Consider the following 138,701-nt stretch of genomic DNA (forward strand, 5'->3'; position numbering starts at 1 on the left):
CAGCTCTGTGTGCAAGGGCCACCAGTTCCAGTAAGGTATATCTACTGAGCTCTCATTAGCAAGCATCATCATACGTAATTCTGGCACGTGTAATGCCATTAGCAGGGATTTGGCATGTGATAGTTGAGTAATGGGATTAGGCAGCAAAGCTCCTGGACCAGGACCTTAGGTCTTCCCCACACAAAGAAAGACGGATGCAAACCCAACCAGTCTTTTCCAGTGGAGAGGGATGCGAATCACTTTCCAGGCTGGTTGGATTTGGAAAACCTCTGATGTGATAAAAGTGTGTTGAAACTTCATCGACCCTGTTCAAACAGGCTGCCTACAAGTTTGAAACAGTCAAACATCTATTCTAGGTTATGAAAAAAAGAAAAAACCCTCTGCTTGAAAAAGAATAAAGTAGAGAGTCTGATCTGAAAAACAAGTGATTCATATGTTAAATGAGAAGAGGATAATTAAAGTGATCAGAAAACCAGGGGGACACGAGACACACACTCAAGTCTAAAGTACTCACTATCAATTCAAAATTTCTGAGTTGTTCCATATTAAATGTTAAGATTTGGCTACTTCTGGCCAGAAAACAGACACCACAGTTGTTAAAACTGTGTTCTTCTGCTTTAACGCTGAGTTTAAAAACATAGTTTTAGGAGCAGGAATGACTTATTTATTCAGCATTGATCAATATTTGCCATCATTCTGCAGGTGATCTGCAGTGAAATGACAGAATATAGAGAGCTGGTGACTCAGCTCGCAGCCTGGTAGAGAAATCCAACGAGACCTTTGACCTCCTAATCGCCCAGCAGCGCTTATGGTTGGAGATCTGCTCCAGGCTATTAGAGAGATTAGTGTCACACAGGTTTGGAGGGTGGAGGGGTGTGCTCCCTGGTATTCTCAGCATTTATTACTGAGGCCCCTGCACATGTTGTAATCTGATCCATGAGAGGCTGTATGGCCCACATACATCCACCAGAGTGACAGCGCCAGTTTGGAAGACACCGATGGATTCATCTTATATTTATTTAGGGTTGAGTCTCCTACATAAAACATGAATTGTGCAGAGAAATGACCACAATGCCTTTTAACTCGACGTGAATTTGACGGCGGCATAAAGAAGCGTTTCGAGGTCATTTTTCTGGTCGTGAGCCTGAACAGGGGACCGTCCGTCTTTACCTCTGGCGGCACACGCTGGTGAATAAAACAAGCAACCCATCCGAATTAAAAACAATCGCCTGCTCGTAAAATGACCCTGTCAATTCAGCGGGATTTAACCAGAGTAATGCCGAAAATGGGCTCTGCATTACAAACACTGCAGCTAGAGGAAATTCAATTCAATTACAATTTGGAAAGAAAAGGCAAACGTCCGCACGTCTATGTTGAGCAGGATAAGACATTCAATGTCTTGCATAACAGCATTATAATAATTCATTAAAAAAATCACATGACTACGCAAACTTAATTTCAATAGTAATGTTTACCAAAAACCCACACTGGCCTATATTGACCCTTTTTTTTTTTTTTTAAAAAAAAAAAGTAATTTAAATTGTAAACTTTTAATTGTAATTGTAAACCGACAGGTTTCACTCAACTGTCTCAGAAAGTCAGCAGCTCTTTGTTTCGTTGGCAGAAAGAGTCGATAAAAGCGACAAAGATTAATGAACCGCATTCATTAGTGGCCTTGCGTAAACAAACTCGCCGGAGCGAATTATTTTGAAACTTCTAACCGGAAGTGGCGCATCTAGGCCCGTCCGTCTTGACGCGGGACGGTGACGCCATCTTGAAATTGTCCCGACCAGAGGAGGCGAGGAGACGGACTTGAACGGAGCAGTTCCCGTTAAACTCGGAATCTGCGTCAACTACGCGGATTAGCTGCGTTTTGCGGTTTTATTCCTCCCGCGTTGGCGTGTTCCCGTGCACTCATTCGAATCCTTTCGACGGACGAAGGCTGCTTGGCCCACTTTGGAGCGGACTAGCACGGCTTCGCTTCGGCTGTTCCCACCGGTCGTGTACGAGCCTCTCGGCCGAAACTGACGCTTCCACGCGGGGCGCAACAACCACCGTCAGCGGCCCGGGCCTTTGCTGCGTCGCCGCGGGGATCGGGAAGCGCTGGAGCCGCCGACGTTTTGAAGCGATGCGACGGAGAGGTTCGGTCGCGGTTTGATCGGGCTCCCCGGCGGATGGATGTCCTCCCCGCCGACTGTGGCTCGGCTCTTTGCTAACAGGTCAGACGGCATCAGCCTGTGTTCGGGAACAATGTTGCAGAGCTGGCGCCGACATGACAGCCCGGGCTTGAAACCCTTCCACCGTGTGTTGGTAAACCTGGAATAAGCCCCCGCTGGTCGTCAACAGCCCCCCTCCTCCCGCCTGTATTTTTGGACTCGCACGGCTGGCGTCACATGGGATATTTTGGATTTAGGGATTATAATTTATTATTATATCTTATCACGAAAATGCCGTTTCTGCAGACAGCGTGCACCGAGGAGCTGCGAGACTTTTAATCGGTCGTTTGTTTTTATTTTTGTTTTTATTTTTATTTTTGCAGTTTTCTTCAAAGTATTTTTGAATTGTTTTCTGACCGAGGTCATCTCATTCGGATGGAAAATGGGAGCTGCTACCAAACTGGCCTTCGCCGTTTTCCTCATATCCTGCTGTTCAGGTGGGTGTGGAGGTGGGAATTACTCTCAGCTATGGAAGTATTTGGTGCAAAAGTTGCCCCTCTTTCATTCCCCAGTTGTCAGCAGGGGCCTGCACCCACCCTGGTGCACCAGTGGCCCCTGAGGGCCCCTCCGGTACCCAGACCAATGCAGATTGGGACCTACAGCCCAATTTTATTCATGTGTAGTGTCCTCATAGTTCATGTAGAACGTATTTTAGTGCACACAACAGCATCTGGTGTGTGATGTCAGGAACCACGCAAAGAGAAATGTCTGATCTGAATAAAATGACAAAAAGTGTTTAAAGAGTTGCCAAAGGGATTCAGCAAAAAGGGCTGATAGACCTGCTGTGGGGAGTGTTTATGTGCTTGTATTTCAATGCTGAACGATGACCGGCGTGACTGGAAGACCGTCTCAGGCGTGATGGGAAGACGGTCTCAGGCGTGATGGGAAGACCGTCACAGGCGTGATGGGAAGACCGTCTCAGGCGTGATGGGAAGACGGTCTCAGGCGTGATGGGAAGACTGTCTCAGGCGTGATGGGAAGACCGTCTCAGGCGTGATGGGAAGACTGTCTCAGGCGTGATGGGAAGACCGTCACAGGTGTGATGGGAAGACCGTCACAGGTGTGATGGGAAGACCGTCTCAGCGTGATGGGAAGACGTCTCAGGCGTGATGGGAAGACCGTCTCAGGGTGATGGGAAGACCGTCTCAGGTGTGATGGAAGACCGTCACAGGTGTGATGGGAAGACCGTCTCAGGCGTGATGGGAAGACCGTCTCAGGTGTGATGGGAAGACCGTCTCAGGTGTGATGGGAAGACCGTCTCAGGCGTGATGGGAAGACGTCTCTGGCGTGATGGGAAGACCGTCTCAGGCGTGATGGGAAGACCGTCTCAGGCGTGATGGGAAGACCGTCACAGGCGTGATGGGAAGACCGTCTCAGGCGTGATGGGAAGACGGTCTCAGGCGTGATGGGAAGACCGTCACAGGCGTGATGGGAAGACCGTCTCAGGCGTGATGGGAAGACCGTCACAGGCGTGATGGGAAGACGGTCTCAGGCGTGATGGGAAGACCGTCACAGGCGTGGTGGGAAGACCGTCTCAGGCGTGATGGGAAGACGGTCTCAGGCGTGATGGGAAGACCGTCTCAGATGTGATGGGAAGACGGTCTCAGGCGTGATTTGTCCAACCTCGGAGCCTCTGAGAGGAACTCTGCTCCCGCAGCTGTTGAAGCTGTCCTGGGCCACCCGAAGCCAATAATGTCAGAATCACTGTTTGTTTTTGGTAACCCTGGATGGAAACGAGCGCTCCAGGGGACAAACCCGTCCATCCTCTCAGATGAGGTGCAAGTGTTGACGTGTGTTGCATTCCTTCACTTCGCAACGACTGAAGCAAACTGCCTGTGACGGTAACGTGAAAAGGGTTTGAATTCTGTAGACTAGGACCAGCGCCATGACCAGAGGTGGGTGCAGGATTTATTCTATGGCGGATGCTCTCTGGACCGGCGGCTCTGTCGGACCTCATCTGTGCCGTTGGTGACGATTCTCTGAACAGTCGCTGGACAGCGCCGCGTCTACCTCAACAGTAGGACCGTACGGAAAGATCATTTTAGCACCAGTTCCTGTGACGGTGGAAACGTGGCTACCTGCTGCCACACTTCCTGGAGGGAAGCTCCGCCCCCCTTTGTGGATGCCCCCCGAACTTCCTTTGCCGTACTTAAAGGTGAAACGGTGTGATGGGCCAAAGGCAAAACGTGTGTTTTTCTGTTTCTGTTGTCAAAAGAACGTTCCAAATATTCATATTATGAAATGAAGCCTCGGTCGTTGCAGTGGCCTGAACGTGGACCGGGGGGGGGAGGTGGGGGTCCGTGTCCGTGCAGGGAAATGAAGCAGGTTCCGGACTGGTGTGGAAGTTGAGCGGAGGAGACGGCGGTCAGTCGTTTCTTGGGTGTTGTGAAGGTGACGGCCGTGAATGAGCCGAGTGGCAGGTCCAGTTTGAGCTGTGTTGGCTTTAAAAGCGCGTCCTGGGAAAATACTGATCCAAATGATGGAATAACGAGTCATTTTCATCGGCGGGTTCAGCGGCTCCCAGGACTCGGTTCCACTTCATGGAGCTGGAATGTCCTTGTTGTTTCAAATGTGACGCTGGTGCTTCAGCAGGTTTAACCGGTGCAGATTGACAAACATTTCCATGTCAACAGCTCTGCTGTTATCGATTTTAATTTTCAAACAGAATCACAGTATTGGGTTAGCCGCCATCTCGGAATAGTTCAGCCGCTCCCGCCATGCTTCTGCGTCGGATCTGGGCTGAACAGGGGGCGCGCCGTTTGAATGGATCTGAATAAATAGGACCTTCAGATTTGTGTCACCGGTGAATGACCTTTGACCCGGCGATGTCCCACATTCCCAGAAATGCTTGAAACGCTGCTGTGGAGGTCGTTCACCGGGTTCAGCCGCCGGCCCGCGTGGGCCGCGTCCGCCTGCTGGCTGGGTTCTGTGTTTCTGATCACAGTGGCGGGTTCACGCAGGCATCGATCCCGGTGCGCTCCAGTGTCGGGTTCCATCCGCCTGACGGTGATGGAGCCGGCCTGCCGTTCCTCTAACGATTCCCTGGAATCGGTGCAGTTTGAAACCTGAACCAAGCGGGCCGTCAGATGCGGGTCTCTGCGTTCTCATCCCCGGGGAGAACCGACCAGAACGCCGTTACCGGTCACCCTTCAAACTCGCGGCCTATTTTTGAGAAGCTCTTGTTCATAAGTAACCCGTTCTTCCCGCCACCCTCGGCGTCCTGCTCCAGTCTTCCAAGTGTTTCCTGGAGTGGCTGCTTACCTGCTCCGGCCCATTTTCGTGCTGCCTGTTTCTAATTTGTTGCCATGAATTATGTATGAGGATCCGGACGCTGAGCAGGGTTTGTTACAGCCTCTGTTCCCCACCGGGTCGAGCTGGTCACACGGCGTCCTCCCAGGGCCGTGATTCAAAGCACCGCCAGACACTCACCTGGAAACAGGCCTGGCTGCAGATGACCCCCCCGCCGGGTATATCCAGACCGTCTCCACCCCCCCGGAGGCAGTTTTGTTGCGATGGGACACAGTGAAATCAGTGTTAATCTGTAATAATGTTGTAATAACTTTGCGCGGCACTGATAAGAAGGTGAACTTTAATCACCACCAACAGCACAAACAGGCAGTCAGCAGCAGGAAGAGTGTCCCGTCGGAGCGAGAACCATTGTGGGGGGGGGGGGGGGACAGCTGTGTAACCTGAGAGGCCAGGGCGAAAAGGGGGAACGATGCAGACTTCCAGGAGCGCAGCCGATGCTCATTATCAGGAATACGACAAAAGGCAACGAGCACGATCAGTTTAGCAGGCAGCTGCTCCACGGGCAGACGGCAAATTCCACACTTGCTCAGTGGTGAAAAGGTGCCGCCGCGGCTTGGTTCCCCTCCCCGATCCAGCCTCATCCCGGCCCTAAAACACAACCCTTCAAATTCTTCATACTTGCCCTGTTCCTTCAGGTTTACACAAAACATGACGAGAAGAAATCTGGAACCACTCCACACAAACAAAAGAGGAAACGGTAGCTTATTCTGAGAGTGAGCAGCTCACCTGACCTTTGAGAACAGCTTCACATTTTATCCTTGTTCACATGTTGGCAGAGAAAAGAGAGAATTTGGTTTTGGACAGCAGAAAAGGTGACACTGCTGAATCGTGCTGGAAAAGGCCCTGAAAACACTGAATTAATCATTTCTGAGTCGTTCTCGGCCAAGAAAGAGAGGCTAAGGTCCAGGTGAGCGCATTTATCCGTTTCTGATATCAGCAATTTGTTAAACAAATTATTTTTTAACTATCAGGTATAGCAGAGAGGAAGACCTTGGGAGTTAATTCTGGATTTTGATGACGGTTGAAAAGGATTTTTCTCCGTTACTCAAGTGACTGATGCGACCCCCCTGTTATGTGAGCGAATGTGCTGCAGCTGCGGGGTCGTTGGTAGGAGAGGCCCGGTGATGGCGTCCTGCAGCAGGATGCTACCTGCCCGGCACGTGGCGAGTCAGCCGGAGCGTCGGCTGTCGAACGGGAGCTCCGTGAATCACTCCTGGAAGCGTCGCCGGTCCAAATGAAAACGAATGAGGTTGCAGAGTGCTGTGATTCCGGAGGAGATGGAATGTTGACTCCATGACAGGAGAGCTCAGACCAATTAAAGGGTGGCTACCTGAGACGGTGGTCCGGTTAATGCATCCTGCAGATGTTCCTGATGTGCTGGGAGAGCTTCAGTCTAGACAGGCTGGCAACTCGCAAACAGAAGCCGACTTTGATCTTTAATTAAAAACCGTGAGCTCTACATTCATCACAGCTCTCAGACTCTCCTCAGCACCACCTCCTCCTCCTCCTCCTCTTTATGTTGTCCTGAAGGGCGTTCTGAAGGATAAGAGACCCACCAGATTTTATTTAATTCATTAACCTGCCTAAAAGTTATCTCCCATTGTCGTTGCTGTTAGAAATTGCTCTTGCCTAAATTAGCCTTCCAGTATCTGCTCGGCATCAGCTGCAACGTGAGCTCGGCTCCCAACGCTGTTGGCGCTGCGTGTTGTGTGAGCGGGGGGGAACCTTGTGACCCGCGCGGCATAAATATAAAGAGGAGGCAGGAGCCGGCGAGGTCATCCCGATGCTTGCGTGGAGGGAGGAGGGGATTTATGGGCGCCCAGCATTTTATTGCTCTCATGAACAAATGCGGGAGAGCGAGCGCTGCGGATGTAACGGAGAGAAAGATGTCGTGTCTCGTAGGAGCCGTGTGACACGGCGATGCAGCGAGCTCGTCGCTAACCTTGACGAGGCTTCGGCGTCTTTGTCTGCTCGGGAGGACGTGGCGGCCGCTGTCGCTGTACGTCTACGTTCGCCTTTGATGGACACGTTAAGAGAAGAGCAGGCGGTTGAATCCAGTTTTGAAACCCTGATCTCTGGTTTGCTCCTGGACTCACTGGAAGCAAATTTAGCTGACTCTGTTGTCCATAGTTTCTCTAAATGTATAGAAAAACAGCGTATTATGGAAACTGTTGCTGAGCTGAGCGAGACCCCCCCCCCCTCCCCAGTTCACCTGCTGGTTTCTCTCTGTTATGTCGAAATGAAGTCAAGCACGGAACGCTTCTGAGGGCTTTTCTGAGGGCTTCTCGTCTTTGTAATCAGTCCAAGTGGCTCTTCCTCTCAGAGTTCAGCATAAATCCGAGCAGCTGAAGCACAGGAAGCAGATCCTTCGAGGACTTTGGAAATTGCTGCTCGGGACAGGAATGTGCGGCATGTGGTGGCTGGCTGCAGCCTGTGTAGTGGAGACCCAACCAGTTCGGCAGCAACCGGTCCCCATCAACGCTAATTGAGGCGGAGAGCAGTGGTATTTGTTGCTAAGGGCATTCCGCTGGGGATTAAAGGGATTGAATTCAGTTGCTGAGTGCTGTGGTTTTTAATGCCTCTCCACCCAGCTCCACCACCATGTTGCCCCCCCCCCCACCCCCCACCTGCCCATGGAAGGGAGCTGCCTTTTTGACCGGATCAACCCCACCAGTCGCTCCCAACTGGATGAAGATGCCGTTCAGGTTGTGTAAACTGTCCAACACAGAACCCCCCCCCCCCCCCCCCCCAACTCTAAAATGCTGTGCTATACTCAGGTAGTAATCCTGCCGCAGGCTGCTACCTGACCTCGCTGACTGATGGCTGTGATAGTCAAACAGCTATAAATGATGAAAAATCTTTATCCACACCAGCCAGGAGCTGCCCTGAAGCCAGGCGCTTTTCTGACCACCCACGTCCTCCATTTACAGAGGATCGGTGGCGGCGGTGCAGAAACGCTGGTCGAATGTAGAAGTAGAGCCATTAGCAACGTTTATTTTAGTGTAATAAAGTTAGCGTTCTGTCGCTTCCTGCTCGATGACGTCATCACTGCCGCTGCGAGTTTACTTTATTGGCAGGAAGAGACATAGGAAATGCGTTCACATTTTAATTTCTTCAGATATTTTGAGTGGTTTGTTCAGAAATCACGTTTTACGCCGCCAAGGTTTCCCGAGTGGTGCCTGCTCATCGTTCGACGGGGGGGGGTCTGAAATGATGGGAACCCCAAACCAGGAAATGGGCTGCTGTTTGTCTTTCAATTTTACTCCCAAAATCCACGCTGGGACCGACACTGACCCACTCTCCCGTTCACCTACGGAGACGCTGACACACAACACAAGACACATCCGACCATTTTTTCCCATTTTAGAGGAAGCTAGGCGTCTTCCACACCTTTTAAACAACCCCTCTCTTCCACAATGTTGGGATTAGGAGACATTGTTAATCTAATGCGTGCAGAAATAATGACACCCACCACCTCCAAATGGAGTAGAAGAACAGGGAATATTATGTTCCTCCAGGTCGACCACACTGTTAGAAGCCACTTTTGCCTCTCGCCTGAAAGTCCTCTTCACTTCTCACTGGTTTGGTGTAAGTTTCCATACTCATATCTGAAGGTTACAGGCACAACAATCGCTCAATTATCAGACATTACGTCACCAACATACAAATAAATGAACTTGTATTCAGTCGGAAAAATCAACAAAATGGAGTTTTCAGCGCGGAGGAAGCATTCATTCCTGAGTGTGAATAGCAGCGAAAGGTCACATTCGAGGCAGCACCTAAATGTCCTCTTCAGTTCTCAGGAACTCTGTAAAGTTTCTAAACGGTGTGACACCAATTTCAGTCGTTCTTTCTTTGCTTTTGTGACCTTTGTCTGGAACTAAAACATTGCTTTTCTGTCTGATGAGCACCAAGGTTGTGTTGCAGTTCTCCTTGTGTTTCTCTCCATTGAGCTAAACAACAGATGTGATATCTGTCCATATTAGCTAAAAATAAACGTTACTTGGAGAGCACCTTTCATACAAGGCTTGCAGCTCCAAGCACTTCACAATAAAGGAGAACTTTTTGTCTGATTGTGGGCTGCCTCTTCCACGTCTCCACTGCGCGCTGCTCCAGACAGCCGACCTTCGCTGTTCGCGGCTGAGCTTTTGTGTGTTGCTTTCCACGTGGGTCGCAGCGATTACCGGAGACGTTATCAGCCACAGGGAAATGTTGCAGAAAACAAAGACGATGTCAGCAACTTGGTGACTGATTGGGGGGGAAAATACAGCTACAGCAGACGTCTAGTCTTGTGCCGGTATCATGTTGACACAGTTTTCCAGTCGGGGGAAATGAGAAACTAGATTAAAATCTGGATAATTCACTCAAATGTGCAGCACTAATCAGGCCGTGCACGTTCTGAGTGAGCGTTTGAAAGATACGTGCATAGGAAATCTTATCGGCATTTGCAGTTGGGGTGTTGCAGCTAAAACACCAGGGCACCGTGCACATCACGACGTCGGTGCCAGAGCAGCGAGGTGGGAGAGGTTTTAAGGAGTGGAACATGAGTCTGGATTTAAATTGTGGCATCCATCTTTCACGGAAGGTCAAGGCTAAAGTGTTTAAAGGGAGAAGAAAAAAGCACTTGTCATTCTGTGTATGTTGTGTCGTGACTCCAGCTGTGGGGAGAACTCACGATTGGCAGCGTAGAGGTTTAAAGATGTTGGGCCGAGCCTACGAAGGCACCATTTCTGTGTCTCTGCCAGGGATATTAAGTGTTGGATTTGGCTATCGCGAGTAATTAATTATCACCGATAATTATATGCTATTAAATAATTGGATCCTACTGCATCAGATTACCTTGAGGCACCACCCTTCTGAGAAAGGAAAACACATCCAATTTGTTTAATCATTCTCATAATAAATACTAAGGAGTCAATTCAGCTCTCTAATAATCAACATAATAATTAGAACCAAAATTACCTCATGAACAACAAGTTTACCGGTGATGGAATTTGGAGTTTTGGATCGCGTAGAGGTTGGCGGAACTCACATTTGTGCAACATTCTAAAGAGCAATATGTTTAAAAGACTTCCACATGAATAAAGGTGGCAGGTTAGAGGAAAGAGTTTACCATACAAGACGCCCTGAGTCTACATTTGACTAACAGCAACTTAATGGGGCAGAGCCAACTCAAGCATAACCTGACAACAAACCAACCAAACCAAACTCACAACTCACTTTGACACAAACACAACATCAAGTCAAAGTTCTATGCTGAGCTTAGCACAGGCTGACTAGGCCCAGCTGGTGTTACCACTCCTGGAGGGAGGTGTGTGTTAGCTGGTGACACTGGTGTGTGTTAGCTGGTGACACTGGTGTGTATTAGCTGGTGACACTGGTGTGTATTAGCTGGTGACACTGGTGTGTGTTAGCTGGTGACACTGGTGTCTGTTAGCTGGTGACACTGGTGTGTGTTAGCTGGTGACACTGGCGTGTGTTAGCTGGTGACACTGGTGTGTGTTAGCTGGTGACACTGGCGTGTGTTAGCTGGTGACACTGGCGTGTGTTAGCTGGTGACACTGGCGTGTGTTAGCTGGTGACACTGGCGTGTGTTAGCTGGTGACACTGGCGTGTGTTAGCTGGTGACACTGGCGTGTGTTAGCTGGTGACACTGGTGTGTGTTAGCTGGTGACACTGGCGTGTGTTAGCTGGTGACACTGGTGTCTGTTAGCTGGTGACACTGGTGTGTGTTAGCTGGTGACACTATAGGGGAGGAACCTTTAATAGTGCTGTCCTGGTGATACATGTTGGAAGAAAACTGGTTGCTCCTTTGAAGTAGCGTGTTAGCAGCTCAGTGCTTACTAGCTAGATGACTCCTGTTGATGGGAAGGTTAGCCTGCAAACCTTGTGTGGACACACACCACAATTAACCAGTGGCAACTGATGGATCAGATGTTCACAACTAGAGGTTTGTGGGACATTTGGGGTTCGGGTGCTTTCCTTTGTCGCCAAGACAACGAAGGCCGCGTGGTCACCTTGGTTATGCACAGTGAGCCTCCTTTGCCCACCCACAGGTCCAGGTCCCAACATTGAGTCCATGTCTTTCTTCAGTACTGCCATTGTCAGGATTATGAAATGTGCGCTGATAAAGTTCTGTTCATATCTTTCAGTGCCTCTGAAGGGGATAATGTTGAAACATCAGGAGTTCTGTTATCTAGCAGGAGACACAAACACATTTATAAGAAATGCACCGGGATAACTGCTAGCAATAAGAGGGAGCTAACATGAGGTTCACATGATCCAGACTATGTTAGCTCTCCCTTTTGGGTCTATTTACTTCCAGTTTATTACCAGTGTTGGCTCACGTTCCAGTTTGCTCCAGGATCTTCATTCCTTGGCTCACTGTTGTCATTTTCTGCCTGTTTTGTTCACCGTCACAAATCTGCACCTGTTGTTGAGTGAAATATGGGCTTTGTCGTAAATGTGATTCAGTGGCACAAATCCTCATCGGCGTCGCCTGGACTGGTCTGCAGCTGCTTATGCTGCTGAAAAACATATTCATGCTTTTTCTGAACATAACTTCCATTATTGGAAGCCAGGCCCTTGTTTCCTGGACTGGCTGGAGCTGACGGGATGGATTTTTAGTTGACTCTTTCGCCTGCAAAGGGCTCTACAGTGCCAGCATTTTACTAAAAATAGATATGCGTGATCTGGAAAAATTATTTACTTGCACACAGCGAGTACAACTTACAACCACACGATGATGTGAAACACTATAGGGCTTTTAGGTTGAAACAACAGATACAAGAAGAATGATTCGTTTTTATTTTGGGTGAAAAAGAGAAGAGGAGAAAGAGCAATTCAGCGAGGGGGATTTACATTTGCAAGGTCAACAAGCTAAGCTAAGCAACGCCATGAACGCTAACGTGGGCGTGGTGGCAACTGATGATTGGGTTGTGCCATAGAATTAGGGGTGCCAACTGTTACTTAAAACACAGAACTGTCCCAGATTGGGACGATAAAAGAAGATAATATTTATTCTAACGGTGAAGTTCTGATGGTTCTGCTGCTGCCGACTCCACCCGTCTGGAATGAGCTCCTCATTGACCAATGAGACAAAGTTGTGTTGCCGCGTCGCTGTTGCTGAAAAATGCAGATGGAAAGTTCTGTCAGTGTTGCTAAGATACGCCTGGGACGCCACCGCACTTGTGACACTCGCGCGGCAGCAAAAACGAAAAAAGTCGGAAGAGGGAAGAGAAACGGAGATGGTGGGAAAAGGTGGGGTCACAGCCTGGGTCGGGAGGCAAACCCAGAGGAACCAGAGGCTTCAGAGGGGTCCTGGGGGTCTTTCAGATTGTCGTCCACCAGGTATCTCCATGGGGCCATAGAGCTCGTATTAGGAATCATCTTGATTTGAATAAACTCGGCCCTGGTTGATAGATGAGCGAGCAGTGACAGTAAGGTGAAAGCATAGTTCTGCCTAATCACAGTTCCCTGCTCCCCACTCATGAACTGTGATGGACTGTAGGCTGCTGTAAAAGTTGGAGTTGATCCTAGTCAAGGTTTCCTCTAACAGTAATTTAGAGCTTTGATAAAATAATGCCTATTTTAAAACATTATGTGATATAACGTCCCCCGATGCTCCCTGTCCATTCATTTGATTCCAGAAGTTAGCAACCCTACGTTGGTGGCAACCCCCTGGAGCTGTTCGGAGAGTACTCTCTTGGGATTTAATCATTTGTGAAGGGGTTCCCCACACCTGTTAAATAACCACTGTTTTTCTCGATATAAAAATCCGTGTTATACGTAATTCGCAATGAAAGCAAACCGAAACCTTTCTGAGAGTTTAGAACAACATCGTTAGAACATATAAATTCATTAGTAGTGTTCTGCTAATACTGTATCCATTTCCAACATCAAAATAGACCAAATGACAGCCTTTAAAAAATAAGACAACGTAAATTCTGATTTAAACACCAACAAAGTATTTGTATCAGTAATAAATTGTAAATATACATGTAATGCCACGTGTTCTTTAATAGTCTTTTCCCTGAACAAACTTCAGTGTGCTGACTTTCCTTGTGTGCTCCTGCTTGTCTTCACTTGGGTGCACATTCCCTTCTGCATGGTTGTGTCATCTCACAGAGCTCCTGACTAATCAAACGCAGCGCTGAACAAAAGCAGAAAAGGTCACATTAATGTGGGTGGAGAAGATTGTATTAAACCTTCCCAGAATAATGAAGCAACCTTCGTGGGGAACCTTCTGCTTTATCACTGCGGACGCTCTAACCTACCCTGGTAACTGGTGTGGAGGTCCTGTGATACACCTGTGGGAGGACTGACTGGTCTCAGCACCTCCCCCGTGACCCTGGTCAGATATAAAACCAGTCATGACCCATTAGACCACCTTGAACTGAATTACTCCAATAATAATGGGAGTGATAATAATCCCTGCAAATCCTCAAGAACTTACTGTTGATTTGGTCCAAAAGTTCCAGTTGTGAGTCTGACGAACTCTGTGTCATCACCCATCACAGCCGTGCCAGCTGGCTTTGGCCCGATAGGATAACAGTCATTACCGGTAAGTGTTTGGAAGCACAGAAGGAAAGTGAATTCCTTCACATTCCATATCTCGCCTGGGATCGACCCAGAGCAGCCCGAATGGAGCCGAACTACGATCCCCAGATGGCTCGGTTGGGAGTTGACTCACGACAGCAATCCGCACGTGCACTGCATTTCGCTTAGATTTGACTGGCCTGAAAGCAGAAACTTTGCAAACAACAACAGTATCTTTACGTTAACGACCCGAGCCCTGACCCACGTGGACACTGCCCAGATGCTCGTGTCTTTAGAAGAACTCCATGTTTTAAAGTTCATGGACGGGCACAAAAACCCAAAATAGGGATTCGTTTGATTCACTTCTGAAGGTCCACCCATAGCTGGGCGGTGATCTGCCCTCTTTAATGTTGTTGTTGTTGTTGTACATAATGTCCAGTTATCCGATTTTTCCATGACAACTTTATTGAATGGCACTTATTGTAAAGGTCGGGGGAGTTGTGTCATTACACCTCAGTGTACACGTGTTTTCAGCTGTAAGAACAACGGGAATGCGTTTTTGACCTGCAGGGGTGTGTGTGTGTGTGTGTGTGTGTGTGTGTGTGTGTGTGGGGGGGGGGGTTACATAAAGCCGACATGTTAGGAGCTGCTGCTGCAGTTCAGTGTGACATTACACACCTTTTTGATGGGCAGCAGCTCGAGGCATTGACAATTTTAGTTTCAGTGAGACACAAGTTTATCCACACACTAGGACGTCATTGTTTACTGTGTGTGTGCCTGAACCAGTCAGGAAGTGGCTGCTCAGGCTTGTCAGCAGTCGGCAGCAGATGGACTGCTGACAAGTGATGAGAGGTGCAGAGAGCTGCTGCCTGCTTCTATCAGACACTGCTTCATTTGACAGAACGTTCAACTCCGTTGCTGGTCTGTTTCTTCCTGCAGGGTTTACTGCTGCTCAGCACGGGAGAGAAACACCGAATCTTGTTACCAAAGCAAACGAGCTATTGATTCAATCCTGTTTTTACGTTAAAGACCCGAGCCCTCACCCAAATGTGTTCGCCCTGTCCAGGTGCCATTCTGGGGCGCTCCGAGACACAAGAGTGCGCCTACTACAACTCCAGCTGGGAGAAGGATCGCACCAACCGCAGTGGGATTGAACCCTGCCCCTCTGGAGAGAAAGACAAGCGGCGCCATTGCTTCTCCACTTGGAAGAACATCTCGGGCACCGTGTTGATTGTCAAGCAGGGTTGCTGGCTAGACGATGTCAACTGCTATGACAGGTACGTGTGGATGAATGAAAGAAACGAAAAGAAAACCTCTGAAGGGGCTGAATGTGCTCAGATGTACCAAAAGTTTGGGGCAAATTCAAATTTCAGAGCTGCCCATTTTCTCCAGACGCTTATCTCATCATGATTTCATGGGAGGTTTGTTCAATTATTTCAACATTTGGGTGGTTTTGTGTTTGTTTTGGTCAATTTAACTTTGATCCCTGAATGATAAAGTCACTCTGGCTCCCGGAGCCCCGCTCAGTTTGGGTACCTCCGCTCAGACGGCGCCACCTCGCTTCCTCAGAGAGGGCAGAGCAAGTGCGGGGCGGCTGCCACTTCCTTTTGCTGTTATCTGATGTGTGTGTTTGCTAAATGTGTGTTTGGAGTTTTATGATTATTCTTCCTCTTTACTCGTTTGTGTGTCTTCACTCCAATCTTTAACCCGTTCTCAGAAATCACGTCTGAATTCAGAGATCCGCTTCAGAGTGATGATTTTAGGCTTAGAAATGTGTAATTATGGGCTAAATTGACTACATTGATATTCCAGATATTTGTGTTGATGATAAAGCCGCCGTGTCCTCCGCAGTAACGAGTGCGTTGAGAGGAAGGAGAGTCCTGACGTCTTCTTTTGCTGCTGTGAGGGCAACATGTGCAACGAGAAGTTCCTGTATGCCCCTGAGGTGCTGCCTCACAGTGACCCACACCACTCTACTGCCTACAGTATGTATCATTCAACGCATGCACACATGGGAAAGACGCCAGCGTTTGCTTTGTGGCCCCACCTCAGCTACTTCTACTCTGCCCTTTGGTTTCCAGCTCACCTGCGAGAATACTTTGCTTATCCATTAATTGACTAATTAGTTCACTTCCGATCAGCGCGCAGGGCTTGCCGAGCTCATAACACTGACACTCTGAAGGGCCTGGAGTCTTTCCAGGTGTGACGTGCTTCACAAATATTTGCGGATTTTAGTAAGGATAATAACCAGAGATGAAAAGACAAGCTCAGGTTGGTGCATGTTGAGAATGCTAAAAATCCCACATAAACATATCCAACAGTGTGAGTGAGCATGTTGGTGTCATAGGAAATATGTGTGGTCTGTACATTGAATGGATATTATTATTATATTTGCCATTATACATTTAATTACTCCTGATATTTTGATCAAAACTTACATTAATAATCATCATTTCAGGCATACTTAACAACTGCTCATTTTTTAGGCATATTTTTAATAGAAGAATTACCTACATTTCTGTGCTGCCTTTAATTTACATTAAAAGAAAAAGACCTTGAAAGATTGTTCAAACCAGACTTCAGGAGCTTTATAAATCAAAGAATTAAGGGTGAAATGTGACAGTTGGGAAACTTCTTCTCCATCAACCAACTTGTGTCTATTTTTCAGTGCGCCTTGGCTAAAGTCTCATTGTGGTGAATAATTGATGCTCATCCTTAGAAAACTGTGTAACGAGTGCCATTCTGAACACTTCCTTCAGAGGCAGGATCCTGATGAAGTTGTGGACAGAAATATGATGTTATTCATTTTGATGTTACAGAATGTTTGACCTTCGGTTTGCTGACTGCTAATGTTACGTTAGCATAGCTAAAACAGGCGGGGCCCCTCCTCTGGGCCCTGGAGAACAGCAGCGACGGCGGTGGTCAGAGCGTGAACGCCGTGTGCTGCTGACCCACCCTGGGATGAGGGACGCTCTGGGCCAGCAGGTGGCTCCTCCAGGGTCACTCACAGTTCGGGGTGCTGTTATTTTTGGCAGGCAGATTACATTATGTCACGGGATGGATTTGCTAATCCTGCTGTGTGTGTGCGTGAGTGAGTGTGAGTGAGTGTGTGTGTGTGTGAGTGAGTGAGTGCTCACGCATGTGAGGAGTGAAACAGATGATGTAGCACAGCATTGAGCCAATCAGGCGTCCTGTATTTGTTTTCTCTTCTTGACTCTGCTTTTATTCTGGGTTATTCCGTCACTTTAAATCAGTCTACTCTGTTGGCTTCATCTCTCTCTCTCTCTCTCTCTCTCTCTCTCTCCCTCCCTCCATCATGCAGCCACCTCCAACCCATTTTCCCAGAAGCCCCAGCTCCTCAGCACTCTGCTGTACTCCCTGGTTCCCATCATCGGACTGGTTGCTGTGGTTCTCTTCTCTTTCTGGATGTGGCGACATCACAAACTGGCGTACCCAGCAGCCCTCGTCCCCACACATGTAAGTCCAACACAGACCTCCGGCCTTCACTCAAAATTCCGTCTTCTTCAGATAAAAGAATCATGAAGTGACTCGGACGCTTTCTTTCTCATTCAGATGAGTTTCTGTGTTTAATATTGTTGCCGGTTGTTCGTCAAGAGCCAGCTTGTGCATTTGGCTCGATCAAGGGGGTCAGGGTCCAAGTTTAGACCGAGAAGAGGCAATTGGGAAATTACTAGAAACTTCTATGTTCAAAAATTGAAACTTACTTGTTTCCTCCTCATTGTGGGGGAATTTGTGTGTCCAAATGTGTTTTTTTCTACTTTTCACAACCTTCTCCCGGTCTCAAAACTCCTGCTGTATCAGCTTGGTTGTGATTTTGCAAGTTTAATTCTGCTGTGGAGCAACAGAGAATATGAAAGCCTACTTCCACCATATGGAAGAGGAGTCGGGGGCCTCTGCATTATTGATGAAGCTTTATATAGGCAAACAGAACTAAACACAGAGATGCTCACAGCTCAGCCTCACAGGCCGGCGGTGGGTGGGTGGGTGGGGAGTGTGGGGGAGGAAGCAAAGCGCAGCGGGCTCCTCTGTTGACTTTTTGTATTTGCAGGAAGAAAGCTGCCAGTGTGAAGCAGGTTATGAAACACAGGGAAGATCAGATGAGGAATGATGATGCAGCAGAAAGCAGAGCAATAATAATGAACGTGGACCCTTAATTCAGTTCACAAAGCTCCACTTTTGTCTCACCCACAGAAAAAAGTCTGTCGTTGTGCCTGGACACATGATTCCGCCCAACCTGGGGAGGGACCAACATTAGCGCAGAAATGTCTTTAATCAGCAGCTCATGTGCTTTGTGTTCGAACAAACCTTTTTGTGATGTCATAGAATGAAGTCATATTCCTTTTATTACACATGAAGAGCGCAAAGTGAACGTTTCCTCGGCTCCTAAAAACGCCAAAGTGGTCATTTCCTCCCTCAGAGCGTTGCCTGCTCAGCTCCTAAGGGTGGGGGTATTAGCCCCTTACCCCGAATTGTTCTGTGTGTTAGTCTCAAATGGAGGTAATGCCTCCTTGGTCCACCATCTCTATGAACGTCTTTAGTTTCATCTGTGAATGTTTAAGGTCTCTAATGAAAAGCTGCTGTAATATAAGCAAGCAGCTGCCATCTGACCAGAGACAAAGACTTCATGTTTACTATATTTAGTTTATCCCTCTCAGCAGAGAAAGTTGCTGGAAATGGGGATATCTAAATTATTATTAGCTGTTCTCAGACTGTATTTCATACCGCACAGATGAACACATCATGTTGCAAACACTGTTTTAAACCCATCCTAACTGGAACCACCATATTTAGATCAGAAGAAAGACAACTATTTATAAATGTTCTTTTTTGATCCAGAAATGCCAAACATGCTGGATCTGCTTCTACAACTCTAAAAGTGTGCTGCGTCGGTTGAGATTTGTCCTAGTAAATGGTGTTTGTTTTGGACGGACTGTCAGAGAGAAGAACATGTGTACATGTGTGTATCACACATGAATAATGCAGGAGTAGTTTGTTTTTTGTGTAAATAACGATGCATCTCCTGATTGGTCTCACCTATGTGCAGAGAAGGATGCTGTGGTCACACTTCTGGAGTTTGTGTCTCTGTTTGACCTGATGATTCTGTGCATTTCTTCTCTGTTTTTGCGACCAAATCTTACTGGCTGCTTTTTGACTGACAATGAAATTGTACAAGGTCATGTGTGTGGCCCATCCCCACCCGCAGGTCCTTTAAGTCTCAAAGCCGCAGAGCAAAGTGAAGGCAAACAGGAAGTGATCGTGACTGAGCCTCTCGGCTTCTTCGTGGACTTTGACATACGTCTGACCACAGTCCAACCTTTTCTCTGTCCTTCATCCAGATTACTTATGGCCAAAGTCTCATCGGTGGCTTTATCAGCTCATATCCAGGTTCAGAAGGAACCCTTCAGGAAGTGAAGTCACATTTGATGTCATGTGGGTCATGCAAGCAGGACCGTTCTAATGTCAGATAAATACTTCTGCTGTTCCCAGGTTTTCATTGGATCAGACTTGGTCTAGTTAAGCTTGACTGACTGGTAAGCCCGCCCCCTCTGACTTGGGGACGAGCGTTGCTCAGGAAGCTGAAGACATAAAATGTTGTGTTGGAGGAACTTTTGGTGCCGTTAAACTTAGGGGAAAACTCCGGCAGTGATCTCCATGTCTTCTTTGTTTGACATTCCCCTCCTTTGTTGGTTCTTTGGACCAGTTCTTTCTGTCATCTGTTCCTTTTACTCATTTACCCCCCCCCCCTTCCCCATCCATGTGGACCTGTAATGCCACACACTCTTCAAGTGCTCAGAAACTGTTGAAGCCCTGCTCTGGATCTTGAGGGTGAACAAACGTCCTCCTCTCGGATGAACCAACAGCTACCTTTTCTCTGCCTCTGACTGACAGAAAATAATTTCTGTTTGCTTTTTATGTTCCTGTTCAACAAGCACGCCTTTCACATTATGGTGGAGGTAAGAGCAGTTCAACTAAGGTCGAAACACCATTAATTTGAACCCCACTCCCCTCCCAGAGCTTGGTATGAATTCTCCACCTCACTCCCACACCACAGTGTTGTTGATCTGTGCTTTTTTCCGTCTTGTTTACTCAGTCCATAGCACATTTCTCTTTGTTGAGTTTATTTTTCTGCCTGGTCCTGTTGCATGGATGGATTTCTTTTGTGCTCCCTGCTGATAATGTGCATGGTGATAAAAATGCCAAAATGGCTGAGAATGCAGCCCCACTCTACAGTATAAATGTCCACCACGTTTCTGTGTGTGTGAGAGTGTGTGTGTGTTTGTGTGCGTGCATGTGTGTGTGTGTGTATGGGGGGGGGGGGCGGTGGTAACCCAGTTTTCTCTGCGAAACCTCGCCATGTTTCTTGTAACTGCCGCACATCTCTAACAGCAAACTGGGAGCCTTCGTTAATACACTGTGGACAAATGGGAGAGCTGACTCTGGGGGGAGGGAAAATAAAAGAACCACTTTTAGAAAGACAGCTTGGCTCAGAATTCATCACAGCAAAGTTAAGATGTGCCTGTGGCCTACACTGGAATGGAAGGACAATTCAAAGCTTGACTTGTTGAGCTTCATCCGATCTGATCGCTCAGATCAGCTTGAAGATCTGAACGTCCCGACCATGAGGCCCAAACCTGAACCTCGGCCGCTGCGACGTCATGACTAAAGGTGTAACCTGATTCGGCTGCTCCAGCTGATGGAGGTTTTGAAAGCACAGAAGGAAGCAGCAGGTTCTGTTTTCCAGTTTCCTGTGTCCTGCTGACAACGTGTAATGTGCCCCGTTGGCAGTGGTGTTGTCCTGTGATTAGTGGAGATCCGGTGATCCCCCCCCACACACACGCACACACACATTCTCCCCCGAGGCGGGCCAGGCTGAGCCACATCAGGCTAGTAGATTTCTAGAAACAAAAACAAGGCTACTGTGACCAACCACTTGACCAAACTCCAGTTTGAGGCAGTATTCCTAAAGGTGTAAAAACCACTTTAAGAACGTCTGCAGAGCTCTAAAAGGCCACTGTGTTCTTTATTTAATGTGCCTGAGATTTTGTTGGTGCAGAATCTAAATTAATGTTAAGAGTTGGAAAGTAGCTACGTAGGTAAAATTTGGCGCAGGCATTATCAGAAACAGCACCATCTTTCACCAAGAGGGGGTGCTGCAGCTGCCACCCGCCTCTTCTCCTAATTACAGATGAAGATTCTGTCGGACATTTTTCCCTGGCACAAGGATGAGATGGGTCCAACAACTCCATCTATAGTCAGTCAGCACCGTGTTTACATGTCTAACAAGAACATCTGATAAGAAAATATTAGTGGAAACAGGAAGAGAATGGTTTCTCCCACAGCTTTAATTATGGATGTTTAACCATCAGTGGCAGCTTTTTAATTCTTCTTCCTGAGTTGAGTCTCATCTCCAGACAGATGTCGGCGAGGCTTTCAGTGAAATATAGATTGATTCTGCTGCTGAGTATAGCCTGTTCTCCAACATGTTTGGAGCCAGTCTGCAGTCTGGCCTCAGCACCGTCCTCGGTAATTTCCCCCATCATTTCGCTGGTATGTGGTATGAAAGAGAGTGCATACAGACACGCAGACAGACACGCAGACAGGCAGGCAGACAGGCAGACTGGTGGGGTCTGCCTTGCAGCTCTGTGTCTTTGAGCAAACACGCCATCTCCCACTCCAATAGCCTTCACAGGACACAAAGCCAAGCAACCAAACCACAAACAAGGATTCAGCCATGACCTAATGGAGAGAAAATGTCCTCCTATCAGTTCTGGCATTCATCTGTTTATTTTTTTTACCAAATACATAGATACCTTTGTGTACTTGTGTGTATATGTAAGTGAGTCTCTACCATGAAACTATACTGAGAATCAGTTGGCTTTCAGGCCAATGTTAGACGGATGGAACGTATTAAAGCTGAGTAATTGGCAGGCATGCAAGCAGTTCCGAGCATTTTTGCTTTCTCTGGAACCTAACTTTTGTATTGCATTGGTCTAAAATGTGTTAATAGCATTAATGTTCATCGCTCTGACTGACAGGTGAACCTTTAGTGGAATTAAAATGAATCCATTTGAACTTTTCTGTGGTTTTTTTCCCCCTGTTGCCAGAAGGGAACATTTTATTTCAACAGAATCAGAGCGTTGTTCCACTTTAGGAATTGCCTCATCAACCTTCGGTTCAAGTACAAACCTGATAGTTGCCATGGAAACATGTGCCCCGACAAGTGTATTCAGACTGTAGAGTTGTGCATCAGGTTTCTACCTTTAATCCTGCTGGGAATGTGACCTCCCACGTTGGCACGCCTCTCTTTCACCTTCCTGTCCTCTTCTGTCACGTCACATGTGAAAGTGATCAGCTTAATCCCGATCACCAGCTGTGTGTTTAACCTACTTTATATTTGGAGCCCTCGGCTTCCTTGCTTTTGTTCCTACGGGATTAGTGCGGATGAAGCTTTATCTTGCTTGAGGCTTTTTTTTTTACCTCGTCACTGGACCGTGAGGCTCCAGGTCCTCCTGCAGGTTTCATCCTCCCCTCAGTCTAACAGCCCTCCAGCACTGTATGAATATAAAGGAGTACAATTACTGTGTAAGACTCAGGCTGTTGGACTTTTCTCTTTCCCCCTCCCTGCAGGATCCTGGACCCTCACCCCCGTCCCCTGTTCTGGGACACAAACCACTGCAACTGATCGAGGTGAAAGCCAGGGGGCGCTTTGGTTGTGTCTGGAAGGCCCAGCTGCTGAACGAACATGTGGCTGTGAAGATCTTCCCCATCCAGGTTTGTGCTGTTACGCCCCTGTTGTGAACATCTTCACTATATTCTCAGTTTAAGCTGCCGCTCCGACCTCAGTAATATAAAATGTTAAAGGTGTTCGGTGTTGTAGTTGCTGCACTATAAGATTTACTCCTCGCTGTCATTTAGGACAAGCTGTCTTGGCAAAATGAGTATGAGATCTACAGTTTAAACGGCATGAAACATGAAAACCTCCTTCACTTCATCGGCGTGGAGAAGAGGAACAACAACTTGGACCTGGAACTGTGGCTCATCACCACCTACCACGACAAGGTGATCATTTTGGTTTAGTCTAAACTCCACTTGTGATCACTAGCATGAAATGATTTCTTATTCTTCTCTGTGTAATTTGTTTAACCATCTTTAAACGTACTTGTTGTTTGTAATTAACATGATTTCAGTAGCTGTGAATAGGTGATATGAGTTAATGTCGTTATACTGAACAGCATGAGTTTAGCTGGAGTTATCTGACCTCTAGTGGTGACTGGGCCGCAACTGCACCGGTCTGTGTTTTACCAGATGTGACCAGATGTGATGAAAGGTTCAAGGATGGAAGGTTTCAGTATTTAAAATTATTGTTGCCCCCTTCTTTTCTTTATGATCATAACACAAATGTTTGTCTCACTTATTAGAAAAGCAATCCCAGCAATCTCAATCTCAGTTCCATTCAATGAGGATTCAGCAGCTTTGGCACCATCTCACACATTTCATAAATATTTCTACATGATCAAAAACCAGGAAGAAAAAAGAAATTGCTTATTTGCCATTAATATGGGCATTGAAGGGACATTTTCTGCTAAATAAAGAGGTGTGCAAAGACAGCACAGCGGTACCATATTTGTGATGGTAGAGCAGTAATAATCTGCCTAGAAGAGTCTCAGCATGTTCAGAGTTGCTCAGCTTTCAGGCACAGTAGATATAATATTTGGATGCAATTTTTTGTATGAATTATCTACATGATTTAGTGATGTGGGTCTGGGATGCTGGGCCGTGTCACTGCTGCTTTTAGGAGCTTCTTGTCATGGGTTGTGTTGAGTCTTCATTTAGGGTCAGAGGGGTGAAGTCATTCAGACTGGAGGAAGTTAAGGTGGTTTCAGAGTCAGGGGTAGGCTAACAAAACCAGCTTGAGGGTCAATTGGGCCTCCACCACAACATCATCGGGTTGTGATTCCTGATTGAAGGTTAGCTAGCATGGAGGGGAAATAGCTAAAACTGTCTCTTTTATCTCTGTCCTGCAGGGATCGCTGACCGACTATCTGAAGGCCAACGTGGTGTCTTGGAATGAGCTCTGCCTCATCACTCAAACAGCAGCCCGTGGATTAGCCTATCTCCATGAAGACATCCCAGGACACAAGGATGGACACAAACCTTCTATTGCCCACAGGTCCAGCATGCAACAGCAAATATTCTGGAATTCCATCGAATTTCTGCCGGCTTTCTTCATAGCTGACTGTTCTTTTATGTTGTGGGGTGTTTTAGGGACATCAAGAGTAAGAATGTGCTGCTGAAGAACAACCTGACTGCCTGCATAGCCGACTTTGGCTTGGCACTCCAGTTTGAGGCAGGAAAGTCTGCAGGAGACACTCACGGACAGGTAAGAGCTGTTGAACGGCAGCTGGGATCGTGGAATACGGAAGCGGAATTGTTATCCCATCGATCCATTTGCTCTTAATCTTATTTGTTGCTTGGAAAATCCAAGCTACTGGCGGGATACAAGAATATTGGCTGCGTTACGACCAAATCTCACATTTGACCTTTTGCAGGTGGGAACGCGGCGCTACATGGCACCCGAGGTTCTGGAGGGCGCCATCAACTTCCAGCGTGACGCCTTCCTGCGCATCGACATGTACGCTTTTGGGCTGGTGCTGTGGGAGCTGGTGGCTCGATGCACCGCCGCCGACGGTGAGGCCGACCCATCTGCTGGAAAAGTCTCCCGATTGTAGTCATCCGGACGCCGTTCACTTACGTTTCGGACACTTGCAGGTCCGGTGGACGAGTACATGCTGCCGTTCGAAGAGGAGGTGGGTCAGCATCCGTCTCTGGAGGACATGCAGGAGGTGGTCGTTCACAAGAAGCTGAGGCCCTGCCTGCGCGACTGCTGGCAGAAACACACGGTAGCACGGCAGGACATTTACCACCATAGTCCCCTGATGTGTTTGAGGCTGCTGCTAAGATAGAACGCTCAGTTTCACCGTCGCGTGGCTAAAATCTCATCCATGAAACCAACCAAAGCTCTGTTGCCCTCAGGGTCTGGCCATGCTCTGTGAAACCATCGAGGACTGCTGGGACCACGAGGCCGAGGCTCGCCTGTCCGCCGGCTGTGTGGAGGAGCGCATCGGCCAAATGCAGCGCCAGGCGCCCATCATTGGCCCCGAGGAGATCGTTACCGTCGTCACCATGGTGACCAACGTGGACCTCCCGCCCAAGGAGTCCAGCTTATGATCGGCAGGCTCAGCAGATGAGTTAGTCCAAACACGGATGGACTAGCAGGGAGGAGCAGCCGACCCTGGTTGGTCGGCATTTATTTCTCTTTCTTCTTTTTAAGTGCAGGCCGCTACTTGCGTTCAGGAAACACCCTGCACCCACCTCACGACCACATCAGTTGATATCCACCTCATTTTTGATATGCGTGCCTGAGGATTTTAAACATTTTAACCTGTCGAAAACTGTTCCACGCCAAGCATTCAGGACCCCGCAACGACAGAAGACGTTTCTCATGCATTGTTTTTATACACTCACATCAGAGGGCTGCACGGCTTTTCTACGGAAAAGGAAAGACCTGGCAGACAAAGTTCACAGAAGTCTCAGTGTAAAAGAAAAAAAAAAAAAAACCAAGACGAGCACCGGCTCGGGATAAATTAGCTGTTTTTCTCGTGTGCTTTTTTTTCCTGAAGTAACAACTAGCATTCTGCCAATAAGCAACAGCTTCTGAATGTTTATAGTGTAATGCTGCTGTACATAGTGTATTATGGACCCAGACAACTTGATAATCAAGCTTATTTTAATGGGGCGATGGGGGAGGGGGGTCATTTTCCAGCATTATGACAATTGAGGAAAAAAAAAAATGACAAAAAAAACCCTAAACCTCCTTCAACCAGGTATACCTCACTTCAGATGGACACGATTTCATTCAGTCATCACATACACTTCCCTGTCTGCTGTCAGCCACGACACTTATGGGAAACGTAGTCCGCAACGCTCGAGGCTACCCACATCTCCGATGCCACGCCTTTGACCCGTTTGTTTTTAGTTTTTTTCCCCTCTTTCTGGCTTTGGCAGAACCTGGACGATGGAGTTTTTAGCATTCTCTGGTCTCACGGACGAGCCTGGCGCGTCTGTGTACAGTCAGGACTGATGTGAACACGCTCTTCATCCCTTTTCCTCACCTCGACGCTGGAGCGAAGCGTGTTGCTATAAAACACAACGGTTCTAGCATTTGATTACAGTCGGCCTCCGTTTTCATGCGAGTCGTTTCCACGCTTGCTTGGAAATGCTGGGCTTAATTTGGCCTGTGCTCGTGTTTTTTTCCTACCCCTCCCGGTTTTATTATCATTATTATTTTCTGTCTGATGATGATGATGTTCCAGGATGTTTCTGCTATTTATCCAAATTCTTTTGGATCGTTTGATATTAACACAGCCCTCCCGTAGCTCCAACTCTCCTTGGGGCAGTAAAATAATTGTACTGACACTACAGACTTGAGAGTGAGGGTTCGATAAATATTCGCCCACCAAGCCTTGATCTAGCTTCCCCCCTAAAATGAATTCCCAGTGTGTTCCCCATCTTAGCCAGAACAAACCACGGTTCTCTGGCCTCTGAGGCTGTTCCAGACCTGGCTGTACAGGACACGTCTGTCGGGAGTAAATCTGGTACCGGCGAATGTCCGCTATCGCGTTGGCTCGGTTATGATGGGATTTTGTCTCTTTGGAGGTTTAAACTGGATGAATTAGATCTGAAGTGCGGCTGCGGCGTTCCCCAGCCCAGATCCTGGAATTTTACCTGTATTCAGCTGAGCCAGCTCGCCTCTCATTGGGTTGCACGCCTCTCTTTTATTTTTTTTATTTTTTTCCCATTTTGGATCGCGATCAAGAAGTTTTTGTTCTCTTCTGATACACCTCAGGAATCTTTGCTACTCGCCACCTTCTCCGCCTCGTCCTCCTCATCCTCACCTGTCTCGGACTAGAATACCTCCTCCTCTTGGCTGATTCTCCCTTTCCTTGCCTCATCTCGATTTCAGCTGTGCTGCCCTATTCGGAAGGTGGTTGATCTGGCCCAACCCGACCTGCTGACCCAAACCGTCTGGTCTGGCCTTAACCCTGTGAGCTGTTGCCCAAACATTGCTCTCTGCTGATCAGAGTTTTCTAACTCTTTAGATTCCAGAAGCCACAATCTTACAGAAATGATTACAAATAACACAAAGATGTTTTTATTTACTGCACTCGTGGTGCATTCAGGGACTCCTCATATACTAGTCATTTTAGCACCTTTAATCGACCCGGACATGTCGCTGGACCTGTTCAGACACCAGTCATGCGTTTCTCTACTTTTAAATCCAAATCTAACACCCGTAAAAACAAATTAGAGACTTTAGAAGTGAAGCATGGCTCCACTTTGGTTGCTGCACTGTCGCCCCCCCCCCCCCAGGTTTAGAAACAATCAGCTATAAGCTAACGATCAGCTCTCCTGCAAAGGTCTGCCAGTGAGACATTTCTGTTCCTCACGAGGGGCTGGAGCATTTCGAGCTGACGATGGAAAGACACAGCCAACAGAGGGACGAGCCGAGGCAAGGAAGTTCTATCTGATCCTGGTGCCATCTCTACGTATTACTACGGATTACTCTTGTAGATGTCAGGCAAAAACGGATGTATTTGTCGTTGTTGTCGAGGCAACAGTGACCTTTTTTGAGTCTTTACTTCTTTTGAGGGACATTGAACACTGGTGCCGGCAGACCTGCAGTCTCTACTCAAACTTCGGGGTGGTTTCACGGACGCAGTTCAAAGTCGCGCCTGTTTATTGCAACTTTTACCTGGTGGAATTGGCCAAAACAAAGAAGCTTTGAAGCATTTCACATTCAGGGTTACAAGTCGGCTTCTTTAGCAGGTGAGTGCCAGAGCCTGGAACGGTTTCACTCCTGTGAGGGGAACCCATCAGGCCCAATTAGCTCAATATTATCGAGGAAGTGGCAGAAAGATCGGAGCAGTGAGATCAGCACACAGAGAGTTCTTCAGGAAGTAGAAGCCATTTATATTTACTTACTGTAGCAGTAGGGCGGCCTGTCCTCGTCAGGCGGAAACCCACAGGAACCATCAGTACTGCACGCCCCAGCAGCCCCTCGACACGTGCTACCTCAGTTGCAGGGATTTCTTTGGGGTAGTCAAACAAAATCAGAAGTGTTAAAAATTGTCATAGAAAAAGGGGATGAACAGTATTGTTCCACTTACTCACAGCGTGAAGCTGGCGTGACTACGGCCGATGTTCTCACTGCAGTCCAACGTTCTGAGGGGAGACGAACCTTGGTGATGCTAACACACCTGAGCGCTGCTGGTGGAACGGCAGGATCCCAGAAAGACCACGCAAACAAACGCCAGTATTACTTCTCCAGTGTTCCCTGAAGCCAGGTTTGACCTTCAGAAGGTTCTGCCAAAGTGGCTCCCGGAGCCACAGCAAACATGATCTCAGCGTCTGGAGCGTCACGGCCCAGGTGAAGGTGTGCAGCTGCTCGAGTTTCAACTGTGCCCCCGGAACCCCCCGAAGCTACAAACACCATTCAGGGATTCAGTACTATGCTTTTCTAAGTTCTCGCAAGTTATATGCAACCAGTGCCGCAAACTCTCCTACACGTCTGTAGGACCCACTGCAGGAGCGACTTTCAATACACACAAATAACCTGTAGCATTTTTTTTTTTATCCGTGACCTTGCATATTGATATGTTGTATTTATGTTTTAATTTACAGGCCTGAGTTTGTTTGTTTTTTTTGTTTGTTTTGTTTTGAGGGGGGGTAGTTTTCATGATTAGTGTGATACATGGTTGCTGTTGGGGAGGGTGTGGGAGGGGTTGTAATTCAGGAAATACTTTAATTATTTCAAAAAGAAAACTATATAAACTGTAACATGCTTCTTTCTAACCGAGAATGAATGTTCTCCAGGCTCCTGGATTCCAGTATTGTGTGTTCTTTGATGGACTGAGCCCTGTGTAACTCTGTAGGGCTTCGCGTTTGGCTGGTTTTCATGTGATTGTGCCCCCCGTCGCCGTAGAAACGAGCCAAAATGTAACACCCGACATCCATTCGCACACAAGACCAGAAGCTCAGCAGGCCGTCAATTAGCACGCCGACGAAGAACCGAACAGAACGCTACGACTGAAGGGAGAGCGCGGGTCCCTGCCAACAGCACGACGCGGTCACGTGTGAGCACCGATGCGCGTGATTGGTCGGCTTCCAATCGTGGGCAAATCAAAGCAAACTCTGCTCCTCTCCCCAAAAAAAAGATTCAACTCGGATGTCGCTCTGACGACGGTTAACCTAAGCCAGCCTTGGTCAGGTGGCACTGTGGCCCATCAGGACGATCCAGGTCTCCTGCGGAACCCAAACCAGCAGACGTGTCGGGTTATTCCTGCAGGAGATTCAAGCTCGGGCTGTGCGAATGGGTTTCGTGGCGTCGAACTCGTTTCTGCGTGGACCTCAGCACCTCACACTGCTGTGCATATTAACTTACCAGTGAAGCGTTTGTGTCTTGTTGCCCCGCCCCCACTATTTTAAGCAGTTTTGACTGTACAGACATGAGACCATATGAGAATACTTGTATTGACTATATACTCTGAGCTGAGTCTTTATACGTGCGTGTTGAACTTCAGTGTTTCCTCTACGTTTAAATTTCCCCGTGATAGTCCACTAATCACGACAGAGAACTCGAGCTTTGTTAGCTGAAAGCTGGAAGTTTGAGTGCTTGAGAAGGCTTCTAAGAAGGCACTTACGGGGGTTGCTGATGTTTCAAAGAACCCCCGGAGCTCTCCAAGAGCAGCGATACGCTCCTCAGCGTCAGCGCCACGTGGTCGGCACAGTCAGACACTTTTTCATTAGCTCCTTCAACCCTGACACTTCTAGAGGAAACATTGAACTGGAATGACCTCCCAGTGGCAGCAGGAAGTGGAGTCTAGATGACCTGAAAAACACTACGAGCATTTTCGACCCCACTGTTGTTGCTGGAGTCACAGAGCTGATCCACGCGCCTCTGATGTCGGCGCTCTTGTGCCGTCTTTGCGAGCGGACATTCTGGAATTTCAAACTGGAAATGGTTTGAGAACTTAGAGCGGAAAAGAAATCCTCTGGAAACACGAGGCGTCGCCTCGGACGTCAACACTAATCTGATCAGCACTGTGGCTCTGTACAAAAGGTTTTTATTAGCTGAAGTGATCCACGTGATGTAAATAAATGTGTTTTTAGATTGTGAATGATCACGTTTTTCTTCTTCCTGACGGGTCACATGACAAATCTTCCTCCCTGCACGAGTCGGACACGACTGAAGCGCAAGGGAGACCGTTTCCGGGGGAAATGAGGTTCAAAACTATCTGTTGGATTTTCAACACTTTATTAAAGAACTTTATTTATAGAGGGGTGAGGACTGGAGACCTGGGATCTCCCGTCCAGGTCTCAGCCAAACGCTGACATGGCCCACTGTCTGACATCTGTGGGGCATTGTGGGTATTTCTGCAGGGCTTCCATGATCTGACTGTGGTCCAGCATCAGTCTCATGAGCTGGTACTCCTTCTGGGACTTTGCCGTGGGGCCGTCGACGGGGCGGATCAGTTCCAGCTGCTGAAGGTGCTCGAAGGCCTGAGGACAGAGCAGAGAAGGGGTCAGGACTGGAGGACCCGGGTCCTTGCTTTGGATGGCGCTTCAGACCAACCTTCATGATGACGGGAGTCTCAAAGTTGTAAACGGAGTTTGGTCTCCTCTGCAGGAACTTCTTGAACTCTACAACCAAAGATAAAAAAGGCTGGTCAGTTTATTTTACATTTTTAGATTGTTTAGCCCACGTTGTCATGTCGCGCTGAAATTTAGGATCAAATCAAAGAAGGAAAAGTCGAGGTGACACATGGTTAGAATTTGGCCCCATTGGAAAGCAACCGCAACATTTTCAAATTTAAAGGCCTTTTGAAAGCGAACTGAAGCAGCTGAAGTTCAAAGGGCCGCTGAATCCATTGGCCTGAATAAAGACCCCCCCCCCCGCCCGTCCAACCTGAGGGAGAGCAGCGTTGCAATTGCCCCACTTTAACATTTTTATTATTTTTTCTCCCAAATCTGAATTTGAGCAACAAGAAGGTTCCTGTGCTATATTGTTTCTGGCCACCAGGGGGCGTGGCTGCAACGATCAACGTTTGTTGGGGGACCACATAAAAGCCGTTTTCTGTTTCCATGGAAACAAAGAGGTTCCCTTCACACCGTTGTGAACCATCTGCAGGTTGAACGGCTCTCCTTCGTAAACGTCGTTCAGGTGTTTCATGGCGATGACGAGGCAGAGCTCCAGGATGGACAGACCTGAGAGCACGGACAGATTAGCCTCCAGATCTTAATCCGTCACATGTTGAGGGGACGCTCGCTCTCACCGTGCAGCATGTTTGCTTTGGCGTCTGTGAAACACAGTCTGCTGGCCTCCAGCAGGTCGGACGTCCTGAGGGTCGCCCTGGAGACGGAGACGCGACTCAGACAAAACATCTGGAGGGAAGAAGTCCAGAATCAGACGTCTGCTGCGGGGAATCAAAATCGAGGAAGACGAGTCGTACCAGCAGAAGGTGCAGCGAGCGGAAGTCTTTACTGGAGTTAAAATGTCTTTGGAAAACCTCCTGCACCAGTTTGTCCTCACACAGACTCTGGAAAACACGCCGACGTCATCACCCGCGTCCAGAACGCTCATTATTCTGATTATTATTCATTCCGACCCACCTCCACGCTGCCGTTCCAGTCCCGCGCGAACCTTTCGTCGGGGAAGTTGTCTGGCAGGCTGAGCTGGGTCCTGACCCGCTCCAGGTACTGAGGGAACGTCGGGCTGTTCAGCAGGTGGATCTGACGGTGCGAGAAGCGCGATTTGACCCGTTTCTCCAGCAGCTCCAGAACATCCTGGAGGAAGGAGAGACGTGAGGAACGTCTAACTCAAGTTGAGTTGTGGGGGACGTTGGCAGCCTCACCAGTCTGCAGGTGAGGCCGACCACAGCCACGGGGGCCTGGGCGGACTGGGAGACGTCGAACAGGTTGTAGAGCAGCGTCTGGTTCTTATGGTGGGCGAACAGGTCGAACTCGTCCAGGACGAAGAGAACCGGACGGCTGCGGCTGCGATCGCCTGGCCAGAAACACCCGACGGGGAGAGAACGTCAACGACCACAAAACTGAATTGGAGAGAAATACCGCATTAACTTTTGCTCCCCCGGGTTTGTGTTCCGACCTCACCTTTTTTCAGGGCCTCGAGCAGAAATGCTAAATTTTCAGCAAAACTTCCCTGAAAAGAAAACAAGGCTCAGATTTCTCGATGGAGCCTGTTGAACCAACATGGAAGCGCCTCCACTTACGAAAACCTTGTCGCCGACGGCGTTCTCCAGCTGGAGCTGCCGCGTGATGTCTTTAAGGGCGATGCTGTCGCTCGTCTGCAGGAGCCCTGCAGGCAGGAAACGCATCCTGACATGCAGGGACTTTCAGAATAAAAGGGGGGATTTTGGAGCAACGGGTACCGTTCAGGTGAACCTGCAGCAGGTTTTTCTGCACCTCTTTGTCCTGCAGCAGATCTCTGAGCACACATTTCAGCAGCTGCAGACATAAAAAGCTGAATATTAGGAGCACTTCTCGCCAACGCTCTTACCCAGAATGCAAATCTCACCATGGTTTTCCCTGCCCCCCTCGGACCGACGATCAGCACAGAGTTACTCTCCCCGTGCACGGCCGTCCGCCTCAGCAGCTCCAACAAGTGCCTGAGACAGAGGACTACGTTACCCACAATGCCCTGTCAGTTTGTCGGCGTTCTGACTTCACGACTGAAACTGTCTTATGTTTATGTTAATACTAATAACGATGATATTGTGACCCTACTTGTGCTGAGCTTCCACTCCTTCCGGTCTGACAGGAAGCTGCTGGTGGCAAATTCGCTCCCTCAAAATCTCCTGAAGCTAAACAAAATAAATAAATAAATGAAGGAAGCTTTAACACAGCAAGTGATGATTTATTTATTTTAAAAAAGGTTAAAGTAAAGATGATCCAAACCTTTGGGACACATTCTCCCACAGGCAAATGAACATCTTTGACCTTCCTCTTGCTCATGACGACCCGGTTCGAATTCTGTTCTGGGTTCTGCAGAGAACGCTCCCCAGCATGAGTGCTTTTGTCCATTTAAAAAGAAACCAAATCCACTCGCCCCCATTCAACCCGACACACATGTAACAAGCTACGGTGAATGGGATGATCAGAGGTGCTTCTGTCTAAATGTGTCGGACTGAAACCAGGTCGGAGAGTGAAAGGTTCAGTTCAGTACAGGACTCGTTAGCACTGCTAACTTAGCAGTGACCTACAGATGCTAACTACGGTCATGCGAGTGGCTGAAGTAACCGATTAAATCAGCAAAAGGAATTAAAAGTACAAAACGAGCAGACTTACGCACACAAACCGGCGTTCCCTTCCACCGAATCTTCGCGGGAAATACGGTCTTTCAGCGGTGACAACTTCCGGCCGTGACTGCTTCCGCGTCTCTGATTGGCTGAGCCTTGAAACAGGAACACAACAGGGAGAAAAACAGGAATACTGTACCACAGAAATGTCTGCGAGTTATCCCGAGATTTAGGTAAACTCTTTAGAAAAATAGAAATGTCTCAGTGGATAAATGAAATGAACTCATCTTAAAAAAATGTTTCGATATTTTAGAAACTCTCGGGATTGTGTATGTTCCAACCATCCCTCTGAAAATAAAGCATCTGCCAATGTTTTCATTTGTTCGTGTTTTTCCACACAAACGTTTAATGGGAATGATCTGGACACAAGTGCAGAAAATAAATTATAGGATGAATGGCAAATTCCTGAGAAAAATAGGGGCCAATAGATCATAGCATCAAACGAGACTTTTAAATTTTAAAATAACTTTTGGAGGGGAAAAAAACGGGCGGTAATTAACAGAGAAACGAGGTGTCACGCCTCTGTCGGCCTTTCAATTTGGTTATTAAGTGTAAAATTCATTGGTATTTTCTCCAACATGCACCACAGATGGACCCAGCTCCACCGGTCGGACCCTGATCTCCCTGCGTGCGTGAAGACGCACGCTCGTCGTCGTTAACCTCGTCTTCCCCACGTCCCCGTCATCTTTGATCGGGTTAATTGCAGACTTTTGGAGCTAATCCGGTCTGTGGAGGTAACGCGCATCACCTCTCCCATCTGCTGCCTCGGCCGCGCATGCGCGCTGCGCCTCTCCATCATTTCCAATATCCCAGTGTAGGAGAACCAGCAGAGGCAGAGAACTAATGGGTATGTTTCTTTTTCCTCATTTTCCTCACCTCTCAAGCGCGCTCTTGTGTGGCCGTGTCAGCGTTTCGCTGCCGGGACACATTGACTGGAATTCCCGGAGACCCCGGGCTGCTTGCGGCTTGATTTGACGCAGACGGAGACGTTTGTGCCTGAAAAGCGTCCCCCCTCTTCTTCTATCTCCCCCTCTGCAAACGCAACGGGGCTCGCACGGCTGCTGGCTAGCATGCTAAGCTAACTCGGCCCTGGTCCTGGCCTCGCTCTGGCCCCCTTGCCTTAGATCCGTAGAGTGGGCCTAGTTGCGTTTTACTTCGACAGTTTGACGTCGGAACCGGGGTCCTGGGTCCGTCGCTCGCACGGGCCCAGGTACGGGTCCTCGATTATATCCTAAAACGCTGTTAGCGTAGCCGAGCTCACCTTCTAATTCATTATTGGTACAACAAGCTAGCCAGGCTAGCTAATGGTAGCTAGACAGCTGACGCTTGGCATGCTAACCCCCAGCTAGTTTAGATGCTGTGTCCAATGCATCACAACAGACAGGGCTGCTTTCGCTTGTTGACACGGTCACTTCTTATTGCGGAGGCCCGCTGATGATGCAGCCTGGCCCAGTGATGATCCCAATAACCTCTATCGCTCTCAGCTTTGCTCAGGAAATTGGTCACCTGGCTCAGTTGATAAGCGTTCACCAAGCTAATTGGCTATTAACAAGCGTCCAGGGTCCTGCGGTTGGTTTGGAGATATCCACAAGCAGCTGTCATCTCGTCCAGTTTTTGTGGAAAGGGGCTTGTCACGTTGCTAATGCACTTGTCTGGCTGTCAACTTTGAGGTCTGCTGCAGGGAGACACAGCTAATCTCCTCTTAACTCTAACCAGAGCAAACTCCAGTGGGTTACCAGTCAAATTTAAATGCTTAGTGCAAGTTTGCATGAGAAATAAATGGAGACAGTTGCTGCAGAGCTCTGCGTGGTTCCGTGTGAGTGGACCAGAGAAAATCTGTCCTTCTACAGTACATGACGTTCCCTGTTCACATCACAGTACCGGCGGCTTTTTAATTGAACTGCACCAGAACCGACTACGAATCTGACCTGAACTGCATCCGGATTGTAAAAGTCCTCCTTATGCCAGTGGGATTGGGCAATATTGTCCAAATTAGGGTTTAATGTATCGACAAATCCTGATACATATGATGAAGACGTTTAAGAACGTGTCATTTATCTTGCCGTACATTTCATGTATTTTTTTTCAAATGCATGTGAATGATTGTGCAGCTATTAAACAATCTTTTTATCTTTTTGTGAGGAGGGGGGGGGGTCGCGGCATTGGTAAAAATGTCATCGTTGCCGTGGTCGTGTGTGTCAGCGGTGAAACAGAATCTGAGCCCAACCTGTGGTTGGGGTTTACGTGCTCACAGCGTGTGTTTGATGTGTGTCAAATTAATCAGATCTTGTGTGTTGACGAACCTTCAGGGTGAAGAAAAAAAAACCTCAGCCGAGAGCTGCGATTGCGCTGCCTTGATTTAACACACATGAAACTCCTCCGAAAATGTTTCCCCTTGTTTAAAACTTCTGGTTCCGGCTCAGTTGTCGACTTGTGAAGGCCAACTTTAGTATTTCCCTAAAATTTGGACTGTGTTTGAAATTAGCTGCTTTTCTTAGCGGACCACACATGTGGGTGCTCAACCTTTCACTTTACTTCCACTTTTAAGAGGGTGAAAAAAAAAGTGTTTTATATCACTTTATGTCTGCTTTTCCGGTGCCGGTATGATTCTTGCCGCTGGAGCGGGTCCAATCCTTGCAGAATTCCCGTGACAGGTGCGTCAGTCTGTGCCAAAAACATGTTTTCACCTTGTTGTAAGTTTACCTTTGTCATCTCCGGAAACACGCTTGAAGCATTTAGTGAGGAAACCTGAGACGTGCGCACCTCAGCATCCGTCCGCTGGTTCCTGTGTTTTCTTGTCAGGGGCCCGGCTGCATCTGGGGAACCTCACCGGAACTTTCTGCTGTTCAGCTCAGGAATTCTTTGAATTCGATGTTGGTCGAACTGAAAACATTGAACGTTATTTAATCCAATGTTGTTCCCGGACAAGACAACCATTCGCGATATGATGAATAAAAGGGCTCTAATGACCATAAAATCCACGACAACCCCGGTATAAATCCCGTTGGAGGTTTCCGCTGGGGTCCGACCTCGGTCCCGTGCTGAGCTTTGGCGTGTTCCAGGAGCGTTTGGAACGCTGACGTTGGTGAGTGACGTGTACAAGCTGCGTGCGTTCAGTGGGACTCGGTGCCGGAGCTCAGCGCAGCGTCGCTTGTGCAGAAGCTCGGTGACGAAATGGTGCTTCAAAGCCCCGAATCAGCATTGATCATTTTATGAATCGGGGTCAGCCCAAACTGCAGAGACACCAAAGTAAATGTGGGAGTATTCCGGGTCACTGGAGTATTCCTAAAAATGTGCTGAAGACAAGCGAGGAGGCCGAGGTTTTCAAACGATTGAAGACGAATCAAAATATCTCAAATGTTTAAGCGTCAGTCGTCGTCTGGGAGGATTAAGGAGGCTGCAAACGGAAGAGCGGATCCTCCCAACTCTCCTGGAAAACGCCGCCGTCCGGATCACGGATCAGTCGGAAGTGGAAGTTCTCGATATGATCGAGAAGATGAGTCACAGCGTTTGGTTTCTGTCTGCGCTCTGCGCTACCACCACGGTTCTAATCCATTTATGATCCGGCGCCGTTTCTGGCGCTGGGCTTCCACGCGCGGCCCGTCTCCCTGGCTGCAGGGACGCAGCGGCAGGCTGTTGTTGCGGGTCGGTCATGAGTCAGCAGCAGCTGACCGGAGCCACGCTCCAGACGTGCTGATCGCTGCACGTTCCAGATATGAGAGGCAGAATCTGCATGTGTCCCTCTTTTAAATGGAATATTTGTACTGCGAGAGAGTATTTTGTGTGTGTGTGTGTGTGTGTGTGTGCGGTCGCTTCATTCACTCCATCTCCCATTGACTGATCATCTCCGTTCTGCCCACACAGGAACCATGAGAATATCACGCCCCAACTGCGTTTGGGAGTCGAGATCCTGAGCACGGCAGCTGCGGCCGACCGAGGGACTATTTCCTGGGTGGAGGAAGACGGATGGTAAAAGTTGAGCAGCAGAAGACTCTCCGGTGAACCGGTCCCACCGCCGCTGCCTCAGCACCCTCCTGACTCTAATGGCTCTGAACGGCGGGATGCAGTAATGGACCTTTGTGCAACATTCAGCACCGTCACCATGAAGCAGCTGAAAGGGTAGGGTCCGCTGCCCGCCCGCCCGCCCGCCCGCCTCCCCCTACCCCACCGCCCCGACACCGACCTTCGTCCTGCAGCTCTTCCCGTCTCCGCAGCCCTCCTCCTCCTCCTCCTCCGCCGCTTGGAACATGACGAGCGTCGCGGAGAGTCTGGTTGACGTATGATAAATATACCTCTGAGGTGTTGAGCGTAAAACCGGCGGAGCAATGAATGGTGGAAAGGACTGTGAGTCAGGAGAGGAAAGGCAGGCCGTCCCCGTCCAGGTTCCTATTGGCTGGCAGCGCAGGGCGGAGCACGGGGGCGGGGTTGTGTACGTCAGGTGGGTTTGGCTCTCTCACAGTCACATTTGGACATGAAGGCCCAAATAAATCTCAACTGTCTCCTCTTGGTTTTCCTCCTGCAGTCCCAGCGGCTCCTTGCTGTCCAGCTTGGAGCAGGTGAAGACCTACCTGCTGACCGACGGAACCTGCAAATGTGGCCTGGAGTGTCCGCTCATCCTCCACAAGGTAGCTTCTTCCACTTTGGCTCCTACGGGAGGGAATTCCGACTGCTGGGTGGCTTTGAACTCTGGGTTTTTGGTTGTTTCCTGTGGAGGCTAAAGCTGATATCGACCAGAGCTTTCACTTTATCCGCCATGTCCTTCAGAATTGAATGATTGTGCGATAGAGCCGTGAGCTCACGAGGAACGCGTCAGGAATGAACCAGTCCAAACCGCCCTGCTCTTTGACCGCAGGTGTTCAACTTTGACCCGGGGGCGTCCGTGAAGCAGAGGACGGCAGAGGACGTGAAAGCAGACGAAGATGTCACCAAACTCTGCATTCACAAGAGGAAGCTTCTGGCGGTGGCCACGCTGCACAAGAGCATGGAGACGCACCCCCCTCTGACGCTGAGCAGCCCGGGGAGAGGTACGGACCGCCCAGCCCTACATCACCTCACTGTGAAAACATTTCCTCGTCAGTCAGAAGGGTTTTTTTGGACATGTGGGACCAACTGGGTTTGTTTCGCAACATCAAAAAGGGACAAAAACCAATTTATTGCTGTTCAGCGTGATTAAAAAAAGATCAACGCAGTGACGTCTGCAGGTCTTTGACCGCTTTTGCTGTTGATGATGCAGTGTTTAAGTCCTGGTTTTGTGCTTGTTTGCCTTCAAGGGACGTCGGCAGTCGTCACAGCGCATTCCACGACCCATCGAGCAATAAGGAGTAAACCCGGAGAGGGCCCGCCGAGCGCCGTCGGTTTGGACTGTAAGATTCCCTTCAGGATGATGGTGGCAGCAGGACAGCAGCAGAGGATGTATCCACCTCATGAGATGAGTGGTGCGCAACAGCTGGAGCTCTACTCGGGGTACGTCAGGCCTCAGAGGATGGGCGCTGGCGAGCCAGGCCCCAAATCCCCTTACCGGATGGGCTACGGAGGGATTCTGAGCCCGCCTTCCACTGGTGCAAAGATGTATGGAGATGGCTCCCAGTCCCCCAGCACAGACACTCTCGGCAGCCCCGAGGGCTTTGCAAGGACCAATCTTTGTGGGTTTCCAGGAGTGGGGAGCCCCGGCTCGGCATCCATCCACGGGAACGCTCGGACGCCTCTTTCCCCCCCCAGTGTAATGCTTCACGGCTCCCCCGTGGGCCAACCATCCTGCGCCATGGCAGGAAGGACTAGTACGCCCCTCTCACCAACACCCACTGCCAAAAGCCCCGTCATGAACATGAACATGCCTCGGGGGAACTTCCCCGCAGGTATGGAAATGCCACGAGCTGCATTCCACCATAAAACACAGCCCCCCATGCACCCCAGGCCACCTCCTCCATCCATACCACCATCCTGCGCCCTTCAGAAAAGGCAGTTGACCTCTGAAAAAGACCCTTTGGGCATCCTTGACCCAATTCCCAGCAAGTCAGTCGGCCAGCCCCCCACCAACACCCCAACCCCCCCCAACTTCCAGCCTAACATCCACTCTCAGGTACCAATGATGAATGTAAACATCCCCCCTCCCGCCATCGTACCCCTGCCGAGCAATTTACCTTTACCCACGGTGAAGCCCGGGCCCGTGGGACATGCCAGCCATGTTCAGCGGACTCAGCAGACGGGTCCAGCTTCCTCCATGTCCCCCTCCCCCGTCACGTCCCCGGTCCATGTTGCCGGACCAGGCCACGGCCGGATGGAAGCCTCTCCTCATCGATCGCGCTCCTCCTCCACCTCCTCCGATCACGGCAACTTTGCAATGCCGACAGGTCATCAAGCCACGTGCGGCACCATGAAGGTCCCTCCACGCTCTCCCAGGTCGGCTATGGGATCTCCCAAGCCATCCATGCCCTCGAGCCCCTCCACTAACAAAGGTGACCCACTTTACCAGTACAAAGACTCCCAGTTGCTGCCCGGGATGGGAAACTCGGTGGTGGGCCAGCAGCACACCAACCCCATGTACTCGCCCACCTCCTCCTCCTCCTCTTCATCTTCTTTAGTGACCCCCAGCACTTCCCAGAAGGGCCACCCAGGACTCCTTGGGATGCCCCTCAATCAGATCTTGAACCAACAGAATGCAGCTTCTTTTCCCGCCAGCAGTCTCTTGTCAGCTGCAGCCAAAGCACAGCTAGCAAATCAAAACAAACTCAGCGCTGCTGGTAACAACGCCGGCGCCATGGCCGGCGGTGCTGCGGGTATGGCAGGCATGGGGCCGGGCGGCGGGGGTAACGGAGCCAGCAACGGGCACCCTGGCTCTATAGGTGGCCCGCGAGGCATGGAAGGACACAGCACTTTAAACCCAATGCTCCCGCCAAACTCCCCCATGCTGCTCAACACGCCCGAGGGCCAGAGCGGCCGCGCGGCGCTGCGGGACAAGCTCATGGCTCAGCAGCGGGATTCTATGCGCAGCCGGAGGCAGTCGTCTGGAAGTGCGGCTGTGAGCCACGACAACAGCAACAACATGGTCTACAACATGATCAACAAGAGGGGCATGGGGGGGCCACACATGGGGCCCAGCGCCACCGAGCAGCTGCGGAAAGCCGGTCGACTCGGAAATCTTCCCCCCAATACCTCCATGGCCCAGCTTCTCCAGTCCATGAGCTGCCAGAGCTCTCACAGCCATCGTCCATGTCCCAGCCCGGGTCCAGGCTCTGGGGCGGGTCAGCTGCACTACAATGACGGTGCGACCGTGGTTCCGGGTGGCGCGCAGCAGAACATCCTGTCTCAGCAGAGGTTGCGAGGCTCCGGGGACGGGATGCAGCACTGTCAGAGCATGGACAACTCTGGAGGCCACATGGGCCCTCGTCCCGGCCAGTTTCCTGAGATGATGGCCCAAATGACCTCCCTGAGTAACTGTACAAGCATGGGGCCGGGGGGTCCTGATGGCATGCCGTTGGGACGCCTCAACACCAACCCTCCACCGCTGTCCCACCCTAACCCTCACCCCTCGCAGCAGAGCCTCCACCATGGGATGAATCGGACTAACATGGGGGTGATGCCGCACGGAGGTGGCGACGGCAGCTGTTCCCAGAGCATCGCGGAAACAGGTGAGACACAAACACAAGGAAACTGACAGATGTCGGAGCGCTCGTGCATCGGATCAGAAATGCTCCCGATGCGTTGATCCGGTTAGATGGTGTGGAGCTCCGACACAGTCGGATCGAGGAAAACGCGTATAGATAGATACAAGCATGAAGCTGGAGGTAAAGATTGTTGTTTGTAATTATAAAAAGGCTGAAACTAGTGGAGCCAGTGAACAGTTTCACAAGTAGATCCACAGGAAGGTGTCACCAATGAGCAGCATATCAACCACGGGGGAATTTTGTTCCTCTGCTTCAATTGAAATGCTTTTTCAGATTTGCATTTTTCTTGTCTAGTTTCACTTATTTTGGTCCAATAACACTTAAGGTGTGGGACAGGATGCAGTGGTGTCAGTGCTGCTGATGATGTGTGCTGTCGAGGTACGGTGAGCTGAAATGAAGGTTGCTAATCTTGTGTCTCTGTGTGCTAATTGTGAGTCAGCCAGTGTTTCCATTTGTTGTGTATCCTTTTGTTTTATGCTAGCATCAGTCAGTGGTGTAAGAAGATGGAAATGGGATCTGGATCGTGCTTTAAGGGAAGCAGCCCCGATAGGTCGCTCAGCTAGCTGGTCGCTATAGTAACGCTAGACCCTGAATAGAGACCAGAGTGAAGCCTTTGATGAGGTTTCAGACCTGTGTGTTTGCATGACTGTGTGTGTGTTACAGTATGTTTGTGTTTGTCTGTGTGTGGAGCAGTTTCTTTCCGTCTTTGTGGCTGTTTTACAGCTTTGAAAACACACAGATCTTTCTCCGTCGGGCTCGTCCTCGTCTAGAATTTAATTTATTAGGTTTTTATATCCCCATGTGGCTAATAACAGAACCGTCATCGTCCACCTGCTCGGATCACCAGATTACTCTGATGCTGCCAAATTTGAAGTTCTGGAAAAAGTGTGCACCTTAGATCTGAAATAGAACCACGAGCTAAGCTAAAGCCAGGATGTGTCAGAGCTCAGACAGCCTGGAATAAAACAGTTAAAAAGGAAAGTAAGCGGATCCGAGGCGGTTCGCTCGGTCTCGACAGAACAACAAACGTCACTTATTTGTCTCACTTAATGTTTTCAAAAAGTTAGACGATTAGCTTAGAAATAACATCTTTACTGTGCGAATGGAGACATTTCGAGGGAGGCCGCCGGTTCTAGTATGTTGTTGGCATCAATTTTTAACTTTTTAACCTCTTTTTTGTCTCTAAACAGCTCAGTTCTGCTCTTACGTTGACCTTAAATGTTTTGCTGAGCATCGTTGAAGACTTTAGAGCTTTTGGATAAATGAAGATGGGTTGTAATTTTATATTAGAAAAGGTCAAAGGTCACTTGGGCATCCTTCAGCGGGCTGTTCAGATCCACACGGTTCCTTGTGCGATTATTTCTTTATACGAGAGACATTTGTGTCTGCATGTAGTCACAAACCCTGTTCGTGACTCTTTAGAAAATTGTTGCATCTGAACAACACGACAGTGTGACGACGGCTGAGCTTTGAAAGTGGCTTCTTTAACGCCGGCCTCTGTCCATCTGTTTATTTGTGGCTCACACCCCCAACACGCATACATACGCCAAAGTTTCAAACCCACCCAGCTGACCCCTCCTCCCCAGCATTGCACATCGCACCCAGCCCTCCCCTCTCCATCCCTCTCCCCCAGCGAGCTTCCTGCCAGTGGACAGCACTACCAATCATCTCTAGGTTCCCATGGCAACCTCCCCCGGCAACAGCCGTCACTATATCATAGCAGAAGCAGAGAGATGTGTGGGGGGTCTGGCCTGTGTCGTGGCTCTCAGCGCTAAGAGGAGTGAGGCGGGGTAGAAAGGGGGGGTTTAAGAGACAGACACAGCTGCCCTTCAGCTACGTCGCACCAGCTGCTCTCCTCAAACACACCCGCCACGCGTGTTGGGCTTCACTGGTTCAGGCTTTGTCTGCTGCTGCGTCTGCGGCGATGCACGCTGGTGCTGCCCAGCTCAGCCGCAGCACATCTGCCGCAGGAGCGGCTCCACCACCAGCTCAGTCCTGACAAAGTAGAAGAGGGAAAAAGTCAAGACTGACTTGGAATTCAGATTAGGGATGTCGCAATGACTAGATTTCACAAGTAATTAAGCACTACAGTTAATTCAATGCAACATTTCCACAAGACCGTCAGAAAATATACCGGAAACAAAAGTGCAACTCACACGAAACACGACGAAAACAAAGTAACGCAACAATCATGTGATTCCACGGGTGGTGCTTTGTTTTTGGTCTGGGGCTTGCTCAAGTATGGAAAAAGAAGTTTTTTTGCCCCTTGAATTCATGAATGAATTCAGCTTTTGGGATTATTTTCACAACAGAGAAAATGACCAGTTTGCCACTGTGGATTTTGGCATTTCTCCTGATTGGCCAGTGACAACACTCCCTGAATTCAGCAAGCTTGCTTCTTCTCACCGCCCAGCAAGAAGGGTCATCCGGACAGACATCTCGCTCATATTATTACAAGAACTTTGGTTATTTTCCAAACGGTCTTTATGATATTTATGGTAGCTCCCATATTGCCAGACAGCTTATCAAAAGAAAGTACCAGCCAGTGGGGAGGACTCCTGGGTTACAGTTAGGACTCATGATATGCACCAGCGATGCACAGCCCTCACGCCTCAAGCATGTGGAACAAACATAAGTCAAAGGCGAGTACCAACTTGCTGCTGAACAAAGTCCTGAACAGACACTCTCCTCAATAGAGCCAGGGATGCAGCCGTCCCACAAGTAGGGGAAACGGCTGCAGACCCCTGCTCGTGTAGCCAAAGCTGTAGCCTCCAGTACACAGTGCCAAAGCTATAGCCTCCAGTACACAGTGGCCAAAGTTATAGCCTCCAGTACACAGTAGCCAAAGCTATAGCCTCCAGCACACAGTGGCCAAAGCTATAGCCTCCAGCACACAGTGGCCAAAGCTATAGCCTCCAGCACACAGTGGCCAAAGCTATAGCCTCCAGCACACAGTGGCCAAAGCTATAGCCTCCAGCACACAGTGGCCAAAGCTATAGCCTCCAGCCACAGTGGCCAAAGCTATAGCCTCCAGCACACAGTAGCCAAAGCTATAGCCTCCAGCACACAGTAGCCAAAGCTATAGCCTCCAGCACACAGTGGCCAAAGCTATAGCCTCCAGTACGCAGTGGCCAAAGCTATAGCCTCCAGCAGCAGTGTGCCAAAGCTATAGCCTCCACCACGCAGTGCCAAAGCTATAGCCTCCAGCACGCAGTGGCCAAAGCTATAGCCTCCAGCACGCAGTGGCCAAAGCTATAGCCTCCAGCAGCGCAGTAGCCACAAGCTATAGCCTCCAGCACGCAGTGGCCAAAGCTAGCTCCAGCACCAGCATAGCCAAAGCTATCCTCCAGCCTCCAGCACGCAGTGGCCAAAGCTATAGCCTCCAGCACGCAGTGGCCAAAGCTATAGCCTCCAGCACGCAGTGGCCAAAGCTATAGCCTCCAGCACGCAGTGGCCAAAGCTATAGCCTCCAGCACGCAGTGGCCAAAGCTATAGCCCCCACGCAGTGGCCAAAGCTATAGCCTCCAGCACGCAGTGGCCAAAGCTATAGCCTCCAGCACGCAGTGGCCAAAGCTATAGCCTCCAGCACGCAGTGGCCAAAGCTATAGCCTCCAGCACGCAGTGGCCAAAGCTATAGCCTCCAGCACGCAGTGGCCAAAGCTATAGCTCCAGCCACAGTGGCCAAAGCTATAGCCTCCAGCACACAGTGGCCAAAGCTATAGCCTCCAGTACACAGTAGCCAAAGCTGTAGCCTCCAGCAGCGCCGTGCCCACTTCTCCTGATGTCCATATAAGAGCGGCTCGAAACGGACACAGCATGTGTGTTTGCTGCTCCCCAACCGGAGACGTTGAACGCACCACCTTAGGTACAAAGACCTGGTTTCACAACTATACACATTTTCCCCGGGGCGAACTAAGTGCATGGAAGGCTCACAGAGGGCCAGTAACGGCACCATCTGAAGGGATGGGTGTTTGAGAGTCGTTGTTAGGCTCAAATGGCACACCAGTGCTGTTTTTTCACTAAAGCCTATATGGCAAGGTCCTATAGCTGCCAGATAATTGTGGAAAAGAATTTTCCTATATCGATTAACTCCAGTAAATATGACGGTATCGCTGACACAGGACACTGATAAGGGAGGGAGCTCTGTTTTGGGTCGTGTTCAACACACTCTGAGGAGCCCAGCAATGGTCAAAATGATCCACTGACGGTTCGCTTGTACGGCTACACAACGGTTGCAGTCACTCTAGATGCGTGTGGAACGTTGTCCCTCTCCCCTGCGAGAGCCAGTCCCTGCACACCAGCAGCTGCCAAGGCTGGGCGCACAGATGTATCCAGCCAGTGCAATGGTGGACAGTGTGGAGCGATAAGAATCACCTTGAGGTTGTGTCCCCTCACTCTGGGGAGAGTTGTAGGTCCTGTAGCCATCGGGGAAACGCATAGATCAGATGGCGTGGTCACGTGTGCGCTAGTGCGTCTACGCCCAGAGGAGTATCCGGGGTGCAGAGAGATGAGGACAGAAATGTTGTCCATCCTCATGGGACACGGTGGCCCGAGAAGAATGGGTGTTTCAAAGTGTTTCTGGAACAGAAATGCAGCCAAGAGCATGAGAAGGTTTATGTGGAGACTCTGGGGTCGGCTCCTGTCTCACAGACCTGCCCACGTAAATTCTGTCGTGACCGCTTTGCTGGACGAGCAAAGCGGTCCAGCAAAGCGGTCCCCCCCCCCGAGTCAGGAAAGATAGGGCATGCCAGTGGTGCAGAGCCATGATGCACGGGAACTATCTAGCCGGAGTGAAGCGACCCAGTTCTGAAGGCAACCAAGATGGATCGCACAGATGCCCAAAGCCATCTTCTCAACTGGACGGACCAGTGATGAGGCAAGTGCAGAGAAAAGAGCTGTGGATGGCAGGGAGCTAAGGGATACTTCCAGAAGGGATATCTCCTGTGTCGGACAGAGTTGGCTCTGATTGTTATTACAAATCCCCCCTTCCCTCCTTTTGGGAGTGAGGAAATACCTGGAATAAACACCTAACACTCTTGTTTCAGCAAGATGACAGAAATTGCTCTTTTTTTCTAACGGAGAGGCCAGGAAAATGGGGAGGGGACATGGACAATTTGGAGCCTGTACATCACAGCCAGGCCGAGGCTGCGTATTTCGAGAAGCACATTGCAGCCGCTGTTCTGTCGCAGGAGGCACCAACAAAGATGCTGTGGCACAACGGGAAAATAACGCCCAAGCTCTTCTGCACAAAATGGCCCCACGGCAACCTGTCGCTTTGCTCCCAAGGGCCACGCTGCTGAGAGCCGGGGCATCTCCATTTGCTTTGGCCCTTCTCCACCTCGGCTCTTGGCCTGGCTGGGACAGACTTCTCTTTATTTTCACACTCTCGGGCAACATGTGTCTGTGCTTGTGAACATTTGGCTCAGGGCGCAACGCAAACCTCCGAGGTGATGATTCTCCTCTCGGCGACTCGCTCCCAAATGGGCAGTGTGGTATGCACACAAAAAAGCAAGATGGTAGACCTGTGGAACGGAGCAGCAGAACGCCCCGCCTGGTGACAGAAGCTGCTCAGCCACTCGCTTTTCCTTCCTTGCCTTGAAGTTGGGGGTCACAACAATCGCTGACAGTGGCAGGAGTGCGGTCAGGGTGGGAGACTTTATGTGCTTTGTTCTCCTTCCTCTGTGGAAGGGGACAACTGGGGGTCACGGCATGGGTGCTTGTCCTTCTTGATCTCTCCTGCATCGAGGCAGAACCAGAATGCCTTCCTTCCGTGCTGATTAGCATATCTAGTATTTCGTCCCACTCATGTTAAGCCATCTCGCTTCTGAGTGAAGAGGGTCGCCATCGCCTTGTCTGTGGCCTGGACTCAGACACGCTGGATCCAGAGAGACAAAATGGCATTGGCTGCCGTGTCCTCCCACGTGTTGGTGTCAGCAGACGCCCCAAACAGCTCTGCCTGTGAGGACGGTGCGTGTGCTGAGACGGGCTGTGCAGACGGAAACTGCCCGGGCTGAGTTGGCGGTGCCGGGTGCCTGGAGGAGGCTGCAGACAGCTGGACACAGATGTGCAACTGCAAGGGCTTCCACCAGGATAGGGCTCCTGTTGCTGTCCGGACAGTTACTGCAAATGTTGGACAGCTCGGCCAGCAGTTCTGGGAGGAGCTGCTTCACCGCAGTACGTGCCAGAGGGAGCTTCCTGCCCCCGTAGTGGGATCGGGTAGGCTCAGATATGTCAACCGGCGAGGGAACTTCCAGTTTCTCTGCTGCACATTTGCACATGAAGGGAGAGCTCCCTCCAGCTTCCTCCCCATCTGGTGGATCTGGGCAGCTTCGGCGTTTGAGCCAGGGCTGCAGACAAGAAAATGTTGTCTTCCTTCTCGTCCTCTCATATTAGGAACGAGGCTTGATCCACATCCTCTGTGAGGCCAAACTTTAAGCGTGTCTTCCTCGGACTTTACATTGAATTGGTAGGAAATTCAATGTTTGTCTTTAATTTGCAACTATTTTGGGTGGGTATGACCTGGCATTCTCCCAATATTACATCATCCCCTTCATACATGAACACGATCACGTAGCGCCGGGTTGATGTGGCGACCTGTCGAAGAAAGTAAACATTTAGCGTTTCCCCCTTTTGCTTTGTCCCATATGTGAATAAATGTCGGGCTTGTGCTTCCAAAAATATGGGATGCCCATTTCAGTCACTGTAACTTTAACATGAAATAAAAAGAACCAATATGTGGTCGGCTAAAATTCAACAAATGATTAAAATGCTTAAAAGTATCTGAAACATTTGGTTTAGCTGACAGTTGATTTAAAAGCTTTAGAAATTTGATTGGTCAATTATAAATAGATACTTAAATATACAAATATTGGGTCATATAATTGGTCATGTAATTATATTTTGACAGTCAACATTACTCATTACAGCCCTCATAAAGCTCAATTAGGTGTTGGAAATTGAGTTTGTCTTTTCTCCATCACCAGCACCTCTGCTGCTGCTGCTGCTGCTGCAGATGTTTCAGAAACCTTTCCTAAGTGTGTCTGTTGTGCCCCGTCTCAAAACAAGCCCAGTCTTTACAATACTGCAGTAACCTATTTTATATCACGGTGGTGTGGTGGTTAGCACTGTTGCCTCACAGCAAGAAGGCCCCGGGTTCGATCCCCGGTTGGGATTGATTGGGGACTTTCTGTGTGGAGTTTGCATGTTCTCCCTGTGCCTGCGTGGGTTCTCTCCGGGTCCTCCGGCTTCCTCCCACAGTCCAAAGACATGCATGATTGGGGATTAGGCTAATTGGAAACTCTAAATTGCCTCTAGGTGTGAGTGTGAGAGAGAATGGTTGTGTGTCTATGTGTGTTAACCCTGCGATTGACTGGCGTCCAGTCCAGGGTGTACCCTGCCTCCGCCCATTGTGCTGGGATAGGCTCCAGCCCCCCCGCGACCCTCAGTGGAGGAACAAGCGGTAGAAAGTGAGTGAGTGATATCCAGAGACATGAGGCCATTTCAGATTGTGGTGAAGCCCACATTTCTTGGTCTCAAGAAAAAGGCCGTTCCATGATACAAACATTGATTGTGTTGCGAAATGAGTGCATAATAATCTTGATTATCTTAATACCGTGATAAGACGGTAATTGCACCTACCTACCTCTGTCAAACACAACCAGACATCCTATAATACTTATTTGTCCTAAAATGTTTTATTTGGTTTGGTTTCGCAGGAAACGCGGCTTCTGTCAGTTGTGGGATGGGCTCAGTTCAGATGTACCAGCAGCAGGTGCACCAGGCCGTGCAGCAGGGGGCGCCGTCACACCCTGCCTACCAGGGGCAGCAGCACTTCTCAGACAGTGCCTCCTATGCTGATGGGAACGCCAACACAGGCTCCATGGCGTGCCTCTATCAGAACTACCAGGTGAGATTTTGGTATTTATCAACTTAGCAGTGGCAAATACTAAATCTTCCTGGTCATGTGACCTCTCCTAATTTCTACAGCAGGGGATGTTGTTGCACTCGCAGTTGGGGGAAGGTCAACAGGCCGAGGGACATCCATCAGGCTCTGAACGGGGCGGCCCCGAATCCGTGGACGCCATCTATAGGGCCGTAGTCGATGCCGCCAGCAAAGGCATGCACGTTACCATAACGACCACAGTGAGCGGGACTACGCAGGCCAGTCCAGTGCCTGCCCTCAGCGCCATGAGTGCCTTCACCGCCTCCGTTGGTGAGCCCGTCAACCTCCCTAAAGCGGTAAATTCGGTCCTACACGGGCACCAAGAAGGAGACGCGTTAGCCCGGTCACGGCAGGCGAGGCTGGCCGGGCGGGGTCAGAAGAACATGGACCCCGGCAAGAATGCAACAGAGAGCCACGATGCCAATGAGTACTTCCGCTCACCCGGCCGCGGAACTCCGAGGGGACAGTGGGATGGGGAGTTGCAGCACGGAGGAGGATATGAAGCTCATACCAACAGCGTCTGGGGCGGCGAGGAGTTCCTCGAGTGCTCCACCCAGGTTAGGAGTAGTCCCTGCATGGAACGGCCCGCCAGTCTGGCACCAGCTCCCCCCTGTCCGACCGACGGTTCCAAGGACCACGGCCTGGTCATTGCCCAGGAGAAGGTCTTCCTCGACAACGGGTACCGGTTTAACATCTGCAGCAGGACGCCAAGCAACTACAAAGAACACCTGACTCAAGTGGCAGATCGCTGCACACACATCAACGGTGCCACCCCCCACTTTGGTACTCGGGATTATGGCGAGGTCCTGGGACCACCGCGGCAGGAGCTGACGGGAGACGACCAGTCCCCGAGCTCGTCCACGAGCCTGGAGGGACCTCTCGCCACAGCCAAAGACTACAGCCACTACAATGGCCACTTCAACGGTATGGCGCCCAGCCCATCGGACACCAAAAGCCTGAGCAGCGAGGAAGACTTGCGGCAGCCGGACTCACCGTCCTCAGAGCTGCTTCACTACCGCTCCCGGACCTTCAACATGGGGGAGCTAGTCTGGGGCCAGCTCAAGAGCTTTCCACACTGGCCTGCCAAACTGGCGGGAGGCGAACAAGTGCACAGCGCCACCATGCAGCTGCAGCAGGCCAAGGTACTTTGCTTCCAGTAACTGTGCGTCATGGAAACGCTGCTTTTAAAGAGGATTTGGTTCTGATACCTTTTCTGGTATAATCGACAGTCCAAAATTTGCTGATTGTGATCATTTTTTTCATTTTTGCCCAGGTGGAACCAGAGAAGTTGAAAACACTCACTCATGACCTGGAAGCTCTCAACCGAGCCTCCAAAAGAGGCTTGAAGTGAGTCACATGGGCAGAAGGGGTGTGGTCTTTAAAATGGGCGTGGCTGAAAGAAGTAAAGCATGCTATGCAGATCGGGGGGTTGTAATTCTATTTTAGCGCCACCTACAGGCCGATGTAGCTCTCACTGTTACGGGTAATAAACATTAGCCATTTGTGTCACGCTTCCTTATTCAGTGCTAATCGCTCATCATATTACAAGTATTGTTGATGAGCGTGTCATGTGACCTGGGCTCTGTCATCAACAGACCCGGCAAACTGAATAATCACTTGGAAGCTGCTATCCACGAGGCCATGAGCGAGCTGGACAAGATGTCCGCTACCGTGAGTATTCCCCGGTCCTTCAGCCTGTTGGGCTTTGCTGCCGCCGCTAACGCTCTTCCCTCTGGCCTGCGCCCAGATCCCATCCCGGGATCGTCAGGTGAAGCTGCCCAAGCCCAAGAGACGGAAGATCTCCAGATAACAGTGAGTCTGTTGCCTTCGGAGACGTCGTCCGTTCGGGCTCGACGTGATCGGAGCTCTCGCAGGTGCTACCCACCGACTCAGCGGTACATCGTCGCCCAGTGACGTCGACTTCACGTCCGACCACAGAAGGTGCTGGAAATTCCAATCACCAATACAGTTTCAACTGTAGAGAGAAGAACATGGAAACGGTTGTAATTTGTCTACAGCTCACTGAATTAACTATTTTTTTCTAGTATAAAATAGTAAAACCAACACAAAAAGCAACAAGCATTACCTAACATATTTAAGGAAAAATAGACAGTCCAAATATTTCTGATACATTTTCAATATGTATATAGATGATCCTGAAATTTCATGCTATTAAGAATTGTATGTAAATATTGTACAATGTCATGTACAAGCATACTTAATGCACATTTTATCTTTTATTGTACAGAAACGAAGCAGAAGTGTACCAATGTCTTTGGTTTCTATTCAGAATGTGGCTGCAGACGGCCGCACGCGTAGGATAAATAAGAATTCAGCCTAAAGATTTTATATGATCGACTGTAAGACGTCTTTTTTATCATAAGGGAACGGGCGAGTGTGTGTTCTCCACTGTAAACGTCACTTGGCATCAAACATGACGCAGCAGAATGAACTTTACCGACACAGAGTTCAGTTTTCTTCACAAAGGTTGTTTGTTTTAGAAGGAAAGTCCACCTGGCGACGCCCCAAATGTTTTTTTCGCTCGTTACGTGTCTCCGATCATCTGAATCCTGAGGGAAACATCCATCCTTCTCAAAATAGTTCCTCTGTTCGTGTTTGTCTGAGGGGATCGCGGGACTTTTCCATACTGAGGACAGATCGGTTGTCTTTAGCTCCTGCTGATCCCAGTGCGAAAACACAGAAAAACACGCAGAAACCGCACGGTCCCTGAACGCATCGTGCATTCTGCTGGTGTTAGCGGGGATTGTTTTCCCTCACCGTGTTGCATCGATGTTCTATTTTTTGTTCTTGTTTACTGTTTTTAGTATTTTTAGGAGAATTCTAGCTTTAGTCTAGATTATGGTGAGGAACACTAACTTTTCAAAAATGTGTATTTTTTCACATTTAGTGGCCTTGTGTGTGTGATTTTGTTTTATTCTTGTAAATTATTTATGTATAGACTCCATATTTATTTTAAGCTTTACAAATGTGCTAGATGGCAATAATACTACCGAGTTGAAAACTCAAGCCTTATACGTGTTTTTGTATGTTTTCTTCTCTTAACAGTCAAAACATCACGTGCTCGCTGTTTTTATTTAAGTTTACAGACGACAACTTCCAACTTATGGATCCCAACGTTCTGCCTGCAGCAACAGTTTATTTATAATTATGCACATGAGGGGAGGACACTTATGTTGGAAAAATGTTTTCTTGTTTTTTTCATTTGAAATAAATACTACAATGAATGTGAAGGCAGAGCGAACCGTCGAAGGCCACCTCAGCTCCCGTGGCCCGTAGCAACACACAAACACACACACGTGCTCCTCTACACCCATGGAGTGCAATAAATCAACACTAATCCTTATTTGCACACGTTCGTTATACACAACAGAACTATCGCCCATCGAGAATCTTCGGTTCAACTCCGTCAGGCTGTTTTTGGTCAATTTCTTATTTCAGACATTTTTATTGTAGCAGAAATATCAGTATTTTAGATTTAAATCAAGCCCTGAAACAATGGTGGAAATCTGGATGACACATTCATCCAAAATTCTGTTTTAATTTTGCTGTTCTGGAGAAAAGTTTGGGTAAAGTTCATTCTGTCTCTGGGAATCTTTATTTTATTTTTCATTTTGGAGTCATTTTTCAGCATCAGCGTCATGTTACATGTGAGGAAGATAATTTAGGCCAAAATTCCAAACGTCCATGAAGGAGGAACTCTGGTTTGTGGTTCAACTGCTTTGTGTGATGAAAGTAAAAGAAAATGTTCCCAAAACTAACAATGCATTTTTTTTTTCATTTTAATTCAGGTTTGATGAGACCTGCAAATGTATGTGTGTCTAACCAAATGATTTTTGGAATTGGCCCGAATTGTCTTCCTCACATTCGTGCTCAAATATTTGGAGAACTTAGCTCTGTGCCATTTGTTTCACCATCTGAGGTTGTGTTCAGGTGTGTGTGTGTTTTCTGATTCTCCTTTCTTCTCCCCTTCCTCACCTTCATCATCAGTATTTTTTTCCCCATCTTGTGATTAAGTATATATTTTCTCACTAATATATACTTTACAGATCATGGACATGCGTGAAGTATGATGTGCACTTGATTTTTTTAAAACTTCATTAATGTGGGTTAGGGTTAGTTTGTCAAAGTTCATTATTTTGAGATTCTTTGGATTTTTTTAAAAAATGGTTTGATGTAAGCAGCATTTTTTTGTAAATATTGTGAAACATTACAGGTCATGCAGTGATGTAACATTGTGAACAATGTTACACAGATGTTTAAGATATTAAAAACATGGTCACTCTTACTTGAATGATCTGTTGTGTAACATTTATTCACCCTTTAGTTTTTAATGAAGAGTGAAATGAAAGTTAGTAAAGTACTTTTTTTATTTATTTTTTTAAAAACAGCTTTAAATTGCCAGGAAAGAAATTATCCTCACAGTGATGTAGCTTTGTCATCTTTCGAAAATACAAATGTACGCAAAAGAAGCTGAAACCTGAACTTCGCCTTGTGCTCCAGGTGGTGGCGGTAGAGCACCTAAATCAGATGACCGGAACCATTGTTCTTCCTTCTTGTTTGACGTGCCGTTTTTGTCGCTGGACTTCCGCCCTTGGCTGCGTTCATTTCGTAGTTTCAGTATACAGTGATCCCTCGTTTATCGCGGGAGTTGCGTTCCAAAAATAACACGCGAAAAGTGAAATCCGTGAAGTAGTCAGCTTTATTTATTTTTTTTATTTTACAATGCAATACTGAACTATAGAATGAAACCAAAAATCAAAACCTGTTTTAAAGCCCAAAATTTGTTTAAAACAATAATTTTAATCTAGTAATACAAGGTTGGAAACATTGGGCCAGATTCACGAAGCGTTCTTACGAACAAATTTGTTCTTAAGTCCCACTTACGAACATTTTACGAAGATTGTGGCATTCACCAATTTCTTCTTATCCTGGATTTATTCGTAGGTAAGAACAAATCCTACGAACACTCAGGAGTACTCTTGTTGGCATGGTTGTGTTTTCTTCTCTTGTGCAGTTCAATAAAATTCAATATTACAATGATAATTCTGTCATATTTATTTATTTATTTGTTTATTTCCTATTTTTGGTGATTTACGGAGAATTTTAAAATTACGTAAATGTGCCAATGACTTAACATTAATCAACCAAATTGGAAACCATGCCAAAACTGTCTTTTTATTTGATTTTATCTTGATTTATTTTATTAGGGGATCGAGGATATGCCCTGGTTGTTGACACCACTGACCAACCCTCAGACTCCACAGGAGTTTTATTCAATCAGATGCATGCGCGCAGTCGCTCCACCATTGAACGCACCATCGGCATGTTAAAGGGGCGCTGGATGTGTTTGGACACAGAGCCACAACCCCGTGAGGATGTGCGTCCTGACGCAATGATGGGGCCAGACTGCAGGCACGCGGTTCACGTTCGAGCGCGATTAATTGCCCGTTTGTGAATAACATGCATTATTGTCACAATCCGAGCACAGCTTTTACACGTTTATTTTTTTTACATTCTTCTTTTTTTACATTCTCGTTGATTTCTTTAAGCGTGTTGGCTATAGTCATCAGGGTTGAGGCAATTTTATCAAGCGTGTTAGCCATCCTTTCTTGATTGTTCAACACGGCGTCAGAAATCAGGCGTGGAGAGGCAAGCTTTGGGCATTTCGCTTTGGGCATTTGGCTGCTTTTTGCTCTGTCTACAGGGTCCTGCTGCAGTTCCTTTTATGGGCATTAGTGGGCGGTGACTTATGCTAATCGTATGTTAATTAGACTCACCTGGCACGCGCTTTCAACTTACGAACAGATGGCATTCATCAATCTAAGAACACAGCTGCGAACAATTCTGGGGCTTACGAACGCGTTGGTGAATCCGACTCCACCAATGAAATGCTGAGCACGTGCATCAGACCAACCAATCGTCTTCGGCTTCTGCATTTAAAAACAGGCGGCCGCGGAAGTTGGAAAAATAAAACGGGACTGTCTTAACTAAAGCTATCGTCTTTTAATTTCCCTGCAATGCAGGTAAGGTTTTACGTTTAAATAAATAAATAAAAATAATCTACCATGTTGAAGTTAAATAAGTGAAGCGCAAGAACTTATGCTTACGAGAGTTTTCCTAAAGCATATCACAACATTTTAAGTAGACCTAACGTTAACAATAGTTGTGTAGCCGGAACTATCCGAGTTAGCTTGTGTTGCATATAAATAATTATCAGTAACTCTTTGCACAAAAGACATTATTTATAGTCTCATAAATCCCCTGGTAGTACAACGGTTCAGTTTATTGTTCTCCGCAGTGTGCCTCACATGTGGCAAATCTTCCAACGCTAACCATAGCTAGCGTTAAATAGCAGCCCATTGTGCTATTATTCTTTCCAAAATTGCACATATGTTCTCTTAAAACCGTAGACCGTTAGTCACTTCGATTCTGTACATCTAAATTTTGTCCGTTGACATTCATGCATTTCCTCCCATGAACAGAACAAGGAAAACTATGACCCAAAAAGTCACACACGAACGGTAAAGTGTAATGGGTCTAACCCATTAGTCTGTTTTTGGAAAATTCCCATTTCAATGATCAGTAAGATGTAAAGTCACAGTTTTGGTTTATTTTTACTGTTAGTTCACAGCCCCTATGACGCTGGGTGGACCTCAACGTGTTCAGGTGAAGCCACGAGCAGAAATGGATAGAAGTGCCATCACAGGTAATATTGCTCTGCCTGGAATAACAAGACTTGCACTCCTTGAGAAATATCCTTGCATAAATAGAATTGTTCCTTTTAAGGCCCTGGGAGGGAGTGTGTTCCCTCATCCTCCACCTCATCCACAAGGTAAGTTTGTTCAGCCACATAAGTTGCATGTTTTGCAGTTGTATACTTGCCTTTACAGGCAATCATTTAATTGGTACTTTTGTGCTCTCCTCAGGAAACTCACAATTGATGACTTTGACATTGGTCGACCGTTAGGAAAGGGCAAGTTTGGAAACGTCTACCTTGCTAGAATTAAGAAGCTGGAAGCTATTGTGGCTCTGAAGGTGCTATTTAAGTCCCAGATGGAAAAGGAGGGTGTGGAACATCAGCTCAGAAGGGAAATTGAAATTCAGTCACATCTCAAGTGAGTTCTCACATACTTTCACTCAGTTTTAGTGATTCATCATTTTCATACCTTTGTCCAATTGTAATTTCTTTTCCCCTCAGGCATCCCAATATCTTGCGCTTCTACAATTATTTCCATGATCGAAAAAGGGTGTTCTTGGTGCTGGAGTATGCACCACGTGGTGAAATGTACAAGGAGCTGCAGAGATGTGGGAGATTTGATGACCAGCGCACAGCCACGGTAGGACTTGTCCATTCCTATGCGGTATAACAGTTTAAGCCATAGTGTGGAACTTTTGTATTTAAAATGACGTAAATCCTTTTTAGTACATGGAGGAGATATCCGATGCACTGCTCTATTGCCACGAGAGAAAAGTGATTCATCGTGATATAAAGCCAGAGAATCTCCTCCTTGGGTACCGTGGAGAGTTGAAAATTGCCGATTTTGGTTGGTCTGTCCATGCGCCTTCTCTTAGGTGAGAAACAACATGTTACGTTTTCATCTGGGTCATACAAACTATTGCTATCTCACTTTCCCCCTGTTCACCTCTTTGTCTAAACCTACAGACGCCGTACAATGTGTGGGACACTGGACTACCTCCCTCCAGAGATGATTGAGGGCCACACTCACAGTGAGAAGGTGGATTTGTGGTGCATCGGGGTCCTCTGTTATGAGTGTTTAGTTGGAAATCCACCATTTGAAACTACAAGTCATTCAGAAACCTACAAAAGAATCACAAAGGTTGGTGCTGGTAAAATGTTTAAAAAAACAAAACAAAAACATTACTACTAAACTACTTTAAATTTCTGCTGTTTCAAGGTTGATTTGAAGTTCCCTAAAGCTGTCTCCGATGGCGCACGGGACCTGATCTCAAAGCTGCTCCGTCACAATCCAATTGATCGTCTCACACTGCAGAATGTTATTGATCATCCTTGGGTGCGCTCCAACTCCCGCCGAGTCCTGCCCCCCACCTGCCCAGCCAAGAAATCCTGAGCCTTAAACTTTATGGTTCCATGTTTTGAGTCAGTGCCATTGGCTTCAGACTGCTATTCTAGCACATTTTATCACACACACACACACACACACTTTTTATATTGTATAGGGTGATGTTATTATCTATGTCTAGTATGTTGTGCAGATTTTTGCTCTTTCAAGCTTTTAAAATCCAGTACTTTTTTTTTTTTGTTCTCCAAATTCTCTCTGACACCAAAATTCTACTGTTAAACGGCCTCAATCTGTTTCATCACTTATAATCGTATAAGATTAAGGGTTTGAGTGGAAACCATAGTTTGTTTTCCCAAAAGCTATACTTTAAAGCTTCAAATATTACGATTAAAGTGTCCTGCTCTTTTTAATGGTTGGTTTGCAGTCCCTATTGATACTATACAGAAACAAGTTAAACCTATGGGCATATGTGGTAGTGATCAAAGTCATTTATGTTGTACAGTATATTGGCATTAATGTAATTTTTGTAACTTCTCAAATTTATTTGGAATTCTTGTTTGGTTTTGGCAACCAAATTAAATTATAACAACCACCTTATTTGAGGTTTATACATCCTTTAATCTTTGCAGCTGTGTTTGTGGTTTGAAATACCACATCTAGTTATAGTTTAACCCTCCGAAGCTTTGGGAGGGGACACGGCCCCCTCCAGCAGGACTTGAACGCTGCTCAACCAGCGATGTACGGTCGCGCTCTTTCCCACAAGGCCACCGGGGCTTCGAACAGAGCTCCTTATGGGCCTTTTGAATTTCAAGCTGGAGAATTCTTAAGTTAAAATTGAACAACATGAGAGTTGAACCATCAGAAGTGCATTCACACACAAGAGCTATCCTTGTATCTTTGTGGGGACTTTCTAATGTATTCACCGGTCCCTGACTAATAATCACAACTAACCCCCAATTCTAACCTCAACCATAAAAGTACCTCTCAACCTTTAAACAGACTTTTGAAAATGTGAAGATCAGAATGTCCTCACTTCCCACAAAGGTCCTCGTTTTTTTTTTTTGTCTTTTTTTTTACAATAATACACACTCTCCTTGTAGGAAGGATGTTTTCCTCACTTGTGGCCTCGGTCCTTCGTACCTTCACCTCTGTTTGCCTTCAAAAATATTTTAAACTATAAGACAGAAAAGTTAGTTGTTTTCTGGTCATGGTTTCATCTTTAATCTCGATACACAGATTTCCCTCAGTGATATTGCACATTATCTTCATCAGGTTGGGACAGAACAGACATTATTTGGCTCACGAGTAAAATTAACAAAAATAATAAATCATAGAAAACTCATCTTCACACAGTCACATAGAAAGTTCTACTGGGGCACAACAGTGTAACAGGACAGTCCGATCATGTCGTCTGTACAAAGATTTTCACGTTTTTCACATATTTCACACACTACGAGATACTGCACACAGAAAAGCCACCGGTGACACGTGTGACCCGCTTCTCTGAGGCTCTGATGGCTGCCGATGGTGGCGAAGGATATTTAAACTGCACATATTTACTGATGCGAAGAAAACCGACCTCCACGACTGTGAGATTCAGCAGCTTTAAACTGACAAATGGAAGCCAGACCGTGCTCGTAAAAATGCAGATAAATTTTTAGTTTATGCTTCACAAAACAAAGTGTCAAAGCCTCAAAAAGTGTTCACCAAATCTGAGAATTAGTGTTCATTCAAATCTGAGAGGAGCGATTAATTTTAGTTTTGGATTGGTCCTAACTTTTATACTTAATAAAAGCATATTTTTATGAAGATGAACCTTCACAAGGCAGAATGCCACTGTGAAAATAACTACATTTCCCATAATGCCAGAGGTTCCACTGGCGTTGAAAGAAGCTAAAGTGATGCAGGAACAGAGAAAGATAAAGAAAACTAGTTCATAGCGCACGCCGGGGGCCACCAGCAGGGGGCGCCATTTAGCAACTGCTTGGTTTATTAGAAGACTAGAAGCTTTCTAGGTTTTCAAATAAAATAAAATAAAAAAAAGAATTTCGTGTTTATCTGCATTGTTATCTTCACAGTCAACCAGCCAAGTCAGGGCGAGTGTTCAGATCAACACACAAACACTCGCATAGTCCACGTTTAGCGAAACTAGTCGTAAACTAAAGGCGTAGACCGCTGCGGGGTTGTTTCACACCCAGGAATCGGGGGAGCCACTGAACTTGTCCCCCCTGCTGGAAGGCCTCCGTGTGGTGGAGTAGAAATCGACATAGTTGGTTTTGGCTTTGAAATGGAGCGACTGGCCAGCGTAGCCATCGGGAGAGGAGGGGGTGAGGCGGCCCGGCTCGTCCTCGTAGTGCTCCTCGCTGTAGCCTTGCGGGGATGACAGGTACATTCTGTAGCTGTTGTAGTTCTTCCTGTCAGGTTCATCGTAAAATGGCTCTGTGTGCTGGAAGGAGCATTCAGAGGTAATTAGCATGGCGCCAAGCAGCTGCCACCAAGGTTTTGTGCTGGCATCACATGACCACGCATGACTGGAACTGGTGATGAAAGAAAACTCTCACCTGGGACCTTCTCAGATCCTCCCCTGACTGTGACGAGTACGTTCCAATGAAGTACGGAGGTTTCTTCTCGGACCCTGATGTCCAACAGGACCAACAGAAGAACAGCAGAACTTAGACAAATGACAAAGCTCCCGACACACATCCCTGAGGAACACCACAGAGCAAACCTGTGTGCTGCCGCTTGTGTAAACTGTTGTCCTCGTAGAACGTGTCCAGTTGCATAGATGACTGCGCTCTCTGGTAGTTAGAACTGTGTCTCCTGAAGCCCAGCATGGCTGGCGAGGACGTGGCGCTGCCCCCTGAGGAAAAACACAGGTCTAAACAGGAAGTTCTGCCTCTTCCGGACGCAGCGTTTGACAGCCGGGGCCGATCGAATCACCTGAAACGATGACGGGTGACGTCCGCATGGGGCTGGTGGGCAGCGCGGGCTGCGAGAGGTACCGGTCTCGCTCCAGAGTGGAGACGGGCGTGACAAAGTGGGTGTAGTTCCAGCCATCCTGCACAAAAGGCTTCGGTAAACTACCGACGGCAACCCACACAGAAGCCGGAGCGCACCGAAACCCCAGGAGGTCCTGCGGGTCCTCACCTGTTTGTACAGGGTCCTCAGCTCCCTGTACTGCCACAGCGTGTTCAACACCTGAGCTGCTGCCTTCACCACCTTCATCGAGTACCTGCGCCGCCATCAATCCCATCATCAGGACACACCTTCACCTGCTGTGCCTCATTAAGGGGCTGCAGACGTGCTTGTGCTTCCTACCCTTTCCCCCGGCCTTTGCTGATCTCCACCAGCTTCTCTATGCCGCCGCTGTCGGCTAAAGCTTTGGCGTTCTCCATGTTTCGGCTGGTGACCTCGTGCAGCGTGCAGCACACCGACGCCACCGTGTCATCTGAGAGCACCGATGGACTGTTGCCAGGTAACCGGTTCACCAGGTCCCGCATGGCGTACTTACCTGACGAGGGAGACGGACACGGTGAGACCGATAAAGATATTCTGGGGTGCCGAGACACCCAAAGGTCGACACAAGTCTGACTTTAAACCACACAGTTCACGTCTCGTGATACATCCATGGCAACATACGATCGTTAGAACTGTTATCAGGTTTGAACCAGCTGGTTTTTAGCTATTATCACCTGTTCTCCACAGGGGGGCGCTGCAGCCCCGGTGTTCGAGACTCAGTGAGATGAATGGGGGGAACTGAGCCATGGGGGGGCAGGAGTCCTCGTTTCAGCTCATTTTGGTTCAAATGACAACGTGTGTGTGTGTGTGTGTGTGTGTGTGTGTGTGTGTGTGTGTGTGTGTGTGTGTACCAATCAGCTCCTTATTGCGACTGTCCAGGGCCATGTTGCGAAGCGCCGTGGCCACGGAGCAGACGACGCGGTCGTTGTCCATCCTCAGCAGCTCCACCAGGATGGGGAGACCTTTTTCTTTCCGCACCGCCGCTCGGATGTAAGCTGAGAACTGAGCACGCCGTGCGTTAAACTCTGCGTTACAGTCGGACCGAAGCAGTCGGAGCGCCACACACCTTCCAGTTCCCAGCGGACAGGTTCTGCAGGGAGCCCGCGGCGCCCTCGAGCGTGGCTGGATTGGAACTCTCAGCGAGCAGGTTGAGGTACGGCTTCACCACCACCGGGTGCCACAGAAGCTCCGCCCCTCTCATAGGCTGAGACAAACCCGGGAACGGTCCCACGCCATCCCACTAGAACAAACACATTAGCTTAGCATCGTTCATTTAAGCATTTAGAACATTTTAAACAGTTGATTTCTGGTATTTATTGATGACCTTCTCATCGGGCCAGCCACCCCTCTTGCGGCCCCGCCTCCTTTTGCCCCAGCACAAGTAATCCAGCTCCTTGACAGGGGAGGAGAAGCCCAGCAGGTTGTCCAGCTCCTGGTTTCCGAGGAGACGAGAGGAGGGCATCTCCACCTCCAGACGATAGGAGAGGTTCCTCAGGGTACAGACGCTGTTCTCCACGATCTGGCGTGAGACGGGAGTGTGTTCAGCAAAGACAATCTCACAGTTAATGGCCAGGACCAGGACCAGGACCAGGACCAGGACCAGGACCAGGACCAGGACCAGGACCAGGTACCAACACATGAGCCACCTAAACCCAATAGGAAGTCTCCCACTTTGCCTTCTGTCATTTTTCTTTTGATTTTAACCAGATTCCTTTGGATGATTCACCTTTTCTAAACATGTAGTTTGGAATTCTTAACAAGAACAAAGATTAAAATCCTTTAGCGAATTCCACCATAATGAGAAATTATTCTAACATGAGGCAGCAATAACTGCTGTCATGGCAACCATGTGGACTTGTAACGCCAAAGGTGTGTGGGAAGGGTCAGGCCTGGTTTAGATTAAGGTCAGGGGTGATGGTTAGGGTGAGGAGCTGGAGGATGTTCATGGTTATGAAAGTTCTCATAAAGATAGAAATGCAATGGTGTGTGTGTGTGGGGGGGGGGGGGGGGGGGGGCACCTTGCTGTCATAGTCCGCCGTGTTGACACAGACTTTGAGGATGTGAAGCAGTGAATCTACCAGACCTTCACAGCAGCGCAGCTGACTCCTCGCCTCCTCTCCTGCTGAGCTCAGGTTCCTAACAAACACACACACACGCACACGCACACACACACACACGCACACGCACACAGACTCAGCTGCAGTGTGTACTGTATCCCAGAGCCTGGCTTTAAAAACTGCCTGGAGACAGTAAAGGAGGAGCTGATCATCCAATAGGAAGGTCCAGCTGCTGCCACGCGCTGACAACAGTCGACGGCAGGAAAATCCCACAATGCATTTCTATACCATTAATCTACAGCCTCGGCGGGAGGGCGGAGGGATGTTGAATGCTGGTTTCCTCTCCAGCTGGAAGCAGATCATCAGCTTCCACGATGCCGTCAGGTGACCACGGCTGCTAACGAGGTGGTCAATAACGGCGCTCGTCTCTTGAACCAGAAATATAGTAGCTTGGCAGCAGGAGCAGGTGTGACACTACCAGGGGCTAGAACTGCTGTGTCAGGGTTAAAAAGCCGGGCTACAGACTCCCTGTGGGATATTCGTTAGCTTTAGCACATAATATAAAGACATGCTGAGCTTTGGCAAACATCCCCTGGCTGGCAGACGTTTATCCAGGAAACATCATCTTGGTCAATATTAGCTCGCTGTTTTTCCACCTACCTGTAAAAGATGTTACTTTCTTTAGCTAGCTTAAATTGGCTAGCAGTGCGGGAGCACCGTTGTAACAGATGATTGGATTTGTTAGCTACCAGGGATAGAATCTGCTGACAACCGTTAGCTTCCCCTGGCTTGTGATGCTCGGTACAGGCAGAGGTTAGCTAGCTGTGCGACAGCCGTTGACTAGCAAACACAAGCTGCCGGTGGCAGGCGTGGTGGAGCTCTGCCAGTGTTTTTGGCTGGTGCTGGTAGATGTTGTCTGACTGGGACGGATATTCCAGTCATTCCCACGCAGTTGATTTACTTCCCATTTCCTCCGCGCGGAGACCTTCATGACTTAAAATTGACAGCAGGCAGTCAAAAGGGAAACCGCTGCATCGCTAAGTGAGCTGACCACAGCAGTGTGGAGGTGACGGAAGAAAACAGAAGGATCTGAAGCTCCACAAACATCTGCGCTCAAACACACTCAAATCACCGATGCCGTCGCAGGACTGCGGCTCACTTCTGTTGGTGAGTCTGGCTGACAAACACGACGGTGGAATCAGAGGAGGCGTCAGCGGAGGCACCGCGGAGCACAGAGGGTGCGTTGGTTTTTACCTCAGACAGCCGGTGGTGTTGCGTAGCAGCATGGACGACTGGAACTTGACCCTGTGGTCGTCCCGCTGGGAGACGCTGCTCCAGCCTGAGTGCGGGATGACCACCGTGTTGGTCAGCGTGGTCAGCGCGTCGCGGATGATGGTCATCTTCACAGCGTCACATGAGGACAGGTTCCAGAGGACGCCTGAGATGAGCAGAAGAGGGTCCATCTGTGTGGCTTTGAATGCCCAAAAACTGGCCACAACATCACAAAGTTGCATCCAAAATTATTTGTTGATTCAATTTTAAGTTCCAATTTCTCCATTTTAACACAAGTGTGAAAAACACGATCCTAAAGTTCTGCGGCAAACTGAACAAGCGGTTGTCATTGGCTGTCAGCCACTTCCTGTTTCCAAACACGTTAGCTTAGCATCTGTCCGGAGGATTGCACTGACGACACCTCCCACAGACCAGCTGATCCACGCTAACGTGGCGTGGAGCTCCCGCGCACACACAGATTTCCCAGCAGGCATCTGTGACTCACTGTTTATTAGCTGTTATACTTCTGTTCTATTACCCATGATGCACTCTGCCAACACGTCAGTGGAAGCAGACGTACCGGTGACCAGCTCTCGCACTTCATTGTCAGTGGTTTTTCTGAGCAGCCGCAGCAGAGCCGGAACGCCCCCGCAGTTCCTCAGCGCCACCTTGTTGTTGTCGCTGGCTTTCCCGTAGACCAGGTTCCTCAGGGCCCCGCAGGCGCTCTTCTGGACCTCTGGTACTTTGTGGTCCAGCTGGTCCACCAGGTGCTGGATCCCGCCCAGGTGGCACACCTGAGAACCAGTCACACAGATACCAGACCTGAAGACATTTATCCACCTTCAGCCAGCTCGTGCAGTTCGACGCCCCTGAAACTGGAGCAAGTATCTGATACTTATTTGTATCTTTGAGTATTTATGAACATTCGTTCCTTTGATCTTCAACTGATCGTCTCACTTGGACAAACTTAAAAAAGTCACCTTCTGCTGAAAATCGGCGCTGACGAGTTTGTCGACACGCTCGTATTTTGGCAACTGCGGAGGATTTAACAGATGGAGCTTTGGCTCATCGTCTTGGCAAGAAAAACTAAAGTCACATTGTGAGCTGAGAATAAACTTTGGAAGGAAAAAAAATTGAAACGTTTCAGGGTGAAATCGCTGTAAAACACTGTGTTTCCGGTAGTTTCGTGTTTCACTCCGCGAGCCGCCGCCTCACCTCCACTTTGATCTGGTTGTCTCCGTAGCACAGGTGCTGCAGGTAGGCGGCGGCGTTGGCCTGCACCGACGGGAAGTGATGCTGCAGCATGTGGATCACCTCAGGAAGTTCGGGGTCGCGCCACGCAAATTCCCTGAAACGGACAGAAATGCATGCTACGCTAGGCTAAAATAAAACACAACAAAGGTTAGCATGCTAACCTGATAGATATAAGATTAGCTCAAGACCAGAAGTGAATTTCTGCTTATTTTATGATGATGGATATGTTTGTTTTTTTTACAAATTACTCTGGCCAAGAAGTAAAATGTCCTCACACAAGCTAACAGACAGCTTGTGAGTTAGTTTTATGAAGGGGTCGGTACCTGGGGTCCTTGTGGATGCTCTCGATGGACGGGGTACGAGTGGTGACCCGGTCCACCAGATCAGAGTGACGGTGGGAGAATACAGGTTCTCCAGAGAGCCTGTAGGAGTCCACGAACAGCCCCGCGTTAGCCAATCCATAGCTGCTTCTTTGGTATGGCAGAGTGCCGCAATGACTCAAGGTCCGAGGGAGGGTCCCCACACCTGAGGGGGGGTGAAAACGGATCAGGAGGCCAGAGAAATGGAATTAAAATCTTAAATTTAGAGAAATGCTGTTGAGGGATCCATAGAAAACAGCCAGGACCTGAAACATGGTCATTCTGTAGCATATCTGCAGGTTAATGTGTGTGTGTGTGTGTGTGTTGCAGTACCCGTGTTGCTCCTGTAGAGGGTGCCCTGGGCCTCGTGGGCGGGGCTGTGGTAAACGGGGCTGTGGAAGGTCCGCTCATCGAACACAGGAGTCATGTGACAGTCTGGAGACAACGGCGCCCTCAGCTCGGCGTCCATCTGCCCTGCGTGAGCGGCGTACGAGCTGTGAAGGCCTGCAGGGACAAAACACACACACACACACACACACACACACGTGCACACATGCACACATGCATGCGTGCGCTGTCATAATACAGCGTTGGAGTAAAACAGCAGATAATCACATGCTGACTTTCCAAAGGGGCTTTTTGATGAAAAACTACAGTATGTGGGTCAGTGGGAGGGGCTTATAGGAACAGAGAGCATGATGGGAAAGCGCATTCACGTCCAAGTTTCATTCAGCTAGCGATGACTTGTTTTTGCCTGAAATCATTCATCACGTGTCCGTGATTCAAATTTCTTATTCAAACATTTTCTAACCCGCTTGATCAAATATTAATCCAGATTATAATTTATCTGGTGCTCGACACATGTTGCTGCGCTTAAATGTTGGTCGTTGGCGTTAAAAACGGCTTCGTGGTCAACAAACAGCACATTAAAAATGAAATGACCTCATTAATGTTCCCACTCGCCGCGCTAACACGCTAGCTCTGATCACATCACCCCAGAAAAGGGCGGAAACAAAAGTGAAGATGGAAAAGCATCCGAAGGGACACATAAAGGTTCTTGGCGGTCTTCCGGTCCAGGAAGCGCGAGCTGTGGGATGGTTAGACGGAGTCATGTGACTGACCTATCAGGCTGTCGGGGCGGGGCAAAGCGCTCTTCTGGTAAAGCCCGTACGGGTCGGCTCCGTACACCAGCGGCTGGCTCTGTCGAGGCAGCGTGGTTCCGTAGTGCTGCGGGACCGCCGTCATTCCGGAACGCAGCGGGGAACCCATCAAGCCCCTCCCCTCCACCAGTGAGAAGGTGGAGCCAAGACGGCCACTCCCTCCTCTGTCCAGCGCCGGGATGCCATCGGTCGGGGACAGCGGCGAGGGGCAGGACGGCGGCATGCTGGTGCCGGGGAACACGGCAGCCAGAGGTTTGGGCTCGGAGAGAATCGGCGAGTCGTAGGTGCTGCCCTGAGACGTGCGCAGGGATATCCGGGACGGCGAGACGGTGCCGCAGCCTGGAGACTGACTGCTGGACGGGAGGGACGTCATCCGCCGCAACATCCGACTGGACAGCTGGGGAGAGGACGGGGGTGGTGCTGGGTGAACCGGCCCTTTAAAGCAGAGCTCCGTCATGAGGCTCACCTGCCCGGACGTCTGACCCTCGGCTCGTGGGCTCCTCGACAGCGAGGACCGGGGCTCTGTGCGCACCACGTTCTGGTTGCTATAGTGACTGACGCTGCTGTCCTGGTAACCGCTGTCGGAGTATGAGGTCATGTGGGCAGAGTGACCCCCGGAGCCTGGCGGGAGAGAGCGTTTAAACATCTTTGTTTTCCTACTCCTTAGATACGCGCGAGCGTGCACGTGCACGTGCACGTAGGCATTGAGCATCGGAGCTCCTGCAGCCTCTCCAGCTTCAGCACAGACACCAACCGTCCTCCAGCTGAGGAGCAGCGAGCATGCTGGGATATTTTTAACATTTCTGGAAGGTTCCACGGATGGAAGACAGGTCGAGAGGAACCGAGAAGCTCGGGAGCTGAATTTCAGCTGTATTTGGATATAAAGAGCATTCTGGGGTTGAAATCTGCCTAAAACACCTCAGATGAGGCTTTTTCTAACATTCTGAAGCAGGAATTCCTTGTTTTTGGTGTCTGAGGCTGCAGGAAGGAGCTGCTGCTCTTCAGAGTGGAACAGACCCTCACTGTCATGCAGGGAGGCGCAGTCCGGCTCGGGCGGGTAGAGTCCCTCCTCCCCCTCCAGGTGACGGCTCGGACAGCCCGACGCCTCCGCGGCTCCGCCCTGAAACTCTCCACCTGAAGTTCAACAGACACGCGGTTTAAAGCAGCATCGTCAGAAACAGACGCTGGTTCTAAACCAGGTGGGTTTGTGAAGATTCCGGTGGCTCCACTGGATATTTACAGCCTGAAACTGCGGGTAAACCACCCACATTAGGGCCACTCGCTTCCAGTCGGATGGTGAAAGCATAAAAACGGTGAAAGAGTTGAAAATATACCTGCAGATCTCCATGCGAACGACTTCTGAGAGGAACTTGGGTGGAGGAGCGAACGGGGAGGAAAGGAGAGGTGAATCAATAAAACGTGTCCGGGGAGACGTTACCAACCAACCAAAAACATGATGGCGCCTGCCAACAATCCTACACATGAAAATCAGCCTGCATTTATGTTTCCAGGAGTCACCTGACGACCTCTTGACCTTCAGACTGAAGGAAACTTTGACCTTTACAACATTCAGCATCACATTTGTTTGGTCACATCTGCGTGGCAGCAAATATAAACACTAAAACAGCTGTCGGATACTTCCTGTTTACGACATTTAGCGCCGCCATCCCTGGAGGAATCTACCTGCTACTGTCTCCTGCAGGAGACTCTGCTTCCAGCATGCACCTCTCCAGCTGGCTGGCCACGATCTGGCGTTCCTCCTCCAGCTCCCGCGTCAGTCTCTCAAACTGGAGCTCCTGTGAGGAGACACTAATGGCAGCGTTTACGCGGCTACAAGCAGCACGGCGCCGCCGTCTGAGCCCCGGCATTAAGAGCATTTAACGTCAGTCAGAATTAGAGCAGAAACTCTTTAGGAGTTCTGGTGGACTTGACTGATTCCAGGAGCTGCCAGGCATTTTTTAAACCTGTTAGCGGGTTTAAAACCAGTTTAAAAAAAAGCATTACAGCAGCAAAATTAAAAAGCAGAGCGTCTCAGCAGCTGTCACATGGCGACACAGAGAAAGACACGGTCCCATTTAAGGAAAAACAGGACAGAAAAGCAGGGATGAAACATGTTGTCATGGTAAAGGTGATGCAGTTGATGGTGCCACAGTCATACGGAGTTCCTCAGGGGTCAGGTCTCGGACGATATATAAAGATATAAAGTTCTACTAAACCTTCAAAGTAGATTATTGATATGCTGGGGGAACAGGATGTTCTGTATTTTAAACTCTCTTTAGGTGTTTTTTTGGTTCCATCTGTGTCATTTATGTTTTTTACTTCCCATTTTGGGGCTTTTTGCCCCGTGCTGGACGAGTAAAGCTAAAGATCCCCCGTCTCCCACCATCGCTGCTCTCCTGGCAGGTTGAATGAGGCCACATCGCGCACGTCGACCAAAGACGGTTAAGAGGCCCGATTTCTCTACGTTATTCTGAAAACCCGATCAGCAAATGGTCCGTTAACCGAGCAGCAGGGGAGCAGCGGCAGAATCCAGCCCAGCGCGTCCACAGCGGGAGTCGCCCCTGCCGCCGGCGGGCTGCGGTTGGACGCGGCGCCACAGGAATCACACGAGTTCTGGCCGGACCGTGACAACACAGCAGAACCAACGGATCAGGCCGAGCCTCGCACGGCCGAGCCCGTCCTCGCTGACATCACCAGGCGGCGGCGTGCGGCGCGACTCCGTCCCTGGAGGCGTGCCGCGGCGCCGTGACAGGGAGCCTCTGTTCTCCTGCTGTGTCGCTGCGGCGATGGCGGCAGGCTGGCGTTGGAGCGTGGTTGGAGAAAAACGGACCATCTCCATCTCCGGGTTTCTCATATTGTTTTATTTCAGGAAACAGTCGGCAGATTTGTTTCCTACCCGCCGTCTCCGAGATGAGAAACGGGGATTATTCCCACTTCTGCTGGGAAGCGGCAGATTTTGAGGCGTTCTGGGAGACGGCGTGGTTGTTAAATAAACTGGGCTTAAAGACCAAAGGGAGGACGAGCAGCTGGAGCTGGAGACAGCCTCAGATGTCTGATAAGAGCCGAAACGGAATCTAAGAGCAGCTTTTCTCTTCCCTTTTGACTTGGGAGCCAAAGAAGAAAAACGGGCCTCCCGTTGCCCCGCAGGCTGGTTTCCCGGCACAGTCTGGAGCCGCTGAGTCGTGCACGCGCTCTCTTTACAGCCACGGGGGGACGGACGCGCTCCGGTCCGGACAGATGTCGCACAGCAGGTTGGACCCTCAGATCCCCACCCTGAGGGTGTGACCCCTCCCTCAGCTCCGCTCAGGCTGTCTATCATCCAGGGTGTAGTTGTGTGCTCTTGGACACTGGTGTCACGGGGGGGGGGGGGGGGGCGCCCTGGCCTGACTCGGCGTTTGACTGCACTCGCTCCACGCTTTTGCTGCTCTGGCACGTCGGGTTTCATTCGACCGGCTGCGTATCGTGAAGTAATGAAGCGTCCCGATCTTATGGGCCGCACGTCTCCCAGGAACCGCGCTGTGATATACGAGACCCACACACGTTCAACAATTTTAATACCTCACTGGATTATTGATCCGTGAGTTTCATTTATTTTATTCCTTTTTATTTCAGTGGAAAGCATTTTACGGGAGGGGGGGGGGGTGAAGAATGTTTCCAGTCCTTGCATTTTGTCAGTTTGTTTTGTTTTCTTATTTGTCAAAAAGTTGTGACCATAAACTAAGTTGTCACTTGTATTGATCTTGGACATCGGGCCTATTTCAACACGAGGACAATAAGCAGCGCGTCAGCCTTAAAACCAGAAAGAGCGAACTTAGCTCCACAAAAGGTAATGAAATGGACCTCAAAGCACCATGAACACCCACAATTCTGTCAACCATTTCTGATATGAGGCCCAGACAGAATAACACAGCACTTCCTGCTTCACTTGATGAATTCGTGGATGTTTTCCCTCCACGTGTGACAAATCTGTGGGCAACCACAGCAAACGTTGCTAGGAGCTCTCCTGTTGATCACTCTCTCCCACCTTTAATGGGCTCGGCATTGAAAAGTAGCAGGCCCTGATGATGTGCTCCATTTAGCACGTCTCGTCTAACATTTCCATGGACACTCCAGCGCGTCACTGCTGGCATTTCAGCCCAGAGGCGAGTGGGAGACATTATACAGCCAGGCCACACAATGGCGTTACCAACCATGGCATTTAGCACCGCTAGTAGCCCTCAGCGGCTAATTCAAAGAAGAATCACAAATTCAAACATCCAATTCAAACATTCCATCCAAAGGGTAAACTCTCTGAGCAGCCAAACCCAGTCACACTACTTTTTTGATGAAAACCTCGCCTTTATTCTGTGATGAAAGCAGGTGCAGCGGAGTTACTTAACGTTCATCTTTTAAGACGCTTTTGTCTCAAACTAAGGGACAAACCAGGAAGCCATCAATATATGTTCTAGTTAAACATAAATAAAAACACAAATGACAAGCGATAGCCTGGGATTAGCATGCTAGCTGACAGGAAAGTGTGTTTGAGATATATTTATGACTCTTTAATGGAGGTTGAAGCAGGAAAAAACGACGCGGAGGTCGGTCGGGAAAACCTTTAAGTCTGGGGGAAAGATACCAAAACAGATCCCGATGAAGCCGACAGAAATGAGCCACCATTTATTTATTATTTTGTCTGGAAGAAAGATGTCAGATCTCTTTTTCTTTCACATCACAGGTCTTTAAATAGCAACATGCCCAGTTTGGTGTCACCCAGGGAGGAGAGGGAGTGTTGGGGGGAGGATGGCCGCCTTCCAGGTGTAATTAGGAGCAGAACAGACAGACTCCCACCAGGATGGAGGGACGAGGGTTTAAGTAACAGCAAAGACAGACGACAAGTTCACAGAGCAGCTCCGCGTGAATATGAACATCTGACGGCTTCCATGAGCATCAGAAACATGTCAGAAACGCTTCACATCCATATTCAGCAGCTCGAATCTGTCACACAAGGATTTAATCCTGCATCTCTGAACCGGAGACAACGGCCAAAAGACTTCAGCATCACCAAGATCACGAGTTCGGATCCCTGGTCTGATCCCCTCAGAGCCTTCAGAGAACTTTAACCACAGATGTGGAGATGAGCTCTAAACTGGGGGCAAATTAGAGATCACGCGGTGCAAAATAAAGAGAGCGAAATGGAGAATGGGAACACGTGAGGGGCGGCACGGATGCAGAGGGATGAAAACGGCAAACTTCCTCAAAAACGGGGAGGAAAAGGGGGGGTCTGGAGAGGATCAACAACACACGGAGGAAAATGTGGATGTGACATCATCAGAGAAGCTCTGGTAGATTACGGCTATCGGATCTTTGTAATCTACCAGATCCTGGTGGGATCCGCTGGCACAGGAAGGCCGATTAAAGGTGTGCGGGGTGCTGCTGGTGGTACCTGCTCTTTGACTGAAGCCAGGAGGTTGTTGGTGGTGTTCTGGGAGGCTGCCGCCTGACTGGGGGCCGCCACCGGCCCTCCCCCCTCCGCCTCCCCCTCCTCCATCACCCCGAAATGGTCCAGAGCTGCGCGGCTGCCTCGGCGCCCCCTCTGACCCTGCAGGAGAACAGGCAGCGTGAGCAACACACATCTGGCAGAGGTCTCACGTCCAGGAAGAATCCCGCACACATCCGCGCGACCTCGGCACCGCTGCACCGCGGACCCTCTGACACACACCACCGCACGGCCCCGCACGGCACCGCACGGCCCCGGCACCGGAGCGACACTCACAGCCGGTCACGTTCGGGATTTTTCCCGACAACCTTCATCGCCAGCCACACACAGCCTGTCAGTCAAACGCGCACATCAACCATTCCAAGGACGAGGTCACGCCGCCTCCGCCCGCGCCCGCGCCCGCGCCCAGCTGACCGCCCGCCCCGCCGGCCAGCGCCACTCACCGGCCAGATGTTGCGGTGGGAATCAGGCCACAGCTGGCTCGGTCCGTCCCGTTACGCGTCCATCCTGTCCCAGCAGGCGGCTCCTACATCCTGCACGCGCCGACACATAAAATCAACAACAAACGACGAAACACTCCCGTGCACGCGCGTCCACGCACACGCTCCGTGAGAGGTCCCCCCCCCCCGCCCCCTCCCTGTCTCCTCTGGTCCCGGTGCTGAGTTTCAACCGCGGCCGCATTCACGCGCACCGAGCAGCCGAGCAGCGTGACGTCAGCGTGCAGCGGTGGATCACGTCCTGATCGTCGGGATCGATCCGCCGCTGCGGCTCAAGAAGCGGCGTTCACGTGCGGCGCCGCGCAGCTCCTCGCGCAGACGAACGCTGCTGCCGCGAGGAGGACCGCCGCCTGCAGTCGTGTGCGCGTGCGCGCCTCTCCCCTCCCTCGCGCTGCAGGTGAACGGTCGCCCGCGTGGGACCCAAATGGACAATTAAAGGTGTAACATGAGCTGATTGTTTCCGAAAGCGAAGCTGGAAACGACGATCATGTAAAACCAGCCAGATCGCAGACGAAACACAATATCTTCCATCTTGAAAAATAATATTTGCAAGATCGTCTAGCAGAACTTGAAATCAAGTTCTTTTGATGAGTGTGATTGTTGGTGAACCGATGGCGCTGCGTTCAGGACTTGAACGTCTCCAGCCAGCGACCATCAGCCCGTCAGACATCTTTCTGGCTCGTTTAAAAGTGAAGTGGACTGAGAAATGGTGGCTCCAAAGCTGCACATCCCTCCAGGCGAGAGCCAGGATGTAAATACAGCAATGGACTCTGGGTAAAAACAAGATGGCAGCAGTGTGAAAGCGTCCTCACAGGCTCCGTCACGCTGTTGACAGTCTCTAAGTGTTGGAGACAGCCACCAATTGTTAGAAATACTCCTCATTTTAAATTAGCAGGAGGCCTGAAAGACCACACCAGCACACGTGTCCATGCACGTGCTTGTTTATTGATATAAAGTTGGATGTTTACAGAGGTCTTCTCTCAAACTGCTGCCGTCTTCAGCGTCCTTGTGTGGACAAACCAGAGGACCCTCCTGGAAACCTGCACCCCGAAATAAAAAAGCTTTGTTTCTTCTGAGTGCACGTGGTGTGAGGAGCGAACACGAGGAGCCTTTTCAGTTTTTTGGGGACAAACTCACAGCTTAAACCAACTGTAAGAGCTCCAGTTGACCAACGTCCCGGCAGGTCTCAAGTCCAAATGTCCCTTATCGGCTAAATGAGTAAAACCAGCGACGGTTCGGAGTCGTGCACGAGTCGCTGGGACTCAGGAATTTAAAAATCTCAACAGTGAAACTTTCCTGTGACCACACAGTCAAACTGTTGCCATGGCAACGTCTGTCTGGGGAGGCATTGTGCACTGATACAACACTCTCTTCTTGAGGAAAAGCTTTGGGGACTAACGTGGCTCTTTATTCTCCTGTTTTAATATTTGCTGGCAGCAAACTGTGGTCACAGAAAAGCTGGAAATACTCTAAAAACTAACGATATTTAGGTTTACGTGGACGGTTTAGTTCAGTTGGTGTCAAAATCCAACGTTTGTGGTTTAAAACTGATGGAAACAAGCGTGAACGTCGCCACAGGCAGCAGAACACATCACCTCAGCAGAAGCACTTTGCATGAGCACAAACACGTTTAAAACTTTACCGGCTCCTTCGTCAGCACGTCAGTGACGGCAACCAACAACTCAGACGTCTTTCAAATGGACAAACACAGAAATCAAAGACACAGCGAGGACAAACATGTCCACAGAGAGAAATAAATACAAGTTTGGCATAAACAGGAGTACAAAACCGTCAATAGATGAGTGGTTCTGAGAAAGAAGAGAGGCGTGTTTGTGGAGCCACGAACCGCATCCGCGTTACTCCAGCTGGTCCACGTCCTCCGTGGCGACGGTGCTCGTTTGTTCCGATGTCACACCTGGAAAAACACACGAGTGTCAACACAAAAATGTCCCACCGAACTACAAATGTCCGACGTGGCTCAGCAAGGCTCCATCAAGCCGCCAGTCAGGAAATTCACCCTTTTATTTTGTGATAATACCAAACCAACACTGAACACCATCAGTCATGGGGCGGGGCCACAGTCGATGGGCCACAGAGAAGCAGGAGAAGGTGTTCTGGTACTGGGGGGACGCGCCAGGACACCCTCAGAACACTGCCTCGGTGCCCTGGAGCAAGGTATCAAATGCCATCTGGGGCCCCTCAATGAGCTGGTGACTCAGTCACAGGTGTAGCCTGCCTTCCCCCTGATGCAGCTGGGATAGACACCTCTGGCAGATGTTGCCAGGTGCAACCTGAAAGAACAACCTGCATCAGCAAGGCGACGTCACAGCATTCTCTAGTCTTCTCAAGTATCAGTACTAATATTGCGAAGGGTTTGAAGATAGACGGGTGTTTATTGATGCTGCATACAAACACACAAACGTGCCTTGCAGCGATAGCATGAGATGTACTCGATTCCCAAAACGTAGGGATCAAAATCCAATTGTTTGTTGAAATGAGATACAGCATTAAGCTAGCACAGCGGAGAAAGTGCTAACAAGAACTCACCGGAGATTTGAACCAAAGTTTCCATCCTCTTTTTCGGCACTCCTTGTATCCTCTCACAAAACGACAGGATCGAGAGAAAAGCTTCGTCGACTTTAAATTACCGGAGTTTGTTCAGCTGCAGCCCCACGACCCACCACCGTTCCACTGACGCCCCCTGGTGGACCCAAGGGATCATTACAATTAAGGGCCGCAACAAAATATTATAGATAGATAGATAGATAGATAGATAGATAGATAGATAGATAGATAGATAGATAGATAGATAGATAGATAGATAGATAGATAGATAGATAGATAGATAGAACACTGACAGTGATGCTCTGTCCTCATGTGCTGAATATGCTGCTATGACAACGTGACGTGTTAAAGGTGCTGTCAGGACCAGCATCAGCACTGAACATCTATATTCATTGAACATTTACTGCTTGTACTGTTGAAACTGCCTTGAATGAATTAAATCTCTGATCACCTAAACAACAAATGCATTGCGTCATTTGTAAATGTGTGAAGTCTTTTCCAAACGGGTCTTGAAGGGCAAATATTAACCACAGTGTGTTGCTCATCTTGCTTGGAAGTGGGATTGAGCAGGCATCCATTGAGCAGTTCACCATTGGGATTGTGTTGAATTAAACCCCAGCGGACACACAAACACTGGCTGAGGAAGAAAAGTGTGAACAAGAGCTGAGCTGTGTTCCAGCACCTGGAATAATCCCTCTGACCGGCCGAAGCTCCATCTCCATTTAATATTCCATGCAAAAGTGAGGGGGACTCGACGGTTGACAGCTGAGCACAGTGATCGGGCAGGAACTCCCTCCACGGGATCCACTTCCTGGTTTCTGGTTGCAGGTGACGTCATCACGGCAGGATGAACGGGCGCCTGTTTTTCCGTCTTTTTCTTCAGTCTGACAGAAACATAAACATGACTGCAGCGTGTAGCGGCAGCACAGGGACCCAGTTCTGTTGGGTTTATTTTAGCGCAGGTGAGAGCCTGAAAGAATCTTCATCCTGGAGGAAAAAACCTGATGAAAGATGGAAAAACTCCGGTGAGATGTTTCAACACGTTTAAAGGAAAACTAAAGTTTGTCATTTAAGCTCCAGGTTAAATAAAGAAGTTTGAGATGCATTAGGAATTCTCAAAAACTCTGGTTTTGTTTGAGTTTTCTAACATTCATTAACATTATTTCAGCATTCTGAAGCTGCAGGAAACTCCCCGGTTCCTCCATAATTACAGGTTGAAGCCACTTTCATCAGGTTTTGCGACTTAGAAACTTTTTTTTTTGGGGGGGGGGGGGGCAGACGAGGACAGAGAGAAACAGACAAAACACACCTTCCATTACAAAGAGTTTAATCCCAAAAATAGGCGGTGTTTTCTCTGCTTTGAGTCGATGCGAGGCCACCGTATCTGCAGGGTTACTGAGGTGGTTCTGAGCGGAGCAGCTGTCATGCAAACATCTGGATACTGCAGAGAAAAGACGTGTTGCACACTGGCTGCAGGTCAGCTACGCCACACGCTGTCGTGGATGGAACAGAGGGAAACCACTGATTGGTTCCAGGAAGACGTCAACTGCAGCCTGACCATCGGCTGATCTCAGCGCGATCAGCTGATCCGGATCAGCTGCTCCGGATCAGCTGCTCCTCAGAACTAAAGTTCATAATCGCTCCTTTATGCTCCTTTCGGTGTCACTCCAGAAACAAGCTCCAATGTACGGAAGCCCGTGCCTGACAAACTTCATGGAAATCTAAACACGGGCAAATGTCCCTCAAGTCTGAAGATGATTCAGCAGCTCTGACCTTTTAAAATAACCTTTACAGTACGTTTAAATTAGTTTATTTACGGGTTTTTAAAAACAGACCTTATTTTTCACATTTATGGTTCGTTTTGCATCACAGCTAACCTTTTTATTAAAATTAACTGTTGTCAAAATGCTTTCATGATATTAATTTATTTCATTTTTGTTATTTTCTGATAAGTCTTATAGGTTTTTAATCATAGCTTTGGGCTTTTTTAATAGTAAAATGATGGGAAATAAATTAATCCTTCCATAAGTTCAAAATCTGAATGAAATAAATTGAACATTACTTTCATATTTTATTTCTGACCATCTATGAATGTGCAGCGGATTTAAACGTGTTTATGAGGAACTCTGGATAAACAGTAAAAGCAGTTTGTGTCAATAATCTCACAGTTTAACCTCCGGCAACAGTCGACGCCACTTTTATCTGCACCGAAGACGGCGCCCCGTCTGCATGTTCCTGCAGAAACATCCTCCTCTCAGGTCAGAAGCTACGGGCCAGCGACAGTCTGACGTCCTGGAGGATGAAAGATGGTTTCCACGTACAAAATGAGGTGGTTTTGTATGACCTGGAGACGTCACAGTCATGTGACTGTGTCAGACGCAACAACCTTGACCTGCTCGGTTTCTGCCAGTTTGGAACTTCTCTTTGGTGTGTACACCATCCATCCATCCCTCCATCCATCCATCCATCCATCCATCCATCCATCCATCCATCCATCCATCCCTCCATCCATCCCTCCATCCATCCATCCATCCATCCATCCATCCACCCATCCATCCATCCATCCATCCATCCATCCATCCATCCATCCATCCATCCATCCATCCATCCGCAGACTCTACATTCATCAGTCTTCATCTTCTTTCTTCTGTCACATCACATCACATCACACATCCCCTAATTTTCGGAGCAGCGTCGCTATAAATATATGAGGAGACTTGCAGCGTTTCTATGGTGATGGATAATGCTGATGGTGCGTCACGGTGTCCTCTGTCACTGCTTCTTCTTCTTCTGCTTCAGTGACTTCCTCCTCTTCACGATCATCTCGTACAGCCGGTCCATGCCCTCGTCCAGACCCTCCCCGATGATGGCGCAGGCCGGCTGGACGTGGTACGGCGTGGACGGGCTCAGCTCGGCCAGGGCGAGCTGCCTCTCGATCTCCCCGACGTCCAGCGCCCGGGGCAGGTCCTGCTTGTTGGCGATGACCAGCAGCGGGGTCCCCTGGTTCTCGGAGAAGCGGGTGATCTTGTGCAGCTCGGTGCGGGCCTCCTCCAACCGCTCGGCGTCCACCGAGTCCACCACGTACACGATGCCGTCCGTGCAGCGGCTGTAGGGCTTCCACAAGGGCCGCAGCTTCTCCTGGCCCCCGACGTCCCAGAAGTGGCAGCTGATGCCCCGGGAGGCCCCCGCGCCGCCCAGCCGGATGCGCTCCGTGTTGAAGCCGATGGTGGGCACCGTGTTGACGAACTCGTTGAATTTGAGCCGGTACAGGACTGTGGTTTTCCCCGCAGAGTCCAAGCCGAGCATGACGATGTGCAGGGACTGGAAGGAGGCCAGGTTGGAGAAACTGTTCCCCATGGTGCAGCCTGGGAAGCGGCGATGACACCGCAGCAGACGCGTCAGATGTCCCCGGGATGGTCCATGTTTACGCCTCAGCCGCGTCTCTGCTGCTCAGCGGACGTGGAGGGCGCAGTCCCTCGGTGTGCAGAGGAACTCCGGCAGCAGGACACGTTGCAGCATCCCTGGAGTCAGTCCAACTACCGAACACGCACACGCACGCACCGCGGCGCGGTCCAAATGCGTAAAAGTCACCTCATATCCGCGGAGCGCTTTAAGGAGGTAGCTCACGTCGATAAATACAAAAAATGACGCGTAGATGCGTCAAGCTAGAGTGGAGGAATAGAGGACTTCCCTGCTTTTATTTCATCGGAGTCCGACAGACACGCTTAAAATGGAAAAAGTTAAACATTCTGCCCTCAAATAATGTTCCACCATTTCCAAACCATGAAGAGCAAACACGATCATGTGTCTTCATAACCAAAGGTCTGATTGAATATTCACATTTACTCAGCAATAAATTATCAATTTATCCAGCAATGAAGACAAACTAGGAAACAAAATGCATCTCGAATGCAAAAAAAACCCAAAAAAACAAAAACACGTTTAAAGCTACAGAGGGAATTTATTTTGAAAGGAACGCATTCGACCTGCTATTTCCGCTGTTAGCTCGCTCTTGTGTTATTAAAAAACTTTACAGTGAATAACTCTGTCAGCGTAATTTACAGCATGGTTTATTTTAAGCATCTATGGCAGCGGATTAATAAAAATCTTTAGCTCTTAACGGCTTCAGAAACCCGCTTCAGAAAAGTACCCCACCCAGGAAATCCTTTCCTACATCTTTGTTTTAAAATTGTTTTGAATAAAAGTTAAGTAGAGAATGGCTTGCGATGCATATTTTTTTTCTTTTTAAACTTGATTTATAAGAAAATATATTTCACTAAAAACGCGCAGGCGGTGTTTGGCTCTACAGATGTCCGCTAGATGGCAGCAAACACCGGTAGACGCAGATTGTTTGCGTTTTTACTAGATGGAAGGTTTTTGGCCATATTTTATTAGATCAACAGTTTCCCCCAACATCAGTTCCATAAAATAAAACTTAAAGAACACTGCTTTGTTTTAAAAAAAAATCAAACTATGCTTTTATGTTCTGAAGCTATAAAATTCTAAGAAATTTAATATACTGAAGCTTCAGAGCAAACAAGTGTTAAACGGTGTAAAACGAGTTTAACAGCTCATTTGAGCAAAAAATCAGTGATTTTGACCTTTTAAAGTTGGTTCCAAAGTGAGCTGGAGTCGCCACCTATCCCCTGCTGCTGTGGATGCTGTTTTGTATTTTTGTCATTGTTGTTTGTATGATTTCATAATTATTTTGTTGTGTTCTTTCCTTCTTTCTGCAGCGCTGCTGTGATGTGGCCTTTTCAGCTTCCTCCCTTTGAGCCACACATGTTGTCATTAACATAAACGTTCATCACGGCGCTGTGCTTCAAAGAGGAGCAGAGGTCAATGAAGTCCACCGTTTTTGTTCTTCCAAGACAAACGAGGGGGATGTGACTGTCAACACGGCCGGCGGGTTCATGCCAACAGCAGAAGATGCCCCCGTCTCCATGGCAGAGCAGCGAGCGCTGTTTTGTCCCGTCTTTATCTCTGAAGGGCTCTTGAAGTTCTCCAGATGAGGTAAAAGCAGCGCGGTCGGTTTCCACACATCCCCCGGAAAAGCTGCCAGCAGCAGATGAAACGAGACAAAACTCTTTTCATCTCAGCACCTGGTTTGCATTTTCTGAAGTGCAGAAGCAAAAATCTGGATTTTCCCCCACACAGCTCTGATCTGAAGGTCAGAGGAGACAAAAATAAATAAACAACGGGGGGATTAGAGGAGCTCATTCAGACGTGGAGATAATAACTCTGAACCTGGACCATCCAGAAGGTTCCGGATCCTCAGAGGAAAACAGAGGAAGCAGATTTCATCCCTATTTTAATCGAGTTTCACATCCGAGTAGAACGCAGACGTTTTGGAGGACAACGGTGCTCGGAGGGATAAATGGCCTGCTGTCATTAAAGCGCGTTAAAGCGTGCATTCGCCTGGGACGGAGAGCAGGAGGAGACGCACGTGCGAGCGCTCGCACGCACCATCAGATCATGCTGACGATCCGAAACCCCCAGGCAGGGCAGGAACACCTGAGGCTGGGAAATGGGCGGGAGAACCTGGAAAAACCCACTGGAGCCGTGAACAACGCTGACTTTTATTAAAAGCATTTGAACAGAAACACCGAGCAGGTTTCAGCTGATGCCCGACGCCGTCCTTCAGTACAAATATAGAGACTCTCGCTCGCCTCCCGTTGGGCTGTACGAGCCGAGAAAGTAATGCTAACTGAAGAAAGCGACATTCAAAGCATCAAAGCACGGATCACACAAAGAGACTTCTGCAGATAAAGAGTAAAGAAAAATGAGAAACTTTCAGAGGTCATTTTCAACCTTTATCATAAAATACTGATATAAAGTGAAAATATTAGCTGCATTTTATAAAAAGGCATTTAACAATTCACATTTGGTTGCTACCTCTTTAGCCCACTAGCTTAAGAATGCTTCCAACACTTTTTTTTTACTATATTAACTTTATTATCCACAAAAATGGACATCACTTTATTGGTCATTTTGCTGATTTCAGCTGGAAAAATCTGAGTTGTAAACCAACAACTGTAGCGTAGCTATAGCTGTAACATGATGAGAAACTCTACTGGTACAAATGATGAAGGAAACATCACACTGATTGTTTCCTGTGTGTTGTTTCAAAACAACAGATACTCTTTATGTGTTGCACGATGTTAGCATTAGCTTTGGGCTAACTGTCTTTGTCATTGCTAGCCAAGTTTTGATTTCACTTACACTTGATTATTTCGCCCGGCAGAAGAATCGTGACACCATAAAAGCCTCAGAAAGATCTTTAAATTTGGCTGTGTCATAACGCACCAAGATCTGGTCCAGACTGGCTCTCCTGGCTGGGTCAGCTGACGTATTTCAACACTGTCTCCACAAAATGAGGTCAAACATCGGCGAGGTGAGAAGCTCTGGTGTTCGGAGCTTCAGAGACTTCCAGTGACTCCAGAGCTTTTGGATCTGAAGGTCACCGGATTGGATTTGGGCCAGATTTCTGGAGACTCAAGCGTATCTGAAGCTGGTTGTCAGGGTTACGTGGAGCATTTCAAAGGTTTGAAGGTAAAGAGCTGGTTCTGGAGGTCTGAAGAAAGGTGGGAGCATTCGCGGCTTGCTAATTAAAGCTAAGAGGATTTAGATGGTCTTCACCGTGTTGAGGAGGTCAAAGTTCAAAGTGTGTGTCGGTGTTGCTGATGCCTTTTATCTTTACATAAAAAAGTAGGAATCAGTTAAGAAACAGGATGTTTTAGAAGATGAGGAGGAAAGACAGACGGGAAGAGGGAGCACAAGTAAGAATGATGCTGCAGTAACCAAATGTTCTCAGCATCTCCTCATCAACCAGGCCCGGACGCTCAAACAGCGAAATCTCCGTAACCCACGGGACAGAAGGCGGAGCTTCGGAGCGTGTCCAGGCAGTTGACCAGGATCAGCGTGCCTGTCAGGTGCTTCCACCGTTTGGTGATGGGGTTCCTCATCTTGTCAAGGCCCACGTGAAGCTCCTGGATTATGTCCCGGTAGCTGTCGCCAATGTGGGCGGCCCAGGTCAGCAGGAAGTCGTAGGCTGGTTTCCACATGCACTGAGGGTGGAGAGAAGACGGAGGAGTTTAGGTGAGGACAGGAAGAAGAACAGGTTCCTCTCAGAACTTTACATCCATGGATGTGGACCATCATGACTGGAAGAGGCCTCATGAGGCCGGCGGTGGTCACCTCGTTGTCCAGCAGGCCGTTTTTGTCTCGATGCGGAGCCTCGTAAGCCTCCATCTGCTGTCTGGACACTCGAGCCAGCTTCTCTGCCAGTTCCCTCCACCGAGACGCCACCTCCACCGCCGTGGTCAACAGGACGAAATCCAGGACCAGTCTGGCAACCAGGCCCTGGCAGTCCATCTTCAACAGGGCCTGGACCAGGAAAGAGACCAAACAGGATGGAAAATGGAGCTTATCTTCTAAAAGCAGCACCTGGAACAACGCGGCTACACAAGCGGGAAGAAGCCTGAGTGTTTATGGGACGGATGCTCTCGTCTCTCCTCTCCTGTGCAGGTAAAACTGGGATTAACCATCAGTGTGAGTGTGTGTGTGTGTGTGTGTGTGTGAAGGTTTAAATCAAAGAGCAGCGTGAAACGGAGGAGCACAACAACAAGCAGGACGGAGGAGCAGCTGATAGATCAGCTGGTGGTCACACTGGTCCCATCACAACGCTCGTGTTTCCATCCGTCAGAGGTGGACCGCCGCAACGGCGAGGGCGAGAGCACACGCCTGTCAGCTGCCTCGCCCTTCACAGCGCCGCGGCGTGCACGTCCTTACTCCGCAGACGCCAGCGCTGATAACAGCAGCTGACCGGAACACACTGCAGGCAGGAGGCTTCTCAAAGGAGATCCGTGTTTGTTCTGCTCCCCGAGGTGAAGACGCTCCAGGAGTGTGTGTGTGTGTGTGTGTGTCCACGCAGAGATAAGATTTCAGCTCTGGGAAGCGGGGGCCTCGTCTGCTGCAGCATCTGATATACAAACACACTTCAAAGTGGCGAGAGCTGAGAGGGTCTCTGTGGGGGTGGGGGAGGCTTTGCTGCTAGCTTCAAACGCCACTGATCGCACCGCTAACAGCCAGATAAACAGCGTCTTCCAAAACTGGAGCCACACACACACACACACACACACACACACACACACTCGCTGCGGTAATTAACTTCCTGCAACAAGCGGATCAGGACACGTACGAGGTGGAAATGGTGTCATAATGATGTCATAATGATGTCACATCAGAATCACCATGACAGGCGTTTAGCCAGGTCAAACTGATTCATTTAAATAACAGCTGCACCCAAATAAGTGACTCGTTCTTTGGCCTGTTCCCAAAACGTCCAGAAGAACCTGCAGAAACCCCGCCAGCCCGCGCCGACTAACGATCAATTAAAGTTAAAGACTTTACTCAGGTTAATTTTGTCACTGTTCTGGTGAATTCTGCGTCCCGTTCATGATAAAGTGACTCTGCATTTATGCCGCTTCACCACCTGGCCTTCTGTGACATCTGCTGATTCAGGCTGCACACAAGTGTATATATAGCACACACACACACACACACACACACACACACCACACACACACACAGAAGCACATGTCAGGGCTACACTTGAATGTATGCCTGTAAATGGGATGTGTTCAAATTTAAATGTGTAGGGAAGCAGTTTGTTATTCAAAATAGAAGGTTTTTTTCCTGGGGGGTGTGTGTGTGTGGGGGGGGGGGGGGCTCTGCTGAATCAGAAGCAGATGGAGGAAAAGATCAGGTTCTTGCTCAAGGACGTTGTCAGCTGGACACATTTGTCCCCCCAGATTTATTCACCCGTGACTCTTCTGGTTTTGCTCCTTTAAGTCAAACTGGTGCTGCTGGGTTCACATCTGGGTTTTATTGATTGATCTCTTCAACATTAATAATCAGCTAATGATGACTCTCAAATATAATATATGACATAAGTCCATCTAAGTCACAGGTGTGAAGAGCTTTCTCAGATTTACGTGTGAATCTGTGAATGACCGCACATATATTTGTTAGCTGTGTTACCGTAGCGACGACACAGATGGCAACACCAGTAACACCCGTATCTTTGTGCTGGCTGCTCTGTTTGTTTGCTGGGAATTTAATCCAAATAATTCCTGTTTAATCTCTTGACGTTTGTGGGCAGATTTGAGAGCTTCAAACATCTACGTGAGCAACAGAAACCTGCCGGGGAGGAGAAGCATTGCAGATAATCACTACAACGCTAACTCGTTAGCATGCTCCGAAAGAATGCTGAGCAGGGTTTTAGCTTAGAGGCGATTCACGGGACCGAATCCTGCTGCAGTCTGGATTAGTCTCAAATGAGTTCTATCTCCCGAGCAGGCCAAGAAAGACCAAAGATCTCTGCTTGTGTCTGAACCTTCACCTGGATCATATATGGACTCTATCAAAGAATTCTTCCCTGACGTTTTGGTCCAGACTGAAATAAAAGCTTTCTCTCACAAAAACAAAGGTCAAAGTCCGCGGTGAACAGCGAGGGCTTTGTCCTGGGTGATGAAAGGAGCTCACAGGCGACCGGAGGCCACGTCCTCCACCTTCCCCCTCACACCTTTTTATCGCTGCCGAGTATCAAAAACATTCAAGTTTCTCCGAGCTGTCGGGGTGCGAATCTTCAAACGGCGGCTGATTCCAGGGTGCCTCCGTTATTCCTCTGCCAGTCAGCACCACGGACTCCTGCTCGTCTCTGGCAACTGGAGCCTGGCAGGTAAAAGGTGTGCTGGGTGGTGTCGGGTGCCCCCCGAGCCTCCAGCTCCTCAATGCCTGCTCACATTTCACCTGTCGGCTCTCACGCTAACCTCAAACTAGCAGCCATACCTCCAAACGGGGGGGGGGGGGACTCCTTATCTTTAACTTTAAGCATGTTTAGTTGAATTTCATGACCTTTGTGCAACTTCATGTCAGCCTTGCTGGTTAAAGACACATTAACGGACACTAAACGGATTAACTAGCGTGTGTGGAGAATAAAAACAGGTGATAGAAGGAATAAACTCGTTTAAGCGCTGCGATCTTCATTCGTGAAGTCACCTGTGATGTCTCCTATGATCGCAAATCAGAATTTCTAAACAAAGCGAGATAAAACAGGAGAGAACGCCTCATCTGCCAGCATTCCAAAGTTCTCGCCAGAAGAATTCCTGACTCGATCTGCCCCATTCCCTTCTGACACGGAGGCCAGAACTTTGGCCCGAACCCTGTTTGTGCAGCCTGGTGTTGATTAGATGCTCTCCAGAGGACACACACACACACGCGCACACACACACACGTTTAAACCCATCCGCAACTGTTTCGCCACAGCAGAAACGAGGGCAGAGCAGGAAGGAACAACCACTCATGAACGTGTCTGGATATGAAAGTGGCGTCAACTCCTCCGACGTGACTGGAGCAGCGTGTTTGCTGATTACATCTTAGAAAATCTGTAAATGTTCCGATTTCCTCTGACTTCTGACATCAGAGTTCAAACATGGATCATCTGCGAGATCTAAACCAGCTGTGTAGGTCTGTAAAGTTCTTCCCTCGTCATGAATAACACATCTAAGGGAGCCTGTTTTCACGGTCCAAAGCTCAGTGTTTGACACTGATGATTATTGATGATTAAATGGACTTAAAGCCTTTGCTAAGAGCTGCTCTGCTGCAGAAACATGATAAATACCTGCAGGTGCCAGCAAACAGCAGCCTTAAACCTGGTGTCTGAGCAGCTGAGAAGATCCGGCTGCAACCTGAGGTCAGGGAACCGGCGTGTGGGCAAGCGTCCCGCTGGGTGAGGCCTTATGCTGTTCATTAAAATCATTTCTTTCACTCGTGATCAAACGTTTATGGGCAGAGGTTTCCATGGAGATCAAGAGGAACAAAAATCACCTTGGTGGATGAAAGGGTTTCGTAACCTCGGGAGAAAACGCTCAGGTTCACGCAGGAACATCTGAGCCCGCGCCGCTTTGATTCCTCCTAAATAATTGAGAAAACGGAGGCGGCTGCTGGGATGGAGCCTAGTTCAGAGATAAGAATGCCGAGGTGCCGCTCATCCTCCAACAGGAAGAGAGAAGAGAAAGCCACAACAAAAGACTCCTCTAAGACATAAAAGCGCGCCTCCTCGGCGTGCAGGGACACATGGAGGTCACGGCAAGGAGAGAAAAGGCAAAGGTAGGGATGGGAACCTTCCCGGCTACCGTCATTGTCGCCTTAGACCTCTGCTAACTCTGCTTGAATAATTCGGTCAGGCAGAGGAAATGTCTCGGGACGGTTCTCTGCCCCCCCCCCCTCGAGGGCGCCGTCACTGTCGCAGAGGAATAACTCCAAAGGTCGGAGCGCGTCCCCCCTCACACAACCTCCTGTTGGCAGCCATTTCAAACCCCCCGCTGCTTCACTTTTCATGTGACGGCTGTTCCCACTGCGAGTCGCCGCGGGCTGTTCGGCCAGGTGTCGACCAATCATGTGACTGGCCGCACAGACAAGAGCCGCGCAGGCGGGGGGGGGGGGTGATAAGTCAAGGGAAAGATGTCAGCCCAGCAGCTGAGAATGATGGGAAATTGGATTTTTTTTCAGCTTCAAAGCTCAACTAAGGACGCAGAAACCTTTTGGAAAATGCTGTGTTGGTTCCTCGAGCCACTGATTTCAGAATAAAAAGTGAAAATGTTTAACGAAAAAGCAGGTCGATCCGCACTATCGCCCCACGGTATCGATCCGCAGTATCGCCCCACGGTATCGTTCCGCAGTATCGCCCCACGGTATCGATCCGCAGTATCGCCCCACAGTATCCATCCGCAGTATCGCCCCACGGTATCGATCCGCAGTATCGCCCCACGGTATCCATCCGCAGTATCACCCCACGGTATCGACATGGATCAGAGAATTTGTGCTGGGAAATTGTTCTCCTTACCATCATAAGCTCCCTCTGGAAGGACTTCCTCTCCTTGTTCTCCACGTTCATACACTCCTCCTTGAGTTTCTCCAACACCGACGCCACCTTCTCGGGCTCGTTGTCCAGCTCAGTCCGACAAAAATAATTCAGGGGCAAATTCCCGTAGCCCAAGGCATCCGCAAACGCCCTCCAGTTGCCGACGTTCTCCATCAACACGGTCCTCACCGTGGCGTATATATAGGTGAGGAACTTGCAAGGCCTCAGGATCTGCTCCAGCAGCACTGTGGTGGTCAGGTCGGGCCCACACCAGTAGATGGGCTTGACCTTCCCCAGAACTAAAACATTCTTGGCGTGGACAAGGCCGATCCTTCCCTGATAGTAGCCAATGTACCACTCTTTGGTCCGCAGCTGCCCTCGAAGCTTGATTTTCTCCTCGCTGAGCAAAGCGATCACGTCGCCCTTCTTGTACTCCAGCAGGTACGTGCTCTTGTGCTGCCTGATCACAGTTTTGATCACCTTCCCAAATTTAAGGTTGGTAATGCAGCGATCCTGAAATTTGGGGTATTTAGAAGTGACAGCCAGAGGAGAAAGAACAATCTTATCCACCTCCTTCTTTTTAAGAAACCTCCTCTGGCCCGTTATCCTAGCCCCGGTCTTGGGTGGAGGTTGTGGCGTTTGGACGCAGAACTGGGTGAGGATACAGTCCAGGGCGTCCTTGACTTGGACCCTGAGAGTGAAATCGGAGATGTTGTTGGGGTTGTGTGAACTGATCATGTACAGTAGCCGGCAGACTTTGCCGAGTTTGACCTGGAAACCCTGAATCAGCCCTGTGCCCTCACTGGTATCGACCTGGTAATTGGACATGTTGGAGTACAAACCCACCTGGAGGTCCTGAGGGAACCCCAGCATGAACTGGTGCTTCCCCCACAGCTGAAGAGCCACAGGCGGGTTAGAAATGGTGTGCCGGCCCTCCTCGCTTACCAACAGGGTCTTGGGCGCGCAGTCGTGCCCAAACAGGGCCACGACTGTCTTGAAAGAAGGGTGGACGTGTTTGGGTCCGTAAACACCCAGAGTCACCTTTCTCTGCACGTGGTCCCACACTGTCACGTTGTGGCTGCTGTGCTGGGACTGGACCACCACCGCCACATACATGCAGGGTTCCAGACTATCTAACTGCACCTGGACTGTGTCCTTGTAGATGTATGCGTTGAGGATGGGCGTGTAAGGCCCCTCTTTACAGTCACTACGGACACACAGCAGCTCTGCGCAGTGGCAACTTTCCTTCTTGATGGTTACAAACACCTTCATCTCTAATGTGATGAAGGACTTGGTCTCCATGTTGCTGAGCTTAATTTCCACCACAGGGCTCAAGGTGGAGCAGCGATCGTTGTTTAGCTCCAGAGGAGGGTCTAATAAAGCCTTCAAGGAGATCTGCTGGTGGTCCCCGGGGCCAACGTGGCCTTCGGGGATGTGCATGCTGATGTGGGTGTCCGGAAGCTGGATGACTCCGCCGTTACTGTCCAAGCGACAAACAATGTTGGTCTCGACTGGCTGAGTCTGTCCCCATCCGGGACTCAGACCCAATGAGTCGAGGTCGTGGCACGATCGAGCCAGCTTCCTGTGGTTCAGCCAAGCAGTCCTGAAGTCCTCCCTGTTCTGGAACTGCTCCGGCGAGGGAGCTTTTAAACCGCTGAAGAATCCCGACGAGGGTAAAGCTGGTTCTACCTGCGCCTGCAGGGCCGACAGTTCTGAGAGACTGTGGGAACGTTTACTCCTGAAAAGGGGGTTGTCCCTGTGGTTGGGGACTAACTCCTGGCTTGGACTGGTGGGGGTGAAGCTGCTAATGTTACAGCTGCTGATCCCATTTGACAGGGCAATACCAGTATTGAAACTGGAGCAAGACAAAGGAGACCCCAGCGGATCAAAGACAACGAGGTCTGCTGCGTTTGTTCCATTGATATCTTTACATTTTTGATCAAATGGACGGACAAAAGGGTTCCCAGGAAAAGGGCTGCTGTTAAAAAAGGTTGAGGGCTTATGGTTCACCCCGGTCCACTCCCCCAAATCTCCCGCCTCCTTGGAAACATCGTCGTAACCCTCCCCGAGACTGTCAATCATCCCACTGTCACTCAGGGAGGAGTTCCTGTAGTGGAGCGGCTGGACGTAGGCGGCTGGGATGTAGCCCATTTCTGTGTTGTTGTGAGCGTACCACCACTCCCCACCTGAGGCGTCCAGCACATACAGGTGATCCCCTTTGGAGAACTTCAGAGTGGTGAAGCTGTTGGGACAGTAATCCTTAATGGCAACCACTTCCTGCGCAGCTCCGTAGGAGGCCGACGTGTCCAGTCTTAAGGCACTGGGAGAAGGCACTGCGAAACAGAGGGCAGGAAACCCAATTAACCTTAAAATAATCAATTAGCCTTTTTTGTGTAACCAGCAGCCCGTATTGGAACTGCCTCGGCCTTTTAAATTGAATAAGTGCAGGTCAGAACTGGCTCAAACACTCCCGCTGAGAGCTTAGCAGAGATCAGATGTGCTTCAGTGGTTTATTCTGACTAATGCTACAGGGATGCTAACAGATGCCTCCAATCTGAGGAGTTCTGGAGTGTATAGCATTGCATAATTGCTATGTAAAAGTATGATAAGGCGAACTGCATAATTTACTGCATCGTTGGCTATTTTTAGCTCAGCTCATTAGAGTTTATGGAGCATGTAAGCAAACCTTCAATGAAGCGAAAGTAAGAGAGAGTGATGATATTTTCAAGAATACATTAACAGTTCATTTCCAGAGACAGAGGAGGTTTGAGAGATCGCTGCTGAAGCAACAGATTTCTGACTCGACAGAGTCGGCGTGAAGGCTTCAAACCGACCTTTGACGTCACAGAGACTGGCTCCGGTCACTCCTTCGCTGAGGTCGATCAGAGTCCCCTCAGACTTACACCGAGGGAGAATGTGGTTGTTGTTCGTGGCTCTGATGATGCGATGTGCAGCCATGGCTGGTACTTCGCAGCGTTCACTCATCGGCAGCTTCTCATCTGGCCCAGGAAACAAAGAGAGGGTTTCAGGGAGCTGACATCTGACTCTGGGTGTGCTGCTGATGGCTCGACGGCCCCCGAGAAGGCTTCCTTTTCTACACCACCCGTTAGTTAAAGGCTAAGCTGCTGTTGGAAGACGTGATGGAGGCCGAACGAGGGGAATTTGCACTGGACTGAAAAAGCAGAGCTGCAATTCAGGGGAGAAATCAAAGCGCAATAAAGAAACCAGAAAAAAAACCCGAGGTTGAAATATTATTTCCAGGACGAGGTGTTGTTCAAGACCTCTGAAGTAGGCATCAAGTCATCCGGGTTATCATTTCTCCAGACAGATCATTCCAACCTGCACGCTTTGCCAAACACTTTTGCTATCATCTACAAAACAAGTTAGCAGTTGTGCTAGCATTTGTCTAGTTCAGGGGTGGGCAAACATTTTGATTCGTGGGCCACAATGGGTTCAAAACATTTGACAAAGGGGCCGGACCAGGAGCAGATGGATGGATGGAGTGCTTTGGTAACCTCACCTCATTGGAGAAAAAATACACATCTTGGGATATGGAGAAAACATGTGCTTTAATTTCAAATGAAAATGAAGAGAAGCATTACAACAAAATATCTGGCTTTGGAATGAGTCTTAAAACACTTAAAATCAAATGAATAAAATGTGCCTTTTTAAAAAAAATTAATAACCATTTCTATTTTAAAGCACTGAAAGTTCTGTTATCCTTCAGGATATCACCATCACTCTCCTCCTGACACCAGAATTGCAGTGAAAATTTAACATTAACAAGGTTTATTCATTTAATTTTTCAAGTTTGGCGGGCCGGATTAAAACGTTTAACGGGCCGCGTGTGGCCCCCGGGCCTTGGTTTGCCCATGCCTGGTCTAGTTAGCAGATGCAATTGACTACCACAGAAATTCCAGATATCCCAGAGTTTGGACATCCTCCTATTCAGCTACGACAACTCATGATGTCTGAACGCTCATGCAGCAATCAAACAGTTTTCTACAAATTTTCCATTTGAGCAGGAATAAATTCAGTGGCGGCCTGTAAGTCTGGAGGCTGTAAGAGTAAGACGCTGAGCTCATGTAGGTTTTTTCCTTTTTGACACTCGGCTTGATGCTGTTTTTCTTCCTCTACTTACAAAACCTCAACTGACACCTTCTGATAAAATGAGCACCATTCATCTGCTTCAACCCCTGCCCAGAAGTTGAGACGCACGTCCCCCCGAAGCAACTTCTCCTGAGGTTGGTTTCAAATGTAAGTCGATAAAAATCTGGTTTCCGAAGTCCTCTACGATCCTCCATGCCCTATTTTCCCAATATGCCTTCGATCTGGGTTGGTTCTGTGCGTCACCGCGCACGGCTTCAACCCTGAGATCAGAGAAAACTTCTGAATGACTTGACAAGTTTTCTTTTTGGCTTTCACCGGCTTTATCTGGTTACAGCAGAAAAAGACAGGCAGGAAGCCGCTGAAGTGCTAGGTGTTAAGTGAATTAAGATCTAAGATTAAAAATATGAGATAAGAACAATGGTTTCCTCGGGGGGACAGCAGCACGTCCACTTGGTTACACAATTGCGCTCAGACACGTGTGGAGACAAACATCTTCAGCCAGCAGTAACGTGCTGGAAGATGCTAGTGTTTGCCAAAACTTTCAAAACTCCGTGTCAATTTCATCTGACATTGGAAAGATGTTGTCCCACCTTCCCCGAAACTACAGGGAAAGTAAAGTTAAAGTTAGAATAAAGATGAAAGCCTGCTCTTTACACAGAGCTCAGAAAAGTGAAAAGAGGATCCCCGAGTGTCCTCTCTGGAGGACAAGAGAAGCTGCAGCAGAGGTGCATTCTGGGAACACGGGTCTTGTTTAACAGCTGCCTCTGCTCACCTGGGAGCGCTCGCTGAAAGTCAGTCAAACTCCTCCGAGGAGCCGTTTCATTTTCCCGCCCCCCCTCTGCTCAACGCTCCGTCAGTAATCGCGTCACCTCCTATCGGAATATGAGCCTTCCTGAGGGAGGCGATCAATAACGAGCTGGCGGACAAAGACACCGTCGCCTACTCTGATATATCAGCGAGGCGAGGATGCCGACGGCTGGGGAAAAGAAAAGGGAGACTCGGAATCTGCAGCTGAACCTCCCTGGAGCTGCAGGGCAGGGGGGAGGACCAGCTGGTGGGGGCCCATTTGGGGGTGTTAGACCTTTAATCAGTAAACTTAAACTTTTTCAGAATTGAGACTCTAATCTCAAGTTTCATCCTAGAAATATTTTCAGTATTTACCTCAAGGTGAAGTTCAACCTTGATAGGTTTCAAAGAAAGTTTTCATTCGCTGGTTAATAAGAGAAAATTGAATTCCTCTGCTGACAGGAAGAGTCAAACCCTCTGTGGCAGTAACTGTGCCAACAAAGAGGACCAGAGACGAGCACGCCGGGGAGTCGCAAGTTTCATTAGACGACACTTCTACTGTTGCTGTAAAACCCACCTCCAGCAGCCAGATGCTAGCTAGTTCATCGGTTTTTTCCATTACAGACGAAGCGGCGGGAGACAAAAAAAACCCTTTCATTTAATTTTCCTGCACAAGAATTTAAATAGGTGGCAGGGGAGGACTAAAAAGAATAAAAGTCGATTAAATCATCTTCAAACGGGCCTCAGATGCCTCCTGACTCAGCATCAATGAAATGAAAGTGGTTCGTTAGTTGATGCTGGGAATCTGAGGAGCTAAATAACTACTGATAAATAAATGATGATACCAGCTACATTCATGTCGGGAAGCTCTGCTCGCAGCATGTATCTGGCTTTTATTTTCCTCGACTCCCCTGTGGCCCATCGTAGATGATTTGAGAGCAAAATGGGTTAAAATTTTCTGGTTTCTGCATCAAATTTTAAAGTGATTCACAATCTTAAAAAAAAAAAAAATCAACCCCTCAGGAAAAGTGGTCAGCCTGGCTCCGGTTGGTTATGAGGTGCTGCGAACCGCCACCGTTCATCACAGAAATGAGTCCTTATGAGAACCTGGGCAGGTAACCGGGGACGCCATGAGTTCAGAGGGTGAGGTGAATGTCAACCTGATAATTTAGTTTAACAGAGGCGTCAACAGAGGCTGACGCTGTATTAACGAGATCAGTATCAGAGAAAGAAACCCGCCTCTGTTGTGTTTATGATTTCAGCGTCTAAATGAAAACATAATAACCTTGATTCATGAGATTGAAACATTTTACAAAATTCAGCCCTCCAAAACATCTGACAGCATTTTTCATCATCAGTGTTTCAATTTGCACTTTTCAGACTCCTTATTCAAGCATTTACATCAAACATGTCTGGTTTATAGACTTTAATCCCTCATTACCAATTAAAATGTACCTGAAAATGTGCAGGTGTAATGAGCCAATAGACAGGACAACAATACAAACAATAATAACTGTTTATAAGAGTAATAAATATTCCTAATCACGGTGAAGGGAAGCGAGTAACTGCGAGTTTGTTTATTTACTCCAAGGATTTTAATTAGGGCAGGATAATTACACGGTGAACTCAGAATGAACACCCCAGGCTGCATGAGAACGAGACATTAATCCTGAACAGCCTATGTCGTATTTGGACAAGAAAAATCAAAGACTGGCAGGACCGATTCAGGCATGTCCAACTTTGGTGGTCTATGTGCGCCGCTGAGACAAGATCAGAGCCACTGTTTCAACCAGACCAGAAAACACTGACAAAAACATGCAAAAAGAGAGAAAACTACAGTTCTGAGGCATGGATGCAGTACTCAGACACTAAAGTAGCAGAGGAACTGCGTCTGCGCTTGTTGGTGTGTGCACACATGATTGTGTGTGTGCGTGTGTGTGTGTGTGCATGTCCACCCTGAGTGGCCTTTAATTACAAAATGATGCTCACCTCTGCATGGAGCCACAAAATGATGACACCTGAGTTTTGCAGGCTTAGAGTTAAGGGAGTAGGGAGGGCAGGCGTGTGTGTGTGTGTGTGTGTGTGTGTGTGTGTGTGTGTGTGTGTGTGTGTTTCTGTCTGTTTTTATTCAAACTTTGGCTCATTGTATCTTCACTGATGCTCCTGCCTTCAAATGGAAACACACCTTTTATCGGATCCAGTCAGGTCAACAACCTCGGGATAATTAAAATGGCTACTGTGACTGTTGCTAACCTGCCACAGGAGGGAGACACAAACTTTTGACACCAACAAAACACCAACATGCCAGAGACCGACGGACCTGTACTGATCGGAAGGTCGAGGGTCATTCCTGATGTGTATAAAGAGGAATCTTTATGGGAAGCAAGTGTAGCTGCAGGCTGAGTTCATGAATCAATCAATAATGTGTGTGTATGTGTGTGTGTGTGTGTGTGTGTGTGTGTGTGTGTGTGTTGTGTGTGTGTGTGTGTGACACAGGGTCAGATGATTGACTGGAGGGGGTGTCTGCAGGGGTAATTCCGAAATATCCTCTGTTGTAATAAATCAAACGTGAATATTTAACGCAGACTAAAACTTCTGAACTAAATGCTTCACATACTATACAACGACAGGACATCCCAGCAGGTTTAATGAATAGAAATGTCACTACAGGAAAGCCCAATTAAAACCTCTTCGGGCAATATTTGAAAATATTTAAGATTAAGTATAATTAAGAGTTTTTGGTTGAAAATGACGTACGAGGGGTGAAGTAATTACAGTACAAACCAAATGTAAATATTGATCAGTATAGCGTCAGTACAGGGAGATTTTTAATAAATAGAACACGAATTGTTCAACACACTTTGTTGGACTGAGCTGAATAAAGAATTGTGCCAAACATGTGGTTTTAAAGCCATTTTGACACGCTTGAATGTAAAGTTGACCGTCATGTTAACTGGAATTCTGTTCATAACGGTGCGCCCGGAATGAATCATGAGAGCAGCATTGTCACAAATCGCATTAAATGGAAGCTGAAATCCTTCGAACACATTGTTGGGCTAAAATTAATCGAAAATAAGGCCAAACACTTGTTCTTAAAGATCGTCTGGAGCACTTTAACGTATTTTAGCTGAGCTGTTAGCTGGGGGATCATCCACAGAGGGAAAGATGTGAGAATATCGTTTAAAACCTAGCGAGTTTTTACATTTAACCGAAGCCGATTTTTTCTCCGGACATTGTTCCGTCAGAAGCAGCAGCTCAATGCAGATAAACGATAAATCAAACGAGAATAAAGATGGAATAAACGTAAATTATGTGTAAAGTGAACGTACCTTCCGCCGGTTGGGCGCTCAGAGTTTAGGTGAGTGGATGCGGGAGAGCTGATGGGGACCCCGACGTCACTTTTCCTCGTATTTTCTCACGTCATTGACGTCAAATATCAAAAAAGACGAAGGGACAAAGTAACAGAAGGTCCAGATCGTAAAGACTCCGGTCCAACAAGTTCTCGGAGGTGAGAGACGAACCGTCGCGGTGCGTTCGAGGTCCGCTCCGCTCTGCCGGAGACCTGAGCCGCTGCTGGAGGAGAGGGCGGGGCGTGCCTAGGGGGCGGGGCCACTGCCTGTCCATCACAGAGGGACCGTCCTTGTGGGAAAGAGGACTCGAATCTTTGGAAACCCATGTCTAATTTTTAAACAAAAACACATATCAGCATGTTACTTAAATTAAATTAAACCTTTAAAAGTCAAAAGATCAACATTTGAATGTCTTTCATCATCGTTATTTCATCAGCTCAAAGCATGTTGTGCCAGTGCTGTGACAAGAATGTTTCATAAGTCCAAAATTAGTGAACAGTATTGTGACCCTTGTCACAGTGTCAATATCTCGTCATACAACAGACACGTGTAGGAAAAAGTCTCAGTTATACCTAAAATATGGAATGTTAGAACTTGACCACATGTAATCTGGACAGATGTCACCAGGTCAGGTCGTGTTTTGTGTTTAATTTAGCCACCAGTGGCCTCAGCAGAAAGAAGAGCAGCTGAGGTGAGAGGGGTCACGGCCTGTCCTGCTCATGTTGCCTCGTGTTTGGTAGAACCAGATAACTGCAAGATCTTATTCGGGCTAGAAATGCATCTATGAGGCAATGAGAAAGTGTCTGGACACTAAAGTGTTTGAGAGAATCTGCACTCAGACAGCATGATTAGCTTTCTGCTGCATTTTAGACAGCCTGAGGGGAACTAAAGAACCTCCAGCAGACATAAAATTACACCAACAGCTGGACAAAGACACTGGTTTAGGCAGCTTCATCGCATAAAAAAAAAAAGTTCATTTTTATGTATTTCTGGTGCAAATTCTCACATTTTTGTGGCTCCACAATTGACTCTGAGCACATTCAGCTCACGTTGTTCAGTCACATCCCAGAAACGGGAGTATGTGAGAAAACAGGCTTTGACTCCTCATCCAGGCGTACGCTGCAGCAGCGTCGGCCTGCTGATTAACCAGTGTGTTTCCTTATTATGAGGCTGATGATGAAATCCATACGGCTGGAGGGGAAAGCAGAGGCCAGAAGCTAAACTCTCATGGTATTATCTTAAATTACTGTTTTGGATTGATGGAGGTGCCTGTGACAGCAGCTTCATTCAGCACAACCAATTTTCTGGGACTGTAAACAGTGTGTAATATATTAGATTAAGGATTTTGTTTTTAAAATTTAAGGATGTTTGTTGAAGATCTACAAATTCTACAAGTGCTTTGATATTAATTTGTCTTGTATGCCTGGCTAATTCAGCGAACACCTTTAACATGGCATGAAATAGACCAAACAGTTAAATGTCCGCGTTTTGGCGACACCTAGCGGTGATAATACAGAAGCAATTAGCTCACCATCCTGTCAAAGTTGTGGTTGTTGTGGTTATTTTTTGGCATGAACTCTGGCATTTCACTCCTAAAATTGTTAATTGATGGAACCATGATGTTATTTAAGTCTGTTCAGTCCTTTAGAACCATGCCATCATCCATGGAGGGGGCCCTGCCCCAGTATTTCTATAAATATATTACTGTTCAGCGAATATGAACAGCTTTCAGCCAGAAACATCACTATATAGAAGGGAAGTCAAAATAACTACAACTTATTTCATTTCCTTGGTATGAAATGAAGAAGGCTCTTCTCCATTTTCTGTTTGTATTGTGATGCTTGAATGCTGAGTAGATTTGTGGCACAAAGAGTTGGTGGAGTGTTTCTGCGGCAGTTGCTGCCCTGAGGTTCAGCTCTTATTAAAGGCTCAGACTGGATTTGACGCGTCCTTTCTTGTCGGCTGAATGGGAAATGTGGGATGTGAAAAGGAACCTTCTATTCTTCATCGGACGGCCTGGCCATCCACCCACGCTTTGCATCAGAATAACCAAGCGTTTGCCTGTCAACCAGGTTGGGAAGGGGAAGAGTGACCGGGAATGTGGCTGGTTTCTGAATTCCAAAGAACACAGATGAGAATCTGGGAAAGAATGCCAAACAGCAGAGGGGGGAAAAGAAAAATGCTGCAGCTTTTGTGGTAAAAGAGGATTTTCTTTATTGCCAAACAGCACGGGCGCCGGTAATCCCATCCAACATACTGCGGGAATCAGGAAAAATCTGGAAAAACACTTCATAAAGAAAGAAGATTAAAAAAACCAAAACAAAAAAACCCCAAGAATTATTCATCTTTATCTGCTCTTGTCACATCAACACCTTTTCTTTTTGCTCGGCTCATTTTTCTGCAACCCACCAATCACGGTCCACAGAAGATGAGCTATGGTGGAACCGATCTCGGGAATTAGCAACGAGAAGATCAACACTGATGAGAAGGAGGGGGCGAATGCTGACGCTCAGCCTCAAACTTCTCATTCCCTGCCTCAGGTCTGCGTCTGAGAGGAAGGGAAGGGCAGGGCAATGGAGGACAGCTGCTGCTGGAGCTGCTCTTTTGAAGATGTTTGCAAAAATCTGTTCAAGATTCAAGATTCAAGAGTACTTTATTGATCCCTTTAGGGGGTGTTCATCAGGGAAATTAGCATTAGCATGTTCACATTAAGGATGCTTCTTCCCGAAGGTCAAACCTTAAATCCTCCTATCCTTAATTCCCGGGTTACTAAATGATTATTGTCTGTGAGCTGCAGTGAAACGTGGAGGATTTAGAGGTTCAAGGACACTCAGAGGAGTTGCAGGAGGATCATCCGGGGGTCCTGATCTCCACTTCACTACCTTCTAGCAGCACCTCTCTGCATCACACCAGAAAAACATGCTAACTTCTACATGATGAATCCGGCCAGTAAATTATGTCCCTGCTGCACCCTGGTGGTCGGCTGCATTATAACACATACCCATCCCTTCTTTCTGCTTCCTAAATAAGAAAAAGCCCTCATGGATCTGTTGCCCCTCCTGACTGGTTATCATTGATCAACAGCTGTTAAGGTCCTGTTGTCAGTTCCTGGAACAGGTCTGCGAGGAACCAAAGGTGTGTGATGAACTACTTGTTTGTCCCGGAGGTGTATTTTTGCTGTTGTGATTTGACTTTCTGAGTTTCCTTGTAGACTCTGCTTTCTCTCATCTTCAAATGCAAACTAGCTGCTGAAGGTTTTGGCTTTCAGAACTTCGTTGGTGTCCAGCTCCTCCCCCTTTGTTCGTTTTAGTGGAGACGTATAATTTTCGGGCTCTAGATGAGTTAGAAGTCCCTTCAGTGGGCTTGTCTGTCTCGTTCTGGAGATATCTCTATCTCATAAGCTAACTTTACACGATGCGGGCCCCTGGAGTTTGAAACACCTCTGCATGTTTATGCGAATTCACACGCGATGTGACCATGAAAATATAAAATAATTCAAATGCTTCTTGAAGGATCTCCCAATGTTTCAGCGTGTTCATATGTCAGCAGAACTCAAGTGGACTGAGAACAGACCCCTGAAGGACGGACCCCTGTTTGGAGAACATTCTAAACACATGTTCAGTGTTTGAAAGACAGTTTCCTGCGTTTCTACATGCTGACGTTTAAAATAAAACGACTGAAATAAAGTCTGGTTTTCAATTTTTGTGGCCATTTTTCCTTTGTGTTCAGTTTTGTGGATGAGAGCTGCTAGCTGCTGTTGCTACGATCCTCACTTCACTCGCAGGGTTTCAAAGTAGCTCACGGTGGCGCGGCGTGACGGACAGCTGGGTTAATCAAGTTGCTTTTAATCTTGTTGTAAAGCTCCACAGCTCGGCTCTTATTATCATAATGAGCTCTCGCCATTCAGCTTCAAGTCCTCGCCTCAGCATCAGATGGAGACGGGGGGGTGCACTTCCTGTTGCCGAAAGGTCACCAGTTTGATGAAAGAAGTGGCCCTGCTCACGCTTCCTCACCTCCCGTCTGTGAATCAGCCCAGTGTTGAAGTGCTCAGCTCATAATAAAATTTTAATGGTGATTTATTGGAAACGCAGTCTAAAGTGACGTTATAATCCTTCTTCAACATCGTCACTCTGCTGGAAAGTTGGAGGCAGAGATTTCAAAGTCGCTTTTTTGAGCTTAGCCATCACCATATGGTGTTGTGGTCGTCAGGGATTGTTTCGGTGTGCGGGGAGATTTCTGCAGAAAGATTAGATATCCTGACTGAGGCTGTCAAAACAACAGAGATGACATCATCACCTGCTGTGATACGATTTTTACAATGTCAACAAAGTCGGAGATGAGCTTGAGTATTTTCATCTTCGGTTTCATGGAAAACTTATTATTGTAAAAATGTTGGTCTTTGTGACCTCAATCTGGTGTTATTCTCCTACAAGAATTTACCGGCTGTTGTATTAAACATCTGCTAAGTTACATCATGTAGCTAAACTTCCAAATCAGAAATCTGAAAAAAAATGGTTTTGATTGATGCATCGAACCTGAAAGACCAGCCAATCTTTTAAGCAATAGTCATATTTCTTTATTACAGTCGTGCTAAATCATCCAAACCAATAGGGGCGGTATTTTACAGTCAAGCCATTCTATGTATGAGATAGAGAAGACTTGGGAGTAAAAACCTAAACATTACGCTGCAACCATAACCATTACCCACTTCAATGCATTATTTCACAACTGACACATGAAAAACTTAGCTTCAGCTATTGGGTAGACATGCTAATGCTAACAGTTGCCTTTTTACAGTGCGCTTGCATCAGCAAGAAACTCATTTTTAGAACTTTACAATATTGCCTATTGCCTCAGCTGACCTGTAGCACAAATCAGGACGTGCGTCTGACCTGAGCTCTGTTATCTGTCTGTCAGTTCCCTCACTCCCTCTAATTAACTGTCTTGCACGCTAAAATGAGCTCTGACGTCTCCGTCGCTGATTTACAAACAGTCATTTGTCGCTGTTGGAGAATTCTGATGTCAGCAACTACGTTCGCCCATAATGTCCAGCTCGTTTTCACGTTGGCACTGTGAGCTTGTTTTGTGCCTTAGTTTTTGTTGCTTCACGTAGGGCAGGTAGGGTGAAATAAGAGGTAATAATATAAAACATTAATGATAGAAGGGTTTTCGCACTGAAATGATCACTAGTGTTTCTAGTAAGGTGGATAAAATGTCTGATGGATGTTGTTGCCTTTAAACCCTGAATGACTGATTCAGTCAACAGTCTGTTGTGTTCATCCTGTACACCTGTTCATTGTCATGAGCTCAGGCTAATTAGCCCAAACTGGAAGGAGAAATATAGGCCACGGAGTAGGTAAGTGTGTGTGTGTGTGTGTGTGTGTGTGTGTGTGTGTGTGTGTGTGTGTGTGTGTGTGTGTGTGTGTGTGTGTGTGTGTGTGTGTGTGTGTTTGTGTGTCCATAGGACACTGCACTCTGATCCAGGAGTGTCTAATCCCGTTGGGGGGTGAGAGTGGAGGCAGTAGAGGATTATGGGATTACGGAGCGCAAGGGCAGATACGACATGAGATGGCCACTCTGCAGCAGCACGTCACCGGCACGTTTCAGGGGTTACTATGGCAACAGATACAAGTTGCACCAGCAATATGTCTTCAAGTGTAAAGACCGCCCTCTTCTGGGGAAAAAAAAAAGCTTTGTCACGTGTTAAAGAAAGCAACAACTGCTGAGAGCAGCAGGTTCTGCTTCATGCGGCGGCTGCCGGTCCAGTTCTGGCCCCAGGAGAAAGATAACTTTGCAGCCGAGCGGAACCAACCACAGAACCTGCCTGGCAAAGTCTTTAAGCAATCAATGGAACTGATAATTAGAATTTTAGGAGAAACTGAAGAGCTCTGCTCACCCGGACCTTTGCAAAGGCAACACTGCCTCCTATAGTTACAATTGCAAAATTACAAGACAATTGTAAATAGTATTTATGTCTGTATTTAGAAAAATGAGAAGCTAAAATACTAAAACTATGCTTTTAGGATGATTAAATATTTAAGTAGTCGCATATTTATTCTCAATAATACATACTAAAACTATGCTTTTAGGATGATTAAATATTTAAGTAGTCACATATGCATTCTCAATAATACATACTAAAAGAACTACATTGCAATTTTATTATTTAAACACTCAAACTGTAATAGATAAATCATGAAAAGAGATTTTTGCCTTGGAAACTGGTGCCTTCCAATGGCAAATTTAAGGATTATAAGTGATTTTTTTTCCCCAAAACAGATTTGAGGCCAAATGTGACAAAAACATTTCCGCTGCAAATATGAGGGTCAAAGGTCAGTGTTACGGTTTGGGTTTTAACAGGACCCGGAAGCAGGCAAGAACGCAGTGATAAAAAGTCCAAAACTAAGTTTTATTTAACAAACACAAAAACATCAGCCCTCCTGGACTGCAGGGAAGCACTAACTCAAACTTCTGGGGCGCACAGAGAGCTCCAGCACAGAGCCAACACAGGAGTCCGGTTCTGCACGTTTCACAAGTCCAGCAGGACGGCGTGGAGACCTCAAACGACCAAGGAAACACACCAAAGACAAGACACCGAAATACTCCAACACAGGTAGGCAGGCGCTCCCTCCTTAAATAGGTGGCCTGATGGACATTGGCAACAGGTGCACCTGCCTGCAGCTGTTGCCCCTCGACTCCTTCACGCCCCCTGCAGGAAAAACCAAACCACCCGGAACCCTGGACCCCAACAGTCAGATGGAACACGGGTTCATTTTATAAAACAGAGACGTAAATGATGCCAAATTATGTTATATTATATTTATTGTATATAAAAAACAAAAAAATCTCAGAATGTGATTGTTGATGAATGATGACTCAGCAGCTCAGGGGGACGTCTGGACGCCAACCGGTCTCCAAGGACGCCATCTCCATGGAGACAAAATGCTCAAAAGATTAAAAGAAAGAGGTTGTCTTTGATACAGGTGACTTTAACATCAGGATCATCACCATCGAACTGGAATCCTAAAGCATCACTTAAACACTGTTCACACAAAAACAAACATGTTTGTGTCTTTATGCCGAAAACATAAAATCAATCAGAATGGCCTCTCTTGGCCTTGGCCATCGTCCCTGTAATCTCTGCCCATAGCTCTGCTCAGAAGGTCAGAGGTCACAGGCATTCTTGGAGTATTCAGACTGAAAATAACCTCTGCTGAACACGAAAGGGGATTGAAAAGGTCTTCAAATGTCATCTACCCTCAGTTAGACTCTGGTGAGCAGATCCATGGTGGACTCATCTCAACAGCAGAGGCCATCAAAGGTCACATTTATTTGTGTCTGCAAACTGGCCACACCTATTTGCTCAGCGCAACCCAGAGAATCTGCTGTCTGTCTGTCTGTCTGTCAGAAGACGTTCACCAAACAATGTTGCTTCTGACATGAAGCAGCAGAACTGGTTTCATCTGCTGATGCTGACTTCATGACCTGCTCTCCACCGCTCATGTGTCTGCAGGTCCTGGTGAGGGACATCAGCAGAACTGGTTCAGTCAACGGTTTGTTGGGCCGAACGCTCACACCTGCGCTGGAACCCAGTCCAGTGATGAAGATCAGCACTTCATCACTGGACTGATACGCAGCTGCTTCTGTCATCAAACTGACGACCTTCCGACAGGAAGTCTCCATCCGATGCTGAGGCGAGGACTTGGAGCTGAATGGCGAGAGCTCATTATCACAATACGCTCGTGGAACTTTTCAACAAGATTAAACGCAACTTGATTAACCCAGCTGTCCGTCACGCCGCGCCACCGTGAGCTACTTTGAAACCCTGCGAGTGAAGTGAGGATCGTAGCAACAGCAGCTAGCAGCTCTCATCCACCAAACTGAACACAATGGCCAAAATATCCAGTAAAAAGGGGAACAAAGACTTTTTACAGTCATTTTTATTTTGAACGTCAGCATGGAGAAATCCAGGAAAGTGATCTAAACACTGAACATGTGTTTAGAATGTTCTCCAAACAGGGGTCCGTCCTTCAGGGGGCTGTTCTCAGTCCACTTCAGTTCTGACATATGAACACACGTCTGCAGGGGCCCAAATCGACAGAAGGGTATTTGATTCGTGAACAAACGTGAGCACGATTCTGATTGGTGACAAATAGTCACGCACTGTAAAAGCAATTCACAGCTTCCTCAGAGCAGAGCACAGACCTGTGCCAAGCACCTCATTATTTTGACTTTTGACACCCATAATATACCGTATTTAGACAGAAGTGAGGCACGGTTACTTAACAGTAGGTTGCTTTATTAACAAAGACACCTGGCTTTTATCTTTGGAAGATCAAAGGTCAATGTCCCTTCGGAAGCTGGAACATCACCAAAATTTAAGCTTAAATTTAAGCCCATTATCCATATTTCTTAAAAATTTCATTAAAATCCATTAACTTTTTAAATTATTTTGCTAAACGTCAAACAATTCCAGCCTGTCAAGAACCTCCTTAGCAGAGGTTAAAAAAGGCTGAACACACTCAGTCAGAGGCAGGATGGGAAATGGTGTCTCTGTAACTCCATTAGGCCCATTTGCTGTTGGCTAAAGTATCTGAAAAACTCCTGTGATAAATATTGATAAATAGCAAATATTGTACAATGTTAGTCAACAACTGATAAGACTGTATTCAGTGGTAATTTGATCAAATTAATTAGGCTTTATTTGCAGTTTGGGAGGTTGGCGGTTCTAAAAAAATACTTTAAGTCAACAACACAGCAGCTGGTTTTCCAGCCACATATTTAAAAAATAAAATAAGAATATCAAATATTGGTTACAAAGTTGGTCTCCACTCCACCTATAAATCTGTTCTAACATTTTCAAGTAGCAGGTTAGCTGAAAGTTTGGGGGATTGTTTGTTTTTAAATTCACCTGCAAACCTTCAGAACCTGTCAATTAAGATAATTATGATTCTAAAATCCTTTTAAAAAAAAAACTGGATTAGCTAAAGAATTGTATCAAAACATATTTCAAAAATAAAGATTTGGTCCAACAGTTGGGAAATTACAAAACAGGCAGTGTGTGTGTGTGTGTGTGTGTGTGTGTGTGTGTGTGTGTGTGTGTGTGTGTGTGTGTGTGTGAAGGCTGTTTTGCATCACAGGGGTGGAGTCACCCCTACTATTGGCTGGGGAACAGTCCCGGACTCTAGGGACTGACACCACACCCAAGCCATCCGTGTGTGTGTGTGTGTGTGTGTGTGTGTGTGTGTGTGTGTGTGTGTGTGTGTGTGTGTGTGTGTGTTTGCTGTGCTGTGCTTTGCTGTGCTGTGCTGTGCTGTGTTTTATATCTTGAATGACGAGTACTATCTTGCAGAGTCTGAGAACTGGTGAGTTCTTCTTGTTTTTTTGTGCATTTCAGAGTTTCAGAGGAAACTTTCAGGATTATAGCTGTAGGACTGATAATCTCTGAAGAAGAGCTGCAAATTGGATGCATCCTTGCAGAAGGTATTTGAAGTATTTGTCAGGCGTGTTGTTAGCTTTTCAGAGTCAGAATGCAGAAAGCAGGCAGGACAATTAGAGCCCTGCAGGCTGTTTCAGGAGGTGTGACGACTGTTTTCAGGACAGAAGATGTTTTTCTATCCCCTCAAACGTTCAGTTTATCACGTGTGAAAACTGACACGTTGATCGGAACAGTTTTGCAGGCAACCCGAGCTAATACTAGCAAGGAAAAGCTTTGGAGTTTAACATTTTAAAAGGAAATGCATGGATACCATAATGAAGATGTTTTTGTTGTTTAGGTTGACATGGACATGCAAATGACTCCTCCCTCTGGGGTCACCCTGTCCCAAACTTCTACCCCCCTCATCAAAGCTGTAACCGAGATGGTCACGCAAGGTGTGTCAGTTTTTCCTTTGAAACCCTAAAAGTACGAGTGACCCTCTATCCATCTACAGTCGAGTAAAATTAACCATCTTAAGCTAATGATTACTAATTTCAGTTCTAATTTAATCAAATGCCAAATATTTAGCTTCAAAAACAAATGTTCAATAAATCAACAGAATTTCTATTAAATAGCTATTATTGTTTTGCCTCCGTACCCCTCAGGATCATCTAACGACCCCTCAGGGTCCCTGAACCTCAGGTTGGAAACCTCTGAGCTTTAATCAGGAAAAAATGTTCAGGAATTTTTGACTTCAAATACAAACTCTGAATTCATCTGTTTCAGTTAGATGTGCTCAGTAGTTTGTGGCATCGGCTTCAATTGAGCGAGGTGACCATCAGGGAGGGTCTTATCAGGCCACAAGGGAAGGCGCACGTGTGATGCCTTCAGGGTCTGTCGGCGTGGAGATAAGCGCGGGTACACTCGGGACCTCATCTCCATGGTTGCAGAAGGGGCAGAAGGGGAACGAGTGTGTGAAGAACAGCCATGAGGGAAATAATTCAAGAGAAAAAAGTTCTATAGGATAGAAAACTGAAGTGTCAACGCAACAGAAGCCACTCGTGTTCGTGTTGACCTTTAATCTAACACGTGAACGACACTCATATATCCTGGTCTGCACACACATCATGTTGTAAACATGCTACATAGCTGGCTGGTCTGTTTGTTCAGAAAACCCTTTAAAATGACCTTTAATGCAGATGTGAACTAAAATTGATTGAGTTTGATGTCGCGGGCTTTAAAAGATTAGCATTGAAGCTAAAGTATTAGCAGCCTTGATTCCGTCCGCCTTTGAAAGCGTAAATGGAAAGATTCTCAGCGTTTGTTGGTTTCAGGTCTCGACACAGAGGAGGGAGACGTCGCAGCCTTAGTTGGAGGTAAAGAAATAACGCTGAACACTTTTAATTGATGCGAGCTGTTGCGCTGGACACGTGAGCTGCCTCGTTTGTCCACCCTTCCTGCAGGAGTCATCTGTGCTGTGCTGCTTCTCCTCATCTCCATAATGGCTGTGCTGCTGTGGTTGATGTCCAGACAGAAAGGCTCCTACGACACCAACGAGATGGACGACGAGGCCGAGGGCGCCGATGAGGAGTTAGACGGTTCTGATCCAGCTCTGCAGATGAAGGAGCCTCTGACCATTAGGGAGGAGGAGTAGAGAGGAGCGCAGGATGAAGGACTGGAGGGTTTTTTTGTTGGAGTGACAGGGGGAAGAGAGTCGACCACAACTCAGAGACGGAAAAATGTGTCAAACACTTAAAGGCAAAGATCGGAGCCGATCTTTGTTGCAATTCTGTTGCTTTCGACGGATTCAAAAGTAAAATGTTTTTTCATAAACTTCTGTACTTGACTGATGGGTTTAACCTGTGATAGACGTAAGGCTGACTATCCATACTAATAAACTCCACTCTGGAGCCCATTTTTTTGTATAGTTTTCATTTTGTTTGGTTTTCTGCCATCCTCACGTAAACAGACAGCCAAGACGGAACGAAACTTTTGCCTTTACACCCGAAAACGTGTGGTATAAACGGGGTCGAAGAGGGAATCCAACTTGTTGGCGAAAGAATATGGAGAAGAGATCCAGATGTTCATTCTTAAATTGGCACAAAGAGCAAAGTGGACTCGAAGGCGACCTGATTGTAGAGGTCAAAGGTCAATGCAGCACTATACTTCTTAACGCTTCGGTTCTCTGTGATTTTACTGCGACAATTATGGAGTCAGAGTTCAACATTGTCTCCCTCTACTGTCAAAAAAAGAAATGACACTTAGTGGAAACGTTATTTTTAAAATATGAACTATTTATTGGACGCAATAAACAGAGTTTTCCCATCATGCTTAAACGCATAGACGATATATGAATGATTTCTATGGGAAAACATGACTGAAGGAGCCGTGTTGTGCTGTGAAACCACCACTGTCCTCTAGATGGCAGTGCTGTACCAAAACAAGGCATCACGTGTTCCAACTGAGGAGCCAACAATCACCAGATTTGCTATCAATAATGATATTTAACGGAGAGGCAGGAATAAAAACAACATTGGAGAAAAAAAATGTGTTGGCATTTGACGCCCAGTTAGCTCATCTTGTCGAAACAGCGAGTGTGTTGACATTAAATATTTATTCTCACAGTTAATATGTGTGTCTCAGTAAAACAGGATCATTAAATCCACCTGACAGCTGTTAATAAACTAAACACACACGCCCAAACGGCTTTCTGCTCAACAGGAAGGCCGTAACCGTGGCAACAGCATGAGCCCAGTGAGCCCCGACAACAAGAACCAGGAGCGGGATGAGGCCATGTGAGACCCACAACAGCAGAGAGGAGCTGCAAGACGTCAGTTTGTGGTCACATCTTCTCAAAATCAACCTTGTTCTTTGTTTTATAACCTCAAGAAAACAAGCACGTTGTGTGTTCTTGCTGTGTCTGTCGCACGTGGAGCTGTGTTCTTCTCTGTTCTTCACCTCTCACAGGTGCTTTATTTATCTCAGATTCTCGATTCCTGTCAAGTTCTTTGTTTATCTCGGAATCTTTATTTATTTATTTCAGGTTCTTCTCCAGGTGAAGGTGTGAGCACCAACACTGACGGAGCCACTGATGAGTTCTCGGCTCTCTGCTTATGTGCTAATCTTTGCTAAATCGCAGCTACCTTTTTATTCACTGATGCATTTGTTGTCTTTTAAAAATGTTTTCAGTAGTTGTTTTTTGTCTATTTGCTTAGTAATGAACTGAAGTTTGTAGTTATTGTGATGAACAGACTGATGTATTATTGTCTGTGGGAGCTTTTTTTGTAATTTGGCTGCTAAAACAAATACGACACCACGTGTGCGTCTGCATATAATCTGTTCTTGTGGCATCGTGTCTTTATAAACAATGACAAAGCAATTGTCATCTCAAAGGAAACATAAATCTTCAGTGTTTCTAGTTTCACGAAACATCAAAAAAGCTTTTTCTTGACTCGTGATGCAATTGGCTGCATTAGCTGTGGAGGCTAACAGAAGCAGCGATTTAGCTTTGCTTCATTTAGATTCTGAGACACTAATAAGCTTTTTAAAAATCATAATTTTATGATTAATAATGTTTTTAAAAAGTTTTATTCCCTGACAAGTTGTGATAAACACAATTACAAGCTAACAGTTAGTTTAGGTAGCATTTCTTTACCCCAAATAGGTTGCAAATGCTCTAATTCAAAGTATCTGCTTCCTCCCAAAACTGAATCTATACTGTCTATGCAATGTAGAAACATCACACTAAGACTTTTCTAAATGTTTTTTTTATTATTAAACTGTGATCTGACATCTGTTGCAGGGTTTATATTTACTTTGGTGCAAGAAAACTGCCTAACAAGTTGTGAAAATAGTGAGTGAAAATGGGCTGTGATCAAAATGTCAAACAGCTGCTTGAAGTAGACATAAAGTTTAGAAGTAAATGCTATAATTAGATGGAATTCTTTATCTGTTTTCAAGTTTATGTCAGCTGGGGAAAAAAATCAAACTTTTGGAGGTTTTGCTTTCGCAGTTGAGAGAGGAAAAGAAAAATGGAATCATTGATTTATGATTCACATACTTGGGATTTATCAAGTGCGTCTCAGAAACGAGCAGAGTTACCGGCAACAATCTCGCATTGACCGAAAAAATGAGCCCAAAATGTTCGGCGAGGAAAAGATCAAAGAGGGAAAAACCCCACTGATTTTCCCTAAAGAGCTTTTTATATCACAGTCTTTTCCAGAGGTTTTCCGCTCACACATCCCATAAAACCTGCAGCGGGATTTGAGGTGTCCGTTCTTACTCAGCAAATGTGCGAGTTTAGCTCAGAACAGTTTTAGTCTGTAGCAGCATTCAAAGTTTTAAATCCCCAAACAAGGCATTTATGTTTTTAATTCAGGTAAAAGGTACGATTTGTCAGAAGTGTATTATGAAACAGCTGCAGCAACTTATCCAGAGAAAAACCTTTTCCGGAAAGTCTTGACCTATTTTTCACAAATAAATCCATCTAGCGTAAAACGAGCCAATGTGTCATTTGTGTCGTTTCTCTGCGACAGCGATCACCAAGAACACGTCAATATTGGTCTTTTGTTCCTGTCGGATTCAGAGGAGACGCTTTGAAATCCCATTCCCTGTCCTGATGAGCTTCGAGATTCCCTGGAGTTCGGATGCACCTGCTCGATCCTTTTAAACGTGGAATGTTGAAATTTTATACCGGGCGCTTCAGTTGCTCCACACATTTGTCATGCTAAGGCTGAGCCAAGCTAATTAGCGTGTTTTTGGTCTCCTTTCAAAACCTCAAATTTATCAAACGTTGGAGGCTAAATGTTAAATCAGGGTCTTGGAAAGGTGTCAGCTGAATTCCGCAGGGGTGATCGAGTTCATGGGAAGCCACAGTCGGATCGTTGGTGTGTGTACGATACTAATGAAAGCCAGATGGGTGGAGAGGCCAGACGAGCGCAGTCTTGGCGTGTGTTTTTGTGTGTGGAAGATGGCGGGATGGGCCCGGGCTCGTGTGGCTCATCCCCGCAGACCCAGGACACGCAGGCCTTCGCTGAAGTCGCCTCCCCGACAGGCAGCGTTGCCACCTCTACACCAGGTTTCTGTTTCTGTTCACGGTGTCATGAAGACACAGCCAGGGTCGTCACAACGGCAATAAATGTTTTCCTCGCTGTCTTTCGGAACCTTTAACTTCTAATTTCTCGAATCGGCCTGAAGAGGTTGTGTCTGTAAATGTGTTCGAGGCCTGTTGTCGTGTGTTCACGACTGTGAGTGTTACTGCTGCCATGTTTCCTTCTGATGATGATTATGATAATGATGATGATGATGATGATGATGATGATGATGATGATGATGATGGATGGTTCTGGTCCAACCATAAACCCATAACATTGCAGAGTTTAGATGTCGAACTGTGCCAGAACGATTTTGTCTTTAGCGATGGTTGCTAACAGTTAGCTGTCATCGTGAGTCATCGTGTAACAGCTAATAACAAATAACTCCTTCAAAAACCTGAAAGACCAAATTAATCTTACATTTGAATCACTGCAAAATAACAAAAACAGGATTTTGTTTGACATTTTGTTTTTGCTATTTGTTCAGATTAGCATTGGCTGCTCTTTGCATGTTAGCAACTGCAAGTGTAAATACATTACTGATAATGGAATTTACTGTTGTTATTTGGTAAAATAACACTAAAAAAGAATCTTCTGTGGGGGGGGAGTTAAATGAAACCAAGCGAGGTAGCAGTTGAAATGAGGTTAGTGGGTAATTTGCCAGCTGAGTCACAATTTTCCAAGAAGCTGACCAATGTAAATGTGAAGTTTTCATGGATTTCAAAGCTGTGAGTCATCAACCTTGTCATTGTGGCTGAGCAGAGCCACTCGCTCGCCTGAAGAGAGCCGAACAACCACTCGCCCAAACCGATTTCTGCTAACTTCCATCTTGCATAAAAACATGTGTCTGCGACTGAAAGGTGGAGCTCAACCTCTCCGTGTTTTTATCCGCTCCGCTCGAGTCATGAAAGACCTCCATCGTTTCGCAAAAACACCCGTTTTATTTTCCAGACGGTTTTGGCCGAGAATGAGTCATGAAAACTTCGGGGTCTGGCAAAGAGCGCCACTGACAGCAGCATTTCCCAGCATGCCTGGTTAATCACATAACAGGGCGACGGGCTGGAAGGTCCTGGAAACACATCGCCCCAGAAGGTTCACCAGAAATCGCCCGCATCGAAACCACTTCTGGACGCACGCTGGGTGCAGCTCGCCTTGCAACCACAATGTAGGAGCACAGGGGGCGCTGTTCTCCTTCTGGGGCGTTTGGGTTTGGGAAGTTTTTTGGGGTTTTTTTACAAAAAGTTACATGAAGAGGATGTTTTGCATTGTAATATGCCCCCTCACAGCCTCGCCAGGGCGGTTGGGATGATCTTCGTTGGATCTGTGCGATGGAATAGATATGCTAGCTCGCTGCCAAAAATGCAAATCCGCGACAATCTTGATTTAGCTGTTTTGTTCAAACTTGAGAAATTGTGTGACTTCAACCTTTTCTTTTCATTATTCAAATCTACAACTGTCACCAAGCCTGTAGCGCTTGAAAGGGATAACAGGTTTATCTATGAATGTCCCCACGGTGTCAGAATCGGAGGCGTCAGCGCCAGTCCGCCCAGCAAACCTTCACTTCTGACTTTTACTTTCTGGGCTTTCCTAAACCTGTGTGCCACACGATCACAATATGAGCACTGTTTGGCTTTAATCCCAGGTCTGTCAGGTGGAGTCAACGCAGGTGATGACCAAATTCCACTGTTGTTTCGCTAAGGATTATCACACGTTCAACTTCAGCAGCTTAATCCTGTAAATCCTGTCAATAATGATGAATCAGAAGGTCGCGGCAACACATTGTGCAGCAACATCAGACCGAACACGCAGAACTTTCTCTCTCCTCCATTCACCGTAATGAATCAACCTGGCGTCACCTCAGCCACTTAGTGCATTTTGTGACGCGGAACTGCGATGAATAAATATTTGTCAACCCTGCCGAACTGCAAATCCTGTCAGTTTAATGCCTGAGAAAATCTCCGATCCACCATCCACCAACAGCCGAGGGCGCAAATGGAGAAATCCCCTTTTTCTGAGACAGCTAGCGTGGAGCTAGCGCACAGCACTGTGCTTTTAAAGCTCCCTGTTGCTCACCGAGCCTCTTTATTCCTGTTTCCATGAACCCAACCATTATTGATGTCCTAGGTTCTCAATGAAGATGAGGTATTTACAGGTTTGTGTTTGAAATCAGTAAAAACAGCAGGCATTTGCTTGTCGCTACCTGGTTGTTGTTGCTTCTTTGTCCACTTCTGAAATCCGAAACGGCTTTTTGGTCAAAACTCTCAGACAGAAGAAGTCTCAAATTAGCAACGGGCCACCGACAGGACCGAAGGATGTAGATCAAAACATGATTAAAGGTCAGAGCCTCTTCAAATTACAGGCCTTGTGCAGCCATGTTGTTTTCCACGTTAGGCTCCGACCTGCGGCTCAGGCTTCAGCCCTGGTTAGCGATGGAAGCCTAGCAGCCCCAGAGCGACGCCACAGCCCTGGTTGACTGGTGTCCAACGCAGGCCTTTTCTGGTAAATTGGTGGCAGATGTTGGCCAGTTTTGGAGCTCTAACAAGATCCAGTGGTTGGTCGCCTCCTTTTACTTGAAGAGGTTTTCAGTGCCTCTGGATTTTGAAACAGTTTGACTGTTTTTATTCTGTATTCACTTCCGAGCAGAGGTTTCGGGAAATGACTTGTTTGTAGAGTCGCCAATAAAATTTGGGACAGGCTGGGTTTTTTTGGTTTTTTTTAGCATTAAGCACGTTAGAAATGCTGACCTCAAACCTCCCACCTCCACCTCTCTGGTGATGGGAGCTGAAAAGGTGTTTTTGGTTTGATTAAGACGGCAATGACAGGCGTCTTCATGACCTTTCACCTTTACAGCACCGCGGGCGTCGTCTGAAGCGTAATTGAAGGCGTTAAAGCTCCGCAGCTGCTGCGATCTTATCTGCTGCTGTTTGTCGGACACATTTGTTTCTTGCTGCAGTTTGCGGCTTGTTTTATTATGTATTTATAGTTTATTTACTGTGGTTTCAGGGTTCTTTACAACACACTGTTACAAAGTGTTTATGGCTCCTGCATTCAAACATTTCACGGGGAAGCAGAAGCTTTAATGCGACATGATGAACGTATGGAGCAGAAAAAGACTGATCACGAAGGGACTCGAACCCTCAATCTTCTGATCCGAAGTCAGACGCCTTATCCATTAGGCCACGTGACCTCTGATGACCTCAGGGCACCCATGATTTGACAGAGATGAACGGTTCAGAAGTTGTCATCGAGGAGTCGGAGGGTGTTTTACTGCCGTGTAAATGGCACCTCAGTAAAAGACGCAGTAAAAGGCTGCGGCAGCCAGCGATGTCTCGCCATGTATCGCCGTTGCCTGGGCGATGAGGTGGTGGGCAACATTTAAACTACTTCAATTCATCCTTCTCTTCTTGATGTGGCAGTTAGCTTCTCTGTTAGCAGGACGTATTTAACAGGACGTATTTCAAAGAGAATATTGAGAAAAGAGCCACAACTCAGAAGTAAAATGGAAGAGGCAGCAGGAATGAAAAACAGCCGTTGAAACGCACAATTTCTCATGACTTCATTGTCACCAGCAGCGATCCATCCATCCATCCATCCATCCATCCATCCATCCATCCATCCATCCATCCATCCATCCATCCATCCATCCATCCATCCATCTATCCGGGGTCGGGTCGCGGGGGCAGCAGCCTAAGCAGAGAAGCCCAGACTTCCCTCTCCCCAGCTACCTCTTCCAGCTCATCCGGAGGGATCCCCAGGCGTTCCCAGACCAGTCGAGAGACATAGTCTCTCCAACGTGTCCTGGGTCTTCCCGGGGGTCTCCTACCAGAGGGACATTCCCTGAACACCTCACCAGGGAGGCGTCCAGGGGGTATCCTGACTAGGTGCCCAAGCCATCTCATCTGGCTCCTCTCAACGCGGAGGAGCAGCAGCTCTACTCCGAGCTCCTCCCTGATGGCAGAGCTTCTCACCCTATCTCTAAGGGAGAGCCCAGCCACCCTACGGAGGAAGCTCATTTTACAGCTCACGGACCGGTGCAGAGTCCGCATTACTGCGGACGCCGCACTGATCCGCCTGTCGATCTCCCGCTCCATTCTTCCCTCACTCGTGAACGACCCCGAGGTCCTTGAACTCCTCCACTTGGGGCAGGATCTCCTCCTTGACCCGGAGAAGGCACTCCACCTTTTTCCGGTTGAGAACCATGGCCTCGGATTTGGAGGTGCTTCACATGCGGTGGCGAACCGATCCAGTGATCGTTGGAGGTCACGGGCTGATGACGCCAACAGGACCACATCATCTGCAAAAAGCAGAGACCCGATCCTGAGGTCACCAAACCGGACCCCCTCAACACCACGACTGCACCTAGAAATTCTGTCCATAAAAGTCACGAACGGAATCGGTGACAAAGGGCAGCCCTGGAGGAGACCAACCCTCACTGGAAACGAGTTCAACTTACTGCCAGCAATTCGGACCAAACTCTGGCACCGATCATACAGGGAGCGGACGGCCCGTATAAGCGGGCCCGACACCCCATACTCTCGGAGAACCCCCCACAGGACCCCCCGAGGGACACGGTCGAATGCATTCTCCAAGTCCACAAAACACATGTGGACTGGTTGGGCAAACTCCCATGCACCCTGGAAGACCCTGCGGAGGGTGTAGAGCTGGTCCACTGTTCCACGCCCAGGACGAAAACCACATTGCTCCTCCTGAATCCGAGGGTTGACTATCCGGCGGACCCTCCTCTCCAGTACCCCTGAATAGACCTTACCAGGGAGGCTGAGGAGTGTGATCCCCCTATAGTTGGAACACACCCTCCGGTCCCCCCTCTTAAAAAGAGGGACGACCACCCCAGTCCGCCAATCCAGCGGCACCGCCCCCGATGTCCACACGATGTTGCAGAGTCGAGTCAACCACGACAGCCCTACAACATCCAGAGCCTTAAGGGACTCTGGGCGGATCTCATCCACCCCCGGGGCCTTGCCACCGAGGAGTTTTTTGACTCCCTCGGCAACTTCAGCCCCGTAGATATGAGAGCCCATCTCCAGGTCCCCAGGCCCTACTTCCTCACTGGAAGGCGCGTTGATGGGATTGAGGAGGTCCTCGAAGTTTTCCTTCCACCGATCCACAACATCCTGAGTTGAGGTCAGCAGCACACCATCACCACTATACACAGCGTTGACAGTGCACTGCTTCCCCCTCCTCAGACGCCGGATGGTGGTCCAGAACCTTTTCGAAGCCGTCCGGAAGTCGTTCTCCATGGCCTCACCGAACTCTTCCCATGCCCGGGTCTTTGCCTCGGCAACAGCCGTAGCTGCGCTCCGCTTGGCCTGCCGGTACCCATCTGCTGCCTCAGCGAAACAAACTTTAACCTTTAACCAAGGGAATCCGTTGCTAATCCTTTAACTGTTGCAAGCAGCAGCTCCCACATGCAAATGAAGCAGAAACGTCGACACCACAAAGCGTCTTTGCAAAAACATTGTGGTTATAAAAAACTTTGTAAAACTCCCTAAATTCAGAACGGCGTGTTTTAAGGACGGTATTCAAAGCAGTAGCTTGTGTGATATCACAAAGCTCATTTCTGTTAATTAGCAAAGCTAACTGCAAAGCTGAGCTGGTCAGTGAACCTGTTTTATTGCTGCATAGCCTCGGCCTGCAATGAGCTACAAAGCTTGGAAAAGAGAACAATAAGAAATAAATAAAAATCCTTCAGCCAGGAGCAGATACGGTCCAGTTTGAGAGAACATTTTACTGGAGGTGACCTGAGTCTTCTGTGACGTTACTGTTAGGTTGTTACGTCCATAATTTATTTTCCTTTTGGGTGTTTTCTAGCTTTTCATTTACATATCACAGCCAAGTGTAGTTTAGAATGTGTCTGGAGGGGAACATAAAATGACTCGGTATTTAAAATATGAATAAACACTTTGATTGGGTTAAAACCAGCTGTATTTCCATGTATCCTCTCTCATCCTGTACACAATGGCTTAATTTTTTTAAGACTGAACTGATTTTATGATCTACACAGACTGTTGGATATTTACAACACACTGGCTCTGATAATTGCTGGAAAGTGTCGTCATTTTAGAAGTTTTTCCAGTTTATACCACTGGACCGTATTTAAATTAAGAACTTGGTCTCTTTTGCATTTTTCCGTTTTTGACTGATCGCTGCTGTAACTTCCCAAAAGTCATTCCAAACCCGTCCAAAAGATGCTGGGTGAAATGGAAGTGTACTGGGTTGGCTGGGTCATTTCCCAACTCTCAGCCGCCTAATTTTCACTTGTTTTCCCATTTTTGTGCGGCCAGAATCAGGCCTGGAATCCATTTTTAACTTTCTATTCATTGCAGCATGACGCACATTGTGATCTGATACTAATCAGTACAGAATTTATATTTAATGGAAAAACACCAAACTGGTTGTAATAAGAGAGAGATTGAAATTTGTCATAACACAATTCCAAAACAACTTATATTTGTACTAAGTATAATTCACTTGATTGTTCAAAATGAATTAATATAGGTCGTTTCTATGTTGCTGTATATTATTTTTATACTGTAATATGATACAGCGACAAAAGTCCGCTTTAAGGTGGACCGGGCTGGAACGCCGTTCTCTCTTCCACGCTCGCGGTCTCAGTTGGCCTACATTTGGACCACCTTAAATATTTCTGCCATCGCTCCGCAGTGACGCACGCACGTGCGGCGCCGCACACACGAACAGGGGAGGGTGTCGGGAGCGCGCAGCGACGGCAGCCTGTCAAATCACAACAGCGGTGACGACGGACTTCACGGCGTCAACGCACAAAAGTCCACGGTGGAACTATTTAAACGTCTTATTTTGAGAAAGTTGCAGTAGTCAGCCGACTAATGGTGGAAGTTTTGATTCGCTAAATACGAGATATTTTCTTTTCGGGTTTCATGCTGCAGGCGCTCGGGGCCCCGCCGAAGACTAAAGGGATCTACCGCCCGTCCGACTTTGAGTTGGTGCGTTCAAGGAATGAGAGAGATTGAAACACGCTCGGACCGGTTGGTTTGCAGACTGAGCGCGATATAACGCCACTCTCCCCTCGGTTCCGTGCGCCTGGAAGGCAACATGCTGCCGAACACGGCGCTGTACGCGGCCAAGAAGCGGAAGAAGCCGGTCCAGAAAGTGTAAGTTGAACCCCGCAAGAAATCCCCGCAGGGCTCCGGTACTGTCCCGCACCGCGACCGCTGATGAAGCCACACTGGTTGTATTGTTTATTGTATATAACCCCATGATCTGTGATTTAAAGACAGGAAATGGTTATTTTTCAGTTTTACACTGACCACGGTGCTGACGTCGCTCTTGTTGGGTAATAATTGGTTAATAACAGCTTTATTAGCGTGAAGTTTGCTGTGCATTGGTGTTTCTTCCCTTCCACAGATGAATGTGTTGTTATACATTACAGCTGTGCAAACAGTCGGTCCTGCAGCCTTAACTCAAAATAAAAGGTTGCAAGTTGCCCTCCAGTTGAAGCCATCGCATTCTCAGCTTTATCTCCCAGCTTGCGGTTCTGCAGAGTCGACCCCAGTCCCGCAGACCTGCTCCAGCCTGGGGGGTTGAGAGGGGCTGAGAGGGGCCAGTTTTGCAGGACGGGTGGATGGTCCCGAGCGTTTCACATCCATTTGAGCTTATTTTGGGATGCGTTTCTCTTCTCTATCTTAGCCCGGGGTCGCCGCGCCTCTGCATTACATCTATAGTCCTACACTGTAACAGTTACAAACTTTAATGTTGAAAAACCATCTAGAAACATGTTCTTAGTGTTATTATAGTGGCAACTGCTACGACGTGAACTAAAAACAACAACAGTGTGTTAAACAGTAAAACTAGCCTGAAAGTGACATAAATTCAATTGTAATGATGTAAACAAGAGGACAGGCTGAAGGCTGACTATGATAGTTAGCATTAGTTTGTGTTTATGTTGAACTGACAGACAGTATTATTGTTCTGGTTAACTCGGGGTTCCAGACTAATGGGACCAAAGGGGCAGTTTTAGCCAGTCGGGTTAAAGCTCAGGGCCATTTTTCTGGATTGCAAAATTTGGAGTTGTGGAGAAAAAAGAGGGCCGAAAAGAGCAAAGTTCAGATAAACAGATGCACTTTCAGTGGGTTTTGTTGAGAGTGGTTCGGAAAAATCATCCTCATAAAGTGGATTTAATTATTAAAAAAGGGTTCATTTATAAACTTGTGCATGATAACGGAATATCAGATAAAAGATGAGCTGACAAAGGAATGGTTGTTCTTCTCCTGGGAATTTAGAGCTTTTGGTGCCAGTTTGCTAATAAACTAGAGCATAATTCAAACTTTTGCCTCAGTTAAAACAGCTATAATACAGTTGGTGTCGTCATTATTTAAAAAACTAATTAGCGTCTTCTTAAACACTTGATGGTGCTGAAAAAGACCCCGCTGAGAACATCTATTAAAGTGCAATTTAAGCTGTAAACAACATTCTAGTGTCAGATTCTTCTTAGAACCAGAGTATTCCGCTAATCTACTGATGCGTCGCGAGTACAGGTTTTTTCAGAGGAGTCGTCCTTTGACGCACCATAATTATATGTTCTAATTGTGTATTTCCACGGAGCCGTTAACCTTGAAGATCGCTCGTCTTGCATCACTCTTGTAAGAGGACTCTTTTAAACCATGAAACTGTAGTGTGTGATCTCAAACCTTCTGATCTCAAACCCGATGGTATAGGGACACGACCTTTCATGGTCCTGTGAAGAACCTGTCAAGACTGTCAGTCCCTGCTGCTAAAAAGAACATTTTTCTGTGGCAAATAATAATTGCAGGGTATTTTTCTAGTTACTCTAGTTTATACTGAAAATAATTGCTAAAATTACTTTCAAAAAAGTAATCTGTTTAAAGATGCAATTTTTTTAGTGCTATTGAATCATGATAATCTAACGCCAGTTTGTTTTATAAAACTAATAAGAGAATTTTTTTCTTTATAGGCCCCAAATTCTTACTCTTAAACCAAGTTATATTGAACCATATACTTAAATTAAAAAGCTGGTATTTGAATCCATGGCAATTAGCAAAACCCTAGAGTTAGCCTGTTAAGTTTACGAACAAACAACACGGCTAACCGGCTATTTCCCACTTAAAAATCCACTTCCTCTAACAAAACGTGGGTCATTTTGTGTAATTTACTTGCACTTTTTAAACACACTTGCCTCGCTAACGCACAGTCTGCTCTCACTGACCCCTACAGGTCTGCTCTGGTATAACACATCATGTGACAGGGCCCATCTGGCCCAGTTCAGACAGATTTTTATTTATTGTGGATCGAAATTCCTGTGGATTCATGACAATTCTTCAAAGTCTGCCAGAAAGAAAATGACTTAATTACACATTGAAGTATGTACATGGTTCTGGAACAAGAGCCAGGCCATGGCCAGGTTCTGGTGGGATTTCAGAATCACTTGTGGACGGTTCTTCTTTGAACCATCCTGTGAGAACCTCTGAGCTGAACTGTCCTCCTGAAACTTTACTGGGTTTTGAACTGGAACTTTAACAATCCAGACCAGAGTGTTAACTGCTGCATGCAGAACCGCAGGTCCGAGCAGGGAGCCGGGCCAGAACCCTGCCAGAACCGTGGTTTCAGTGTGTGTGGTAGTACCTGCATTAATCATAATCAGGACGTGGAGAGCGAGCGCTCTCACGCGATGTTTCCACGAGGGAGGAGGGAGGCCGGGAGGATGGCGTAATCTGAGACGCTCTCTGTTTTTTTTCTCCTCCTCCTCTGACTGCCACAACATACTTTTTTCCTGTCTTTCCTTCTGTCTCTGTGTGTTTTCTTTTTCGATGGAGGGGGGAGGGGGGGGCGGTTGTTTCTTTCCTCCCTCAACACAAATTAACATAGTTCTATGTCACGCAAACGTTACACAAGTCTGCCATGTTGCCTCGGCTCGGAATTTAGGAAAAGTTGCTCTTATGGAGTTTATCCTGTTTTGTTTGTTTTTGTGTGAGCGTGTGTGTGAGTGTGTGTGTGTGTGTGTGTGTGTGTGTGTGTGTGTGACCGATAGATGAGTCCAGAGGCAGCATTAAAGCGAGTTCCCCCGCGGCAGTTTCCCTCCCAGCTTTGTATCATGTAAATGAATGTTAACTTCTGCCAGTGAGGTTTTCAGCCACCAAATCGACACCCAAAACATATTTTTGTTCATAGGCGGACAGAAAAATAGGTCAAAACATGCCGACGTCTCCCTGCAGACAGATGCCACGTCCGAGACGTCGGCTTGAGGTGTGGGGTCGGTGAAGGGAGGACAGAAAAGCGAGTAAGATACCAACGCTAAAGAATTCCTGATCAAATCTGCGGCGGAGGCAGACGGCTCTCCCTGAGTGTGCGCTGAGTCACACCTGTGGAATCACTCCCATCAAATTCAACCAAACCATTGTCAAATGCATCATTTGGTGAAGGGATTGGACCAAACCCCCACCGCAGCCCTGAAGCATCTGACGCTTGGTCCGTAATAACACGCGTTTCTTCATTTTAAGTTCTGCGGCTGAACTGAACAGAATATCAGGGAAGGCCGCTGCAGCCGTGCCAACAGGAAGTGCAGGTAAACAGGTGTTCAGTCCATGTTTTCCAGGATCTTCTTCCATTAAAGAGCACTTTCACTCTGGTTTCTTCATCAGCTGTTGCCTCGGTGAAAACCTCTTTACGACCTTTGATGGTGCAGTTTTAGCGTGTAATTAATTGAAAACACGGTAAGATCATTCTACAAAAGACCACATATTTTAAGAGTTTTAAATGTTTGTTTGTTTGTTTTAAAACAAAAAAGATGGATGTGCTGGATTTTACTTTGTCCTAAGGCGCAATTTGTTTAACCGAGGTGATTTGAGGTCAACTTTCTGACACCAGCCGTTGTAACTGGTTAACTCGGTTATGTTTGAGATAAGAGACTGGTTCCGCTCAATGTTTAAAATTCCTTCCAGTGTTCAATCCGAGTTAACCTGCAACTTTGCCTCGAGGGACTTGTGGTGCTAAAGAAAAGTTGACAAAAAGCTAAATGCTATGGCGGATGTAAACAGGAAAGAATGCAGCTCGACTTTCCTGGTAGCCCGATTGTCAGCAGACAGGAAGAGCAGGGTGCAGATAATCATCTCCATTAAGGCGACTTTGGTGCCTGTTAATACACCTGAGCGGTGTGTGGGGGGAGGGGCACACACACCTCCAACAATAGTATCAAGTGGCTCGTAGTGTCGTAGCATCCCGCGGCTATTGAACCTATGCATATGCTGCTGACACCAGAGGATAGTGTCGCCAACTTCCTAATGGGGCGGGGAGAGCTGGTTTAAATATAAATAACATTATTTTAAAGTTATAATTATTATAGCTTTAAATAAAACAGTTAAGGTCTTCTACAAACAGACAATCCCAACTTAACTTCATGTGATTAAACATTAGGGTTGTTTCAATACCACTTTTTTTTCCCAGCCCGGGTGCGAGTACTCCCTCTCCAGTCCTCGTCTGTACTGAGGACCGGTACCGCTGGTTCACCCTGAGGTCTTTCAGCAAGTTTCTACTATCAGATGAACGAGGCTTCACACAATCAGAATTTTTGGGGCCGCTCCCCGTGTCACCATGCAACATGTGACACGAGCATCTTATAGCGAAGAGTACTACAGGACATACGTTTTTTTTTCTTCTTATCGGCAGCCGGTACCAATACTTAGAAAGGAGGCCGCTATCAGCCTGATACCTGCTATCCGTTCCAGATTCCGTTCCCTCTGAGGGCCACATTTATCCACATTCTGTCCACATTTCTTAATATCAATAATGATTTAACACCTTGTGTTTTTGTCCCAACATTAGCACCAGGATTACCAACATGTTTCTCTTCCAAGGCTGTTGTCTTTGTTATGCACTGATATCTAACAGCTATTAATCTGACTTGATTTATCTGCTTCAGCTGTTCGCTGGCCGGCGACCGAATGAATGAACGTTTGAAGCTCTCGTCATGTTGCTCATGGGTAGGGTGACCAGATGTGCTCCTTTGCCTGGTCCTCTTTTTTGAGACCCTCAGGATGTGTCAAAATCGTCCAAGACTTTAGTCGACTAAAGCCTTAAACAGGATAATAAACATGTTTATATTGACTTTGCATTGCGTTTCTCTGTGTCGTCCTCTCATACAGTAGTCAGCTGGTGATTAGTCCACTAAAGAAACGGTTGTTAGACTAAGTGTTAATCAGTTGTAAATACAAGCTATAGCAGCCTCAGGAGATACCTGGTGGACGACAGACTGTGAAAGATCTCCATGAGTCCTCTGAAGTGTTTGGTTCCTCTCAGGCTCTGTGATTCCTCCTGACAAATGTGCAGTTGGCTTTGCATGAACTATCTCGCACGTCTTCCTGCCATTCCTGTTTATATTCCACTTCCTTTCCACAGCTGCGTGATCACGTTTTATTTTTTTGCCCCGCGCGCTTAGCATGGTGCGTCTTTGAAAGTAGCCTCACAGGCTTATATTATGAAGTCCCAGGTTTTCTTTGCTTCCCATTGTTTTCGCAGGTGTATGTTTGCCGTTGCCAAACCAAGCGTACTGTACTCCACTACCCAAACTGTCTTTTCCTGCCAATTCACACATGATTTGCCGCTGCCATTTAATCAAATCCAGGATCTGTAGATCTGTTGATTTACAAGCGTTAGCAGTTTATATACGGGACACGTGAGGTTCCTTAAGAGACAAACCGATTTAGACAATTGGCAACTCTAACAACGGCGGGCCCTCGTTTTGGCAGTGCAATGACTCACACACACACACACACACACACACACACTCTTTTTCCTGTATCAGCAGTGCATACGCTAATATTTTCTTTCACCTCTTTTTTCCTACAAAGGTATTGTTGCTTCATCACAGACAAAGTGCTTTTGTGTGAATCCAAGGAGGTATTTCAACAAATAACACTCTTTCTCTCTCGCTCTCTCTCTTCTCTCTATCACTCTGTCTTTCTCTCTCACACACACACACATATAATGTGTGCGCATATAAATGTGTATATAAATGATATACACGCCCCTTCCAGGGCAGATTTGGTAGATAAAGTATCAACACTGGCTGCTCATTGTTCTCACACTCGGTTGTGCTGTCAGGAATGCAGCGATAGTCATCTAGCCTCCATCTCAGATATGTCGTGTTCTCGCGTATTATTGGAAGCAGATGTAGTACTTACAGCAGCGAGCAAAGGAGAGCCAGTGTCCACATTTTACACTACACTTTACCAAGTGGACCAAGCTAAAGGGTTTAGCATGTGTCACAAAGGTTAATTTCTGAGTAGACGTCCTGTCAGTAATGCTCAATAGTGGTTATAGCTACTTTTCTTTAATATTTTATTAATCATTCAGCAATAATTCAGCGGTCTACAGGTCAGCTGCCTGTCTGTAAGCTGTTGAGATGTTTAATTTTACAGCTGCATGTGGCCATTCGTGACCTTTAAAGGTACCACCGTGCAGTCAGGAGGTTAATAGGTCAGAGCCACAGTGCCAAGAAAGTATGCAGTCATGCAGGTGCACATACTGTACGTGCACGCGCGTAGAGAGTGTTATTTTCACAGTTGGCCTCACCTGACCCTAAATCCCCCAGCGGATTCATCGGCAGGAACATCTGAAGCTGATTTAAGCCGAGGAGCTGCAGACATGCAGCTGCTCTGTGTGAGGCCGACCCGTAACTGGGAGGTCACAGGTTCCGTTCCCACAACAACGGCACGCCGAAACCTGACCAGCTCGAGTTTAGGCTTTGTTCAATACTGCAGCCCATCGATGGGCGGTGTGTGATCCTGAGAGCATAAATATGTCGTATTGTTGTACAACAGTTCACAACGGTCCAATATTCAGCTTCCAGCTGGAAATATTTCACAAGCTTCTGAAACAATACTGACATTGTTATGTGCATGCTGGTTACCATGGCAACGCTCCTGTCACCACAATAACAATGTTTATTGGATGATTGAAATAATAATGATCAGAGGAAAACAGCAGTTGAGGGAACTGACAGGAGTTGGGTTGGAGATTAGAGCCAGACTTGCTTAGAACAGGGTTCCTAGATAAAGTCAAAACTATATTCTATTCACTGGAATGAAGAATGAGGAAATGTGAAAAATGGTTTTAGAATCCTGACAAAGATCTCTTCTTTGTTTTTTTGTTTTTTTTTAAAAATTCCCTGTCTCTCTACGTGATCAGCAGACATCAGAGCGTGGTTAAACCATCGGGTCTCCGCGGTGCCCCTTTCCCCGGTTCTGAATAAACACCAGCCCGGCAGAAATCAGACCGAGGTATCTCTGGGCTGGGTTTGAGGTGGCTCCACAGCATCAGACCTTCTCCGGGGAAAAGAAAAGCCCCTCTGTGGAGCCCAAGTCTGGTTTGAATTACAGATGAGATGCTGGCGGCGCTGCTGCCAGTTGCTGGAGCTCAGTTACAGATCAGATCAGCTAAACAGCTGAAGCTCTGTTATGGCAGGGCCACTTATAAAAATATTATTAGAAACTATTTTCACGTGGCATCGCTCCGTGTTGCAGTCAGATTTGAAAAGCAGAAACTGAAGATCTGATGTGTGAAAGTGTGAACACTCGCCTCCAGAGTGTGTTACTTTCATGATCAAGCCAAAATAATTTCAGAACCCTGCAGCAGAAGAAGAATCCTGCCAGGAATTAGAGCTGATTGTCTACAATGGATGAAATGTTGTGTACATTTACTGAGTTACTGAAGACAGATTCTATATTTAGCATCATTGGCCATTAAAGTGTTTTTTACTCACATTTCCTGTCAACAAAGAGCTTAATCAGGGCAGTAAATCCTGTTTTGTTGCTTCTCAAGTCCTGGATGGGTTAATACCAAGCTGCAGACCTGGTTCCCGTGGCAACACTGGATGCTCCAGAGAGGCATAAGTGATCTGTTATTTTCCGCTGGACGATCCCTTAAATCCCACATATGAAGAAGCGCTAAGGGAAAGCGCTCTAATCTCATATCCAAGTTAAAAACATTCAGATGAGTGGACCCGCTCAGGTTTCTCTGCTTCACCTTCAGTTATGTGACGCAATGTTTGAAATTATGAGCCAAGAAAATTCAGATTCAAGAAAAATAACTGTAATTTGCTGCAATTCCACATCTTGTTCTGTTCTTTATTTCTGTATTTTGATTTTGTTTTTGTCCTCCGTCAGCCCCAAACCGCCTCCTCCCGATGGCATCAAGTCCAACCCTTCCAAGCGCCACAGAGACCGGCTCAACGGTGAGCTGGACAAGCTCACCAGCCTGCTGCCCTTCACCGAGGACGTCCGGTCTCGCCTGGACAAGCTGTCCGTGCTGCGCCTCAGCGTCGGATACCTGAAGGTCAAGAGCTTCTTCAATGGTGAGTGTCCTGGATTTCGCTCAGGAGTTTCAAAGCAGAAAAATGTGATTAAGAGGCGGACAAGCAATAACAACATAACATGTTGGTATCGTGTCAGGCTGAAGAGCCCGGCTAAAATATCCATTCGAAGCCTTTATAAAGCAGCTTTAGTTGTGTTGATTTTACTAAAGGTGGTAGAGGCCCAACTGTCAAACATCCTGCTCACTTCTGACTGGGAGGTACCCGTCTTTCCAGTCTGCCAGTTCCTCACACTGGATGTAGAACGTGGTTTAAGGACGGAGTCTAGACTGAAACCAAACTCGTATCAACAGGCACGGTGTTTAATTAAAGAAGTGTAATTAGACACAAAGAGACGGCAAGATGCTTTTTCAGTAACATCTTACTGACCACACGGAGCGGTTACCGTGGTTACCTGGCTTCTTGTTTATTTTCCGAAGTCGACTGTCAGCACCATGCGGGGAACCCTGGAGCTGGCTGGGACCGCCGCGGCTTCCAGCTTCCACGCATTGTTCTGAGCAGAGCTGCCATTAGATCCAGGCGGCCTCCGAGACAAGGCTCCTATTTACAGTGAGACGGGGGGGGGGGGGGGCGGGGGGGGTGCGTCTGCAGCCCAAAGGTTATCTGAGTGCGTGGCTGTGCGGTTTGTCCCGTCTGGCCCGGCGTTTGGAGCCAACCCCTTTGGCAGCAGGTGTGAGCGGAATATAATGCCACTGATTTACTCCTCATTGCTGCAGATTGTTTCCCCTGCCAACAAGGGTTGTTGTTTGTTTTTTTAAACTTGTTTGTCACGAGCGCTGCAGCAGCCACGTTGGTGACTGACTTATGGGGTAAACGGGGACCGGGATTGATTCGGATGAACAGCAGGCAGCTTTCTGCAGAGGAGGAAATGTGAGAGCCCAAAATGTGTTTGACTATTTAGACGACCTGGATTCAGATCAGGGTCCTAAAACACAGATCAAGAGATAAAGAGGTGGCGCGTCGCCCATCTGAGGCGCGAGAATATTTTCACACATTGACACAAGAGACACATTTCTCAGAGAATCTTCAAAACACAATTTCCCATGCACCTCATGCTAATGTGACTGGCCCCAAACCAGTCTCATTAGCATTAGATTATTATTTAAACTCAACGTGTCCGGTTACGTTCCAGCGCTGTCATGCACCAGGTTCACTTGGACCCTGTTCTGGTGCTGTCCCTTCTGGGAACTTAAGAGTTTTAATTTCTGGTGCAACATCCTGCACAGCTGCACTGAGGTCATAGTTTCGGCCCTGACGCGTCTGCAGCGTACCCTCAGTCCAATCTGTAACCGAGCACATCACAAAACGGGCTTTTCTGAGCGAGAGATAAGCCGCACTGATCGTAGGTTCGATTGCCCGCGGTGACGTACGGCCGTGCTGGAAAACACACGCCGTCTCTTTATTTTCTTGCGTATTCTCAGCTGTATAGAAAAATGAAGCGGACCACCCTATTTCTTGGCCACTACTCCCTTTGCTCTCCCTCCCACTGAGCCCCACCCTTTTCCTGTGGCGGCCCCTGCGAGCTCTCCGGGGGCCATTTTTTCCCTTCAGCTATTCAGCCTTTTCCTCTGAAGTTCGCAGCTCCTCCCGCCGACGCCGTTCCCCCATCTCAAACAAACGCTGCAGGAGTCCAGGTTGTTGTTGCAGCGGGGAGGCCTGTTCGCACGGCAGGCCCCTACCAGGACAACTCGGAGCTTTATGCATTCATGAATCCCTCCGAAACACAGAAAGACCCCTCCATTTTCCTCCTCTGCTTCAAAAGACGGCCCTGACTGCGCATCAGACCTCACCTGAAGCACAATGTAATAACCTCATTACTGAGGGTTCTGTTTAATGACTAGCTTGTTTTCTTTGGATCTTTTCACCATTTTTGGATTCTTTATTCATAGTCTGACCTGTTTCATGTTGTTTGTGTTCCTTTTGAGGTGGTTCTTTCATCACTCTGGTTTGTGAGCTCTGAAAACAGTGTTAAATTTCAATGTAAAATAGGCACAACTGCCAGAATTTCTCCTTCCTACTCTGACAACTTTTTTTTTCATAAGCAACTTTCAAAGTGAGTTTATAAAGCACTTAAACGGTCCAATAAAAGCTGACATTACAGTCAGGAAATGATTGCAAATCAGCAGAGCACCTCAAGATTAAAGGACAACGTCGGCCTAAAAGAAAAGAGTAAAATATGTCATGTAAAAGCCATAGAAGTCCATAAAACACGGTTTTATGAGGTAAGGCTGATACTGGGACAACATAGTTTCTAAAGCTCAGGTTTTATGTTTAAATAAATGGAATTAGAACCAAGAGGAGGGTCGGTTCTGTTTCTTACCCCCCCCCACAGATGAAAACGAACATAAAACATTTACATTTACTGATTTTAGCTGCTTTGTATCTGACATATATCCAGAAATACACCAGATTAGCTTCAATCAGTGATGTTAATCAGTGATCAGAATGGCCAAATAGTGAGGTAATGACAAAAGTTTTTGCTGTTTTTTGGAGAAAATGGCCTGTATTTTGTGAGTAATGTGGGGACAGCAGGCCAGGCAGCGACAGCCAGGAAGTGGCTTTGATATTCTTAGCTCTTAAGCCGGAGTGAACATTTCCAACCTCGGAATTTGGCAAAAAAACAAACATATTTATCATGCAGAAGTACAAACAAAGCAAAAAAAAAAAAGTCAGGGTATTTTGGATTGTCCCATGCAGGATGAAGTCCATAATGTGTAACAATGGTCAGAAATGGTCCTGGTTCGGGTCTGTGAGAGAACGCTCTGCATGATATGAACGTCTTTGTCCGCTGGCTGGTGGGACGGCTGCTGTGTGTGGCCGACCAGACGCTGATGGTGATGGAGCTTCCTCAATCACATCAGCCTCCAAGAGGAATTTTGGATGAGCCACAAGACCTCCAAGGCTGAGTCCAGCTTGCTCGTGCTGTTTGTGAGTTTCATAGAGACGCGTCTGAAAATGACCTTGACATGTGTCATCAAGCGTAAGGCGCCATCCTCTCGTAGCGAGCTGTTAGCCCCGCCTCCCACGGAGAGCTGATGTGAGCAGGAGCGGTGCGATTGGCTAAAATATTGGTTTCCTGTTATTTTCTAAACCTCGGGTCTTGCGCAATCTTCCCTCTTCTGACAGTTTTTCTGCTGTAAAAGGTTACAGGGCCAGGAGACTGGCTCATCGTCCAAAGTCCCTTCTGAACTCTTCCTCATTTTTGTCCTTGAAAATTAGATTTTTGTCCCGAGAGAGGAGTCCACTTGTCTGCTGAGAGGGAGAGAACGGAGTGCTCTTTGTCCTTTCTCTCCCTCCCGGTCTGTCCCTGCTTCCCCCCCCTGCCCTGAGCCGGGCTGCAGGACAAGGCCGCTGGGAACTGCCTGGGGCTTTGATCCCATGACCAGCACTCACAACACCAGCATTGTTCATACTCCGTTCTTCCCAGACCTCCCTCATCTTTTTCTGTTTTTCCCTTCTCAGTCTTGAGGAATGAAAAATGGTGTTAACGGTGAAAATGAATCACCGCACATGCTTCTCAACTTAATGCGCCTTGACCTGGTTTCTCATTATAATATATAATCTAATAATCTGATTTACGTGCACAATGCTGCTGTGTAAGCTCTAATTAGGGTCCTTCTTCTTCTGCTGCATCCTCAGTGTAGAAGGAACAATTTAAGCCTCATTTACCCGACGTTTTCGGGCAAAAAAAGCAAAAATTTCCAAATGAAATTGATACAAAAAGGGCTTCAGAGTGGAGCATTTTGAAAGCTTTGATGGGCGAGTAGTTGTTGACCCCAAGTAGAGTTAAAAGAGGAACCATGGCAACGATGGCGGACCCGAGGGGACCGTTGGTGCTCTTCCCCATTTTGAACATTACAAGGCTTCTTCTGTAACAGTTGGAAGCGTTAAAGCAGCATCCCAACCGGCAGAGCTGCATTTGTGGCGTCCTGCAGGTAATAATTCCATCGTTGTTGTCTGCACAGGGAACTGTTCCCTCACGGATTCGGAAAACGTTTTCCATTTCTGACTGTCTGTAAAGATGCCAGCGCTCCCGAGGTGTGAACGCAAACGCTCCGGCCTCGCTGACGAAATGCAGCTTTTCCTGCGCGTCTTCCTGATCCTTTGGATTCTAGTTTGGGAGGGTTTTTTTGGAGTGTTTGGGTTCTGTTGATGAGGCCCCAGCAGAGGAGACTTCTGGCCGTGGCGAGCATAATTTGTGGTCTTATAATAGCTCAAGCTGCTTGGCTGAACTTCCCTCCTCTGTCGGGCCTCAGAATGCTCAGGAAACACACATGCACACACACATTCACACTCATCTTTGTTACACAGTCAGTACTCTCTCTCTCTCGCTCGCTCGCTCCTGCATGCCTTTTCCAGATGTGTGTCTCAGTGTTCTGGGCTTGGGTCTGTATTCACTGCTCTGTCTGAACCACGTGACCTGTCTGACCTCTGAAATGTCTCATGTTAAAGGATTTGGGGGAGGGGAGGAGGATAAAGGCCGGTTGGGAAAATTGCATTTTCGGAGGTGGTGCGTTGACCTAGGTTGGATGGCGTTGGCTCGGATGTTGCTCCTGTTTTAACTTTGCCAACATTTGCCCCGAATCATAATAAGTCAACCAGCAGACAGTGTCCCACGCCTCCAGCCTCATCTGAAGATTGAGGCAGTTACACTTCCGCAAAAACTGCGTTAATAGACAATGGGCTCAGCAGTTTTGCAGGAACCGTGTCGTCGTTTCACACCCTGACCCAGTTGTGATGCCGCGTCTTCCCCGACAGTCTCGCACAGGGAGACGTACAAACAAAAACCATCTGAAAATGTCCCACAAGAGTTGTGAAATGCTGCTGCAGGAAATGGATAAATGTTCCTGAAGAACCCCCACTAGGGAAACAGGCCTCGTAGATCAGACCCGTCGGACACCAGAGTCGTCCCGCGTCTCTGTTTTCCGTGAAGAGTAAAAAGAAACAAAACATGTTTGTGTGGTCGGAATCTGAACTCCACACTAAGAAGTTGCCTCAGCTGAGCTAAGAAGAAACTATTATAGTAGGAATGGCATGATCGGCGTGGAGCCCAAACTTTGCACTTATGAATGGATCACTGTGTGTTTGCACATAAAAAATGACACGCTAACGGGGGCAAATGCTAGCTTGACTTTTCCGATGCTCGAATTTATGCTGTTCACACCATTGGTGGAAGAGTTGAGTTCATTTTCTTGGATTTACAGCGTTATCATCCGGCATGCGTACTAACACGGGTTTCGGGGATGAGTGCGATGTCTCCAGTGTGATAACATCGACCCTGTGGACCCTCTGCACAGATGATCGCAGTCTAAACACAGCAGGCAGCTGTTCGTGTAGAAACCTGTCCAGGTGTCTGGTTAACACCGCTATTACGTGTGTGTACAGTAGATACCAGCAGGAGCACCTTCGCCTCTGCCTTATTTTTGGATCAAAATTGAAAATAATTGAAAGTTCTGTGGAATTCTGGGTAATCTACCCCTCTACAGTCAAACCATTTCCTCTCGCTGCTGTTTGGAAGTGGGGAATTCAGGTCTAACGATTCCAAAAATAACAAGCTTGGAGGAAGCAGTCGATGCCAGGCGAGATTTTCTCAAACTAAACTTACAGTAATGCAGTATGTGCAGCCTGGAGCTACAAACCAGAGTACATAGAAGGTAAACAAACACAACGCACATACATGTCAGTGGCATGACTGTGTCAGTTCCTGTAGATCTCAGATCTCCTTTACCTGCTTCGAGGGTGATGTGATCTTTGTAAAGGTTCGTGACACCAAACAGCTATTATTGATGGCTTAAATTAGGGAGAGGAGAGGAGAGGAGAGGAGGGTGCAGGAGAGGAGGGGAGGAGAGGAGAGGAGGGGGCAGGAGAGGAGGCGAGAGGAGAGGAGAGGAGGGGGCAGGAGAGGAGGCGAGAGAGAGGAGAGGAGAGGAGGCAAGAGGAGAGGAGAGGAGAGGAGGGGGCAGGAGAGGAGGCGAGAGAGAGGAGAGGAGAGGAGAGGAGGCAAGAGGAGAGGAGAGGAGAGGAGGGGGCAGGAGAGGAGGAGAGAGAGGAGAGGAGGTGAGAGGAGAGGAGGTGAGAGGAGAGGAGGCGAGAGGAGAGAGGAGGGGAGGGGACAGGAGAGGAGGCGAGAGGAGAGGAGGGAGAGGAGAGGAGGAGAGAGAGGAGAGAGGAGGAGAGGAGGCGAGAGGAGAGGAGGCGAGAGGAGAGGAGAGGAGAGGAGAGGAGAGGAGAGGAGAGGAGAGGAGAGGAGAGGAGAGGAGAGGAGAGGAGAGGAGAGGAGAGGAGCTGCTGTTCTATGCCCGTTTTCTTTGCTAGCATAATACCTGTAGCAACAGAATTACTGACTGTCAAGGATTTTAGGATGTGTATTTTAATGTGTATTCTGGAGTTTATGGATAGCCAATTATGGGATTTTTAAATAATCCTGTGTGCACATCCTGAAAATGGTAAAATACAATCGTCAGGCCTGGAAGTGTGCGTGTCGATAAATCTGCGTCTTTGTCTGAAAAGTCCATAAAAGCTAAAAGTTGCAGATAAATTTGCAGTTCCGGCTCAGTCTAATCGGAGCTGTGTGAACATACCCAGTGTAAAAAACAGGAAGTCAACTTAATTGAATATGGCCCCAAATACGGTCATAGTAAAGTTCCTGTGGGGGAGAAACAGTTTTCTTTTGATCGGCGTGCTCTCTTTCTGCGCGGCAGCGTTTCCCTCAGAGAGACGGCCGGAGCAACAGCCCGACACTGCGCCCCCTCAGCGCCACCGACGGAGCTGCCACTCATGTTTTACACATCTCCCACACCTGACAGCCCGTCTTTGTGCCTCATAATTGCAGGGACGCTGATGCTGAGTCACCGTCTTGAAAGTCTGGTTGTGCTTAAATATCAGGTTCGACTATATTTCTGCTAGACCTCATCCAGATTTTTATCTATTCTTTTATCTAGACTGTGCAAACAACATTTGCATTTATTCAAAATTGGTTGCAAACACAAGGGAGCCGACGTTTGATCACGGGTGAGGCTAACGGGGACGTCCACGCACGTGCACTCGGACAGAAGGTGCAAATCTGGGGAAACAAGTCGGCATTTTACACCACGTGCTGCAACTTCAAGATTACATTAACACCAAATCTGAATCAGCACAAAGAAACAACCTTTAAGAGGCCGTATCAACCGTTGTCTTCAGCTCTTTTTAACCTACACCTGCATGTCTGTATATTCCGATGAGCGATAACAGCACTGGGCAACTCAAGCGGTAAAACGGACGACCCTTCAATGAAGGAAACTGCAAAACACATCTCAGAAACTCCACAAAGGCTCAGCGGGCATGCCCGATTAAATAAAATGGCAGATTTACACAGGAAATGAAGGTGGGAAAGAGCGTTTGTGTTGATGTGAATGGAGCGAATGCTCGAGTGAACCAGAGCTCCACGTGTGTGTCGGTAACTCAGGGGAAACCTGTAAAACGCGTTGACTAATCTCTTTTTTGCGTCTTGCAGGAAGTCAAGTTTGTCAGAGGAAGTCAGGGCGGGCGGAAGCGCCTGGGGCGAAGTGGCGGTGCAGAGAAAGGTGTCTGCTAACCTCTGATCCAGCCACAGCTGGGACAAAACGGACTAAGTGGGGCGAGGATTATCAGAAAAGACGGGCATTGTTTTAAAGAGAAATCAGCGGACAGGATGTGCTGTGCAGCCTGCGGCGTGGCGCGGCGCCGCTCTCACAGGAACACAGGACATATCTGCGTCCAAATATAACCGAGACAGCCCCAACACGTGCAGTAAAACCTGCCAAAATCGCTCCGGAGGATGAGCTCAGGCTTTAAACGCCGAGATTCGGCAGGATTCACGCGACAGCAGCTGATTTGAATCCTCAGCAGAGATAATTAATGAGTAAACGACCACTGGCAGACTCTGGCGTCCCTGGGTGCACACGGCCGCACTTTTCCATGTGGCCGTTTGACATTTGGCGATGCCGTTGCATGTTTCTTTCTGAGAAATGCATCAGCAAAGAATTCAGGCGCATGACTTCAGCTTCAGGGTTCAGAGTTAGCAGCAATCATTCGCCTCTCTTCCCGGAAAATAAGCAGATAATGAGTCAACCAATGTCAATTGTTTAGCTAAATACAGAGTCGTGTATGCTGTCATCTTGTGACTAAATTGGTCACTAATGCGACCGCAGGATGAGCTTTCACGGCAGGTAGAGAGGCAGCGTGTGGTTTTATGTTTAAAGCAAAACCAAACAGTTTTCTGAGGTGAGGTGGGAGTTTTCTCGACAATCGGGGTTCCGGTCGTTGCCTCTGTTGCAGAAATATGACCCAACCTGTTCATGAAATCCCAAAGATGGCTGCCCAGCTGCACTGCCATGGCGTTTGGATGAGTGTTTGGCGGTTCCGCTGCATGCTAACGCTCTGGTTTGGAGAAATGCTAGTTTCTTATTAAAAGAAATGATTATTTGTCGCATAGATTGTAGCTGGCCACGGTCGCGACCCGAGAGGTGCTGCTCACTTTCCCTCTGCCGAGAGATCTCATGGACGTCAGCAGCTCTGGAGGTTTCACACTCAGTTTTCTCTCTGTTTCAGTGACCACAGAAACAGAGACGCTTGACATCGCCTGCAGTTCGAATCCAGGCGGCTTTTCTACGCGCAGCCCCTTTTTTTGAAAGGGGCTCCAGAGTCAGGATACAGTTACCGAGCTGTCATGATCTCATTTTCCTCAGAGGAACAAGCTGCTTCCTGACTTCACTTCCTCTTCATCGACCCAAATCTGTCGGTCAAAGTTAGCATCTCCTCTCATTCGATAATCTGTTGATGGATGCCGCTTGTGTAATGAGAAGCTGCTGCCAAGAGCTTTGATTACTCAGACATGCCGTCCAACAATGAGGGTAATTCACGTAATGGCGGCGACCAGGACGCTCGTTATCAGGCCAGATTAGTTTGCCGTGCTTGTTTTGAATCGTTTTACTGATTCTGGTGGGAAGAGAACAACATGCAAGTCTAATAGTGCACTAACGTTACACGTGAGAGACGGCTGCTTTAAGGGTTAAACTTGCTGAATGTTGCGGAGCCTCAGGACTCCTCGTGCAGCTCCTCGCTGTGCGGAGCTGCAGGTCCGCTGTGGTTTTTAAGACAGGGAAGTCAGCTCGGTGAGGGCTTTATGGTGGAAAATTACTGCTCGGCTGTCGGCCCCGCCCCCTCACCTTATGAATGAGAGTTTACTTAGGAGTGAGGCAGGTCATTAAAGGAAACGAGAGGCTGCCAAAGTGCCAAACGAAGGTTTGTCGCAGCAGGAACTCGATCCGATGCTCAGCCCAACTTGTATGCTTGTGTGCACACCGGCTCGTATGAGCGAAAGACTCGCCGTCAACTTCAGTCCCCCCCCTTTTTTTTTTTAGCATGCTGGCTAATCTCAGAAGCAGAGACACGTTTTGATGCTTAATACCCCAAAAGTGTGAAAAAAGCAGGCTGGAATCAGCGGTTTTGTAATTGTGGCTTCTGCGTAATGCGTTGAGTTTTACACTTAAGTCGTTCCAGATGAGAAATTAGATGTCTAACAAGATATTTAACGCAGTTAGCGACACAATAAACACAGCAGAAACAAGCTTGACATTTAAAGTCGTCAGCCCTCTATTTTCCACTCCTGTCTTTAGCAGGGAGGGGTTCAATTAGCTTTACAGCTAAGTGCTGCGTAGAAGCTGAAAGTTCACTTTCTCGGATGTTGGAAATGTGATCATCAGCGGGTCAGACAACAAAGATCGTCCTGGAGACGAGCTGCACACAAACGTAATCCGACGCTCACTTCCCCCTCCATCGGCGCTCGCCTTCTATTGTTTTTTCCCCGTCTTGAAGGCAAAGCATGAGCACAAAAAGAACGTTTTCCCAATTCCTCCTCCCATTTTTCTCGTCGTCATTTCTGGAAATAGTTTTTAATCTCTGAAATCAGAGTTGGGTAACTGACAGGACTTTTTGCCTGAAGATGGTTTACAGCAACGATGGCCCGTCTGCGCTGCCACCTGAGCGATTTTTTTCGGGGGGTGTTTTGTCCAGGCTTTTGCACAGTATGTGTCAGAAATCTCAACGGCTGTGATCGTACGCCAGGAATGTTCTCATTTGGAGAAGAATGATTCCTCCCAGTGGTGTGAGGGAGGATGTCAAGAAGATTTAGTTTCTTAATAAATTTATAGGAAAACATCTTGTGGAATAGCTCCAAACCATTTGTCATCACACATCCTTTTATAACGCAGCACTTGAACACTGACCCAGTCCTAATCTGTTTCCACTTGTTTAGTGTTCTCAGTCACTTACGTGCGTATTGCACGTTACTTGCAAACCTGTCGCAGAGATCCTGATGTGCTAACATGCTAATGCTACAGTAAATCTCTAGTAATTGCCTTCCTAATGGACTGAATGCTTTGAATGCAGAATGTTCAGTGTGTAAAAGAGAAGAATTGGCTCCCTCCTGAGTAGTTGTTTCCTCTGAACCAACCACAGGTGGATGCAGTATTTGATGTCTGTGTAAATTCTCAGTCATCCAGGTCATTGTATCCAAGGTAGTTTTCTCTGTCAACTGGACTGGGTTTCTTCTCTTGAAGACGTTTCGCCTTCTATCCAGAAGGCTTCTTCAGTTCTGAAATCGCTGGGGAGAGAGCTTGAAAATATTAGCCCCTGTGGACCATTTGCATGCTAATGATCCGGGTGGTCACCTGAGAGTCGTTAGCAGGGTCGTTGGTCGGGTCGTTCACCTAGTTTCTGTTGAGGTGTCTCCCCTTTGTCTGCTGGGTCACATGGTGAAGAGTCACTGGGTCTCCTGGAATGGTGTGAATGTTTGTTTTGCTGTTGGAAGGAGTGGAGGACTGCATTGTATGTGGGTGATAGGAAGTGCCTCAGGCCACCACCTCTGTTCAAGGATGGTTTCTCCAATTTAACATGGATAGCTTCCTTAACCCCCCTTTCAAACCAGCGGTCTTCTCTGGCCAGTATTCTTACTTGGCTGTCCTCGAAGGAGTGCCCACTCTCCTTTAAGTGTAAGTGGACTGCTGAATCCTGACCCGAAGAGGTGGCACGTCTGTGTTGTGCCATTCTTCTGTGGAGAGGTTGTTTGGTTCCCCAATGTACAGTTCCTTGCATTCCTCCTGGCACTGTACAGCATAAACAACATTACTTTGTTTGGGTCTTGGTGTCTTGTCCTTTGGGTGTACTAACCTCTCTAAAAAAACTACCTTGGATGCAGTATTTGGTTATTCTGCTTCCTGTCCAGCTGAATGTTCAATGTCTTTTCTCCTTGAAGCGGTCATGTCTAGGAAAACTGAGGGAAAAAGGGATCAGAGGAAATCTTCTGAGCTTTAGACACCCCTCCCAGTTTGTGACTGGATTCACCCCAGCTGTTCACACCATAATGTAGGAATTCCTGTGATCCAGCTGCATAGTTGTCATCTAGCATCCTCAATCTAGCCATGCTAACCAGCTAGCTTTTCATCCATGCCATTTGTGTTGTAACCATCCTCTCAGCTAGCTCCTTTCCCCTCCCCTTCACGACGTCGTGCCAGGACAAGTTCAAGTTTGTGCTGTTGCACCTGTTGTGCACAAGTTAAACTATTTCACTTTTATTTTTGTACGGTGAGAGGAAGCAGAGATGAGTTGTTCGTCTTTCTCAGCTCATTTTTGTGGTCACACTGATTGGTTGTAGGTCAGAAAGCGCTGTCAACAGAGCTATTTTAAACTTCTTTTTTTAATACATACATATCAAAGCAAAACCTTAGACTCAACAGAAATGGTGGCAGAGCATCTGATTCTGCGGCTAATTGTTAGCAGTTCACCTTGTATTGATCCATGTTGGAATACTGCGGTCATGAGGTCCATCTGGACAAACCAGAGAAATGAGGTCACGTCTGGGGTTGTGGATGAAAACGATGGGCCTCCATCCCGGTTCTGAGCGCCCATCTTGTCCTCTTGTTTACATACTTCAGCTCCTGCAGATGAAAGCAGCTGGCGCCTCTATCCAGCTGGTTCAGACAAGTCGGCAAACTGGCCTTCCTCGCTGCCGGGCCCGAGCACCAAAACAATGGCTGTAGTTGTGTAACCGCTGCACACGCTGCAGAGCGCCACTTTAACTGTTTACAGTCCTGCAGGAAGCCATGCAAATGTTAAAATAAACTCTGTCCTTCAACCACAACAGCAAACGTCGGCTGTGTGTTAAAAATATCTATGAAACATTTCAAACATTCTTAATTCATACACATATTACACATTAATTCATACACATATTACACATTAATTCATACACATATTACAACTTTAAACATGCTGCATTAACCACCTTTTAAAAAAAATTAATTACATTTTTTTTATAGTTTTAGCAGGATAATTTGTAAATAATGCATTAAAATAATTTTGCAACCCAAAAAATCCAGCCTGGGGAGGCAACAAGAGTAAATTGCCCTTTTTCGACGTGCAGATGGCTTTAAAGATGTTGTCTTGGTCAGTCTGGATCCATATAAGCGAAGGAGCATTGGTGAAGCGATGTGCACGTGTGGTGTTCTCACATTACCACCAAGCTCCTATTTTAGCAACTGTGCTGTGCAATACAATACAAACAATCCTGAATTCTTCTGAGACTCCAAACCAAAGCGTGGAGAACAAAACAATCTGCATCATTCAGGGTCTTTATTCCTAAAGAAGATCCTCAGAATAGGATCTTTCCATCTCTGAACATCTCATCGTATTTAATTTGGCCTAGCTTGTGCACATCTTGCCCTGAACCCACACTAAAAGGCATCTTTTATCTGTGAACACCGTATGTGCGTTGCCTGAGACCCTCAGATAGTTTTTGCTTTCAGAAACCCACGGTGGTCACAAACGGACTTAAATGAGAGCGAAGAGACACGTAAGCGAATGTGCGTTACGTGGCGTTCGTCCTGCAAACCAAATCTCCTCAGAGTTTTTCCTTTTTGGCCTCACGCGTCAGCAGAATCCCACTTTTGTTCATAGCTGAGGTCCAACCAGTGTCTTTACTGTGGGAATCTGTGTGTGATAAAGAACGGGCTCAAGTCAACGGTGACGTTTAAGACGTTTAACAGTTGGATGCACGCAGGCTGCAGCGTGACCCCGCCCATAAAAGGCTCACACCCCCTCCGAGTGTTTATTGGTAGCTGATCATGTGTTTCTCATTGGGCTTCGTTTAACAGCAGCTGACGGAACTCTTAAAGTGATTAGCGTCCATGTGTTCCACAGTCCTCCGACAAAATAGTTTTAGCAAGTGTATATTTAGTTGTCAAATAAAACCCGCGGCCCTGCCGGCACTGCTGGGGGAGAAGGTGACAGATTCTGAGGGATCAGGTGACGCAGATTAGCTTATTTAGCACCGGCCTTCGGACAGAATCTTCATTCCGGCCCAAGAACATAAAGTTTAACTCTAGTCTTGAGATATAATTTCGTAAGATGAATCCAAGTTTGGGATTTTCTTTCTTAAATTTCTGCTTCTTTGTCTTGAAAAATGATTTTCTCTCTCGGGTCGGCGGCCTTGGGGAGAATAATCAAATGAAAGTGGCGGTGTGAAGCGGAGAGAAGCTGATTGTAAACAGGGCCGGAGGGTGAATTCACATGAATGAATGTGGATCTGAGAAACAGGCGAAACAACAACAGGAGGAGGAGGAGGGAGTCTTCTCTGTGCACTACTGCTCCGGGATGAAGCCAAATTAAATCTGATCGGCCTCTCGTGGGGTGGGGGCGACAGGCGGAGTCACGCTGAAGACCGCGCAGAAACAATGAGGTGATGGAAAGTGCAAATACTTTGTTGTTTTTAGGT

General features: G+C 47.7%; 9 protein-coding genes, 4 long non-coding RNA genes and 1 other non-coding gene across 19 annotated transcripts in view; 8 read left to right on the plus strand and 6 right to left on the minus strand.

Moving 5' to 3' along the window:
* The first annotated feature begins 1,787 nt into the window (after positions 1–1,787).
* LOC130522848 (activin receptor type-2A-like) lies at positions 1,788–30,322 on the plus strand. 2 transcript variants are annotated; one of them, XM_057027616.1, is made up of 12 exons: positions 1,788–2,653; positions 15,130–15,340; positions 15,915–16,048; positions 17,386–17,540; positions 20,015–20,038; positions 22,713–22,856; positions 23,001–23,144; positions 24,110–24,255; positions 24,351–24,465; positions 24,635–24,773; positions 24,855–24,985; positions 25,119–30,322. In XM_057027616.1, the coding sequence occupies exons 1-12, from the start codon at positions 2,599–2,601 to the stop codon at positions 25,311–25,313; spliced, it is 1,593 nt and encodes a 530-aa protein (XP_056883596.1). In that variant the 5' UTR covers positions 1,788–2,598; the 3' UTR covers positions 25,314–30,322. The 2 variants fall into 2 exon arrangements, with proteins under 2 accessions (XP_056883596.1, XP_056883598.1); XM_057027618.1 differs by lacking the exon at positions 20,015–20,038 and having other exon boundaries at positions 1,791–2,653.
* Positions 3,522–8,077, plus strand: LOC130522853 (uncharacterized). Its single transcript, XR_008949726.1, has 2 exons — positions 3,522–3,793; positions 3,857–8,077. It is a non-coding gene; the product is annotated as an uncharacterized LOC130522853 (long non-coding RNA).
* A 120-nt stretch (positions 30,323–30,442) lies between the features above and the next one.
* On the minus strand, positions 30,443–35,586 carry orc4 (origin recognition complex, subunit 4). 3 transcript variants are annotated; one of them, XM_057027619.1, is made up of 15 exons: positions 34,397–35,586; positions 33,510–33,615; positions 33,120–33,206; positions 32,949–33,025; positions 32,740–32,830; positions 32,594–32,669; positions 32,435–32,520; positions 32,316–32,364; positions 32,057–32,208; positions 31,815–31,988; positions 31,655–31,741; positions 31,478–31,586; positions 31,314–31,409; positions 30,778–30,845; positions 30,443–30,704 (listed from the first exon to the last, which is right to left on the minus strand). In XM_057027619.1, exons 1-15 carry the CDS (start codon positions 34,447–34,449, stop codon positions 30,522–30,524), a joined length of 1,494 nt encoding a protein of 497 aa, XP_056883599.1. In that variant the 5' UTR covers positions 34,450–35,586; the 3' UTR covers positions 30,443–30,521. The 3 variants fall into 3 exon arrangements, with proteins under 3 accessions (XP_056883599.1, XP_056883601.1, XP_056883600.1); XM_057027621.1 differs by having other exon boundaries at positions 33,514–33,879; positions 34,397–35,576; XM_057027620.1 differs by having other exon boundaries at positions 33,510–33,879; positions 34,397–35,575.
* On the plus strand, positions 34,033–53,438 carry LOC130522845 (methyl-CpG-binding domain protein 5-like). Of its 2 annotated transcripts, none has more exons than XM_057027612.1 (10): positions 34,033–34,367; positions 37,385–37,958; positions 38,043–38,145; positions 38,373–38,544; positions 38,791–41,148; positions 48,900–49,090; positions 49,171–50,268; positions 50,400–50,473; positions 50,722–50,797; positions 50,874–53,438. In XM_057027612.1, the coding sequence occupies exons 2-10, from the start codon at positions 37,846–37,848 to the stop codon at positions 50,934–50,936; spliced, it is 4,248 nt and encodes a 1,415-aa protein (XP_056883592.1). In that variant the 5' UTR covers positions 34,033–34,367; positions 37,385–37,845; the 3' UTR covers positions 50,937–53,438. The 2 variants fall into 2 exon arrangements, with proteins under 2 accessions (XP_056883592.1, XP_056883593.1); XM_057027613.1 differs by lacking the exon at positions 34,033–34,367 and adding an exon at positions 36,434–36,605.
* Positions 36,013–39,797, minus strand: LOC130522852 (uncharacterized). The gene is made up of 3 exons (XR_008949725.1): positions 39,661–39,797; positions 36,284–36,403; positions 36,013–36,184 (listed from the first exon to the last, which is right to left on the minus strand). It is a non-coding gene; the product is annotated as an uncharacterized LOC130522852 (long non-coding RNA).
* Positions 53,439–55,071: 1,633 nt separating the features above from the next.
* LOC130522850 (aurora kinase B-like) lies at positions 55,072–57,454 on the plus strand. Its single transcript, XM_057027622.1, has 9 exons — positions 55,072–55,170; positions 55,630–55,668; positions 55,772–55,853; positions 55,934–55,979; positions 56,074–56,262; positions 56,346–56,484; positions 56,571–56,719; positions 56,811–56,985; positions 57,064–57,454. Exons 1-9 carry the CDS (start codon positions 55,165–55,167, stop codon positions 57,235–57,237), a joined length of 999 nt encoding a protein of 332 aa, XP_056883602.1. The 5' UTR covers positions 55,072–55,164; the 3' UTR covers positions 57,238–57,454.
* A 929-nt stretch (positions 57,455–58,383) lies between these two features.
* On the minus strand, positions 58,384–72,772 carry LOC130522846 (plakophilin-4-like). Its single transcript, XM_057027614.1, has 22 exons — positions 72,229–72,772; positions 71,732–71,887; positions 67,993–68,105; positions 67,644–67,678; positions 67,327–67,443; positions 66,776–66,930; positions 66,271–66,706; positions 65,483–65,653; positions 65,114–65,315; positions 64,752–64,884; positions 64,117–64,330; positions 63,519–63,702; positions 62,226–62,343; positions 61,532–61,726; positions 61,274–61,447; positions 61,059–61,209; positions 60,508–60,700; positions 60,337–60,421; positions 60,130–60,247; positions 59,918–60,049; positions 59,751–59,824; positions 58,384–59,635 (listed from the first exon to the last, which is right to left on the minus strand). Exons 2-22 carry the CDS (start codon positions 71,834–71,836, stop codon positions 59,378–59,380), a joined length of 3,363 nt encoding a protein of 1,120 aa, XP_056883594.1. The 5' UTR covers positions 71,837–71,887; positions 72,229–72,772; the 3' UTR covers positions 58,384–59,377.
* A 4,133-nt stretch (positions 72,773–76,905) lies between these two features.
* Positions 76,906–78,630, minus strand: LOC130522851 (ADP-ribosylation factor-like protein 4C). The gene has a single exon (XM_057027623.1). It carries the CDS (start codon positions 78,202–78,204, stop codon positions 77,620–77,622), a length of 585 nt encoding a protein of 194 aa, XP_056883603.1. The 5' UTR covers positions 78,205–78,630; the 3' UTR covers positions 76,906–77,619.
* Positions 78,631–80,407: 1,777 nt separating this feature from the next.
* On the minus strand, positions 80,408–95,237 carry LOC130522847 (SH3 domain-binding protein 4-A-like). The gene is made up of 5 exons (XM_057027615.1): positions 94,999–95,237; positions 89,608–89,772; positions 86,756–89,106; positions 82,045–82,233; positions 80,408–81,914 (listed from the first exon to the last, which is right to left on the minus strand). The coding sequence occupies exons 2-5, from the start codon at positions 89,756–89,758 to the stop codon at positions 81,690–81,692; spliced, it is 2,916 nt and encodes a 971-aa protein (XP_056883595.1). The 5' UTR covers positions 89,759–89,772; positions 94,999–95,237; the 3' UTR covers positions 80,408–81,689.
* An 8,993-nt stretch (positions 95,238–104,230) lies between these two features.
* On the plus strand, positions 104,231–106,352 carry LOC130522894 (small cell adhesion glycoprotein homolog). 2 transcript variants are annotated; one of them, XM_057027755.1, is made up of 4 exons: positions 104,231–104,384; positions 104,796–104,892; positions 105,772–105,813; positions 105,901–106,352. In XM_057027755.1, the coding sequence occupies exons 2-4, from the start codon at positions 104,802–104,804 to the stop codon at positions 106,089–106,091; spliced, it is 324 nt and encodes a 107-aa protein (XP_056883735.1). In that variant the 5' UTR covers positions 104,231–104,384; positions 104,796–104,801; the 3' UTR covers positions 106,092–106,352. The 2 variants fall into 2 exon arrangements, with proteins under 2 accessions (XP_056883735.1, XP_056883734.1); XM_057027754.1 differs by having other exon boundaries at positions 104,249–104,502.
* Positions 106,353–112,644: 6,292 nt separating this feature from the next.
* trnar-ucg (transfer RNA arginine (anticodon UCG)) lies at positions 112,645–112,717 on the minus strand. The gene has a single exon. It is a non-coding gene; the product is annotated as a tRNA-Arg (tRNA).
* A 3,483-nt stretch (positions 112,718–116,200) lies between these two features.
* Positions 116,201–138,701, plus strand: part of ahr2 (aryl hydrocarbon receptor 2) — a 40,474-nt gene continuing 17,973 nt past the window's right edge. Inside the window, exons 1-3 of the mRNA XM_057026302.1 lie at positions 116,201–116,340; positions 116,454–116,678; positions 124,704–124,891. Coding sequence (XP_056882282.1) covers positions 116,620–116,678; positions 124,704–124,891 — 247 coding nt within the window. The 5' untranslated portion in view covers positions 116,201–116,340; positions 116,454–116,619. The remainder of the gene's footprint in view (positions 116,341–116,453; positions 116,679–124,703; positions 124,892–138,701) is intronic.
* LOC130522210 (uncharacterized) lies at positions 116,685–117,850 on the plus strand. Its single transcript, XR_008949572.1, has 2 exons — positions 116,685–117,492; positions 117,533–117,850. It is a non-coding gene; the product is annotated as an uncharacterized LOC130522210 (long non-coding RNA).
* On the plus strand, positions 125,481–135,553 carry LOC130522211 (uncharacterized). Its single transcript, XR_008949573.1, has 2 exons — positions 125,481–128,844; positions 132,405–135,553. It is a non-coding gene; the product is annotated as an uncharacterized LOC130522211 (long non-coding RNA).

Source organism: Takifugu flavidus, chromosome 3 (assembly GCF_003711565.1).
Source record: "Takifugu flavidus isolate HTHZ2018 chromosome 3, ASM371156v2, whole genome shotgun sequence".
Lineage (NCBI taxonomy): Eukaryota > Metazoa > Chordata > Actinopteri > Tetraodontiformes > Tetraodontidae > Takifugu > Takifugu flavidus.

What these genes read in the sequence shown, in the direction of transcription:
- LOC130522845 (XM_057027612.1), top strand. Translation starts at nt 37,846, where the DNA reads ATGAATGGTGGAAAGGACTGTGAGTCAGGAGAGGAAAGGCAGGCCGTC. An exon ending in GGCGGGGTTGTGTACGTCAG is followed by an intron (nt 37,959 to 38,042) that starts GTGGGTTTGGCT and finishes TTCCTCCTGCAG; the next exon opens with TCCCAGCGGCTCCTTGCTGT. An exon ending in GCTGAGCAGCCCGGGGAGAG is followed by an intron (nt 38,545 to 38,790) that starts GTACGGACCGCC and finishes TTTGCCTTCAAG; the next exon opens with GGACGTCGGCAGTCGTCACA.
- LOC130522850 (XM_057027622.1), top strand. An exon ending in CAAAAAGTCACACACGAACG is followed by an intron (nt 55,669 to 55,771) that starts GTAAAGTGTAAT and finishes TTTTACTGTTAG; the next exon opens with TTCACAGCCCCTATGACGCT. An exon ending in GAAATTCAGTCACATCTCAA is followed by an intron (nt 56,263 to 56,345) that starts GTGAGTTCTCAC and finishes TTTTCCCCTCAG; the next exon opens with GCATCCCAATATCTTGCGCT.
- LOC130522848 (XM_057027616.1), top strand. Translation starts at nt 2,599, where the DNA reads ATGGGAGCTGCTACCAAACTGGCCTTCGCCGTTTTCCTCATATCCTGC. An exon ending in GATGTCAACTGCTATGACAG is followed by an intron (nt 15,341 to 15,914) that starts GTACGTGTGGAT and finishes TGTCCTCCGCAG; the next exon opens with TAACGAGTGCGTTGAGAGGA. An exon ending in AAACCTTCTATTGCCCACAG is followed by an intron (nt 24,256 to 24,350) that starts GTCCAGCATGCA and finishes GGGGTGTTTTAG; the next exon opens with GGACATCAAGAGTAAGAATG.
- LOC130522846 (XM_057027614.1), bottom strand. Translation starts at nt 71,836, where the DNA reads ATGGAGGAGGGGGAGGCGGAGGGGGGAGGGCCGGTGGCGGCCCCCAGT. An exon ending in AACACCACCGGCTGTCTGAG is followed by an intron (nt 62,344 to 63,518) that starts GTAAAAACCAAC and finishes TGTGTTTGTTAG; the next exon opens with GAACCTGAGCTCAGCAGGAG. An exon ending in AGCAAAGGCCGGGGGAAAGG is followed by an intron (nt 60,422 to 60,507) that starts GTAGGAAGCACA and finishes ATGGCGGCGCAG; the next exon opens with GTACTCGATGAAGGTGGTGA.
- LOC130522847 (XM_057027615.1), bottom strand. Translation starts at nt 89,758, where the DNA reads ATGAGTGAACGCTGCGAAGTACCAGCCATGGCTGCACATCGCATCATC. An exon ending in TCCAGAGGGAGCTTATGATG is followed by an intron (nt 82,234 to 86,755) that starts GTAAGGAGAACA and finishes TTCCTGGTCCAG; the next exon opens with GCCCTGTTGAAGATGGACTG. An exon ending in ACGGCCTGCTGGACAACGAG is followed by an intron (nt 81,915 to 82,044) that starts GTGACCACCGCC and finishes CTCCACCCTCAG; the next exon opens with TGCATGTGGAAACCAGCCTA.
- LOC130522894 (XM_057027755.1), top strand. Translation starts at nt 104,802, where the DNA reads ATGGACATGCAAATGACTCCTCCCTCTGGGGTCACCCTGTCCCAAACT. An exon ending in AACCGAGATGGTCACGCAAG is followed by an intron (nt 104,893 to 105,771) that starts GTGTGTCAGTTT and finishes TGTTGGTTTCAG; the next exon opens with GTCTCGACACAGAGGAGGGA. An exon ending in CGTCGCAGCCTTAGTTGGAG is followed by an intron (nt 105,814 to 105,900) that starts GTAAAGAAATAA and finishes CCCTTCCTGCAG; the next exon opens with GAGTCATCTGTGCTGTGCTG.
- LOC130522851 (XM_057027623.1), bottom strand. Translation starts at nt 78,204, where the DNA reads ATGGGGAACAGTTTCTCCAACCTGGCCTCCTTCCAGTCCCTGCACATC.
- orc4 (XM_057027619.1), bottom strand. Translation starts at nt 34,449, where the DNA reads ATGTGTCCCGGCAGCGAAACGCTGACACGGCCACACAAGAGCGCGCTT. An exon ending in GGGAACGCCGGTTTGTGTGC is followed by an intron (nt 33,207 to 33,509) that starts GTAAGTCTGCTC and finishes CGTTCTCTGCAG; the next exon opens with AACCCAGAACAGAATTCGAA. An exon ending in AGACTCCCGTCATCATGAAG is followed by an intron (nt 30,705 to 30,777) that starts GTTGGTCTGAAG and finishes CTCTGTCCTCAG; the next exon opens with GCCTTCGAGCACCTTCAGCA.